Here is a 144,179-nt window from a genome sequence, read left to right on the forward strand (position 1 = left end):
CACATTGCTTGACATTTTGGTGTTGATTTGGTATTTTTCCTGTGATCCATATTTGTTTTATGCTTGTGCTAAGTTGGTGTGAACATTTGTGTCACACCTTTGCTTGTCCAACTTGTACCATGTGATTGCCATGCCATATGATGTCCTATGCTTCTGAATTTTTTTGTGATACATGTTATGAATGTTGTGATTGATCATGAATTTTGTTGGAATTATTTGAATCATTTCTGATTTAATTGAGATTTTTCATTCTGATTGATCACATTTGAGCTTTAAAATTGCCTTGAACTTCACTTGATCATGAAATGATTTTGGTAATTGATTTTGATATGAGACCTTTTGGAATGTGTCAAGATGTGATTGAAGTTGATTCATGTTAAATTTCAGCTCCTGTTTTAAATTTTTTTCTCCATCTTTGACCCTAGGCTTGGACCTAGTGGTTTGTGGCTTATGTTTGAGCTTTGATTTCAGGTTAAGCAATCAAGTCCCATAATTGGTGATGCTTCATGATGTGAATATTGATGTTTGCTTGTGATTACTAACATTGTGTGTTTTGTAGGTTGATGCAAACTCATTTGATTTGTGCTTTTGGCTTGCACATTTTTGTACATTGAGATCATCTGTTGCTTATTAACTGTTATCTGATTGTCTGAGTATTGTACTGATCTGTTTAGTGTTTCCAGAGGTACTTAAGTTGCTTTAAGTTCATTGTGAACTTTGCTTTGCTTGGTTGCTTAACCACTTAGGTATAATCTCTAATCTTCATGTAGTCTGGAAGACCTACTGTTATTGGTAGGCATCTGTCTGAAGTCCTCCTTAAGAGGCAATGCTTGTGTTTGTTTAATTTTTGTGCCAAGCAGGAAAAGTCCTCTTATGAGGCAATTGGCAGATAAAAGAGATGTGAAATCCATATCCTGCTACTCAGTGTGTCATTCACCTTGCTCACACCATGTGTTGATGCATGGTGAATAATAACCCAAGATCTTATAGAGTCTATTGGTGGAGAAGAGTTCCAACTTTCTGAACGCCCACCCTTTCCATTGATCAAAGCTCTCCCTGACCAGGGATAAGAGCTATGAGGCACACCCCTCATCTCCTTTTCATCTGCTTCACCCTAACTCTCAATGTTAGGGTTAAGAGCTCAAAATACCCCATTCCAGTTGGCTGTAAAGCCTAACCCTGCTTGAGCCTAATTGATTGTGTATAGTGTGTGCTAACTGACTTGTTTGTTTGCTTACTTGATTCATCTGTGCATATTTGCTTGAGTGTGCCTTTGTGCATTTATCATCATCACTTGTATATCATTTCATAAACTTTGCTTTGTAGCATTTTATTTTGTCCATGGAGGAGGCAAGCATAAGTCCATTAATTGGCAGTTGTTTTCCTATGATATGGTAGGAGACTAGTATAAGTCCATTGATTGGCATCTGGTATCCATGTTTGTTTTTGTTTTGGGAGATTAGTATAAGTCCATTGATTGGCATCTGGTATCCATATTTTGTTTTGTGAGACTAGTATAAGTCCATTGATTGGCATCTGGTATCATTGTTTCTTTTTGCTTTAGGAGACTAGTATAAGTCCATTGATTGGCATCTGGTATCCATGTTTTGTTTTGTGAGATTGGAATAAGTCCATTGATTGGCATCCGGTATCCATCTTGTTATTTGCTTGTTGCCTATTCCAAGGGAATCACTTGAATCATCTACATATGATCTCAAGAGGTGAACATCTAAGAAGTTTTACTTTCTCACCCTCCCATCTTTTTGTTTCTTTAAACCTCCATGTGCATGTTAATCCAAAAACTTGAAAACTATTGTGCAAACATCTTCACTTCTTTTCAAATTAGAAACCTAGGCCTTAGGCCTTTGATTTTTCAAATTTCATTTTCATAATACTTCTTTGAATTGAATTCTAATCATACTTTGACCATCTTTTATGAATAAATCCTAATTGGTTAATTTCACTCATTCAATTGTTTTGTGGCTTTGTCCATTCTTGATAAGTTTTCATACATTAGCCATAGGTTTGATTTATCCTAGTTGGTTGATGTTAATCTCACCTTTTGTCCTTAGTGATTGAATTGTAAGTCTTCCTTGCTTATTATAGGGTTAACCCCTCACTAGCAAGTTGAAGCTTTTCTCACATGGTGGACTTATTGTTTGTATAAGGTTGAGTTTTCTCCCGTGGATAACGAAAGACCTTAGGGCTTTTGTTTTAAAATGAATCCACTCATATTTTGGAAATCTTTTAGCCGAACTACGGCGTTTTGATCCTTACCTTCCATGGAAAGGTACGTAGGCAACGGGTTCATCCGTTCAAACACAAAATAATAACTTGTATATTCTTTTTCGCATCCCTTCAATCCATGTTTGCACAATAAATATTTCATAAACAAATAACATTTCATACAGCAAGTTGTGAAAAGGGCTCCCTAGGAGTACCTAGGACGTTTTGGGTGCCTAACACCTTCCCATTGCGTAATTAACCCCTTACCCAGATCTCTGATCTTTTCATTAGTTTTCTATGTGTAAAACTTCTTAGGCTTTTGTTCGCTTTTTAGCCATTCCTTTGGATAAATAAAAGTGCGGTGGCGACTCGATTCTTTGTATGCTTTGCTTTTGATTTAGTTAATAAATCATAAAGTGACGAATACACCGCTACACATATATTCATGCATTCATTAACATCATCTTAATTGAAGTATTCAAGGAACTTAGAAGCATTTGTTGTAAATATCATAGGAATTTTTCACTATGGATTTTGGAAGAAGAAGAACTCAAAAGCATACTTTCAAGAGTCCAAAATTGGAGGATTTAAGACAGCTAGGATCTCTGGTGGTTAATCCTGAAGACTTCAAAGGGAAATATGGGAGACTTCTACCTCTTTTGAAGACCAACATGGTGGAGGGGGTGCTTACTACATTAGTTCAGTTCTATGATCCATTGTACCGGTGTTTTACCTTTCTAGATTATCAGCTTGTGCCTACCTTGGAAGAGTTTCATCATCTGATTAGCCTACCCATTCCTAATCAATTCCCCTTTTCCAGTTTAGAAGAAATTCCAAAGCATCAAGACATTGCAGAAGCTACTCATTTAAGGATGTCTGAGAGCAACGCTAATCTGACTACAAAAGGAGGAATTCTTGGTTTGCCTGCTAAATTATTGATAGATGAGGCTCATTATTTTGCTAGCATGAAGAGTATGGACGCTTTTGAGGTTATTCTTGCCTTGCTCATCTATGGATTATTTTTCTTCCCTAATGTTGACGACTTTGTTGACATTAATTCTATCAAAGTATTCCTAATTAGAAATCCAATTCCTACCTTGCTTGTAGATGTTTACCATTCAGTCCATCTCAGGAATCCTCAAAAGGGAGGAATGATCATATGTTATACAACTCTGCTCTACAAGTGGTTTATTTCGCACTTGCCTCGGTCTACTGCCTTTTGGGACCTCAAGGATGGTTTGCTATGGTCACAAAAGATTATGTCTCTCACTTATTCTGACATTGATTAGTTTGATCGTGCTTATGAGGGGGGTGACAATTATTGATAGTTGTGGTGAGTTTCCTAAAGTACCTCTTCTTGGTAAAAAATGAGGCATTAATTACAACCCGATTTTGACTCGCCGTTAGTTTGGATACCCAATGAAGGACAAGCCCAACACCATCTTCTTAGAGAGTTTCTTCTTCAAGGAAGGAGAAGACAACAAAGCGTTCAAAGAAAAGATTATGCATGTCTGGCGCCACGTGTTGGTGTAAGCCCTAGAGGCCAATACTTTTGGTACTTGTATTAAATTATTTATTAATAATAAAAGGCTTTTTCTTTGTTATGTTTGTTGAATAAGGTCCCTAGAATATCTAGTCCATTTAATGTATAAAGTGTGACTTGATCATGAGATCCCATTAAACATAAGGACAATATTCTTAAGGTATATGTAGTCGAGCTTTATTGTGAAGTGGGATAACATTAAAGCATTAAGACTATTATGTATATAGATTGATGATCACATCTCATGAATCATGGATAAGGAGTTATCAAGTATTAAACATATGTATGAATATTAAGAGTAATATTTATACTGGATTGACCCGCTATGAGAATACTACATAGAATGTTATGCAAAGTGTCATAAGTTATTCTCATGGTGATAGTGATGTATACCACCCTTCGACCTGAAACCACTATGGACCTTAGATGTAGAATCGAGTGCTTTATTCCTGATTAAACATTGTCTGTAACTAGATGAACATAAACACAATTGATGGGTACTTCACGAAGCATGTTGAGGGACATGAGTGACCTAGATGGAATTTGCTCATCCTGCGTAACAGGATAAATGTCTAAGGTCTCAATATTGAACTGGACAAGGATGACACGATCTATGACTTGTGTTCAATATAGACATAAGGGCAAAAGGGTAATTGTACACACAAGTATTATCACAAATAGGGATTTGTCATATCACATGACATTTTCGTGTCTTGGGTAACAGTGATGTGTTGCTAGATACCGCTCACTATTTATTATGTTAAATACGTGATTTAATATAATTGCCAATATTGCGAAAACCTACAGGGTCACCCACAAAAGGACGGATTGATGAGAGACAGAGTAAATAAGGAACATCGTAAGTTACAATGCACTTAAGTGAATTGTATAACATTGTAAGGTACGGTGCACTTAAGTAGAATATGAAATGTGGTAAGGTACCATGTGCTTAAGTGATTTTCGGTATACCATAAGATATGGGCCACATACACTTAAGTGGCCTTTTTAGCTTGCAGCCCACATAACCACTTGTGTAGAAGCATTTAATTAAATGAAATTTCGTTTCTCTCTCACACTCAAAGCCTTCATTCATAGCAGCTATCACTGAGACTGAAGGAATCTGTTCGTGTCGACTGAGTAGAGGCGTTGTCACCATTCAACGCTCGTGATCACTCTTTAGATCTGCATCAAAGGTTTCAATCTCCACGAGAGGTGACAATTTCTATCACTGATCATGCCCATTCGTAAGGATCACTAAAGGAGAATTTTTAATTTCCACTGTGTTTTTTATCGCAATTTTCCTTCAGTGGTATCAGAGCCACTTATGAAACCATGCATCTGATAACTGTTTATCTTTTGTATTTTATGTATTAATATGATTATAAGACAGAATAAATTAAATAATAAATGAGTAATTAAATTTGGCATCATGTGTGTATGATTTGGATGATTGATGTTGACTATGCTTCGGAATCCGACGTTAGTATGGTGAAGCAGCGATACATCGGTCGTCCATAGGTTACACAAATGAGATCGATCAATTTATATATGTGATATAAGTAATTTTGATGCAAAATATGGTATATATGATATACTGTTTCTATTTCGTTCATTCAAACACTTAATGATTCTTATTCATTCGAACGATCAATGGTCATTTGCTTCGGAATCCGACATTAGTATGGTAAAGCAATGACGTGTTGATTAATCATACTGAATTATCAATCGAGGTGTGTTTGACGGTATGAAATTTATGCATTAGAGTTCATGACGGTACAAGGTTTATGTTGTCAAAGAGTTATGCGATTAGGGTTGTGACTGCACAAGAGTTGTGCTTTAAAGTATCAAGTGTTGATGTGAAAAACGGCGTCGGCTGACCGGGCAGCGAAACCCTCGGCTAACTCTGTGTAATGTGATCAATTGCCGAAATTTAATTTGGTTTATTTAATTAACAAAATTTAAATTAATAATAATAATGTTTTTATTATTATTGTCTTGTGGTGATCGATTATGGCCTTAGTTTTCTTTTATTTTGTTTTTGGGATTTTAAAATACGGTCTGCGTGTCGTGCCTCTCTTTTAATCTCTTAATGTAACTTCTTTTCTCATCTTACTCCCTCGTATGTAAAACGAGTTTCTCTTATGTAATGTAATGTTATGAAGAAAGAGAAGAATACAATATCAAAGAAGTACAACCTTTAAGATCTTGCTTGGAGAAGCTTAGATCGTTATTAGGTTAGCTTAGGTTCTCTCATTGGCTTGGGAGAACAACTGCGCTAGGGGTCATAACTGTTTTATTTTGTATGCATGTTGATGCATGTGAATGTATGTTGATGCATGTGAGAGACGATTTATATGATAAATAAGCCGGTGAGATTAAAATAATTGCAAATTCACTCAAATTAAATGTTAAGTTTATGCTTTCCAAGTTTTAGCACTCATCAAGACTAGTATCGAATAATGTAGGTTTCGCCTACGCGAGGTGCATGTTCTATATTAGTAAGGTGCGATGGGATAATTATAATATCCAATTGCTAAAACAATGAGTCAAACTTAACTAAACAAATTATAATAAGATTATATACGTTTAGACGCAAGAGTTAGAAATGATCCATATGATGGATTAGAATAAGGAGTTATCCATCCAACTAAAATATTCGAGAGTTGTATTAGATACAATTGGAAGAAGTTCCTACCTAAATAACCTAGTTTTATGTAATCTGCCTACGCGGAATTAAAACAAAGTGAAATGTGGATCTCGACCCACTAGAAAATCTTCCAACGGGACTTTCCAAATCAAATGGTGAGGGCCATTTGTTTTGAGTAAAATAGTGGGAGCATATTTAGTTAAAGTCCTAATTAAATATATTATTTTAATGATACTTATATTTTCATATTTTCCATGTAGATTACCATGACAAAAAACACCTCTAACAACATTTTATGATCAATCCTTGATAAGAAAAAATTGTCTGGGATAAATTTTCTGGGTTGATACCGAAATCTAAGGATTATCCTCAAGCATGATAAAAAGTTGTATGTCTTGGAGAAACCTGTTCCTGAAGAGGAACCTCCTAGTTATGTACCTAAGGCAGAAAGAGATACTTATAAGAAGCATATTGATGATGCCATTGAAGATGTTTGCCTCATGCTAGCTACCATGAACTCGTAGTTGCAAAAGCAACATGAGAACATGGCAGCATTAGATATGATCAGACACCTGAAGATGCTCTATTAAGAGCAGACAAGGCATGTTAGTCTGTGATACTAAAGACCACCACCCTAAATTTAAAACATTCACTACGCCAAAAACTGGAATAGACAGCGCATCTTAGAGGGCGCTTTATTACAAAAGCGCACTCTAAAGTGAAGCGAAAAAATAAGGAGCGAACAATTGGAATAGACAGCGCACTTTAGAGGGCGCTTTTGTAATAAAGCGCCCTCTAAGGTGAAGCGAAAAAATAAGGAGGAGATAGAGGGACAACAATACAGGGCGCTTTTTAGAAAGCGCCCTCTAAGGTTACCCTTAGAGGGCGCTTTTAAAAAAGCGCTCTATAAGTCCATGTGCATTTCCAGTTTATAAAGCGCTTTTGGAAAGCCTTAGAGAGCGCTTTCATAAGCGCCCTCTTAGGCCCCCTTTAGAGGGCGCTTTTTTTCCACAAGCGCCCTCTAAGGTCCCCTTTAGTAAACATTAAAATTATAACATACTGCGCGTTTTGTTATTTCACTCTTTGTTATTTTCGTTCTTTTTCATGTTAGGGTTCTCACTGCTACGATTTTCGCTACTTCTAAGGCGTTCTCCTTCCACCTCTGTTAGATCTACGACGTTTCCTCCTTCTATTAATTCGTCGTTAGCTGTTCGATTTTGACACCATAGGTATTTTTCTAATCTTCATATTACTTGGTTTCTCTTCTGACGTTCGCTATTGTTCATTTTTGGTTTCATTTTTCTTGGTTCATACATTTATTGAGTATTCTCAACAATAATTATTGTGTTGCAATGCTAGCAATGGAGACTAGGCATTATGGGTTAAATTTCACCAACTGTTCCATTTGTTTCTCGATGTAGAAAAAGGAGGCAGCAATATCTAAAACACCTTCTACCAATCAAAGGTACACTATGCAGCTTATGAGTGTATTTATTCTAGCATACATAGCGTAGCTAGTAACTTAAGAAGTTTAGGTATGGATGTTATTTGATAGAGTAAATTAGAGTCGACTATTCTTCTGTTAGCTTTCAGTTAGACCATTATACAATTCTACATATATATTTTCTAGTCAATGTTTATCTTTTGTAAAAACTATATGATGATATATAACTATGCTACAAATTAGTGCATACCACTAATGCTTAATGCATGGTTCATACATTCTCATGCTATTGAAGTCAGAGATATCTGAAAATGTTGAGAAACTAACTCAATAAACCGAAATTGTTTTGGTTTTGGGTTGTTGTTGGAGACATGAATTCCCTGCACAGAGACTAACTCAATAAAGCGAAATTGTTTTGTCTCATCCCATTTTTGGTTTCTCTTCTGAAATTGTTTTTTGTTTATTCTAATTAGTAATGGATAATACATGGATGTCTTCCAATCGATTGTCGAGAGAGTACGAGAATGGGGTATCAGAATTCGTTAAGTTTGCCGTTGCGCACGCCGAAGACCCCAGTAGAATGATATGTCCTTGCTTGGGTTGTTGTTATGGGAAACGGGTTGACGCAGTTCAGGTGATCGATCCTAAGTTGTGTTCTTTCTTCAAGTCAATATGCAGTAAGGTGATCGATCCTGCGATCTTACCAATGTTGCAAAAATCGTTATTACTTTGTGTGAGCTTGAAATGTTTTTTCCTCCATCATTTTTTGACATAATGGTACATCTAGTTGTTCATCTTGTGAAAGAGACACAATTGTGTGGACCAGCTTATATGAGATGGATGTACCCTGTTGAACGTTATATGAAAATATTAAAAGGGTACGTGAAGAACCGAAGTCGACCAGAAGGTTGTATGGTTGAAAGATACATTGTTGAAGAAGCAATTGAGTTTTGTACTGAATATTTGTCTAATGTTCAGTCAATCGGACTCCCCAAGTCTCGGCTTGTCGAAAAGAAAGAAGGAAAAAATCTAATTGGAAATAAAATCGTGGTAGTATCAAGGGTCGAACGGGATCAAGTGCATTTGTATGTTCTGCACAATGAGAATGAGGTTGAGCCGTATGTTGAAATTCACAAGGATGTTCTTCGAGGTTTAAATCCCAATAGAAATGAAAATTGGATAGTACGAGAGTACAATCGATGTTTTATACCTTGGTTTAAGGATCATATTTATTCAAAGTATTATTCAGATCTCGCTTCAATAACAGAAAGGTTGAGATGCTTAGCATATGGTCCAAGTTTCCATGTTTTTTCTTATAGCGCATACGCGATTAATGGATACACATTTTATACCAAAGAACAAGATGATAAAAGTACTATGCAGAATAGTGGTGTCACCGTGGTAGCTGAAGCAATGCACATATCAAGTGTGAAGGACTTAAACCCCAAATTTGCAAATCTGTCGTATTTTGGTGTTATCGAGCGCATTTGGGTGTTTGATTATGAGAAGTTTCAGATTCCTATATTTGGTTGCAAGTGGGTTGAAAATAATAACGGCATTCGAATGGATAAGTCAGGATTTTTGCAAGTGGATCTTAATAGGGTGGGATACAAAGATGAGTCTTTTATTCTAGCCTCTCAAGCTAGACAAGTGTTCTATGTCAATGATCCGAAAAGTACGAAATGGTCTATAGTTCTTTTTTCCAACAAAGTAATTGATGAAAACACTGGAGATCAAGGTGATATTGATGTTGAGAATGAATCGTTTACCAGAAATGATCAAGATGAGAATATTATATCAAATGATTCATATATTAGAAATGATCATAATGAGGGTATTTGGATCAATCCAACCGTCCGTGTTGTTAAGAGACATGTAGAACATATTCCAACCAAGAAAAGAAAGAGAACTTAGTGAAAAAGGTACAGGTCAAATGATTTTAATTGTTTTCTTTATTACAGGTAAAATGGCTTTTATTACAGCAAATCGAGTCAGTTGCATAAAAAAAAAGGTATAAACACAATTATATGATATTTATGCATAGAAAATGTTAATTCTTGATCTTATACTTCACCTAACTAATTTTATGATATTTTAGGTTCATGCTATTGATATTGAACAAAAAGAGGTTGTTGCTAAGAAGACTGCGGCTAGCAAAAAAAACATACATCTCAGAGATGCTTTTGCTACTTAGTTTTATTTCTTTTTAAGTTATGAATTGGTTGTATATTTAGAATCTTTAGAAGTTAAACGATTATATATCAGTGGATTGTTGTATATGTATGGATTGTTGTATATAAGGATTGTTGAATGCAATGTGTGAAAAAGGGCTTCAAATTATACAGTTTTAAGTGTACTGCTTCAATATACAGGTTGTCTAAAATAAATAAATAAATATAGCGCTTTTTAAAAAAAAAAATTTAAATAACCACCCACTTTAGAGGGCGCTTTCCAAAATAAGCGCCCTCTAAACCCTTTAAATTTTCACTTTAGAGGGCGCTTTCCAGTAAAAGCGCCCTCTAAACCCTTAAAAGTTTCCACTTTAGAGGGCGCTTTCCAGTAAAAGCGCCCTCTAAACCCTTAAAAGTTTCCACTTTAGAGGGCGCTTTCTTTAAAAAGCGCCCTCTAAAGTGGCCCTTAAAGGGCTTAAAGAGCCACTTTAGAGAGCGCTTTCACCAGGAAAAAAAGCGTTGTCTTTACCTATGCCAGCGCCAGATTAGAGGGCGCTTTAAAGCGCTGTTATAGGCCAAAAAAAGCGTCCTCTTTTCCCTTATTTGGCGTAGTGATTGTTATTCCATAGTAACCTCAGCCTTATAAGTATGATATTATAATAATTTTATTTCTTTTGGATACCTAAACCCAATGATATAAAGTCATTACAGGTAATTTGTAATACATAGAAATTTTATTTGTTCAAAACAAAGAAATGGATATGGTTCAAAGGGGCTAGAAAAGAAAATCATTGGAAACATTGTTTCAACACTCCGAAGAGGTTGTACACTTACAAAAACATAATTTAAATTCATAATAGTTTGATTCAACTCACAATTGGTGAAAAGTAGTATGCAAACTCACATTTTGAGAGGCGGAAAAAATCTTAGTTACTTCATAGAATAATTTTAAAAAATTGAAAAAATTCTAACAGTGTCCCAATCAGCACTATTAGGGGGATTACCTTTTCTAGAGATCTCTCTATAACTTAACTCTTTATCCTCAAGCTTTTCAAAAGCAACTTGAAACTTCTCTGCAACCCCTAACATCAAATATGTTGAGTTCCAACGAGTTGAAACATCGAGAAATACTAGTGTTTTGCAAGGTATTCTAGCAAATTCAATGCATTATTTAAATTTTGCTTCCCTATAAGGTGAGGACTTAACAAATATAAAATCATCCATAAATTATTAGCTTTCAAACCCTTCATTTACCACCAAGTTTAATACATCAGCAGAACACCTCATATAAAAACATTCTTCATCCTTTATCAACCCATTCATAGTTGTTATTTTTTTATTCATATATGCTATAACTACATCATTTGAAGTTGCATTATCAATAGTTATGGTAGACACGTTTCTAATTCTCCGATCCCTTAACACCTCTTCATTCTTCCTATCTATAGTGTCACCCTTGTGATTTGAAATTACTGTGAAACTTATATATAAGAGAAAATAGGATATATACTGGTAGTGTAAATTAATTGTATACTGTCAATCAATCAACATCGTGTTATTGATGTGACATGGCTGGATGATAAACTCATATTGGATGACAATATAAAATATTTTACATAACCAATATAATCATTAAATTATATATATATATATATATATATATATATATATATATATATATATATATATATATATATATATATATATATATATATATATATATATATTAAAAAACATAGTGGGGCAGATGCCCCCATATGAATACACTTCCCTTCGTCCCCGGAGGGATCAGTTAATACAAGAAGTGAAAGACATTTTCATGAATTTTAAAATGTAATGGATCATGTTGGTGGTTTCATGAGTCTTAGTGTCACAAAAATATCTTTTGTGGCAGTGTTCACAAGTTACAGTTGGTGCATCATCTAAATCATCAAATAATCTGTTAAAGTGTTCTTAACAAGCGGATGATTGTCTATGACAACTTGCGTTAACTTTCCTCTTCTCTGCATCTTGAGTATCAACTAATTCAGATTCAACTGCTTTAGTTGTTACTGCTGCACCAATTTCATTATTGAAATTTTGAATAGATAACTTTTGATTAAACTCACCCATCACTAAAATAATGAAGGATCCATGATCAACTACTACTAATCACATTACACAATGTTATTTAAGCCTTAATTAATACTTACGTGTGTTTCACAAACACTTCTATACTTATTCAGCTGGTCAATGTATTATGGCCTACGATCTTTAAGAATTCTAATTAATAATCTAGTATATTTCACACACTCTATACGTATTCAACATAAATACTTTATTTAAATGATTTTAAAAAATAATATAACTTCACACACATTATACAACAAACAATATAACTTCACAGCACACAATATATGTATGAATATCCATAAATATTTACTTCAAGAAACTATTTACAGATATTTATGAGTTTTTATAAGTTATTTTCCAAAATGAATAGACTATTATAAAATAATGCATTATTTTATATAATCTCTTTTTATAAAACAAATGAATAAAACAAATGAAAGTCAGTTTGTTTTAGCTTTTTTTAAATTGATTTTTATAATGTTATGTATTTTTTTGTTGAAATTTTTTTATAAATTTTTCTTTTATAAAGCTTCAAATAAAATTTTGATTTGAATGATATTCTTAAAATACTATTTTAGGTATTTCATCATTTTATTGGGAAAAAAAATTGGATCTCAAAATTTTAAAAAATCACTTAATTTTGAAGATATTTCAAATAGTTTTTCATAAAAGTCATTTTTAAAATACAATTTTTTGAAAAAGATGTGATTACGGCTATGTTTTGATCTTCAATAATGTATGTTTATGCTATAGAATGTCAAAATTAGTCTTTCAATTTTAAAAAAATGTATTTAAAAAAATTGTAATATTTTGAAAAATATTTTTCATATAAATCATTTTTAAAAATAGAAAGAAAAAAATCTATTTTTAAAGTTATAACAAACAAACCCATAATCTGATGCACACTATATATCAAATTTCGAGAAATGAAGTCTACGGTAATTAATGTTTGGCGCATTCACATTTTTGTCATTTTATAAATCACTAGATTAAGATTAAAGGATTAAAATTTAAATATTATTTTCCATATATATATTAAATACTCCTTCTACTTCTATTTATAAATGAAAATTAATTTTTTAGATTTATTGAATCATTAATATATTTGAAGTATACAATAGATTAGATACATTATTTATTTAATGAATTTAAAAATTTAATCTTTTTCTTATAAATAGGACTAAAGAGAGTAGGAGTAAAAAAATATTTAATATGTTTGATATTGATCCAACGATAGTAAAAGTGTCGCGAGCATTACTCTTTCCACCCTTATATGGCATACGACACTCTTGAAAAACAAAAATTGTCCTTCATGCGTTCAGAGATGCATCTCCAGATGCATAAAAATCTCAACAAACTGCATTAATATGAGGTCCACCTCAGTTTGAACTAATATGGTCAGAAGATGCATCTTTGTATGTTATTTGGGCGTATCTAGAGATGCATCTCAAAAATGTTCCCTTAAGTCCTTTAAAGGTGTTGGAAAGGTGATTTATTTCGGAGATACATCTCCAAATACCCATCTGAATCATTTCAGAGCATCGCCATTGTCCCAACATTATGATTTTTTACATACAACTTATATTATAGTAAAATCAAAGTAAATTCCATGTAAAATGTAGTTACATGAAAAATAAAGTCATACATTAATCCAAAACATAATTCAATACATAACATTTATTCGAAAATACAAAAAAAAAACATCCAAACATAAACTACCTACTGAGTATGGTTAATCCCTTGCCTCCTCTACCGCGTGTACTGCACATCATTTAGTAACTCCACAATCATTGTCTCCACGAGAGCCTTTTGGGGAGTTCCATCCTCAAAAAGTCCTACATGTGTGACTCCTCTATCCATCTACGCAGTACGCTGACAAACCACCGTCAAGCTCTCGGTCTGCTCAGCCCGAAGCTCAAGTACCTCCAGGTTAGTTGGCCTAGGTGGTCCTCCATGAACATTTGGTGTCATGATAGGGTGTGACACCCTATAGAACCATGTCAAATAGCCCTTAACATAAGCCTAATGTACATGAGTTGGCTCCCGACGATACTCTTATGGTACCAGGTGACTCTCAAAATCATCCAGTATAACACCAAGATCTTTGTGGAAGACGTCGGGAGGAGAGGCCTCATAGGGAGGCCTCATAATGATCTACGTGTAACCGAATTGGCATATCACTCACTCAGGCAGATAAGGATACATAAGAGATGACTTACATGTCATCCATCCAGAGTATATAGAGATGACGTCAAACAGACGTGTCTGGCGATGACCCTCGTATGCGAAGAAGCAAATATCATCTAGTACCAAACAATAAAGAGAGACTTTAAATGAACCGACCATACCATTCCCTCTGTACGGAACCAAAGAGTATGCACGTGGCCAGTCCTTAACAATGCAGACGCAACTTCCCACATGGTGATGTGAGGAAAATGAGAGATGGTCCATCCCTGAAAATAGTCGGGATACAATATTAATAACAAATGTAACAAATGAGTTATGAAAATATTATTAACAAGAAATTACGGTAAAAAGTGTGCAACTCTCTGTCATCTCTTTGTCTTCCAAAGATAACTCTTGCCCATCTTCGAATACAGGTATACCAAACAAGCGGGGCCCCAATTGTACTCGTGAATCGCAATCAGGTCGGTGAAGTACTTAAGGTAGACCACATCGACATAGTTTGCACTTTTGTCCACAAACATAGACGTGTCAACCAGGAACAAGAGGTAACACCTCAATGCGCAATGTTGGTGGTACTCAACCTACATACCATCGCCTACAGCATCCAGGACCCACTATAGATGTTTTTTTATAAAGATTTTCCAAAAATATAAACCTAGAATGAGAACTTCTAGTGTCATGTGCCTCTTGTGCAGCCTTAGTTGGGTCATCCCCCAAATGGGTGACCATCAAGTCGACACCTTCCTCTCACCCGATCCTCTCGTGGTCCAGTAACCTCCCTCTAATGGGAAGATACATGAGGCATGAGACGTCATCCAAGGTTATGGTCATCTCGCCTATATGTAGATGGAAATATGACATCTTAGAAGTCACCTCTTAGCAAAAGTAGGTTGTATGCCGTAGTTTATGGTCATGTAAGCAGGAGAACATAAATTGGCAAGCCCAGAATAACGGATAACATCAAGAAATCAAGCAGCTGTGGGTTATTCCAACTCCAAAATATTCCTGTAGTGGTTAATAGATTTCAAATAATCACACTCATGTAAAAATAAAATATAACCATCAATTTAGATTTAATTAGTTGATAACATATATATTACAAAAGAAAAGAAATATACATCTCCATATCATGCATGCCTAGCACATGGACTGCATAATGATGAAGTAAGGAGGTGTCAAACAAGCCTCATGGGAAAGTCTTTAATGAGGCATCTAGATTGGCAACAACTTCCTCGTAGGCTTCAGGGTCAATAAGGGCTTTAGGAACTTCAGGGTCTCTTGCATCATATGCTTGCGAGGCCTGAGAGAGTCGGCTACAAGAACCATACGGTCAGTGTTGCGAAGTAGATGCACCGTCAAATGAGTTATCAATAACTCATGGCCTCGTGGTCCTCACCGACGCGGTCCTCTCTCGTCGTACTGACGTGATTTGGGACACATCCCCGAGTCTAACTCGAACAACGTTGTCTTCAGCCATCGCACCCGCGTTATAAACAGAGACATATATAAACAACATGTCTAGAGAAATTCACAAATTCCACAAAATCACCAAATTTTCTACCTAATCTAGAGATGCATCTTCGAAAAAACTTGTGATTTTTCTCCCATGACAACAACCCTTTTCTGCCCTTACAGTTCAAAAAAAAAACATTGAATCTTGTTCTAATCTACCAAGTTCGTTTACATTATTATCTAAAGTGCCTAAAATAACTAATATATTCTAAAAAACTAACTACAAATCAAAATAGTCCGGATCATATCTGAAGATATATTTCTAAAAGCTAAAGACATTATAAAGTTGAAATTTTTATATTTATTACCGTACATTAAAAAAAACAATATTACATAATAACTTGTTTTACAAAATTACAAAACTTTTATAATTAAAAAAAATCTGAAAGCCAACGAAACATTATTATACTAATTTTAATTTAAAAACGGATTCTCTTATCAATATTTAGATATTATTCAATGTTTAACTTCATTTTTTTCACATCATGTGGACCAAATTGATCCCAAAAAATATTGAATTGTATATACCCTTAATATGGACCAAATTCTTTGACACGTATATATTCTTACATCATAGACCAAGTCATGACAGAAAATTAATACTCTAATATAAAAAACATAAACATGTAGTACTAATCTTTTATCAAACTCTTACTCAACTAGTTACTTCGAGATTCACCAACCATGGTTTCTTCTAACACCTTGTCTCTTTCTCTAATCTTATTCCTTTCTTTCTCTTCCTTCTTCTCTCCCTCACAATCTCACGACAAGGTTTCTCTAGAATTATACTATGAAAGTTTGTGCCCTTACTGCGCCAATTTCATCGTTAATTATCTTCCTCAAATCTTCCAACAGGAGGACCTTTTATCCATTGTTGACCTTAAACTTGTTCCTTGGGGTAATGCTAAACTCAGAGATAACTCTACTATTGTTTGCCAGGTGATTTTCAATCTTGTTTGATTATAGTTATGCATGTAATTTGTTGCTTGATTGATTAATTTGTGTTTGGTGTTCGATGAAAATTGCAGCATGGTGAATATGAGTGCTTGCTAGACACAATTGAAGGGTGTGCTATTGATACCTGGCCTCAACCGGTAACAATTTCTTTGCCTCTAGAAATTTTCTAGGTTATATTATAGATATCTTAATCTGATCTTCCTTTTGCTTCAGTACAATGAAGCGCAAACACACCCAAGAGTAGACGGGTCATAGTGTCTGACACGCGTTGATGTCTGTGATAAGTGTCAGAAAAATCGGACAAGCTTTCCTAAAAAATGATTTTTTTTTTATTTTCTTAGACCCTCTCGGGTCATAGTGTCTGACACGCGATGGTGTCCGTGATAAGCTATTAATTTTAGTTCAAATATTTTCAACTCTTTCTCTTTCAATTATAGATAGAAAAATGAAAGTCAAATACTATTTTCATATATGAAAAGGTGTCTGTGTCTTAATTTTTTTTACATTATGAGTGTATGAGGGTGAGTGTCATAGTTCTTCATACCAAAGCTTTGCATGTATTTCACTGTTATGAGTATTTTATTTGTAAGGTTGTTGCATTTTTACAGAACAAGCATTTTCCTTTCATCTATTGTGTTGAGAATCTGGCGCATCAGGGTAGGCGCGAAGAGTGGGAATCTTGTTATGAGAAAGTGGGTCTGAATTCATCAACTGTCAATGATTGTTATCGTAGTGAGCGCGGAAAACAGGTTAGTTTTTTCTGTTGCTGTAATATCATATTTGAGTTATGTTGTATTCATAGATGACTTATGGCTTCTTTCCTGTAATTACTACCAAAAGATATACTAGAAACTGTTATACATTATTATAGCTGCTGAACAGCCATACTTCGTGCTAATTCGGAAAAATCATATTTTCAATGTATTGCATGTTATCACACACAGTAACAATGTTATGATAGATGGACCAATTTTCAGGACCAATTTTCAGGAACAATTACCATCTCAAGCAAAATTGTGACAGTTAATCTTTTGCTAGTGACAATGCTTTTATCTAGCATTATGATGTTTTGTCTACTGCTAATCATGTCTATCTTGATTCTTGATGGTAAATAAAGATGAGTCAGAGTCATATGACAGATGAGCTTTTGAGTCTATATACGATTGTTTAGCCGATTTTTCTCTCACACAAGTTACGATTATCATCTATGCAGTTGCATCTAAAGCATGCAGATGAAACAAATGCTCTACAGCCTCCTCACACTTACGTTCCATGGGTAGTTGTGGATGGAGAACCACTATACGATGTAAGTCTTGCAATTCACTTGAAATTTACATAAACCTTTATCAGAGCCGTTTAAGCTTTCGGAGACCCTGTGTAGGATAGCGTTTAATTGTGACAAAGCAAACACGAATCTTATTTTGTCACAGTTTAGTCGTGATATATATATATTTTATAAGGTCTTATTTAACCATAGTTTAACCGTGTCAAATTTTAGATCATGTGCAGTAGTCCGTCTTGCATGCCCTCAAAGACGGCTCTGACCTTTATGAATGAAAGTTTCTTACGTAAGGAGTTACATTACATATGTCTTGGAACTAATGGATTTGCAAATTTCTTTTGCTGTTGCTGCAGGATTATAGAAGCTTCATAAGTTATATCTGTAAGGCTTATAAAGGCACTGATGCACCCAAAAGCTGCACCCAAACATCATATATTAGCACTGCTGGAAAAGTGGAAACAAAGGCAAAGCATTTATATTGTGTTATGGAAAAAGTGATGCCAACATGGAATAAAATAAGGTCAACCGTTGCCTCATGGATGAACCTTGTAGGTGCAATTTAAACGTCTCAATGCTGTGTAACTTATAATCAAAACATTGTTATAGTACTTTCAAAGCTATGTGTACTTTTTTTTTTTTACAACTTTTTATAATTGATTTGGATGAATGTGGTTTTTCTAAAGTAAAATTGTTGTTAAAGTTAATTATATCTTGAAGATAGAAATGATAGCTTTTAATTATAAAATTAATTCGAGTAAAAAAAAATTATAAAATTAATTTTTATATTTAAATTTATTGTTCAATTTATTTTTAATTAAAACTAATTAATTCAAAATTAGTTTTTATCATTGCAAAATTAAATACACTTTATAGTTTTATTTTAATTTCTATTAAATTTTTTAAATAAAATTATGATAAAACTATATAATTTATCTTCTTTTTTTTTTTACACAACTATTTAATTTATCTTGTGATAAAGTAAATTGCAAATATGATTAATTATAATAAAACTATTAATTTTTTTTTACATAAAACTATTTAATTTATCTTGGAATAATGATTATAGCGATTTTTTTTAAATAACCATATTCTTTAATAAAATAATCTTATTTAAAAAAAAAATATTAAAGTAATCATGTTTAAAACAAAAAAAAAATACAGGCAAGATGAGTATATGACAGACACATTCATTTTTTTTGTATATAGGAGTCATGCATGATGACATATACTTATAGTGACAGTCAAAAAACGTAGGTAACAGTCGTATAACCCAAAATACTTATTCATATGACACTTTACCGTAGGTACAACAACTTATATGTCACAAAACAGTGTCGTAGGTATAAGTATTTCGGGCTATACCTAAGGTAAATCGACTTTTACCTACGATAAATAGACTTTTACCAACGTCTTTTGACTGTTACTATAAACATGTGTCATGAATGCATGCGGTAAATTTTTACTATGTCACTATATACATGCACCATCATGCATGGCACGTATGTACAAAAATGAATGTATGCCCCATACCTTCTGGCTACTCCTCTTGGGTGCGATTTTTTTTGTTTGAAACATGGTTACATTTATTGAAGGGTAATTCAGTATTTAATATTTCGCCTACGTTGCATTATTGTTTGTGTATTTAAGTGAGTAGTGTGCTTAGACATTAAGTAATGTAACACGATGTACGTAAAAGTAGTGGAATAATCATTCTCTGTGTAACCTTTAGTAGAATAGTAGTGGAAGTTTGTTAATCTCTTTCTCTCTCTTCCTTCCATATTCATCTTCTTCATCTTGTGCACAAAAAATTGGTATCCAGAGCTTCGGTTCAGATTCACAGGAAAACAAAGCGAAATACGAGTGAACGTTGAGGCGTTGTGTGATTGATTTCGTCTCTTGAATTCGTGTTGAATTTTTGATCGAAATCGTAACAAAATCACATTTCTTGATTCTGCGGGATTGGGAAACACTAGTGTGTAGTGAGATCTGAGTGATTTGCACAAAGTTGAAGATGACGAAAATGGTAATCTGAGTACTAAGCTTCCAGTGTTCGATGGCAAGAACTTGAATCAGTGGATGGTTCAAATGCGTGTGTGTTTTGGCACTCAAGATGTTCTTGATCTCGTCAACGACAGTTACGTTCTGGTTGCACTTCTAGAAAATGCAATGGATGCGCAGAGAAATACACAGCGTGATCTGAGGAAGAAAGATCATAAGGAGTTGTTCTACATCCATCAGTGTGTGGATGAGAAACGTGTTTGAGAAAATCGTTGATTCGACGACGGCGAAGGCTGCGTGGGACACACTGGTACGGTGCTATGATATTGATGAACCAGTGAAGAAGGTAAAACTTCAATCTCTACGTAAACAGTATAAGAATCTCAACATGAATAATAATGAGAAGGTACTTGACTATATCTCCAGAGTGATTTTGATCATAATTGAGATGAAGTCGTTTGGAGAAACTCTCTCTGAAGAAAGTATCATTGAGAAGGTACGTAAGTCTCTTACTCCTCAGTTTGATTACATTGTTATAACAATTTAAGATTCTAAGGATCTTAGCACCATGAGAATTGAAGAGCTGCAAAGCAGTCTATAGCACAAGAGTTGCGTCTGACTAAGAGAAACTCTGAAATGAAGGTAGAGCAGCAAACACTGAAAGTAGCTTCTGGTAAGAAATATCAGAAGCAGTCTTGGTCAGAAGCCAGGAAGAGATATGATGGTGCTCAGAAGTCAGAAACCTCAACTTCTAAAAGGCATAAGAGTGCTCAAAATAGGAAGGAGAAGCATGACAAAAGGAAAGTTCAATGTTATTGTTGTAAGAAGTTTTTCCACTTCACTGTTGATTGTTGGTCAAACAAGGAAAGGAAGTCAGAAGAAGCAAATATAGCCAGAGGAGTTTCTGATGATGAATCTGTGCTATTGATGGCTTATGAATCTGATAATGCATATTTGGCAGACTGGTGGTATATGGACATTGGATGCTCAAATCATCTTACTGGAAATAAGAAATGACTAGTTGATTTTAACTCTAGAAAGAGGACAAAGATCAGATGTGTTGATGATAAATACCTCAATGTTGGATGTATGGGAAATGTCAGAGTAGTTCTGAATAATTGTAAAACAACATTGGTTCAAAATGTATGGTATGTTCTTGTTTACCTTGGATTTTGGTAAACAAGTGCTAGTCTTCAAAAATTGATACTTTGGTTACTTACATGATCAACTAGATTAATCTTAGGACATATGTGTATAATTTTTGTTTAAGGTTTGTTTTACTAGTAAGTTCTTCGATGATAATGTTGCAATTAAAATTAATGCAAAGAAGATTTATAGAAAGTATGAATATAGAACATAATTTCAACAGGAATGTAAATGGAATGAAAATGACTTTAATGTAAATAGATTGACATTGAATGAAAATATGGTGTTTTATACGTACATATTCTCAGAAAACTTTTTTCTCAATAACACTTAGATACTTCGAGTGGTTTTGAGTTTGATACAATATTGAACACACTGAATCATAATGCTAAGACTCATATTTATATTAATTCGATAATATCGGTAACAAACGGTCTTTTCTCTAGAAAATGAAACGTTCTTGCTTGCATGTGTTTCACCTTTCATAGGCCTCCACGCGTCTTTTGAAGGAACGAATAAGGTCAAAATATGGTTATTTACCTCATTTTGAATTATCTTCTTCGAACTCATCTTCGAACCATTTCAGAAACTTCTAAATCGTATAACACTATTTCGATAATATATCAATTTTCTTGCCAAATTCCAATCGAAAAGGCTTTGCCTAACTCCCATCGAAGTCAGCTTGAATTTCTTCCAAATAATTCCTTAAGCTTTATACTTGACTTCTTATATATTTTTTAGCGTCGAAATCACATGTAAAAAATTCCCCCCAAAGAACGTCATTTTCGATCAAATGGAGAAAGGGACATTTTTTGAAAGCTTTGACGCGACAATACAATATGGAGAAAGGAACATTTTTGGGGGGCAATTTAAATGCCAGTTATGGAATCAAAAATCTGTTGAAAAAGGTTGGCATTCTAAGCATTTCGCCAAAAGCTGTAGATTTTATAGTGGAACTTGGGTTTCTTATTGATCCAGTCTCTGCAGATCTCTTGCGCAAGCAAGAAGCTTCGATCAAAATTGAGAGGAAAAAAGAAACTCAAGCAGCAGAATGGGATGCAACTATTGAATCCACTACTAATGTTGAAATTCTAGAGAAATCCTTCTCTGAAAATCAAGAAGAATTCAGCACTTGTGCTGCCAACATCTCTGCTTGGGAAGAACATATTAAGGAACTGCAGGCTAAAATCCGAAAGGCCAAGGATCATCAGGACGAGATCCAAAAGCTTGATCTCCAATATCATGATGAAGAGATTAAGGTGGGCGTCTACCACGTTGAACATGCCCAACAATTGGGAACCAAAGTTGATATCCTTACTCATGGCAAGTCTGTCCTCGAACACCGCCTGCAGGTGTCCATTGCAAAATACAACTGAATGAAGGCTTCTCTCCCAACTGATTTTTGCACTTAGTTAGATGTTAAATCAATTTTATTCTATGACTTAGGAATTCCTGGATAATGTAATTTCGTAATGAACAACCTTAGCCATTTTGGCCTTTTAATTTACCATTTTGGCTTCTATGTTGCACATGCATTTATTCTGTTAATATCTTAATTTCCTAAAGTATAGGTTTATATTTTTTTAAATATTTCCCATTTATCCTCATGAGTCTTTTATCTTCTTCCAACTCTTCGATTTCATAAGCGTTCTTCGAAAAAACTTGGATGATTTGGAAAGATACTTCCCAATTTGGGGACCATTTACCCAACATTCTATCTTTTCGATCCATAAGTAGGATTACCTTCCATACCAAATCTCCAGTCGAAAATGTTTTAATTTTGACCTTTTTATTATATGCTTTCTCTACGCTCTTCTTCCGTATTCTTAATAACTCTAAGGCTTTCAACCTTTCTTCATCTAAGTCTACTAGTTCATCAATCATCATGTTACTATAAGACTCAGACGAAATCTCGCATTGCCTCTGAACTCTATTTGATTGAAGACAGATTTCGACTGGTAAAACTGCGTCATGCCCATAAGTCAAACGAAAAGGCGTAGCATTCGTGGCTTCCTTAGGAGACGTTCGATAAGCCCAAAGAATTTGATCTAAAGTCCTATGCCAATTCTTTGGCTTTTTCCCTACGTGCTTATTTATTAACCCAATCACTACCTTGTTTGCTGCTTCGACTTGACCATTCTCCTGAGCATAATAAGGCATAAAAATTAGCAGTTTAATCCATATTTCTTTAGCAAATTCTTGCATCTTTCGACCAGTGAACACTAATCCTTGATCAGTTGTAATGGTCCAGGGGATTCCAAACCTATAAATTATATGTCTTTGGATAAATTCAATCATTGCTTAGCAAACATCATCACGTAGTTGGTGAAGCTTTGTTAAAGGTTTCGACCTTTATCACTTGGAGTTAACATAGCTATGCGTGTCCCTTCGACTCTCATATTCTTCATTGCGTCAGCATCCGCGTCGATGGGGTTGTGAATTGGAAGACATGCTTCAAAACTAACATTCAACCACAATCGTAGCAGCCAGAAAGGGCCAGAAAGTAGTAAGTTCCCTTTTGTTTGGATATTTTTAAGATAAGTTACACCTTCTCCCAAAGATTCATAAAGGTTAGCCAAAATCATTTCGCTGAGGCATTCGTTGCATCCAACGTGAAGTTGATTTTCCAGTGTAAGGAATTTCTTTGCTACATTGAGGGACTTCGAGCAAAAAACACAACGAGACAACCACAAAGCAAGGAAGGAAATGTGATATGTGTTAGATATTTCGTCAATATCCTGGTCATGATAATAAGATATGTGTATGGTAAAGGCAGATCTAGAGGTGTTGAAAACCGATGGTGTCTTTGGATAAAAAATCTGGATCATAAGTTTCACCAGTGGGTTTAAGCCCTATGATGGCAGCTATGTCGAAAAGTGTAGGCGTCATCATTCCACAAGGGAGGTGAAAGTATGGTGAGTACTATCCCAAAAGTATAGGAAAGAAACTAACATGGTTTGGAAATCACCAGGTTCTACTTTCGACAATTGTATTAAGTCGAAAATACCCATTTCTTTCCAAACTTGGGATTTTTTTATTCTTTATCTTTTCCAACCAACCTAAATAATCGGAGGGATCCCTAAATAAAGGGCATGATCGAAAGACCCTAAAACCACTATTCATATATGTTAGATTAACGGGTTCGTCGGTCGAAGGGTTGCCCTGATTATTTGGGTTAAGGTTTTCCTCAGTATGGGTTTCATCACTAACCTTGGGTTTTTTGGCACATGTTATGGGTTTATACCTATGGTAAGTTGGGAAAAATTCCTTGAGCTTACTATGATCAACATTTGGATTTGATAATGGTCCTAGCATTGCATGAGTTTTTCCAGAGATAGAAATAGGAATTAATACATGTGATTGAAAAATTCTCCTCTGTTCTTCAGTAAGAGGCTTTGGAACATATTGTTGATTACCCACAGTGTTTGGGCCTAAAATCCTGTTAGCAAGAGGAAGACCTTGAGATTTCTTAGAATCTTTTGTGTTCTTGGTTGATTCCTTGGTAGCTTTTTTTGGATGACGCCATTGTTGCAGAAAGATTGAAGGAAGAAGTAAAACGTGTTTTTGGTTTGAGGAAGATGAAGAGTTGAAGAAGTTATTTTTGAGGAAGTTCAGAATATGAAAAGTTGGAAAAGTGTTGAGTATACCTATTTATAAGTGCTGAAGTGGAAGCGGTTTTTGTTAAGCATTAATGGGTGAAAAGAAAGTGGGACGTGCGTCAGTTAAAATGGCCATGATGAACGATGACAGTTAAAGGCTAGCCATGATCTCTATAGGGGCTAGGAGGCGTGATGATTACCTAGATATCCTTACATGGGTTTTGAGGAGATGTTTTGCAAAAGTTGTCATCATGATTGTGACGTCATAGCAGATGAACAGTTTGTGACGTCGAATTGACTTGTCAAAAAATGCCTTTTTCTTCTTTATGTCGAAAAAGACATTTTTTGGGGGCTATTTGTTAGCTGGAAGTTTCGACGTCAGGCTGAAGTCAATAAGCGAAGAAGAGAGAATACCTTTGAAGACATTTTTGACTTCAACATAAAGAACATGGTATGAGAAAGTCAGTCGAAGTTTACCTTGTGTAAGAGGGAATTGCTGTGAGACTTAAAAATGCTTCTAAGTTCAGAATGGTATTTCGGCAGAAGGTTGGATTCGACACATGTTTGAATTTGAATGAAAGAGGGATAACTGTATTTCATTCTTATCCAGTTTTAAAGAAAAGACGCATGGAGCGTTATCATGAATTGAAGACATGCCAAGTGCGACATGTCATTTCCTGGGAGAAAAGTTGTTGGTATCGGTTATTTCGATTTAGTATATATAGGAGTCTTAGTGTTAGGATTTCAGGGTCTTTAGTTGTTGTACAATTACTCAGAATTACTCAAAGTATCTAGCGTGCTAAGAAGCGAGTATCATTGGGAATGTGTGTTTGATAACATCACTTTCTACATATCAATCAAAGTTTATTTATACTTTTTGTCCAGAATTTATCTTTTATTGCAAGTCATTTTTCAAGCGCCTTTACTATACTTTCTTTTACATTCTGCAATTTATCCTTTTGAAAACACTTTAAACAAACAATCTTCATACATGAATACTGTCGAAGTGTTAATCATTTTCCAAATATTATTTTAAACAATAACACATGTCCTAAGATCAATATGGTTGATCTTCTAAGTAACCAAAGTATCATTAATTTGGAAGACCAGCGGTTGTTTACCAATTTTCACGGTAAACAGTATGTCATGATGATTTATTTTAACTCCATATTTATATATGTTATTTTTTACATATCGGTATGGTTTAATGCTCATCACACAACATGAGCTTTAACATTTTTAAATCATCATTTTCATTTGAGGAACCATAAAATTAACTTAACTTGCACTATTTTGATTGATTACGAAGATGTATCTCGGTAAATCCTAAACAGAGATGCATCTCCGAATTAATAAATGTTTAAAATGAGTCTTTCAGAGAGGGATGTATATTGTGTGTTTTAAAATTTTTTAAAGATGTATCTTCCGATTCGTGTTTATAATATTTTATCTTAAGATAAAGATGCGTCCGAAGAAATATTTATCGAAATCAAAGAATATTTTAAATTTTTTATAGGGGTTTTATAGAGTGTTTTTCGATGCTATAGTGGGACTAAAAAAATTCCATTTTTCGATGCTATAGTGGGATTAAGAAATCCCGTTTTCGATGCTATAGTGGGACTAAGAAATCCCGTAATTGTATCTCGTGTGGTTCACAGTTCACAAACACGACAAAAGAAGAAAAAAAATCTGGTCTAGGTGTTTAACGTTTGGCCCTACCTCGCATGCAAATTATAGTAGTTTCTTTTCTTTATTGTTCTTAAATCCAACTCAACTACTTAGTTTAGTTACTTTGTGATTCAGCAACCATGGTTTCTTCTTCCAACACCTTTTCTCTTTCTCTCATCTTATTCCTTTCTTTCTCTTCCTTCTTTTCTCCCTCTCAATCTCACAACAAGGTTTCTCTAGAATTATACTATGAAAGCTTGTGCCCTTACAGCGCCGATTTCATCGTCAATTATCTTCCCCAAATCTTCCAACACGATCTTCTCTCTATCGTTGATCTTAAACTCGTTCCTTGGGGTAATGCTAAACTCAAAGCTAACAAAACCTTTGATTGCCAGGTATTTTTCCATCTTCTCCGAATTTTCTCTCTCTATATATATATGATTTAATTATCAATTAATTGTTGAAATTTGGGTTTCTTGATTGATGAAAAATTGCAGCATGGTCCAGATGAGTGCTTGCTCAACACGGTTGAAGCGTGCGCTATTGATATCTGGCCTCAACTGGTAACAAATAATTGCTTTTCCTCTTTTCTCATTACAGAAAATATTTTATTTTTGTTATAGAAAAAGCGGTCACATAAGCACTTATATGATAATAAGTGCTTGTGCTATAAGAGCTTAATTAGGTTTTTATAGTAGGTCATTGTCCATTCATGGTCAGTTAAATATTGGATATGACTTTAGAATTTTGACTCTTTTCTTTTTGCAGGACAAGCATTTCGCTTTCATCTATTGTATTGAGGATCTTGCTCTTCATCGTAAGCGCAAAGAATGGGAATCTTGTTATGAGAAACTGGGTCTGAATGCAACACTTGTTGATGATTGTTATCGAAGTGAACGCGGAAACGAGGTTAGTGTAATTGAAGCTGAATCTGGAACCAAGACGAATGTATAATTGAAACTCAGCACTTATGCCAAGTGCCAACTAACTGTTATCAGATCTATCAAGTGAAACTTGAATTGGCATAATGAAGTAGCATTTAAACCAATTCTAAAACCTGCTATACGAGAATTTTCTCTGGTTTAGATTTCCGAAAGAATTCTGAATCCTTATATACTAGAATTTTGTCTGATTTTGATTTCCGAAAGAATTATGAACCATTGTTTGGCTGAACTTTTATATCTCACAAATAGTGATTGCCATCTTCATGCAGTTGGACCTAAAGTTCGCAAATGAAACAAATGCTCTACAGCCTCCTCACGAGTACGTTCCATGGGTAGTTGTGGATGGAAAACCACTCTTGGAGGTTAGTCTGACTTACTGCTATGTCGCGGAAAACAAACAAATTCACAACTTTCTTTTTGCCTTATTTCAGTGCATGACATTTTCACAATGCTATGTCGAGGAAAACACATTTTCACAACTTTCTTTTGCTGCAGGATTTTGAAAACTTCATAAGTTACATCTGTAAAGCTTATCAAGGCACTGATGCACCCAAAATTTGCACCCAAGCATCATATCTTAGCACTGTTCGAGAAGTGGAAGCGAAGGGTAAACATTCATTTTGCGATATGGAAAGAGTGATGTCAACATGGAATAAAATAAGGTCGACCATCGCCTCATGGACGAGTCAGATGAACTTTCTAGTCGCAATGTAAATGCGTCGCACGTCGATGCTATGTGTGAACTTAGAATCTGTTTGTTTCTATTCTGCTGTAATAATTCTTGGAAAACTGCAAATAGAACCTAATGAGTTAGTAGTACTTTTGTTTTGTAACTGTAATTCTATATTTTGGCTATTTTTTTTTATCAGTTTTGAGAATAAGCTTACACCATCCCAATATGGGACTAATCAATTTTAGGAACATTAAAGTTTAATTAAGTGTATAAATATGAAACTTTTTATTGAAGAATATGAATATGAGCTTGGAAGTGATTAAATTGATAATTTTTGAAAAATGTAAAATAAAGATTTTAGATAAAGGAGGTGTTAATTGTGATTGCATTAGTTATGATAGTTTCCAAACTTAAACAATGTGAGACTTAGAATACAAATTCAATATTCACTTTCATGTCTAGTATGAGCCTGAATTTAATTCCTACATTATACCCTTTAATTTAATCCAACTTTGATATCATGATAAATGATGAGCTTAAATCTAACTTAAAAAATAAAGCAGACACTTTTTTCCTATCCTTATAGGTTCTCCAAAAAGTTGACGAAAAGTAAAAAAATATTCTCCGTTTTCAAAGATGCATCTCTAAACGCACAATTGTTTCATTTTTTCAAAATTTAATTCAGAGATGCATCCCCGTATTTGTTTTAGGCTTTGATCGCAGATATATCTCCGAAATAACCCTTAATTTTAAATTCAAGAGGAAATTCGAAGATGCACCTCCGAACATGTTTAATGTAAATATATCGCGCCAGACCCTCACTCTTCTCCTTCTTCATTTTCTGAAAATTTTTCATCCTCACTTCAAGCAATATTGGAGCTCATAGTAACATACTTCCGGTCCATTTTTCAAGCTTCTTCAAGGATAAGCAATACCTCTACTTCAAGCATTTCAATCTCAACTAACTCCCCTTATTCATCTTCAACATTTTTTTGAGTAAGTTTCTCATTTAAATTATTTTGATTTTTGATTAATGTATTAGGTAAAATAGCTTGTTATAAATGCATTAGGTAGTAGTCAAATTCGTAATAGGTAACTGTTAGAGATACACAATATGATTTGATTGAATTTTGAGTTGTTACGGCAAGACTGGTTTCAGTTTCTGCCAATGATACAAACACAAGCTTTTAAACACTTGCCATGCGACTGATGTTTTGTTTTTTAACAGGAGCGCGATTGTTTGAAGTATCTTTACCACATCAAAGAGATTCTGAAGCTTTATCAAGCTAAGGATCATTTGTTCTAGAGTGTTTTCTAGTACTCCGATCTTGCAGACCTGTGTTGCTTCGAGTAAAAGACCATTAGCCATGACATGCAGAGGGCTTTTGCTGAGAGATGACATAAGGAAATGTCATCTTTCCACTTTCCCGTTAGCTAGATGACAATCACCCTGTGTCGCAGCCTGAAAAATACAGAGGTGCGAAAAAAATAACCGGCGAGAAGAAATGACAGAAGAGTCGCCACCGTGCGTTATTTATCCCAAAGGAGGGAAAGGAAATGCTCGAAGTAAACCTGGAGAAAGGAAAACAAAAGACAAGGTCTCGCAACCAAATCTTGGGTTCGGGAGTCGATTATGCGAAGGGAATGTATTAGCACCCCTACGCATCCGTAGTACTCTACGGGATCCACTTTTGTTGTTCTTGTCTAAAGGGTGTGTGTTTATCTAATGTACTATTTACTAAAAGAAAGGGTCAAAGAAAATGACTCGCACGGATGTCGCATCCACTGCATACGTATCTCATCTGAATATGAGAATCAGAGTCTTCGTAGCTCGGCTACCTAAGGGTTAAAGAGGAGTGTGCTCGCTAAGACGTCGCGTCTTATGCCTACGTATCTCATCGGGAATGAGAATCAGAGCAAAACGTAGTTCAGCTAACTACGAGAACAAAGGTCTCGATTGCAACTAGGGCAAGAGAAAGGGAAGGTCTCGATCGCAACGAGGGCGAGAGAAAGGATCGCAACAAGGGCGAAAGCAAACAAGGATTAGTTGTTAGTCGTTAGTCAAACTCGGCAAGACATCGCATCTTGTGCCTACGTATCTCATCTGAACATGAGAATCAGAGTTTCCGTAGTTCGGCTACATAGGGCTTGCCATCTGAATATGGACTTACAAAGGAGGACACCAGTTGTGCCAAAGGAGAGTGGGCGATGTGTTCACGTCCTAGCAGTAGGTGTCGCAGCTCGCTGAATCGAGTCTTAGGCAGTTACCTCTTTGCAATAGAACGGACTATGTAACACCCCGATAAAATATGATAATTATTTAATTTAAGTTAATAATATATTTATTAATTTAATTAAATAATTGGATTATTATTTGGAATTATTATTATTGGAATATAAAGTTGGAATATATATAAAGAGAGTTCCATTTGGTAAAGAAAGGTTTTTTCACGTGAAAAGGGAAAGCGACCGAAAAGTGGAGAAAGGGCAAAAAGGAAGAGCAGGAGAAGAAGGTTGAAGAAGGAAGAGCTTGAAGATAAAGGATTGCCGGATTAACTCAGGTAAGGGGGGTTTATCGTCGTTTAATGGGTATTATGGGTTAACATGTAATGGGTAGTAATAAGCCGTTGAATTGACCCTAATTGGGATGATGAATGCTGAAAAATTTGTGATGAATAAGTTATGTTAAAGTTGTAATTGAATCTATATTTGGGTGAGTTGTGATTTTCCGAACGTGTAGCTTTTTACGGAATTGGAATCGGAGGTCTGGAAGTCCTCCAACGGCGGAAAATGCGGAGAATTCTGCATTCTGCTTCGTGTTAGCGCAGGAACAGCTTTCTGTCTTGCGTTAACCGGTTAACCCAGGGTGTTAACCGGTTAACACTGTTATGAATTGTGAAATATTGTTGTCTGTCTTGCGTTAACCGGTTAACCCAGGGTGTTAACCGGTTAACACTGTTAAAATGTGCCAGGAAGCGTGTTCTGTGTTGCGTTAACCGGTTAACCCAGGGCGTTAACCGGTTAACACTGTTTGAAAAATAGAAAAACTGATATTTTAAATATTGTGAACAATTGATGATTGGCCTGTATTAGTGTATGATATAGGAGGGATCAATTTCCCGTTGTTTTGAGCAGTGTAGGTATTAGTAGAGTGTGCTAATACTGTGATTGATTATGTGGCGTGACATAATATGATTCTGTGATAATTGTATTGATGATGTATGATGGTGTGCATAATGTTGTGAATATATCTATTATGTATGCTATTGTGAATGGACTGTTTATGGCTTAGAGTGTGAGCATATGTCCATTGTGGATTGTTGATGGTTGCATGCTAGGTGATTTAGTGTGCATAATATGGCCTTTATGGTGGTAGCTAATTCCCATGGTGAGGAATTAGTGAGTGAATTATTGTGGATTGTTGTTGATGTTTGCATGCTAGGTGATTTAGCGTGCATAGCATAGCCCTTGGGGTGGTAGCTAATTCCCATGGTGAGGAATTAGTGATGTGAGTCACTAGGTCTCAAATGAGTGGGACTAGTGAGCTTGGTAGCCGTATCTGGATTTGATCGGTAAGGTTGAACTATATGTTCACGAATAGTCGGTACCGCATGCATGGAGTCTCATTGCATAATGTATGTATGACGTATAATATGAATGGATGTATTCCAATATTATACGTGTGTTTTGTGTTGTGTTGTGTTGAGTATGATTATGAGTTGATGTTGCCGTTGCTGAATGTGTGATATGATTAGGGTGATGAAATGTGTTAATTTACTTAGCATTACATGATATTTTATAATGCTTATTATATCGATTGAGGAACTCACCCTTACAACTATGTTTCAGGTAACGAGCAGTGATTGAGTAGAAGCTAGTGCTTGGAGTCTAGTGTAGTTCCTTAGTGGGTCATGCTCTGGTAGATGTAACATCGGGACGGGATGTTTACTTTGTTTTCAATTGTGGTTGTTGAACAAGTTTTACATGTAATGTGTTACATGTTTTGTTCATTGTTGGATTTTATTCCGCTGCGTATTGTGCAATGTTTTATTTTGATAAATAAATGAGTATGACCAGTTATTTGGAAAATGGTGTGAAGTGTCAAGTGTGACACCCTTAAATTGCATATCTACTCTGATTTATATTTTGTTGAATTAATTAATTATTGGGGTATTTAGAAGGGTGTTACATTAGTGGTATCAGAGCATAGTCGATCGAGTCGAGTCGTAATTATTCTGTTTCCCTGTATGTGATAGGTGTTGTGTAACCCTATCAGTACTTATTGTTTTAGCTTGTTGGGTTTTCAGAATAGAGATGGCTGGAAGAGGTAGAGATGATGCTGCGATTGCTGAGGCTCTGGGTATGCTAGCTGGAGTACTTGGAGGTAATCCGAATGTTGTGGGACTGGGAGCTACTCGTCAACTGAGTGAGTTCCAGAAGAACAATCCTCCAATGTTCAAGGGAGCATACGATCCAGATGGTGCTCAGAAGTGGTTGAAGGAGATCGAGAGGATCTTCCGAGTGACTGAGTGTGCCGATAACCAGAAGGTCAGGTTCGGTACGCATATGCTGTCAGAGGAAGCAGATGATTGGTGGGTTGCTGCCCGCACTGAGTTGGAAGCTGCTGGGAGTGCTGAGATCACTTGGGCAGTGTTCAGAGAGAGATTCCTGAGGAAGTACTTTCCGGAGGATGTCAGAGGAAAGAAAGAGATAGAGTTCTTAGAATTGAAGCAGGGCAATCGGTCTGTTACTGAGTATGCTGCTAAGTTCACAGAGCTGTCGAAGTATTACACTCCCTATGATGAGGCTACTGGGGAATTTTCAAAATGTGTGAAGTTTGAGAACGGGTTACGTCCCAAGATCAAGCAGGCTATTGGGTATCAGCGGATTAGAGTGTTTTCTGACTTGGTTGACTGTTGTAGGATTTTTGAACAGGATACCAAAGCCAGAACGGAGAGCTATCAGCAGAGGGTTGATAGGAAAGGCAAGAATCAGAATGATTGTGGGAAACCGTATGCAGCTGGCAAAGGTTTCCAGAGACAGAGTGGAATGAGGAGACCTAGTGGGGAAGACTCCAGTGCCCTTGCTAAGTGTTATAGATGTGGTCAGGCTGGACATCGTTTCCATGAGTGTACCAGTACTGAAAAGAAGTGTTTCAAGTGTGGAAAAGGTGGACACTTGGCTGCAGAGTGCCGGTTGAAGACTGTGACATGTTTCAACTGTGGAGAGGTGGGTCATATTAGCCCACAGTGTCCTAAGCCGAAGAAAGAGAACCAGTCGGGAGGCAAGGTCTTTGCTTTATCGGGTTCTGAGACTTCTGCAGATGATCGTTTGATCCGAGGTACGTGTTATATTAATGGTTTTCCTCTTGTAGCTATTATTGACACAGGTGCGACTCATTCCTTTATATCTTTGGATTGTGCTGTGAAACTTAAGTTAGAGATATCTGAGATGCATGGGAGTATGGTGATTGATACTCCTGCGAAGGGTTCAGTGACTACTACTTCAGTTTGTTTAGATTGTCCTTTGAGTATTTTTGGTAGAGACTTTGGGATGGACCTCGTGTGTCTTCCCCTAGTGCAGATTGATGTTATCTTGGGTATGAACTGGTTGGTGTTTAACCGAGTTTATATCAACTGTTTTGATAAGACTGTGATCTTTCCCGAGATTGAGGAAGGGAAGAGTTTGTTTCTATCAGCAAGGCAGGTGAATGAGGCAGTAGCAGATGGGGCAGAGTTGTTTATGCTGTTAGCGACTTTGGAGGCTAAAGATAAACTGGTGATTTGCGATCTAGCCGTGGTGTGTGATTTTCCTGATGTGTTTCCTGAAGAAGTGAATGAATTACCGCCAGAACGTGAAGTTGAGTTCTCGATTGATTTGGTACCTGGTACTAGGCCGATATCGATGGCTCCGTACCGTATGTCTGCTGTTGAGTTAGCTGAATTGAAGAGTCAGCTGGAAGATCTGTTGGATAAGAAATTTATCCGTCCGAGTGTGTCACCGTGGGGTGCACCAGTGTTATTGGTTAAGAAGAAAGAAGGTACTATGAGGTTGTGTGTGGACTACAGGCAACTGAATAAAGTGACGATCAAGAATCGGTATCCTTTGCCGAGGATTGATGATTTGATGGATCAGTTGGTTGGTGCGAGTGTGTTCAGCAAAATAGATTTGAGATCGGGGTATCATCAGATACGTGTGAAAACTGAGGATATTCAGAAGACTGCTTTCAGAACAAGGTATGGACATTATGAGTATTCTGTAATGCCTTTTGGTGTGACTAATGCGCTTGGGGTATTTATGGAGTATATGAATAGGATTTTCCATCCGTACCTAGACAAGTTTGTTGTGGTGTTTATTGACGATATTTTGGTGTATTCGAAATCTGAAGAAGAGCATGTTGAACATTTGAGAGTGGTTTTAGGAGTTCTACGAGAAAAGAAGTTATTTGCTAAACTGTCTAAGTGTGAATTTTGGTTGGAAGAGGTTAGTTTCCTTGGTCATGTGATTTCAAGAGGTGGTGTTGTTGTTGATCCTTCTAAGATAGAAGCGGTATCTAAGTGGGAAGCTCCGAAGTCAGTTTCTGAGATAAGGAGTTTTCTTGGACTTGCAGGTTATTATAGGAAATTCATTGAGGGATTTTCTAAGTTGGCGTTACCGTTGACGATGTTGACTAGAAAGGGGCAAGCATTTGTTTGGGACTCAAAGTGTGAAGAAGGTTTCCAAGAGTTAAAGAGAAGGTTAACTACTGCTCCTATTCTGATATTACCGAGTCCATCGGAACCATTTGAGGTTTACTGTGATGCTTCATTGTTGGGTTTGGGTGGTGTTTTGATGCAGAATAAGCAGGTTGTAGCTTATGCTTCGAGACAACTGAAGGTTCATGAGGGGAACTATCCGACACACGATTTAGAGTTGGCAGCTGTGGTATTTGTTCTGAAGTTATGGAGGCATTACTTGTACGGGTCAAGATTTGAGGTTTTCAGTGACCATAAAAGTTTAAAGTATTTGTTTGATCAGAAAGAGCTGAATATGAGACAGAGGAGATGGTTAGAGTTTCTGAAGGATTATGACTTTGGTTTGAATTACCATCCGGGTAAAGCAAACGTAGTGGCTGATGCATTGAGTCGGAAATCATTGCATATGTCTATGTTAATGGTTAAGGAATTGGATTTGATTGAGCAGTTTAGAGACTTGAGTTTGGTGTGTGAGAGTACTCACAATAGTGTTAAATTGGGAATGTTGAAGTTAACGAGTGGTATTCTGGATGAGATTAGAGAGGGTCAGAAATCCGATGTGCTTTTGGTTGATAAGTTGACTCTAGTGAATCAAGGTCAAGGTGGTGAATTCAGAGTTGATGAGAATGGTGTTTTGAAATTTGGTAATCGGGTGTGTATTCCGGATGTTACCGAACTTAAGAAGAGTATTCTTGAGGAAGGACATCGTAGTGGCCTGAGTATTCATCCTGGGGCTACGAAGATGTATCATGATTTGAAAAAGTTATTTTGGTGGCCGGGAATGAAAAGAGAAATTGCGAGTTTTGTTTATTCCTGTTTGACTTGTCAGAAGTCAAAGATTGAGCATCAGAAGCCATCTGGGCTAATGCAACCGTTAGCTATTCCAGAGTGGAAGTGGGATAGTATCAGTATGGATTTTGTTGCTGGTTTACCGAGGACAATTAAGAATTTTGAAGCTATTTGGGTGATTGTTGACAGATTGACAAAATCGGCTCATTTCATTCCGATCAGAATGGATTATCCGTTAGAGAGATTAGCTGAGTTGTATATTGAGAAAATTGTAAGTTTGCATGGTATTCCGTCGAGTATTGTTTCGGACAGAGATCCTAGATTTACATCGAAGTTCTGGGAAGGTTTGCAGAGGGCTTTGGGAACTAAGCTGAGATTGAGTTCTGCATATCATCCGCAGACTGATGGTCAGACTGAGAGGACGATTCAGTCACTGGAGGATCTTTTGAGGGCTTGTGCTTTGGAAAAGGGAGGTGCTTGGGATTGTTATTTACCTTTGATTGAGTTTACCTACAACAATAGTTTTCATTCGAGCATTGGTATGGCACCGTTTGAAGCTTTGTATGGTAGGAGATGTCGGACACCTTTATGTTGGTATGAGTCCGGTGAGAGTGCTGTGGTTGGACCAGAGATTGTTCAACAAACTACGGAAAAGATTAAGATGATTCAGGAGAAGATGAGGATTGCTCAGAGTCGTCAGAAGAGTTATCACGACAAGAGGAGGAAGTCACTTGAGTTTCAAGAGGGAGATCATGTGTTTCTTCGTGTTACTCCGATAACTGGGGTTGGTCGAGCTTTGAAGTCGAAGAAGTTGACACCTCGATTTATTGGTCCTTATCAGATTTTGGAGAGGATAGGGGAGGTAGCCTATCGTATCGCTTTACCGCCGTCACTTGCGAATTTGCATGAGGTTTTTCATGTGTCTCAGTTGAGGAGGTACATTCCTGATCCGTCGCATGTGGTCCAAGTAGATGATGTACAGGTGAGAGATAACCTGACTGTTGAAACATCACCTATGAGGATAGAGGATCGAGAGTTGAAGCAGTTGCGGGGTAAAGAGATTGCTTTGGTAAAGGTAGCTTGGGGAGGACCAGCAGGTGGCAATGTGACTTGGGAACTTGAGAGTCAGATGAAGGAGTCTTATCCGGAGTTATTCGCTTGAGGTATGTTTTCGAGGACGAAAACTCTTTTAGTGGGGAAGAGTTGTAACACCCCGATAAAATATGATAATTATTTAATTTAAGTTAATAATATATTTATTAATTTAATTAAATAATTGGATTATTATTTGGAATTATTATTATTGGAATATAAAGTTGGAATATATATAAAGAGAGTTCCATTTGGTAAAGAAAGGTTTTTTCACGTGAAAAGGGAAAGCGACCGAAAAGTGGAGAAAGGGCAAAAAGGAAGAGCAGGAGAAGAAGGTTGAAGAAGGAAGAGCTTGAAGATAAAGGATTGCCGGATTAACTCAGGTAAGGGGGGTTTATCGTCGTTTAATGGGTATTATGGGTTAACATGTAATGGGTAGTAATAAGCCGTTGAATTGACCCTAATTGGGATGATGAATGCTGAAAAATTTGTGATGAATAAGTTATGTTAAAGCTGTAATTGAATCTATATTTGGGTGAGTTGTGATTTTCCGAACGTGTAGCTTTTTACGGAATTGGAATCGGAGGTCCGGAAGTCCTCCAACGGAGGAAAATGCGGAGAATTCTGCATTCTGCTTCGTGTTAGCGCAGGAACAGCTTTCTATCTTGCGTTAACCGGTTAACCCAGGGTGTTAACCGGTTAACACTGTTATGAATTGTGAAATATTGCTGTCTGTCTTGCGTTAACCGGTTAACCCAGGGTGTTAACCGGTTAACACCGTTAAAATGTGCTAGGAAGCGTGTTCTGTGTTGCGTTAACCGGTTAACCCAGGGCGTTAACCGGTTAACACTGTTTGAAAAATAGAAAAACTGATATTTTAAATATTGTGAACAATTGATGATTGGCCTGTATTGGTGTATGATATAGGAGGGATCAATTTCCCGTTGTTTTGAGCAGTGTAGGTATTAGTAGAGTGTGCTAATACTGTGATTGATTATGTGGCGTGACATAATATGATTCTGTGATAATTGTATTGATGATGTATGATGGTGTGCATAATGTTGTGAATATATCTATTATGTATGCTATTGTGAATGGACTGTTTATGGCTTAGAGTGTGAGCATATGTCCATTGTGGATTGTTGATGGTTGCATGCTAGGTGATTTAGTGTGCATAATATGGCCTTTATGGTGGTAGCTAATTCCCATGGTGAGGAATTAGTGAGTGAATTATTGTGGATTGTTGTTGATGTTTGCATGCTAGGTGATTTAGCGTGCATAGCATAGCCCTTGGGGTGGTAGCTAATTCCCATGGTGAGGAATTAGTGATGTGAGTCACTAGGTCTCAAATGAGTGGGACTAGTGAGCTTGGTAGCCGTATCTGGATTTGATCGGTAAGGTTGAACTATATGTTCACGAATAGTCGGTACCGCATGCATGGAGTCTCATTGCATAATGTATGTATGACGTATAATATGAATGGATGTATTCCAATATTATACGTGTGTTTTGTGTTGTGTTGTGTTGAGTATGATTATGAGTTGATGTTGCCGTTGCTGAATGTGTGATATGATTAGGGTGATGAAATGTGTTAATTTACTTAGCATTACATGATATTTTATAATGCTTATTATATCGATTGAGGAACTCACCCTTACAACTATGTTTCAGGTAACGAGCAGTGATTGAGTAAAAGCTAGTGCTTGGAGTCTAGTGTAGTTCCTTAGTGGGTCATGCTCTGGTAGATGTAACATCGGGACAGGATGTTTACTTTGTTTTCAATTGTGGTTGTTGAACAAGTTTTACATGTAATGTGTTACATGTTTTGTTCATTGTTGGATTTTATTCCGTTGCGTATTGTGCAATGTTTTATTTTGATAAATAAATGAGTATGACCAGTTATTTGGAAAATGGTGTGAAGTGTCAAGTGTGACACCCTTAAATTGCATATCTACTCTGATTTATATTTTGTTGAATTAATTAATTATTGGGGTATTTAGAAGGGTGTTACAGACTACATGCCACAAGATCGGAGACGCTCGGAAAGGTCTAGAAGTGGGGAAGCTCTGCCCTAGAGTTGTCATGCAATATGTACTTAGGTGTTTAGGATTTACAAATGGGAATATCTACCTAACGTTATCATACAAAAGAAATATGGGAATCCTACCTATGTTATCATACAAAAGGATATGGGAATCTTACCTATGTTATCATACAAAAGGATATGGGAATCTTACCTATGTTATCATACAAAAGGATATGGGAATCTTACCTATGTTATCATACAAAGGGTTCTATCTAATGGGTGCTACCTAATCGGAACAAGAGTTGACGAGTGGAGCAAGGAGAAGTGTTAGGGATAAGGGTAGATGGCGATGCATGAAGCAATCGACTTACAAGGTTGATGGCGATGCATAAAGCAATCGACTTACAAGGTTGATGGCGATGCATAAAGCAATCGACTTACAAAAGGGTGGATGAATACGTGCTGGTTCTGTTAGGTTTTGAAAAATGATTACTCGACATTGGATCGAGGTTTTGATCTTGCTTTGAAATGGTTATCGAATGTTCATTTTAATTCTTGTATTAACATATGAATAAAGAATGAAAGAATAAATATTATACATTTCATGGGAGAGGGATACATTTGTTATGAATGGGGGTTGTCAAAAATCATGAAATAATTAAATCGGGCCCAAACAACAAAATGACTCGAAATATGAGTGTAAGTGCAAGAGAACCGGCTCATTGTAAGAAAGCCCAAGAGTAAGCTATGTGAGGTTGATGGCGATGCTTAAAAAGCAATCGACTTACAAGGGTGTGAAAATGGGCTCGATATTAAATCGAGAAAAATATGATTTTTATAAGTTTAAAAATGGTTTTGAATGAATGATGAAATTAAAAGAAAATAAATTTGCATTATTAACAAATGAAACTATGAGTATAATAAAGGCATAAACATAAAAAAGAAATGAAAATGCTAAAAGAAAATAAAATAGCTAAAAGAAAATAACATAGCTAAAAGAAATAAAATGCCAAAAAAAAATGCTACACATGAGTATTGAACCCTCTCCACTTAAGATTATGAAACTACCCTCTCTCCACTAGGCCATTTATCATTAGTTATCATTTAAATAACAACCTAAATATATAAACCCTACTAGATTGGAACAAAAAATGAAAAAAAGAAACTAAAATAACAAATAGCAAGGGTCTGTTGGATTACCAAAGAAACCCAGCCGCCTGGCTGTTGGGTTTTTCAATGGGAATATGAATTGAAAAGGTGTAAATACTTATTAACTACTTAGGAAGTTTAAACAAAATCTTTAATGTTTTTTTTCAAAACTTATTCTGTATAAAACAAATTAAAGAAAAATAAATGGGAATAGTAACAGAGGCCTTCCTCCTCGTCCTCTCCATCTCACGAATCTCTCTTTCCCAAACTCACTCCTTCGCTCTCTCTTCTCTCGGTATCGCCCTCACGCTCTTTCTTCTCTCCCAACCTTACACTTCTCTCTCAAGCGCGCTCCTAACTCTCAATCTCACTCAAACGCTCTCTCAGCTCACAATCTCAAAGAAACACTCTCTCTCAACTCTCACGATATCTCCATTAACAAGCATATGAAAAGGATAAAAGGAAAAAAGGAGAAGTTCTTACAAAGTGTCACGACGGTGGTGAAAGGCGTGAAGAAGCTGGCCTCCCAATCCAGGTAATCGATTTTGGGATTTTAGGGTTTTGTTTGAGATTTTCCGCCTCCAAGTTTTTCTGTCGTTAATTCCTCCTTTTTTACTGATTTGCTCTCTCTATTTATCTCCCAGCTTAGGGTTTCGAATTGGTCCCTTCTTCCAAAAGAGTATCTCTGTAACCTCCTTTCTGATGCGCTCAGTTTGGATTGGCTTGTTTAATGCTAAAACCGAAAACGGTATTCTGAACTCACCCTTTCTTCTTCATTTTTGTCTCTATGCCAAATTGGGATGTTTTCTTGGAATTTAACCGACTTGGACTAATTTGTGTTACTGCAGTGAAAAAAAATGGAGCATTGGTTTGATTTTCTCGTGGCCTTGTTGGTGTGCTTCCAATCTGTTTTGAATTTTACGACCTTGCCTTTTGACTGACACAGATTCATGTGTGCTTGGATTGGATTCAGAGCCTGGTGCCGAAGGAAGAACAGTGCTTAATGTACTGGGAACAATCTTTGCAGCCACAGGATCTACAGATTGACTAATGCTTTCTGTAGTTGCAATACCGGTCGAGGAATTGGTTAGAGGGTCGACAACCAAAGGGGAAGTTGTTAAACCTACAACTGTTTGATGAGCTTTATTATCTGTATATTGATCTTTTGTAACCTCAGTAATAGGCATTGATGTGACAGATAAATTTTCATTCCCTTATCTAAATCTCGCCCTGGAGAATTGACTGTACTATCTTTACATGAAGGCAGGATCTCTGCCTGCTTGGCTAAATCATCTGATCCTTCCGATGATTTTAAATCCTGATTACTCTGTGATGCTTGATCTTGGATGATACATTTTGATTCTTGAACATTGCTCTCCTGCGGGTTTTTTAATTCACTGGCTTTATCGCCTGATACAACGCCAGATGAAGTCGGTAAATTATAAGTTGGATCCCTGCCCAGAAGACCTAAAACAACCGGAACAGGAGATGACATTATTGCTTGGTTCTTTCCCCTACGCCGAGAGGTCCCAGCTCCAGTTTGTGACTTTCCAATTTGCCCTTTACTTTGCATCTGTGCAGATGGATATCTGGGAGCAGTTTGAGCCAGAGTAGTAACAGAGGGCAAAGGAAGCGGTAACTGTGAATTCAAAACAACCCCAGCGCCCAAATTAGTGTTTCCACTGTTTGAAGCGGAACCTGAAATGGTAGTTGGATTATGTTCACACTGATTTTGCTGCAGGAAAATCCAATGATCATGGTTTGGCTTCAACCTTCACATGCAGCTAACTAGTTTTTTTGGTTGGGTTTACTTGCAGGCTGATGGTGTGTTGATAACAGAGTATTGTTACAGGAGTCATGAGTTGAATGGTGCAGCAGAATAATGGATTAGCATGGAATTCTCTACAGGTTCAGTGGCATTGGGTTATTGGTTTGATAGACTTGGTATCAACTTGATACAGGTTTTACATGGTTGCAGAAGGCTGTTGTTTAGCATTGACACATGTAAGAATCAATAACTTTTTGACAGGATTTGTGATGAATTGTTGCAAACATGTTGTGGTCTGCAGGTTTCATTGATCCATTATTATGCTGCTTTGGTTTTCTCCTCATGGTTGCAGCAAGATAAACCACTCTTCAATTTGGTTTCATATAACATGACATTGCTGTTGGCACATTCATGATCGACCTGGCATTGCAGACCTTGGAATAATGTTGCTGACCTGTGATGCCTTGCACATTTAAAGTCATGTTGGTATGTATCTCATGGTGTGTGACTAGTGTTGATGTCCTCTTGCAGCACTTGAGCAAATGACAAGTATTCACTACAAGGATTATGCATATCTGGCTTGAGCTTGAAGCAGATTTGTTGCAGGCTCATAAATTGGTGTTGACTTGTGGTGAATGGTTTTGGTTGCAACATTAATGCTTGGCCAATGCAAGTGCAATATCTAATGTGGTTGTAATGCTTGGTTATAGTAGTTGCAGGACCTTGCTTAGCAATGCAGAACCAATGGTTGGCCAAGCCAAAATGACAATTCAAGACAAGTTGCACATGAGGTTAACATGAGATAAGTTACTTGGCCAAGAAGATACAAAGTCAAACTCATCACACAAGACTCTTGGATGGTGAATCAAGGCTAAAACGGATTAGATTAGGTTTAAGAGGGTCAAAAATAGGAAGGTTAACTTTGGTCAAAGTTGACCAAAAAGTCAACTGTTGACCAAAGTCAACAAAATGGTCAAAATTCAATTTTCTTTGTAGTTTCTTTGTAAATGGACATTGAATAAATGGTTATGGTGCAATTTTAGAGTTTTTGGATTTTGGGTGACTTTGGTCAATGTTGACCAAAAAGTCAACTGTTGACCAAAGTCAACAATTGGTCAAAAATTGTCAAGACTTGTATTTTCTTGTGTAGAATCAAATGTAATGGTTTACAATGACATGAAATAGATTGAAATGGATTAACAAATGGTTTGAAGTTGGTTTCCAAATTGTTTTGTCTTATGACTTGAATGTTTGACTTTTGAAAAATAACTTGACTGATAATGCACATGAACAAGGCCATGAAATGAGACCATAAGGTCAGGGTTTTGACATAGTATCCATGAACCAATAACATGACTAGCAAGTGGCTTGAAACACAAGAAGCTTGGTTGTTCAGATGACCAAGACCATATGTGCATTAACAATCACATGAACAACACCATGACTTTGGATCAAGACCAATCCTCATATAAAACCAAAGTAAGGTTAGGCCAAGCATGCTAAACAAAAATAAAAAACATAAAAAATTCAGGACCAAAATCGGAGTATGACAGTTGCCCCTATTTAAGCGTCTTCAACTAGAGAATATGAAGCAGGACGTTCTTCATATGATCATAGTGGGAGATGGTTAAATATTAAGAAGACCTGGATTTTGATCCTGAATCCCTATGAAATAATTAACAATGCCTGTCAGAATCGGCAAAGAAGCAATCTCAAAAGAAGAATCCGTCTGGTACGGTGAAAATCGGCCTGAGTACCTGTAAGACCCCAATTTTGGGCCCTAAGATCCCTCATGGCCCATATCATTCATATATCATAACCTCAAGGATCATTGCATGCCTTAGCTTCCCTCCTAGTGGGTGATTTGCCTTGTGGTTTGTTTCTTGATCACCAAGCATACTTTGCATTTGTATATCTTTGCTTTCATATGTTTATCATTCAAAAAGTACAAAAATATTGTCAGTCTAACCTTGTTGCTTGCAGTGGAAGCAATCATCAACAATTAGGTCAAAGTCAGTCATTGATCAGTCAAAGCGATGGATGGTGGCCATTCTTGCAGAATTTGGGCACCATGATCAATAATCAAGAGTTCATACAACTTGAGACATCATTTGAAGTCAAGTTCTCAAGGAATTAGGGTTTGGAATTCATCAGAAGAAGTTCAATCATTCAAAACCCTAGAAAAAGTCAACAGACAGTCAAACTTGGTCAACAGTTGATTTAATCAGAGATTTGATGGATAGAATTGATTTGAAGGAGCTCATTCATGCTTGCATAAGCCTCAAATATCATGTCAAACCTCATCATGGAAGAAAATCAAGTCAATCAGAAAATTTTCCAGAAGTAGAAAGTGGACCTGTAATTTCAACTGCCAAAAATGGAAACTTCTTGATCTCAAACTTACATCATGTTACAAGCTTCAAATGAATTTTTGCCCAACATGAAAGTTGAAGATCTTGTTCTCCCATTTTCAAAAAGTCCAAGAACTCTCAAATCCCATGTGTGGTTGTCAAGATATGATCAAATCATTTTCACCAATTTTTGAACTTCAACAAGCCATATCTCTCAAACCATAAGGCCAAATTTGGTGGGGTTTTTTCCTACAAACCACATTTTTCATCCTCTTTCCAAAAATATAAATTTCATGACCTAAAACCTTACCAATCAAAATGGCCTTTTTGGACCTTTTCATTTAAAATCAAAGTTTGACTCAAAGTTGACTTTTTGATCTTTTGACTTTTTCTCATTTTTGCCAATTGGGAAATGTTTTAAATCACATTTGAAACTTGTTCCAAGCCTTAAACCATGTTCATTGCACCATTACATCACCATTATGGACCAAATTGCAAAATGGACAAAATGTGCAAATTGGTTTCATTTAAACAAGGCAAGCTGGCAATTCAAGTACAAATTACAAACAGCAAAAATATGGTCTGCTAGCAGCCTGTGCCCAGCCCAATCGTGCAGTCAAACACACCCACCATTTCCATTTGCTCACACTTAGCATTTTTGGCATTTGATTCATTTTACATAAAACTAGTTTAGCACTTGGATTAGTAAGGTTAAACAGATGCATATAAACCATTTTGCTGTTCATTTTCAAAAACCCTAGAGCTGCAGCCACACGAAAATCCTCTCATTCCCTCATTGTGCATTTTTGCAAAAGGTGATATTCTGAGCAAACCATCACAAACCACAACAAGTTCTTGTTTCCTTCACCACTTGAACAGCGTTTTGAGTCCATTTTCACCATCATTTCCTTGCTGTAAAGCTTGCCTTGGTTCTGTTTTCCTCAAGCTACTTCCAATGGTGAATCAAGTTTCGAAGAAAAACAAGAGTTGCTGAGCTAACAAACTTCAAGGATCTATCATTGTAGAGCACGAGGAAGGTCTGTTTGAGTTTGAATCGACCAAAGCAACACTGTATCATCAGTTTCTTCAAATCAGGTAGGATTTTCGACCAACCCTTTTCTCAAAATGATGACCTGCTTATGATAGTCCACTTCATGCTGTTTCCAATGAGCATTTGCTTGCTTAAAATGATCCATTGTGTTAAGAGAAATATGGTTTTGAAGTTTTACGCTCAAACTTGTTTTTGTGTATCTCTCTGTCATGTGCTCGAGTAAATGAATTTGGTTAGTGGATTGTGCTTGTATTTGGCTTGCTGAAGCTATTGTTGTGCATGGTGTTAACTTCTGGGCACATTTGTTCATGTCGATTTTGAGAAAAATGATGCTGTTTGCTGTTGTTGCTTGAACCTGCCCTGTCCAGATTTGTTTTCATGATTAATATTTGCTTTGTTTTGATTGTTGATGTTGGTGTTCTTGAGTTGTGTACATTTGAGTGATAATGCCATGCTGATGTATGTTTGGTCGAGTCATTTTGTTTTGATATGGGTGACAACATGAGCTGCCATGCTGAAACCTTGCTGCTGTTTTGAATGTGTCTAGAAAAATCCGTATGACTGTGTTGTATGATGTTGGTTGCTTGCTACATGTTGCTGTTGGTTTTGATTGATTGATGAAGCTGAACATGATACCAATGCTATGCTGTTGTTTGTTTTGTTTCATGATAATGATAACATTGAGCAATGCTTTGGCTGCTGTTAGAAACCCTAAGGGTTTATGTGAAAAAACCAGAATTTTCTCATGATTGTTTTGGTCCATTGCTGTTGTGATAAAAGTGATGAATGCTGTTGTTTCTCAAATCATAGAACCATGCTGTTTATGTACTGTTATGTGATTTGCTTGTTTCGATTGTTGTTCGATGATTAAGATCATGAGAAGATGATGCTGTTGTGTGACTTTGGTGGAATGTTGTTTGTTAATGATGAACATGAGTGTATAGCCAGGCTGCATAAACCATGTTGCTGTTGTTGCCCAGAATTCGCATGAAGTTTGTGTGGTTATATGTTGCTGAATGAATGCTGTTGTATGCTAGTCAAGTTTTTGTGTTGCTATTGATTGCCATATGCCATGTATGCTGTAAAACCCTAAGGGTTTATGAGAAAAACTCAGAAATTTGAGCTATTGGCCGTGTCCACTGTTCCATTGGCTGAGAGCCAATAGGAACATTTCATTTCCCCCATCAAAACGCTGCAGTTTAGATTAGTGGGGCGCCTAATTTCAAAAATGCCACTGTTGACTCTCATGTTGACCAATTCTCCATGCCATTTGCTCATATTTCATCCAAATGTTCATCAACTTCCACAATTCATTTTTAATTCATTTTAACTCCAAAAATTGTGAGATTTTTTGCATTAAACTCATGAATGTGTCCTCTATTTTATGGTGAATTTTAATTAATTTTCCATTGGCTGGATTTTTAATGATAATTGATTTTCCCACATGTATGCCAAAATGATACATTGTGCCATTCCTTTTGTGAAATACTCATGTTATATCCAATGCCTTTGAAATTTTTTGTGGTGAAACTAGACACATTGACCTTCATTTCCATATAAAGTTTGTGCATTTATCATTTGTGGATTGAGAGTTATGATTTTCTGGAGTTATGTGTTACATTTGGTGCTATACCATGATCATGTATTTTCCCAATTTTTGTTCACATGCTTCCTTACATCCAATTGACCCCAAATTTTTCATGAATCATCCTTCATATGTCTAGTTTGTATATGAATTTTCCTGGAATTAATCTTGCTGTTTTCCATTTGATTGAGAATTTTCTTCCATACTTGGTCATTTGTTGACTTTTTGTGCTATGCCTTGCCAAATCTTTTGTGAAATTCTCAAATCTTATTGTATGATCATGAAATTTCATATGTGATAACTAGACATCTCAAGCTTTGCATTGGTGTTAATCTCATTCATTTCTCTTCTGTTTTCAAATTGATATGATTTTTTGAAGTTGACCCATGCTTGTTGACTTTCACCATGCTTACTTGAATTTGGTTTGACTTCATGATTTCATTGACTGCCTTTCCTCTCATCCAAATGCCATGAAATTTTACATGTATACCATGTTAGATGTTAGGATTGAGTGTGATTTATTTCATAATTTTTGAGATTGTTTGAGTTGACTTTTGAATGAAGTCTTGCTGTTGACCTATTTGTGCTTTCTCTTGCCATGCTTTGCATTCATTTGTGCATGAAATGACATTGATGCATGATTTGAGTTTGAATCCAATTGAGATTACTTCTTGAATGTTTAGACTTGGTTTGGGTTGACTTTCCCTTGCTGCCTTGACTTTTTCTTTCATCTTTGACCCTAGGCTAGTCCTAGTGGTCTTCTAAGCTTATGTTGAGTTCATCTGTTTCAGGTTAAGCACCAATGCCTTGAGGACCATTCAAATTTGTTTGAGTTGAATTATATATTGTGCTAACCTTTGTTTTGTAGGTGACTCATATGCTTGAGTCTTTGTGCCTTGCACAATTGGTCCCTCTGTGGTTGCCTATTGGGTTATTTCCTTTTGATTTTGACTGTTGAGCTGTTTACTAATTGGTCTGACTTTTGCAGGTACTTTAGTTGCTTAAGTTCTCTGAACTTGCTTGCTTTGCTTTTTAGCATTTGCTTTGAGGTATAAATACTTCTTCTTCATGTAGTCTGGAGACCCGGTCTGTTATTTGACCGGGCAAACTGTCTGAAGTCCTCCTTAAGAGGCAATGCCTGTGTTTGTTTAAATTTGTCCTAAGCAGGAAAAGTCCTCATTTGAGGCAATTGGTGGAAGATAGGGATAAGCAATCTATCCCCCACTATTCAGTGTGTCCTCTCTTTGCTCCCATTACATGGTTGAAGCAATGAGATAAATACCCAAGATCTAATCGAGTCAATAATGTGGAGAGAGTTCCTACTTTCTGAACTCCCACACTTTCTTTGATGCTCTCTCTGATATGAGATTGAAGCAATGAGGCACACCCCTCATTTCCTATTCATCTGCTTCACCTGAGCCCCTCAATGGCCAGGTTAAGAGCGACCTTCACCCATTACAGTGGACTTTTAAAGTCAAACCCTCTTGTGTGAGCCCCCTTGTTTGGCTATAGAGTGTGCTGTTTGATATTGATTGATTGATTGATTGCTTCATATACACATGTTTGCTTTCATGCTTTGTGCACTCGTCATCATTAATTGCTCATCAATGCATAATCATCTCATTTGTCTTTGTGATATTATCATTGCTGTTTACCCATTGAGGACAATTGTAAGTCCATTGCTTTGGCCATTGCTCCTATGATATGGAAGTGAGTATAAGACCATCACCTTGGCCACTCATCTTATCTCTGCTCATTGTTTTGTCTGTTTGTATGTGAGGATACAGTTATAAGTCCCTGTAAGTTGGCATCTGTTATCCTGTGATCATAATTTGATCTGTTTGATTTGTATGTGAGGTTGCAGTTATAAGTCCCTGTAAGTTGGCATCTGCTTTCCTGTGATCATAGTTTGTTTTATCTGTTTGTATGAGAGGTTGCAATTATAAGTCCCTGTAAGTTGGCATTTGCATTCCTGTGATCATATTGTTGCTTTTGTTCTTGTATGTGAGGATCCATTGTAAGTCCCTGTAATGTGGCATTGGATTTCCTAGGACCATACTGTGGAGTTAACCTAAGTCCAGATAGATTGGCAGTTGACTTCCATGTTTCATTCTTTGTTTTTCTTTTGAGGAGATTAGTATAAGACCATTGAGTGGCATCTGATATCCATTTCTGTTTTAGGAGACTGGTGTAAATCCATCTATTGGTATCCGGTATCCGCCTTTTATTTCTTTGCCTGTGGAGATTAGTGTAAGTCCATTGAGTGGCCTCTGATATCCCGTTTTGTTTTAGGAGATTGGTATAAGACCATTGATTGGCATCCGGTATCCGCCTTTCTTTGCTTTGTTTGTTTATTATTATCCATTGCTATTCCAAAGGACACACTTGAATCATCTCCCATATGATCTCAAGAAGTGAACCTTCTAAGAAGTTTTACTATCCATCCTCATCCATTCATCATTCATTATGTCCTAAACCTTTTCACACTTTATCTTTCAAACTTGACATAAGTGTTGTGCAAACATCTTCATGCTTTTCAAACTAAAAACCTGGACCCAAGTCCTTGACTTTTTTCAAAACTCCATTTCATAATACTTCTTTGAATCAATCTTAATCATACTTTGACTTCACTTTCATAATCACAATCAATTAACTTCACTCATTCACTTGTTTTGGCTTTGTCCATTAATCTTTTCATGCATTAGCCATAGGCTTCAATTATCTTTGTGGTTGATGTAAATCTTGCCTATCCTTAGTGAGTCGACAGTAAGACTTCCGTACTTCAAACAGGGCTAACCCCTTTAGTACGTCGAAGCTATCCTCGCGTGGTGGATGTTGTTTTTGGTCGAGTGTTCTCCCATTGATAATGAAAAGCCTCAGTGCTTGTGTTTAAAACTGAATCCACCAACTTTTGGAAATCTTTTAGCCGAACTACGGCGTTCTGATCCTTACCTTTGATGGAAGGTACGTAGGCAACGGGTTCATCCGTTCGAACCCAATAACACAAAAATAACTAACTTGTACATTCTTTTCTCATCATTCCAATCATGTTTGCACAATCTTTATGTCATAACAAATAACAATCTTTTACAACAAGTGTGAAAAGGGCTCCCTAGGAGTACCTAGGACGTAGTGGGTGCCTAACACCTTCCCATTGCGTAATTTACCCCTTACCCAGACTCTCTGATCTTTTTATTAGTTTTCTACGTGTAAAACTTCTTAGGCTTTTGTTCGCTTTTTAGCCAGTCCTTTGGATAAATAAAAGTGCGGTGGCGACTCGAAATTTCAATGTATCTCATAGCTTATGATTTAATCGATAGATCATATAGCGACGAATACACCGCTACAGAAAAGTGGCGACTCTGCTGGGGAAATCTCACCAGAATCCTTGGTGGTATTGCCTACTTTTCACCCTTGTTGTGCTATATTATTATTTGTCCTTTGACATATTTTTGTACAATTTGGGATGACTGTATTGATTGTAATGTGTGAATTGCTTGATATACATTTGCTGTTTGCTTTGGTGATCTGTGAGATGAGTTCTATACCCGAACTCGAGTGCACTCTAGGATAGGAGAATGGCATAGTCTTGTCGACTGGTGTGGAGTAGTCCTTAGCCAGTTGACTTGCGAGCCCATTCACTTGGTGGAGGTCATGTTGAACTAATAATGTCACACAAGTTATTTGTGGTTAGACATTATTCTTTCAATCATGTTCCGCAGAAGCCAAGGACCTTAGTTTACCAAACCCATCTTGGCCTATTTTTAGGACCGTAGTGCGGAGGTCGTTCAGATGTAAGTTCTGATACGATTGTTACGCGATACTACACTCATAAGAGTTTCTCTTGAGAATATTCTTGGAATACGAGTATTCGTTCCTCCGATAATATTCGAAAGATGGAACGATGATTATGGGAACCTCTGATGGAACATGTCTGGCAGGTTTAAACCCTAGTACACTCCCTTTGGGTGGTTCTTAACCGAGACTCCATGCTCGTGACTCTCAACAAACCCTTGATTCGTGGTTGAGTCGTTCAAACATTGTTAATATCAATGGATCCCGGATCAGGTGTAAAACCTAAAATCCATCAAAGCGGCTGGTTGATATTAAGAATGTTAGAACCGGTTCATGTACCGTTAATATCAATGGAACTTGGGTGTTGATAAGGTGAAAACCTAAATCCACCAAAATGGATGATTGATATTAGGGATACAATGAGCTTTCCCACGACCTTTGTGTGGTGTGCTTTGCTTGATCCTTGAGTGTGATTGTTGCATTCATACATTCATGCATTCATCCGCATCCATATCATCAGAAAACAGAAAATTTTCAAGGAACTCAAAGGAGTTTATTTGCAAAAGTTTTCAAAACATGAAAAAACCGGGAAAATTTTTTTCACCTGATATATCTGATGAGATATTCTCATGTAAGATCAAAATGCTTAAAAATTTCAAAGTTTGCAAATAAAACCCTCGGGTTCCTTTGATATAAAAAACAAGCATATGCATAAACACTTCATGCATCATTTGCATAAGCAGGTGTTTTGTTCCGGTCTCCCGTCCTGTGGTCTGACCCTGCGATCTTCATTTATTTTGAAGACGCACTTCGCCGGTACTATACCAGAGCCAATTCTGCCAGATTGATGGGTCATCCTGAGCAAGAGAGTTGTGAATTCAGAGAGGAATTTGCCAGACTAAGTGCTTTTAATGGATTTATTCCTGTTGATGGATTTATTCCTGGTTAACCAATCCCGGGCTGGCATAGGCTACTGTTCTGGGGCACTTAATGAGCAAGGTTTGTTCACGAGTGGAGGATTCATCCATGTTGATCAACCTGAAGTTGCTGCTATCATTGAAGATGATGCAGAAGATTTGAACAATTTCATCATTCCTGGTGGTGTCTTGCCACAATTGGGTCGCTGTGGATGTTCCTACGGTCATTCATAAATCAGCGTGATTTGTTCACTTTGTGCAAAACCCTTCTCCCATGCCAAAAGGAGAAGTGATGGCATTGTTGGCAGCATTTAATACAATGATGTTTTCATTCAATTAATGCATTGTTTAACATTTGTTTTTCCATTTGTTTTCACTTTTTGCTTTTTGCATGAAATCAGTGATCACAAAAAACCCTGAAAAACAAAAACAGCTTTTTCATCTGCATAACTGATTTGCTTGTTTAAATTCAAAAGCTTTTCATTATCCAGAATCATTATGCAGGGATTTCTAAACCCATTGAACATAATGATCCAACGTCATCTCCCAATCTTGAAGTCCTTGTATCTGAGGCAGAGGAAGATGATGTTGAAGGGGATTCCTGATGAGATTACCCGCCTTCTCGAGCGCCAAAGAAGCTCATTCAGCTGTATCATGAGAATCAGCAAAACAGTCAAACTGGGGCATTGCAAATGCAATCAAATCAAAAAAAAAAAAATCAAAAAAAATAAAAAAAAATCAATCAAAAAAAAAAAAAAAAAGAAAAAGAGGGTAAAAAAAGAATGAAAAAATCAAAAATCAGGAAAAATTTTTCAAAATTTTTCCAAAGAAAAAAAGAAAAATTATACCCTCAAATCCCTAGTTGACTGATGCTGAATGGATTCAGAGTCGTTATGACCAACTGAATTTGATTGAAGAGAAACGATTAACTGCCATGTGCCATGGTCAGTTGTATCAACAGAGAATGAAGAAAGCATTCGACAAGAAGGTCAAACCTCGTGTGTTCCGAGAAGGTGACCTTGTGCTCAAGAAAGTCTTGTCTTTCGCGCCCGATTCCAGGGGCAAGTGGACTCCAAACTACGAGGGTCCATATGTTGTTAGGAGAGCCTTTTCAGGCGGAGCTTTGATGCTTACAACAATGGATGGGGAGGATTTCACTCGTCCCGTGAATTCAGATGCAGTCAAGAGATACTTTGCCTAAAAAAAAGGGTATATGCAAATGAAAAAACAAATGAAAAAACAGAATTGCTCGCTAAGTTGAAAACCCGAAAGGGCGACTTAGGCAAAAATGAGCGTCTCGGTGGAGAACCCGCAAGGGTAATTCAGGCAAAAATTAGAGACTTGAAAAAAAGAGAATATTTGCATTCCGCTAGATTGAGTACCTCACTCTGGGGCAACCTAGGCAAAAATTAGGGATTTGGCAAGTAACTGCATCCCGACAAGACTTTCTGTTCATCAGTCGCCATTTCGTCAGAAGATTCTCGATTCGTCGTCAACCGAAGCTTCGGATACATCGAGATTCAAATTGGTAGAGAAAGGATCATTATGTTCAATGTAGCCCTCTTCCAATATATATCACTGATTTCAAATTTGTACAGATCTATGGAGTCTTGCCATTTGCGGACTACCATTCTATCAAATCAATTTGAGCTTTTTATCCAATTTATTTGCACTCTTATTTGTTTCAATTCAACAAATGTTTTGCATGTTTTAAATTGATAAAATGTCATTGTTTTAAACAAATCAAATTTTTCAAAATTTTTGTTCTAAACAAAGTGAACATTCACAAGATTGAAAGGATACTCAAGAATATCTCAGTGCTTTCCCGAGGGTGGCTTGATTCCCAACAGGTAAGACATTTGTTCATACTCCTGGTTTGGTGGTATCTTCTTTCTCCAGATCTTTGTTGAGGTTGTTCCTCAGACGAAGTTGTTGTTGGGGTTGTTCCCCAGTACAGTCGCAAGTGATTTGTTGTTGAAGACTTCGTTTTCTCCAGCAGCAGTTTTCCCCTAGCATGGGTGTTTTCTTGAGAAGTTTCGGCGGTTGATGGTTTGTCATCTTGGTGCCCCGTCACTCTCTCCAGTGGGTCGTATGCCCCAGACTTTATTTGTCTCCTCAGCACAGTCATGAGTATAACCATTGACCGATACTCCCCTCGGAGTCGCGAGTAGAGCTGTTATTGATATCCCCACCAGGGTTGCAAGTGGAGTTGTTACCGCTTTTCCCCATGCAGTGTTGCCAGCGAAATTGTCTGTTTCCTCAGCATGATCGTTTTCTTTTGAAGACTCGGTAAGTCAGTGGTTTGATACCCGGCACTTTACCTTCTCCCCGGCGAAGTCGTCTGTGGTTCTGTTGCTCTCTCTCCATCAGAGTTATTCTCTTCAGCAGAGCAGGATTTATTTTCCTGAGCAGTTTTGATTTGGGTTGATATCCCAATGTGTTCAACCATCTTTTCCTCAGCGCAGTCTGCAGAATGTCTGTTGTGGCAGTTTCGCCTGTTGAAATACTCCTTCAACCCCCGGTATGGTCGGATGATGGCTTTGGCCTCCAGTGAACGGATTGATTTCCTGACTGTTTGTGATCCCCAGTAGAGTGGCTTTTATTGCAGAATCTACTTGTTGTGATCAGTTTGCTTTATGTATTCTCCCCAAGTGGAGTGGTTCGTTGCAGAATCTGCTTGTTTGATCTGTCCTCCCTCAGTGGTTTGTTCCCAAGAGAGTAGCCGACAGTTTTCCCCAGTAGAATTGCTTACGCAGTTAGATTCTACCTGGATGATATCATTCTCCCTCAGTGGGTTGTTCCCCAGCGGAGTTATATGGAGTTTGCTTCTACAGCAGTTTGTGCTTGTGCAATGCACTTGTTGTTTCTCAGTTGACACTGGGATCCCCTGCAGATATACTTTGGGACCTCTCTTGTTCCTCTACAGATTCGTCTTGGTGGCTGTTTTGCCCGTTGTGACTTTCTGTACCCTGATTGGGTTGTTTCCTGATATCTATGATTCTCTGCTTCTTCAGCAGTACCTGCAGATCTTTGCTTTACAGCACGTAGATCTCTGCAGATTGGCTCTCCAGTTGGTTATTCCCCTGGAAGTATAATACCGGACGTCTGGTTCCTGAACCTGTTTGTGTTAGAACTGTCTGTTTTGTCAGCATTCATCAAACATAAATCACGCATATTCATGCATATTCATAAACATTCAGATATTCATGTTGCATTTCTTGTCATATATCTTTTGTTTGTCGTGTCTCCTGCAACGGGTGATATAGATCTCTTTACAGATCTCCCCAAGCAGATGTCGGGTGTTATAAATCTCTCCATATAGAGTCTGCCCCATAAGCAGAAAATGTTGTCTTTCCTTCTGCAGTTCCCCACTGAGATATATCCTCGTGGATGACGGTTTCTTCCGTGTCCTCCCAACACATATATTGGGATGGATTTTCCTATTTGAGTTATATCCTCATTAGGACGTGTCTTGATTCAGTCTGTTTTTTCGGATTATTCCCGAATTGGCTATTTGTCAAATGTTTTGTGTTTCCCAGCGGGTTGTTCCCCAGCGGAATGTTTTTGGGCCTCTGCCTACAAACCAGCAGTTGTAAGTCCTACTTTTCCTGGCTTTCTTAACAGAATTTGTGGTTATACACCTTTTATTCTCCAGCCAGAGTTTTTGGTTTTCTACCTACTACCCGGTAGTTGTAAATCCTATTTTCCTGCTCTTCAGCAGTTGGTGGTTTGTTATAAACCCTATTTTGGTTTCCCGTGCGGATTTGTGATTTGTTCTATCCCCACGCGGAGTTGTTGGTCTTCTACCCCGTATTCGGTAGATGTAAACCCTAATTTTTGTGGTTATCTTCATTCAATATTTGATGATGATTTTCCTTTGCTTGTATAAGTTGCTCAGATCAGCACTTATATCTCTAGCAAGTCTTTTGTGGATAATTGCCGTATGCTAGCAATTTTATCCCCAATGGGTCTTTTCACCGTATGCTAGTGATTTGTTCCCCGGATCATCGGTTGTATACCAATGCATCCCCAGCTAGTCCCTGTCGATAATTGCCGGATGCTTGCAATTTATCCTCAGCAGTTCGCCTTTCATTTACCCTTTTGTTGGTAATGTCTGTTGCTCCTTTTGATTGGTTATCATTATATACCTAGTTTGGTATCCCGATGCCTTTCTGTTCGGTTGATTTATCCTTTATTAACCCAGTAACCGGTTGTGGATAGTCTTCCATGCGAGTATATTATTCACGGTCTGCCGGTAATGAATAGTATATCTCATGCACTCTTCAGTCGAAGCCTTTTGTGTTTCCCCAGTCGAGTAAGATTCGTTTTTTCCCTTTGCGGAGTCGAATATTCTTGTTGTTGGATAATTGCCGATTGCTTGCAATTTATCCTTTGAGTTGTCTTTCGTTTACCCGTATGCTTGGTATCGATTGTCTCTCTTTTTGGTTAGTCACCTATTATATACCCAGTAACCGGTATCTCTGGTGTCTTTTCCTTTCGAGTATATTATCTACGTTCTGACGGTAATAGATAATATATCTCATGCGAGTGTATTATTCACGGTCTGCCGGTAATGAATAATATATCTCATGCGCTCTTTAGTTGGAATCCTTTGTTGATTTTCCCCAACTGAGCAAGATTCGTATTCTTTGTAGAATCGAATAGCCATCCTTTAACCAGTTTGTGTTTTGGAAGTGAAATCTAATTCACGTTTTCGGTAGATCACCTATTATATGCCCAGTAACCGGTATCTCTGGTGTTTCTTACCATGCGAGTTTATTATCTACGTTCTGACGGTAATAGATAATATATCTCATGCGAGTATCTTATCCACGGTCTGCCGGTAATGGATATTATATCTCATGCACTCTTTGGGTTTGTGTCCCCAATTGAGTAAGATTCGTTTTCCCGTTGTGGATTCGAATGTCCATCCTGTAAGTTGTTTTGCTTTTTCAAGCCCTCCTTTCGGATGATGAGTGTTTTGGAAGTGAAAACCAATTCACGTCTTCGGATCTTATCCTATAAACAACCCAGTAACCGGTTCAGGATAATTTTCCTTTCGAGTATATTATTCACGGTCTGCCGGTAATGAATAATATGTCTCATCTGAGTATTCTATCCACGTTCTGACGGTAATGGATATTATATCTCGTTCGCTCTTGGGTCAATCTTTTGTTGTTTTCCCCTCAGAGTAAGATTCATTTTCCTTGTGGAATTGAATGTCCATCCTATAAACAAGTCTGCTGTTCTAGCTTTCTTTCGGATGATGAGTGTTTTGGAACACACACCAATTCACGTCTTTATATCCATCCTTTAACCAGTTTGCGTTTTGGATGATGAGTGTTTTGGAACACACACCAATTCACGCTTTTTTGTCCATCCTTTAAACAAGTCTGCTGTTCTAGCTTTCTTTCGGATGATGAGTGTTTTGGAACACACACCAATTCACGTCTTTATATCCATCCTTTAACCAGTTTGCGTTTTGGATGATGAGTGTTTTGGAACACACACCAATTCACGCTTTTTTGTCCATCCTTTAAACAAGTCTGCTGTTCTAGCTTTCTTTCGGATGATGAGTGTTTTGGAACACACACCAATTCACGCTTTTTCAGCCATCCTTTAAACAAGTCTGCTTTTCTAGCTTTCTTTCGGATGATGAGTGTCTTGGAACACAAACCAATTCACGTCTTCGGATTTTATCCTATAAACAACCCAGTAACCGGTTCAGGATAATTTTCCTTTCGAGTATATTATTCACGGTCTGCCGGTAATGAATAGTATGTCTCGTTCACTCTTGGGTCAATCCTTTGTTGCTTTCCCCTCAGAGTAAGATTTGCATTCTTTACAGAATCAAATATCCATCCTATAAACAAGTTTGCTTTCGCTCACTTCAGGATGATGAGTGTTTTGGAACACACACCAATTCACGCTTTGGTCGGTCACCTATTATATACCCAGTAACCGGTATCCTTGGTGTTCCCTCCTTTCTGCTCCCTATTATGACCTCGGTCCCCCTGTGGAGTCAGATTTTCCTGTGTTGTTACCCGTATGCCTGGTAACATCTCATTTCTTTTTTACTTTCCCCCAGTGGAACTTTTTGTTGCTTCTCCTCAGGAGTCAGCTTGTGTCTCTCCAATGGATTTATTTTCCATTTGGAATTCTTTTCCCAGTATGAGTTCTTCACTCCCCAGTGGGTTCTCCTGTCTGTTTTCTGTTTGTCTAATCAGAGTCGTGTCTTGTTCACGTTATGTCAGTTTTGTTTTTCCCCAGTTTAGAGTCGTGTTTTGTTCACGTTGTGTCAGTTTTATTATCCCCATAGAGTCTTGTCAGAGTCTCTGTTCCTGGTGAGTGTATTACTCCGATGGATCGTCTTTTCTTCTGTGTGAATCATATTCCCCACAGAATTTGTGTCTTTTGCATGCATACATTTGCATCATGAGGTCTCTTAGGGACCAAAATCAGATGACCAAGACCATATGTGCATTAACAATCACATGAACAACACCATGACTTTGGATCAAGACCAATCCTCATATAAAACCAAAGTAAGGTTAGGCCAAGCATGCTAAACAAAAATAAAAAACATAAAAAATTCAGGACCAAAATCGGAGTATGACAGTTGCCCCTATTTAAGCGTCTTCAACTAGAGAATATGAAGCAGGACGTTCTTCATATGATCATAGTGGGAGATGGTTAAATATTAAGAAGACCTGGATTTTGATCCTGAATCCCTATGAAATAATTAACAATGCCTGTCAGAATCGGCAAAGAAGCAATCTCAAAAGAAGAATCCGTCTGGTACGGTGAAAATCGGCCTGAGTACCTGTAAGACCCCAATTTTGGGCCCTAAGATCCCTCATGGCCCATATCATTCATATATCATAACCTCAAGGATCATTGCATGCCTTAGCTTCCCTCCTAGTGGGTGATTTGCCTTGTGGTTTGTTTCTTGATCACCAAGCATACTTTGCATTTGTATATCTTTGCTTTCATATGTTTATCATTCAAAAAGTACAAAAATATTGTCAGTCTAACCTTGTTGCTTGCAGTGGAAGCAATCATCAGCAATTAGGTCAAAGTCAGTCATTGATCAGTCAAAGCGATGGATGGTGGCCATTCTTGCAGAATTTGGGCACCATGATCAATAATCAAGAGTTCATACAACTTGAGACATCATTTGAAGTCAAGTTCTCAAGGAATTAGGGTTTGGAATTCATCAGAAGAAGTTCAATCATTCAAAACCCTAGAAAAAGTCAACAGACAGTCAAACTTGGTCAACAGTTGATTTAATCAGAGATTTGATGGATAGAATTGATTTGAAGGAGCTCATTCATGCTTGCATAAGCCTCAAATATCATGTCAAACCTCATCATGGAAGAAAATCAAGTCAATCAGAAAATTTTCCAGAAGTAGAAAGTGGACCTGTAATTTCAACTGCCAAAAATGGAAACTTCTTGATCTCAAACTTACATCATGTTACAAGCTTCAAATGAATTTTTGCCCAACATGAAAGTTGAAGATCTTGTTCTCCCATTTTCAAAAAGTCCAAGAACTCTCAAATCCCATGTGTGGTTGTCAAGATATGATCAAATCATTTTCACCAATTTTTGAACTTCAACAAGCCATATCTCTCAAACCATAAGGCCAAATTTGGTGGGGTTTTTTCCTACAAACCACATTTTTCATCCTCTTTCCAAAAATATAAATTTCATGACCTAAAACCTTACCAATCAAAATGGCCTTTTTGGACCTTTTCATTTAAAATCAAAGTTTGACTCAAAGTTGACTTTTTGATCTTTTGACTTTTTCTCATTTTTGCCAATTGGGAAATGTTTTAAATCACATTTGAAACTTGTTCCAAGCCTTAAACCATGTTCATTGCACCATTACATCACCATTATGGACCAAATTGCAAAATGGACAAAATGTGCAAATTGGTTTCATTTAAACAAGGCAAGCTGGCAATTCAAGTACAAATTACAAACAGCAAAAATATGGTCTGCTAGCAGCCTGTGCCCAGCCCAATCGTGCAGTCAAACACACCCACCATTTCCATTTGCTCACACTTAGCATTTTTGGCATTTGATTCATTTTACATAAAACTAGTTTAGCACTTGGATTAGTAAGGTTAAACAGATGCATATAAACCATTTTGCTGTTCATTTTCAAAAACCCTAGAGCTGCAGCCACACGAAAATCCTCTCATTCCCTCATTGTGCATTTTTGCAAAAGGTGATATTCTGAGCAAACCATCACAAACCACAACAAGTTCTTGTTTCCTTCACCACTTGAACAGCGTTTTGAGTCCATTTTCACCATCATTTCCTTGCTGTAAAGCTTGCCTTGGTTCTGTTTTCCTCAAGCTACTTCCAATGGTGAATCAAGTTTCGAAGAAAAACAAGAGTTGCTGAGCTAACAAACTTCAAGGATCTATCATTGTAGAGCACGAGGAAGGTCTGTTTGAGTTTGAATCGACCAAAGCAACACTGTATCATCAGTTTCTTCAAATCAGGTAGGATTTTCGACCAACCCTTTTCTCAAAATGATGACCTGCTTATGATAGTCCACTTCATGTTGTTTCCAATGAGCATTTGCTTGCTTAAAATGATCCATTGTGTTAAGAGAAATATGGTTTTGAAGTTTTACGCTCAAACTTGTTTTTGTGTATCTCTCTGTCATGTGCTCGAGTAAATGAATTTGGTTAGTGGATTGTGCTTGTATTTGGCTTGCTGAAGCTATTGTTGTGCATGGTGTTAACTTCTGGGCACATTTGTTCATGTCGATTTTGAGAAAAATGATGCTGTTTGCTGTTGTTGCTTGAACCTGCCCTGTCCAGATTTGTTTTCATGATTAATATTTGCTTTGTTTTGATTGTTGATGTTGGTGTTCTTGAGTTGTGTACATTTGAGTGATAATGCCATGCTGATGTATGTTTGGTCGAGTCATTTTGTTTTGATATGGGTGACAACATGAGCTGCCATGCTGAAACCTTGCTGCTGTTTTGAATGTGTCTAGAAAAATCCGTATGACTGTGTTGTATGATGTTGGTTGCTTGCTACATGTTGCTGTTGGTTTTGATTGATTGATGAAGCTGAACATGATACCAATGCTATGCTGTTGTTTGTTTTGTTTCATGATAATGATAACATTGAGCAATGCTTTGGCTGCTGTTAGAAACCCTAAGGGTTTATGTGAAAAAACCAGAATTTTCTCATGATTGTTTTGGTCCATTGCTGTTGTGATAAAAGTGATGAATGCTGTTGTTTCTCAAATCATAGAACCATGCTGTTTATGTACTGTTATGTGATTTGCTTGTTTCGATTGTTGTTCGATGATTAAGATCATGAGAAGATGATGCTGTTGTGTGACTTTGGTGGAATGTTGTTTGTTAATGATGAACATGAGTGTATAGCCAGGCTGCATAAACCATGTTGCTGTTGTTGCCCAGAATTCGCATGAAGTTTGTGTGGTTATATGTTGCTGAATGAATGCTGTTGTATGCTAGTCAAGTTTTTGTGTTGCTATTGATTGCCATATGCCATGTATGCTGTAAAACCCTAAGGGTTTATGAGAAAAACTCAGAAATTTGAGCTATTGGCCGTGTCCACTGTTCCATTGGCTGAGAGCCAATAGGAACATTTCATTTCCCCCATCAAAACGCTGCAGTTTAGATTAGTGGGGCGCCTAATTTCAAAAATGCCACTGTTGACTCTCATGTTGACCAATTCTCCATGCCATTTGCTCATATTTCATCCAAATGTTCATCAACTTCCACAATTCATTTTTAATTCATTTTAACTCCAAAAATTGTGAGATTTTTTGCATTAAACTCATGAATGTGTCCTCTATTTTATGGTGAATTTTAATTAATTTTCCATTGGCTGGATTTTTAATGATAATTGATTTTCCCACATGTATGCCAAAATGATACATTGTGCCATTCCTTTTGTGAAATACTCATGTTATATCCAATGCCTTTGAAATTTTTTGTGGTGAAACTAGACACATTGACCTTCATTTCCATATAAAGTTTGTGCATTTATCATTTGTGGATTGAGAGTTATGATTTTCTGGAGTTATGTGTTACATTTGGTGCTATACCATGATCATGTATTTTCCCAATTTTTGTTCACATGCTTCCTTACATCCAATTGACCCCAAATTTTTCATGAATCATCCTTCATATGTCTAGTTTGTATATGAATTTTCCTGGAATTAATCTTGCTGTTTTCCATTTGATTGAGAATTTTCTTCCATACTTGGTCATTTGTTGACTTTTTGTGCTATGCCTTGCCAAATCTTTTGTGAAATTCTCAAATCTTATTGTATGATCATGAAATTTCATATGTGATAACTAGACATCTCAAGCTTTGCATTGGTGTTAATCTCATTCATTTCTCTTCTGTTTTCAAATTGATATGATTTTTTGAAGTTGACCCATGCTTGTTGACTTTCACCATGCTTACTTGAATTTGGTTTGACTTCATGATTTCATTGACTGCCTTTCCTCTCATCCAAATGCCATGAAATTTTACATGTATACCATGTTAGATGTTAGGATTGAGTGTGATTTATTTCATAATTTTTGAGATTGTTTGAGTTGACTTTTGAATGAAGTCTTGCTGTTGACCTATTTGTGCTTTCTCTTGCCATGCTTTGCATTCATTTGTGCATGAAATGACATTGATGCATGATTTGAGTTTGAATCCAATTGAGATTACTTCTTGAATGTTTAGACTTGGTTTAGGTTGACTTTCCCTTGCTGCCTTGACTTTTTCTTTCATCTTTGACCCTAGGCTAGTCCTAGTGGTCTTCTAAGCTTATGTTGAGTTCATCTGTTTCAGGTTAAGCACCAATGCCTTGAGGACCATTCAAATTTGTTTGAGTTGAATTATATATTGTGCTAACCTTTGTTTTGTAGGTGACTCATATGCTTGAGTCTTTGTGCCTTGCACAATTGGTCCCTCTGTGGTTGCCTATTGGGTTATTTCCTTTTGATTTTGACTGTTGAGCTGTTTACTAATTGGTCTGACTTTTGCAGGTACTTTAGTTGCTTAAGTTCTCTGAACTTGCTTGCTTTGCTTTTTAGCATTTGCTTTGAGGTATAAATACTTCTTCTTCATGTAGTCTGGAGACCCGGTCTGTTATTTGACCGGGCAAACTGTCTGAAGTCCTCCTTAAGAGGCAATGCCTGTGTTTGTTTAAATTTGTCCTAAGCAGGAAAAGTCCTCATTTGAGGCAATTGGTGGAAGATAGGGATAAGCAATCTATCCCCCACTATTCAGTGTGTCCTCTCTTTGCTCCCATTACATGGTTGAAGCAATGAGATAAATACCCAAGATCTAATCGAGTCAATAATGTGGAGAGAGTTCCTACTTTCTGAACTCCCACACTTTCTTTGATGCTCTCTCTGATATGAGATTGAAGCAATGAGGCACACCCCTCATTTCCTATTCATCTGCTTCACCTGAGCCCCTCAATGGCCAGGTTAAGAGCGACCTTCACCCATTACAGTGGACTTTTAAAGTCAAACCCTCTTGTGTGAGCCCCCTTGTTTGGCTATAGAGTGTGCTGTTTGATATTGATTGATTGATTGATTGCTTCATATACACATGTTTGCTTTCATGCTTTGTGCACTCGTCATCATTAATTGCTCATCAATGCATAATCATCTCATTTGTCTTTGTGATATTATCATTGCTGTTTACCCATTGAGGACAATTGTAAGTCCATTGCTTTGGCCATTGCTCCTATGATATGGAAGTGAGTATAAGACCATCACCTTGGCCACTCATCTTATCTCTGCTCATTGTTTTGTCTGTTTGTATGTGAGGATACAGTTATAAGTCCCTGTAAGTTGGCATCTGTTATCCTGTGATCATAATTTGATCTGTTTGATTTGTATGTGAGGTTGCAGTTATAAGTCCCTGTAAGTTGGCATCTGCTTTCCTGTGATCATAGTTTGTTTTATCTGTTTGTATGAGAGGTTGCAATTATAAGTCCCTGTAAGTTGGCATTTGCATTCCTGTGATCATATTGTTGCTTTTGTTCTTGTATGTGAGGATCCATTGTAAGTCCCTGTAATGTGGCATTGGATTTCCTAGGACCATACTGTGGAGTTAACCTAAGTCCAGATAGATTGGCAGTTGACTTCCATGTTTCATTCTTTGTTTTTCTTTTGAGGAGATTAGTATAAGACCATTGAGTGGCATCTGATATCCATTTCTGTTTTAGGAGACTGGTGTAAATCCATCTATTGGTATCCGGTATCCGCCTTTTATTTCTTTGCCTGTGGAGATTAGTGTAAGTCCATTGAGTGGCCTCTGATATCCCGTTTTGTTTTAGGAGATTGGTATAAGACCATTGATTGGCATCCGGTATCCGCCTTTCTTTGCTTTGTTTGTTTATTATTATCCATTGCTATTCCAAAGGACACACTTGAATCATCTCCCATATGATCTCAAGAAGTGAACCTTCTAAGAAGTTTTACTATCCATCCTCATCCATTCATCATTCATTATGTCCTAAACCTTTTCACACTTTATCTTTCAAACTTGACATAAGTGTTGTGCAAACATCTTCATGCTTTTCAAACTAAAAACCTGGACCCAAGTCCTTGACTTTTTTCAAAACTCCATTTCATAATACTTCTTTGAATCAATCTTAATCATACTTTGACTTCACTTTCATAATCACAATCAATTAACTTCACTCATTCACTTGTTTTGGCTTTGTCCATTAATCTTTTCATGCATTAGCCATAGGCTTCAATTATCTTTGTGGTTGATGTAAATCTTGCCTATCCTTAGTGAGTCGACAGTAAGACTTCCGTACTTCAAACAGGGCTAACCCCTTTAGTACGTCGAAGCTATCCTCGCGTGGTGGATGTTGTTTTTGGTCGAGTGTTCTCCCATTGATAATGAAAAGCCTCAGTGCTTGTGTTTAAAACTGAATCCACCAACTTTTGGAAATCTTTTAGCCGAACTACGGCGTTCTGATCCTTACCTTTGATGGAAGGTACGTAGGCAACGGGTTCATCCGTTCGAACCCAATAACACAAAAATAACTAACTTGTACATTCTTTTCTCATCATTCCAATCATGTTTGCACAATCTTTATGTCATAACAAATAACAATCTTTTACAACAAGTGTGAAAAGGGCTCCCTAGGAGTACCTAGGACGTAGTGGGTGCCTAACACCTTCCCATTGCGTAATTTACCCCTTACCCAGACTCTCTGATCTTTTTATTAGTTTTCTACGTGTAAAACTTCTTAGGCTTTTGTTCGCTTTTTAGCCAGTCCTTTGGATAAATAAAAGTGCGGTGGCGACTCGAAATTTCAATGTATCTCATAGCTTATGATTTAATCGATAGATCATATAGCGACGAATACACCGCTACAGTACCGAAACAGAAAGTTGACCTGGATACCAAAATAAATGGTAACACAGGAATACCCATGGCTTGAACTCCGCACATTAGTCTGAACACTAAGCATCGGAATATGAGAGTATCAATGTTGGTTTGATCACCGGAAATCTGGTCTGAACACCACTTCGACTTGGAAATCGGAAAATTGGCCTGAATGCCACAAGTACTTCGACTTGATCGTCGGAAACTTCTTCGATCTGAAAATCGGAAACTGGCCTGAATGCCACAAGTACTTCGACCTGATCGTCGGAAACTTCTTCGATCTGAATATCAGAAAAACTGGCCTGAATGCCACAAGTACTTCGACCTGATCGTCGGAAACTTCTTTGATCTGAATATCGGAAAAACTGGCCTGAATGCCACAAGTACTTCGACCTGATCGTCGGAAACTTCTTCGATCTGAACATCGGAAACTGGCCTGAATGCCACTTCGGTCTGGATACCGGAAACTGGCCTGAATGCCACAAGTTGCATCGACCTGAATGTCGGAAACTTCTTCGATCTGAAAATCGGAAACTGGCCTGAATGCCATAAGTGCTTCGACCTGATTGTCGGAAACTTCTTCGATCTGAACATCGGAAAATTGGCATGAATGCCACTTCGGTCTGAATACCGGAAAATTGGCCTGAATGCCACTTCGGTCTGAATACCGGAAAATTGTCCTGAATGCCACTTCGGTCTGAATACCGGAAACTTTCATGCCTGTCAGTATCGGCAAAAATAGGGAAAATGATAATTGAGGCGACACGTGGGCCAACGACCCATGCTGGGGATAATAAGTCATGAACAACCTTCAGTCTGAGCACTGGAAACAAACTTCTGGCTTGTCACTTGGGATACCGAGAATGTTTTATGCTTACATGCGTATGTTTGAATTTTGCGATGGCGTAATGCTCCATGAAAATGGAAATACTACGCGATTTGGGAGGATGCAATGCAATATGATTCTACATGCAGGGATGCGAAATGCTGGGGAAAATGCCAAGCTGAAGCAAGGAATCCTGTTGGGGAAATGATCATAATCTTCCGGATCCTGGCACTACTGTTGGAGATGCACAACATAATGAACTATGTGGGGAAATGACCGGCCGCGCGGTGTTCTGGCAATGGCGAGATACCGAGACTCTGACTGGGGAGAGAACGGCGCTGGAAACCTGTTGTTGGGGGAAGCGATAGTGGTTCTAGAAACCATAATCTACGAGAGATGACTCAGCAAGGGGGGGCAACCATCGATACGGTACCGAGGTTATACTTCCAGGAAAGAGATCATCGATCTGGGATCGAAATCCTCGATCTGGCATCGAACTTTGAGGAGCGGCTGCTTCTGCTGGGAAGATACAGTCTGGTATTGTCAACTCCGCTGGGAATATACAGTCTGACACTGTCAACTCTACTGGGGAGTGTATAGTCTGAAGCACATGTTAACTCCGCTGGGGATATACAGTCTGGCACTGTTAACTCCGCTGGGGATATACAGTCTGGCACTGTTAACTCCGCTGGGGATATACAGTCTGGCACTGTTAACTCTACTAGGGAGTGTATAGTCTGAAACACATGCTTGGGAGGCACCGTAGTGAGAACCTGCTGGGAATCTTAAGGAAATGCCCCGAGTGTACCTGTTCTGAATAGATGATTCAAAGTACTTAAAATTTACAGCAATTTTAAATGTTCATCGAGCATGTACCTGTAAAGCTCTTATGTTTCATGATGCAATGTTTATCAAAAATTCGGACGTCATTTTTGCAAACAAAACAGTAAAATGAAAATGAACACAGAGATGTATTGAATCACATGATTTTATTGATTGAATGGCCTCTGAATAGGCATTTACATCAGGAAGCAATCCCTGGAAAGAGGTAATCGCAAAACAAGAATTAATCTAATGGCAATGTGAAATGGATTTCTATTGGGTTCCAATTCTGCTATGACTTGCCCGTCTTCAAGATCTTCCAGATGATCAGCCTTCTGAAAAGGTGATTAGATTGTTTTCTTCCTTTTGAAAGTTTCCAGTCATCGACATGAGATGAGATTCAGAACTAACTCAGAACGCAGTCATTCGCTTAATCCCTAACTTTTGTCTGGATCGCCCTTTCGGGTTTTCAATCCACCGGGATACCCATTTTTGCCTAAGTTGCCTTCTCAGGTTTTCAACTTATCGGGTGTACGATCTTTTCATTTTTAAATCCCTAATTTTTTCCCGAACCTTTTCATTTTCTTGGTTCGTCGGGATGCCCATTTTTGCCCGGACTGTTCTTTTTACCGTCCAGCGGGTCTACCTTATGCGAAGTATTTTTTAACTGCGTCTGAGTTTACCGGGGAAGTGAAGTCTTCACCATCCATCGTTGCAAGCATTAAGGCCCCACCATCAAAAACCTTGGTGACGATATACGGCCCCTCATAGTTAGGAGTCCACTTGCCCCTGTGATCCGTCTGAGGAGGAAGGATCCTTTTCAACACCAAATCTCCGACTTGGAAACATCGAGGGCGCACTTTCTGGTCAAAGGCTCTCTTCATCCGACTCTGATACAACTGCCCATGACAAATGGCTGCCATTCGCTTCTCTTCGATAAGACTCAACTCATTGAACCTTGTCCGAATCCATTCAGCTTCATCTAACTTGACATCCAACAGGACTCTTAGAGAAGGAATCTCCACTTCAACAGGTAGGACTGCTTCCATACCATACACAAGGGAGTAAGGGGTTGCCCCAGTCGATGTACGTACTGAAGTACGGTACCCATGCAAGGCGAAGGGTAGCATCTCATGCCAATCTCTGTACGTAACGACCATCTTCTGCGCAATCTTCTTTATGTTCTTATTTGCTGCCTCAACAGCACCGTTCATCTTAGGACGATAAGGGGAAGAATTGTGATGCTGAATGCTGAAGTTCTGACACAACTCCTTCATCATTTTGTTATTGAGATTGGAACCATTATCAGTAATGATTCTCTCGGGAATCCCATAGCGACAAATGATTTCCTTCTTAATGAAACGGGCAACCACATGTCTGGTGACATTCGCGAACGACGCTGCTTCGACCCACTTGGTGAAATAGTCGATGGCAACAAGGATGAAGCGATGCCCATTGGAAGCAATCGGCTCAATCTTTCCAATCATGTCAATGCCCCACATTGCAAACGGCCACGGCGAAGACATCACATTCAGAGGATTCGACGGTACATGCACCTTATCAGCATAAATCTGGCATTTATGACACTTCCGAGCATACTTGAAACAATCTGATTCCATGGTCATCCAGTAATAACCCGCCCTTAACAATTTCTTAGCCATTGCATGTCCGCCGGCATGAGTACCGAAGGAGCCTTCATGAACTTCCTGCATTAACATGTCCGCCTCGCGTTTATCCACGCATCTGAGCAAAACCATGTCGAAGTTCCTCTTATACAGCACATCGTCTTTGTTCAAGAAGAAACTGCCTGCCAATCTTCTCAAAGTCTTTCTGTCATTGTTGGATGCCCCTGCAGGGTACTCTTGATTCTTCAGAAAGCATTTGATGTCGTGATACCAGGGCTTGTCATCGACTACCAGTTCAGCAGCAAACACATACGCGGCCCTATCAAGGCGCATAACATCGATCCTAGGAGCATGGTTCCACCGACCCACCTTGATCATGGAGGATAGAGTAGCAAGAGCATCTGCCATCTGGTTCTCATCACGAGGTATATGATACAACTTTACTGTTGTGAAGAAAGTCAACAGTCTTCTCGTGTAATCTCTATAGGGGACCAGAGTGGGCTGGAGAGTATTCCAATCACCATTCACTTGATTGATCACTAGAGCTGAATCTCCGAAGATGTCCAGAGTCTTGATTCTCAAATCAATGGCTTGCTCAATACCCAAGATACATGACTCGTACTCAGCTTCATTATTGGTGCACTCGAAAGTCAGACGAGCGGTGAAAGGCATGTGGGCACCTTTCGGAGTAGTAATGACAGCGCCAATTCCACTTCCTTTGGCGTTGACGGCCCCATCAAACGTTAAAATCCACTTTTCATCTGGATCAGGTCCCTCCCCAACAACTGGCTCTTCACAGTCTTTCATCTTGAGGAACATGATGTCTTCATCTGGAAAATCAAACCTCATCGGCTCATAGTCTTCAATCGGTTGTTGAGCAAGATAGTCTGACAGAATACTCCCCTTGATGGCTTTCTAAGATGTATACTAGATATCATACTCTGTCAGTACCATTTGCCAACGAGCAACTCTTCCGGTGAGAGCTGGCTTCTCGAATATGTACTTGACTGGATCCATCTTGGAGATCAATAAGGTTGTGTGAGTCAGCATATATTGTCTCAATCGCTTAGCAGCCCATGCAAGTGCACAACATGTCTTTTCAAGCATTGAGTATCTCGACTCGCAGTCTGTGAATTTTTTACTCAGGTAGTAGATGGCATGTTCTTTCCTACCTGTCTCGTCGTGTTGACCGAGAACACAACCCATGGAATTGTCGAGTACTGTCAAGTACATAATCAGCGGTCTCCCTGGGACTGGGGGCATGAGGATAGGGGGATTCTGCAAGTACTCTTTTATCTTTTCAAAAGCCCTTTGACAATCGTCGTTCCACCTGATAGCCTGATCTTTCCTCAACAATTTGAAAATTGGCTCACACGTGGCCGTTAGGTGAGAGATGAACCTTGCAATGTAGTTCAACCTTCCTAAGAAACCACGGACTTGCTTCTCTGTTCTTGGCTCAGACATTTCCTGTATTGCTTTTACCTTGTCAGGATCCACCTCAATCCCTTTTCCGCTAACAATAAAACCTAGCAATTTTCCAGACCTCACCCCGAAAGTGCACTTGTTCGGATTAAGCCTCAGCTTGAATTTCCTTAAACGCTCAAACAGCTTCTGCAGATTCACCAGATGTTCTTCTTCTGTCTGAGATTTGGCAATCATATCGTCCACATAAACCTCGATTTCATGATGAATCATATCATGGAATAGAGTCACCATAGCTCGTTGATATGTTGCCCCAGCGTTTTTCAGACCAAACAGCATCACCTTGTAGCAGAAGGTCCCCCATGGGGTTATGAAAGTTGTCTTCTCCATGTCTTCTGGTGCCATCTTGATTTGGTTATAGCCAGAAAAACCATCCATGAAAGAGAATATCGAGAACTGAGCTGTGTTATCCACCAAAACGTCGATGTGAGGTAATGGGAAATCATCTTTAGGACTGGCTCTGTTCAGATCCCGGTAGTCGACACACATCCATACCTTTCCATCCTTCTTAGGTACTGGAACAATATTTGCAACCCATGGCGGATGATTAGTAACCGCTAGAAACCCTGCATCCAACTGTTTTTGCACTTCTTCCTTTATCTTGACAGCCATCTCTGGTCTTGTTCTTCTGAGCTTCTGCTTGACCGGAGGACAACCTTCTTTGAGAGGCAAGCGGTGTACCACGATGTCTGTGTCAAGCCCTAGCATATCCTGATAAGACCAAGCGAAGACGTCAACATACTCTTGCAACAGTTCAATCAACCCCTTCTTCACATCATCTTCCAAAGCAGCCCCTATCTTGATTTCTTTCTTGACGTCCTCGGTGCCAAGATTAATCACTTCAGTAGACTCTTGATGCGGTTGAATGACCCTTTCCTCCTGTTTTAACAGCCTGGCAAGTTCTTCAGGGAGTTCACAGTCTTCATCACCCTCTTCTTCAGCTTGGAAGATTGGGTTTTCGAAGTCGAAGTGAGCCATAGCAGAATCGTTATCAATAGGATCCGGTGATGTGCATCTGCATGAGTGATGGTATGTGCTTATGAGTGTGAACAGTGAGTCAAAACTAAACAAAACATTGCCAAATATTTTTATTCTTTTGAAATTTTGAAAACTGTAAAAATAGAAAGACAGTGAACAAAATATTTGAATGCAAAAGACGTCCTTCATTTATGATAAACAATGCAGGTATTCACATAGATGAGCCCTACAATGAGTCATTACGCCCTGGGCGAAACGCAAGACTTGGACATGCATGAATAAACAAAGAAAAATTACTCCTCTAGAAGAGTGACTTGGACAATTTCCTCGGAAGACCAATTGTTGATGACTTCACCCGGGATCCTCGGACGCACCCAGTTGTCGATGTCGCAATCACTATCTCCATTTTCATCGTTGATCGCAGAGATCTGGCCATATTGGATGACGCCAGCACTGGAGAAAGTAATCGGCCCCTGACGAGTCTGAAGTGCTGAAGTTGTAGAAGTCAGCGCTGGTTGATACCCAATCCCGAACTTGTCGTCTTTCATTGGTAACTCCAACAGACGTCCCCAATAGGGAGCAACACCTGAATCCACCAAGGCCTGTGCCTGCTTGAAGGATGAGATAGAGGCACCTGTTTTAACCCCTTCCACCGGAGCTGCGTCCTTGATCTGAACTGACTCAAAAGCCTGACTGAGAGTCTCATGAATTTCACCTTCTACCTCTACGTACTTGAAGGTAGACAGGTTACTTACCAGTATGTCCTCCTCACCACAGACGGTGACAATTCTTCCATTGACTGGGAACTTGATCTTCTGATGCAGTGTTGAGGAGACTGCCCCAGCATTGTGGATCCAAGGACGACCCAGAAGGCAACTGTACAAGGGACTGATATCTATCACATAGAATATGGTGTTGAAGGTTTGTGATCCAATCTGAATTGGCAATTCTACCTCTCCAAACACCGACCTCTTAGAACCATCGAAGGCTCTCACCATGAGATCGGAAGGTTTCAAGATCAAACCTTCTACTTCTAACCTTGACAGGGCTCTCTTGGGTAGCACGTTGAGAGAGGAACCTGTATCCACCAGAACATGTGATAACACAGTGTCTTTGCATTCCATTGAGATATGCAAAGCTTTGTTATGGTTGCGTCCAGCTGGTGTTAAGTCATAATCAGTAAAGCCCAACCCGTTGCTTGCATGAACATTTGCAATGATCCCTTCTAGTTGGTTTACTGAGATCTCCTGAGGCACATATGCAGCATTAAGGACCTTCAGAAGTGCCTCCCTGTGTGCCTCTGAACACAATAGGAGTGAGAGAATGGATATCTTAGACGGCGTCTGAATCAACTGATCGACTACTTTGTAGTCGCTTTTCTTTATAATTCTTAAGAGCTCGTCCACATCCTTCGCAAAAGTGGGCTCAGAGCCAGTCTGGGGTGCAGAAGTGCCCTCATTTACAACTTGTTTGCCTTTGGCCTTAGCCGTGGCATCAGCATTATCAGCTTGGGTAACCGGTGGTGAGAACAGTCTACCACTCCTGGTGAATCGCCCGATCCCACCAACATTGTCCACTGCGGGACCTTCAACTTCGAGTTCAGACTTTTGACCCTCTTCTACCTTCAAAGGTCGTTCCACCCCATGATCTTGTGTGTATACACTCCCCCCATAATGCCACGGAATGGCCCTTTCACTGGTGAAAGGTAAAGGACCAGGGGTTGTGATTGTCATAGCGGCCGGTCGCACTGGTGGCACTGGTTGTGCTTCTGGCACACTGATCTGATTAGTCGGGTAAAAGATGGTGATAGTAGCGACATCATAGTCATACTCGGGAATTTCATTCATTGAAACAAAAACATCCGGAACACCGGAATCAAGTTCAGTTACATCAAGATCAGACACATTGTTTGGTATATCAGCAACAACATTTGAAAAATTAAATACATCAATGGGAAATACACAATCAGCAGGAACAACATCTGTGAATTCTTCAACAGCATCTTCAAATACCTCCTCAACTACCCCTTCAGCAAACTCTTTGACAGACAAGTCTTCAACTTGGAGGGTACCATTGTCAAGCAAGACCTGGATACCCTGCTGCAGCTTCAAGCAATCCTTACCTTGTGTAGCGCAATCCAAACAACCTTTCCCACAACCGGGGAAAACATCGGCCTTCAGCAAGCATTCCTTAATTTCCAACAACGGAGTCTTCAACTTCAACACATCCTTAACAGACTTGGCTTCTTCCTCCAGCATATTAACGTTTGCACCACCATGCTGTGGCATGGGATTGTTGACGACATTAGGAGCCGGTGCAAGGCTGATAGCCTTTGAATCAATGAGGTCCTGAACTACGTGCTTAAAAGCTTTGCAGTTCTCAATATTGTGGCCAGGTGCCCCAGAGTGGAAACTACACCTAGCATTGGCATCGTAACCCGCCGGAAGTCTACCAACCGGAGGAGCCAGAGTGCGTAACTGCACAAGCTGTAGCTGTTGAAGACTAGCAAGCAGTTGAGCGCACGACATCGGAAGAGTGTCGAAACGCCGGTCCATCATCCTCTGCCTCTGTTGATAGGCGGGTCTGTTACCTGGTTGTTGTTGTTGTTGATACTGAGTTTGCTGACGTTGTGGTTGTTGTTGTTGTTGTTGTTGTGGTGCTGCAGCCGGAATGGTCACAGCCGCAACATACGGTCGCTGATGATAGTTTTGAAAATTATTCCTTTGGTTATTCCTATTTTGATATGAAGACACAGAATTCACACCCCCTCCCTCTGCTTCTGTCCTCCCATAAATGGCTTCTTTACTCCTGATGAAGATCCACCTCCATTGTGGCTCTTGTAGGTCTTCAGGTAATTTTCTACCCTCTCTCCGGTAGAGACCACATCAGCAAAGTTGGAGGCATTGCACCCCACCAGACGCTCCAGGTAAGGTCTAGGCAACGTATTCATGAACATGTTGGCCATTTCCTTTTCCAACATGGGGGGTTGAACACGGGAAGTTATCTCCCTCCAGCGTTGAGCGTACTCCCTGAAGCACTCATTGCTTTTTAGAGACAGATTCTGGAGTTGAGTTCTGTCCGGGGCCATGTCTGCATTATACTGGTATTGCTTCACAAAAGCCTCTGCCAAATCCCTCCAGCAACGGATATGGGCTCTATCCAACCTCATGTACCATTCCAGGGATGCCCCAGCTAGGCTGTCCTGGAAGAAGTACATAAGTAGCTTCTCGTAATCAGAGTATGCAACCATCTTTTGGAAGTAGGCTTGCACATGGGTCTTCGGGCAAGAGCTACCGTTGTACTTGTCAAAGATTGGGACTTTGAACTTCGGTGGGACCCTCACGCCTGGGACCAATCCCAAGTCAGAAACATCTACCCCCAGAGGGTTTTGTCCTTCCACCGCCTTCAGCCTCTCCTCTAATCTCCTGAACATGGGATCCATGCCATGGCCCATGCCAAAGTCTTCTGGCAGCAAGAACTGATCATCTTGATCATCGTGAATGGGTTGTTGATCGTGGTTGTTATGTGGGATCGGGACAGGCCCCGGTCCATTAACCTCTGCAATTGGAGGATCAGTCACGACCTCTGGTTGAGTAGTTGCGGGATTCCTTTGTATCATTTGTCTAATCTCTTGCTGTCCTTGCGCTACTCCATGAACCACGTCCATGAACTGGTTCATGCGGACCCTCATCTCAGCAAGTTCTGCTTGTAGACTTTCCATTGCTTTCTGCTGGTTTCTGCGGGTTCCGTACCGGTGGATTCCTGAATCAGCTATCCTGCTAGTGGAACACCAAATAATATGAGAACACCGCGGCGACACCTGTTATGCAAGAATATGCAAATGAATATGTTAATGCAATGACATATTTATCACTTCCAAAAAGGTATTCTACCCCCTTGATTCCGGTCTCACGAGAAGATCGAGCCATAAATAAACTTCGGAGATCAAGATGCAATAGAGAGAAGGTCTTCATACAGATAAATTCAAAGAGAATGGCCTTAGCCAATAGTACATCAAAAGAGGATTTCCACAACAAGCCTGTGGATCATCAGTACACAGCAATAAAGCAATAAGTAAGAGGAGGAACAAAAATCAGGACTCAGCCTCCTGTGTACAAACCATAAGGACTGCTCCTCACTTCAGCCAGTAATGCTATCGTGTCGGGATGATCTGGAGATTCTGTCAAACGCCGGATAAGTAGATTCCTCTTGTGAATGATCCCATCCAGTTCGTTGATGTGCTCTCTGTAGTAATTCCCATCATCTTCTCCGAATACCTCTTCAAGTCTGGATTTCTTCAAACCTACCAACACCTTAAGTTCTTCAATCTGTCCTCGAGCCTCATTGAGTTGATCGGTGATGTAACCATTGGTAGAATGGGCGCACAGAAGCTCATTGTTCTTCTCCTTCAGCAAAGTCTTCAATTTCTCCATCTGTCCAGTCAGTTCGGTCACCATCTCCTCCTCCTTTTCCTTCCGAAAAGTTGAAAATGCATCCCATCGCTCTTGCCACCCTGCCAATTTACCATGAGCATCCATTAATTGTTGCTTGACTCGCTTCAACTCAGAACTGGATGATCCCAAGGCCTTATCTGTCTTCCTGAAGAAGTCCACCTCCACAGCTAATTTCCTTTCTGCTTCCCCTTGCAATCTAACGGCTTCCCCCTTCTGATATTCTGCCTCATGGAATTGATGCATATAGTCTTGCAACTTCACACTTAACTCCGAGTTTTCAATTTGAAGCTCCTCCATGGCTTTCTTCAATTTGTCATACTCTTCTCGGCTCACCATTGTTGACCGCGCAGGAGTCGGTGGATACAAAGGTTCTTCTATAGGAAACGGCAGACCCAACTCTTCGACTCTTCCTTGAAGCCACTCTTCATACTGAGGATAAGTCCTACAATCTCCTTTTCCAAGCACAGTTCTTCCTCTCTTGATCACCTTGAGCCAGGCCTCAGCTGCCTTACGGGATACAGTCAAATCAAGCGAAGAATGGAAAAACAGAGATTCTTCCACATCCTTTTCTAGAGGCGGAGTTCTTAAAGCATATCCAAACTGTCTAACTGCTAGAGAAGGATTATAGTTGATTCCTCCTCTTCTTCCTACCAACGGTACATTTGGGAAGTTCCCACAACTGTGAATAATATCCGCCCGAAGCAAGCTCCGGTCAGACCACCAAGAAATATCTTCAGCTCTCAACCCCATCAACCTCTTCGACCAACTCAACGAGTCCTCGACATCAATGAACGCTCCTGATTTGGGTAGGTGAGAACCGAACCACTTATAAAACAAAGGCGCACAACAATTCACCAATCCTCCTCTTCTATTCTCATTCCTGTGGTGCACCGAATGAAAGAAATCTCCTAGCAAGGTAGGCACTGGATTTCCCAACACGAAGAGGCGTATTGCGTCCATGTCCACAAATTTGGCAACATTAGGGAACAGGACAATCCCATACACACAAAGAGCCAACACAGCACTGAAACCCCTCTGGTCACCATCTTCAAGTTTCTTCTTTGCTTCTCCCAGTAAGAAACTCAAATGAAAACCACTGACTCCTTCCTTCTGACACATGTTAGCCTTCAAGACTGATTTCCCCAAATATGTGGCCGAAGCAACCATGCTAAGATCGGGCAGAAACTCAGAACTATAGAACAACAACTGTGACTTGATAGGAACTCTGAGAAAACTGGCAATCTCCTCCAAAGTAGGGACCAAAATATAATCCGGGAATGTGAAACACCTCAATGGAGGGTCATAGAACTGCAGCAGTGTAAAGAGAGCATCATGTTGATTCTTGGAAAGAACTGTGACGAAACTTAGAATCAAACCGTACTCCTTCCGGAATCCTTCTAGAGAATCGTGATTCATTAACTTCATCAGTTGTTGAATAGGCTCCAAACAAACCACTGGAAACTTGTAAGCGACGTGTCTCTTTCTGCCAATATCCATCTCTAGAGAACCAGAAAAACCCGATCGGAATCAAGAAGAAGATGTAAACCCCCTAGAAATGGATAAACATGTGTTAAATGATATGAATGCAGAATGATGGGATGCAATGCAGTGACATGGAAATCAGGACTGCTGTATCTGCTTGAACATCTGTCGGGTTGCACTGCCTGAAGAGAGACCCACTGAGGAATATAATACAAGATCAAAACTCCTCTCCAGAAAACCGGGTTGGTTGGAGGTTAAGGTTTCCTGAATTTAGCCCGCCCCTTACTGGTAGGTTCTAAGAACAGAAGTTTGTCAGCTTCAGCCCTTCAGTCGAGAATAATACGTTTACCACTGAAGGTTTGGCATTATTACGGGATAAAAGACCTCTGCTGACTCCCCTCAACAGGATATCCTAAAGCAAGTTCCCAGTCTCGGGGTCCTCGGATTGAGCAGCGAGAATGCGCCCACCAGAGCTAACATAATCACGTCTCGGAGGAGAGGCCTCGACTGAGTTCTCGGGAAATGGTCACCAGAGTCGACGATTTCTAAAGGAACGTTTGTCGTTATGGAACACCCATAGGACAAAACATATCCAAAGAAACCTCGTCTGGATGTGGGTCTTCATGAACGACTTAACACAGCAACATGCCATGCAAGCCTCATGACTATCCACTCAAAAACCTATATGTACGCTCAAGCCTGGGTAGTGGGCTTATCTCTCATAAAACAATCCCAACCCAACGAACAAACAACCCACAGAACCCACAGATACAGCAAACATATGTACATGAACGCAATAAGATAAAGCAGGTAAATGCGGAAAATAAACGACTGTACAAAAGCATAAACACCCAACAAATAAGAAACCTACAAAAGCTAGGAGGAACTGTCACTTTCCCCAGCAGAGTCGCCAGCTGTCGCAGCCTGAAAAATACAGAGGTGCGAAAAAAACAACCGGCGAGAAAGAAATGACAGAAGAGTCGCCACCGTGCGTTATTTATCCCAAAAGAGGGAAAGGAAACGCTCGAAGTAAACCTGGAGAAAGGAAAGGAAAAGACAAGGTCTCGCAACCAAATCTTGGGTTCGGGAGTCGATTATGCGAAGGGAAGGTATTAGCACCCCTACGCATCCGTAGTACTCTACGGGATCCACTTTTGTTGTTCTTGTCTAAAGGGTGTGTGTTTATCTAATGTACTATTTACTAAAAGAAAGGGTCAAAGAAAATGACTCGCACGGATGTCGCATCCACTGCATACGTGTCTCATCTGAATATGAGAATCAGAGTCTTCGTAGCTCGGCTACCTAAGGGTTAAAGAGGAGTGTGCTCGCTAAGACGTCGCGTCTTATGCCTACGTATCTCATCGGGAATGAGAATCAGAGCAAAACGTAGTTCAGCTAACTACGGGAACAAAGGTCTCGATTGCAACTAGGGCAAGAGAAAGGGAAGGTCTCGATCACAACGAGGGCGAGAGAAAGGATCGCAACAAGGGCGAAAGCAAACAAGGATTAGTTGTTAGTCGTTAGTCAAACTCGGCAAGACATTGCATCTTGTGCCTACGTATCTCATCTGAACATGAGAATCAGAGTTGCCGTAGTTCGGCTACATAGGGCTTGCCATCTGAATATGGACTTACAAAGGAGGACACCAGTTGTGCCAAAGGAGAGTGGGCGATGTGTTCACGTCCTAGCAGTAGGTGTCGCAGCTCGCTGAATCGAGTCTTAGGCAGTTACCTCTTTGCAATAGAACAGACTATATGCCACAAGATCGGAGACGCTCGGAAAGGTCTAGAAGTGGGGAAGCTCTTCCCTAGAGTTGTCATGCAATATGTACTTAGGTGTTTAGGATTTACAAATGGGAATATCTACCTAACGTTATCATATAAAAGAAATATGGGAATCCTACCTATGTTATCATACAAAAGGATATGGGAATCTTACCTATGTTATCATACAAAAGGATATGGGAATCTTACCTATGTTATCATACAAAAGGATATGGGAATCTTACCTATGTTATCATACAAAGGGTTCTATCTAATGGGTGCTACCTAATCGGAACAAGAGTTGACGAGTGGAGCAAGGAGAAGTGTTAGGGATAAGGGTAGATGGCGATGCATGAAGCAATCGACTTACAAGGTTGATGGCGATGCATAAAGCAATCGACTTACAAGGTTGATGGCGATGCATAAAGCAATCGACTTACAAAAGGGTGGATGAATACGTGCTGGTTCTGTTAGGTTTTGAAAAATGATTACTCGACATTGGATCGAGGTTTTGATCTTGCTTTGAAATGGTTATCGAATGTTCATTTTAATTCTTGTATTAACATATGAATAAAGAATGAAAGAATAAATATTATACATTTCATGGGAGAGGGATACATTTGTTATGAATGGGGGTTGTCAAAAATCATGAAATAATTAAATCGGGCCCAAACAACAAAATGACTCGAAATATGAGTGTAAGTGCAAGAGAACCGGCTCATTGTAAGAAAGCCCAAGAGTAAGCTATGTGAGGTTGATGGCGATGCTTAAAAAGCAATCGACTTACAAGGGTGTGAAAATGGGCTCGATATTAAATCGAGAAAAATATGATTTTTATAAGTTTAAAAATGGTTTTGAATGAATGATGAAATTAAAAGAAAATAAATTTGCATTATTAACAAATGAAACTATGAGTATAATAAAGGCATAAACATAAAAAAAGAAATGAAAATGCTAAAAGAAAATAAAATAGCTAAAAGAAAATAACATAGCTAAAAGAAATAAAATGCCAAAAAAAAAAATGCTACACATGAGTATTGAACCCTCTCCACTTAAGATTATGAAACTACCCTCTCTCCACTAGGCCATTTATCATTAGTTATCATTTAAATAACAACCTAAATATATAAACCCTACTAGATTGGAACAAAAAATGAAAAAAAGAAACTAAAATAACAAATAGCAAGGGTCTGTTGGATTACCAAAGAAACCCAGCCGCCTGGCTGTTGGGTTTTTCAATGGGAATATGAATTGAAAAGGTGTAAAAACTTATTAACTACTTAGGAAGTTTAAACAAAATCTTTAATGTTTTTTTTCAAAACTTATTCTGTATAAAACAAATTAAAGAAAAATAAATGGGAATAGTAACAGAGGCCTTCCTCCTCGTCCTCTCCATCTCACGAATCTCTCTTTCCCAAACTCACTCCTTCGCTCTCTCTTCTCTCGGTATCGCCCTCACGCTCTTTCTTCTCTCCCAACCTTACACTTCTCTCTCAAGCGCGCTCCTAACTCTCAATCTCACTCAAACGCTCTCTCAGCTCACAATCTCAAAGAAACACTCTCTCTCAACTCTCACGATATCTCCATCAACAAGCATATGAAAAGGATAAAAGGAAAAAAGGAGAAGTTCTTACAAAGTGTCACGACGGTGGTGAAAGGCGTGAAGAAGCTGGCCTCCCAATCCAGGTAATCGATTTTGGGATTTTAGGGTTTTGTTTGAGATTTTCCGCCTCCAAGTTTTTCTGTCGTTAATTCCTCCTTTTTTACTGATTTGCTCTCTCTATTTATCTCCCAGCTTAGGGTTTCGAATTGGTCCCTTCTTCCAAAAGAGTATCTCTGTAACCTCCTTTCTGATGCGCTCAGTTTGGATTGGCTTGTTTAATGCTAAAACCGAAAACGGTATTCTGAACTCACCCTTTCTTCTTCATTTTTGTCTCTATGCCAAATTGGGATGTTTTCTTGGAATTTAACCGACTTGGACTAATTTGTGTTACTGCAGTGAAAAAAAAATGGAGCATTGGTTTGATTTTCTCATGGCCTTGTTGGTGTGCTTCCAATCTGTTTTGAATTTTACGACCTTGCCTTTTGACTGACACAGATTCATGTGTGCTTGGATTGGATTCAGAGCCTGGTGCCGAAGGAAGAACAGTGCTTAATGTACTGGGAACAATCTTTGCAGCCACAGGATCTACAGATTGACTAATGCTTTCTGTAGTTGCAATACCGGTCGAGGAATTGGTTAGAGGGTCGACAACCAAAGGGGAAGTTGTTAAACCTACAACTGTTTGATGAGCTTTATTATCTGTATATTGATCTTTTGTAACCTCAGTAATAGGCATCGATGTGACAGATAAATTTTCATTCCCTTATCTAAATCTCTCCCTGGAGAATTGACTGTACTATCTTTACATGAAGGCAGGATCTCTGCCTGCTTGGCTAAATCATCTGATCCTTCCGATGATTTTAAATCCTGATTACTCTGTGATGCTTGATCTTGGATGATACATTTTGATTCTTGAACATTGCTCTCCTGCAGGTTTTTTAATTCACTGGCTTTATCGCCTGATACAACGCCAGATGAAGTCAGTAAATTATAAGTTGGATCCCTGCCCAGAAGACCTAAAACAACCGGAACAGGAGATGACATTATTGCTTGTTTCTTTCCCCTACGCCGAGAGGTCCCAGCTCCAGTTTGTGACTTTCCAATTTGCCCTTTACTTTGCATCTGTGCAGATGGATAACTGGGAGCAGTTTGAGCCAGAGTAGTAACAGAGGGCAAAGGAAGCGGTAACTGTGAATTCAAAACAACCCCAACGCCCAAATTAGTGTTTCCACTATTTGAAGCGGAACCTGAAATGGTAGTTGGATTATGTTCACACTGATTTTGCTGCAGGAAAATCCAATGATCATGGTTTGGCTTCAACCTTCACATGCAGCTAACTAGTTTTTTTGGTTGGGTTTACTTGCAGGCTGATGGTGTGTTGATAACAGAGTATTGTTACAGGAGTCATGAGTTGAATGGTGCAGCAGAATAATGGATTAGCATGGAATTCTCTACAGGTTCAGTGGCATTGGGTTATTGGTTTGATAGACTTGGTATCAACTTGATACAGGTTTTACATGGTTGCAGAAGGCTGTTGTTTAGCATTGACACATGTAAGAATCAATAACTTTTTGACAAGATTTGTGATGAATTGTTGCAAACATGTTGTGGTCTGCAGGTTTCATTGATCCATTATTATGCTGCTTTGGTTTTCTCCTCATGGTTGCAGCAAGATAAACCACTCTTCAATTTGATTTCATATAGCATGACACTGCTGTTGGCACATTCATGATCGACCTGGCATTGCAGACCTTGGAATAATGTTGCTGACCTGTGATGCCTTGCACATTTAAAGTCATGTTGGTATGTATCTCATGGTGTGTGACTAGTGTTGATGTCCTCTTGCAGCACTTGAGCAAATGACAAGTATTCACTGCAAGGATTATGCATATCTGGCTTGAGCTTGAAGCAGGTTTGTTGCAGGCTCATAAATTGGTGTTGACTTGTGGTGAATGGTTTTGGCTGCAACATTAATGCTTGGCCAATGCAAGTGCAATATCTAATGTGGTTGTAATGCTTGGTTGTAGTAGTTGCAGGACCTTGCTTAGCAATGCAGAACCAATGGTTGGCCAAGCCAAAATGACAATTCAAGACAAGTTGCACATGAGGTTAACATGAGATAAGTTACTTGGCCAAGAAGATACAAAGTCAAACTCATCACACAAGACTCTTGGATGGTGAATCAAGGCTAAAACGGATTAGATTAGGTTTAAGAGGGTCAAAAATAGGAAGGTTAACTTTGGTCAAAGTTGACCAAAAAGTCAACTGTTGACCAAAGTCAACAAAATGGTCAAAATTCAATTTTCTTTGTAGTTTCTTTGTAAATGGACATTGAATAAATGGTTATGGTGAAATTTTAGAGTTTTTGGATTTTGGATGACTTTGGTCAATGTTGACCAAAAAGTCAACTGTTGACCAAAGTCAACAATTGGTCAAAAGTTGTCAAGACTTGTATTTTCTTGTGAAGAATCAAATGTAATGGTTTACAATGACATGAAATAGATTGAAATGGATTAACAAATGGTTTGAAGTTGGTTTCCAAATTGTTTTGTCTTATGACTTGAATGTTTGACTTTTGAAAAATAACTTGACTGATAATGCACATGAACAAGGCCATGAAATGAGACCCTAAGGTCAGGGTTTTGACATAGTATCCATGAACCAATAACATGACTAGCAAGTGGCTTGAAACACAAGAAGCTTGGTTGTTCAGATGACCAAGACCATATGTGCATTAACAATCACATGAACAACATCATGACTTTGGATCAAGACCAATCCTCATATAAAACCAAAGTAAGGTTAGGCCAAGCATGCTAAACAAAAATAAAAAACATAAAAAATTCAGGACCAAAATCGGGGTATGACACCCTGGATGATGTTGCTTGCCTTTTATGCCTTCCTATCAAGGGAGGTTACTTAATCATTCAAGGATCAAACGCGATGAAATCCAAGAGATGATGGTCATTTATTTGGGAGTTGACCCAATGGATGCCCTGATGCAGTGTGAGAGAACCATAAGAGCACATGCCAAACTTTCTTACTTGGAGACGCTATATCAAAACAACTTGGAGTTGGTCGAGAATGCCAACGACGATGATCTACAGGTTACCTATCATAGGGAGTGTACTTTGAGGTGTTTCCTCCTATTCTTGGTTGGCATGTCCATTTTTATGGACTAAAATGCAACCTACATCGATGTGGCATACCTTAAGTATTTCATCGACTTGTCGGCCATTCACGAGTGGTATACCTGTACTCCAAGCTGAGTGAAGGTTCTCTTTGGACGACAAATAAAATGACAAGCTTTTTCACTCCGCTGACGGTAATTTCCATAACCACTAATAATAGTATAACCAGTTTTTTTACACTTGATACTAATACTTCTTTCTTATTCATTTTCAGGGATGAATCATATCCCACTTTCACCGCATACACAAGTTTGATTGTGGGCTAGAGTATATTAAGGATTATCCACATGCTTGCCTATATTGCCCGAGTAGAGAGAATGATGTTGTGCGGTTGTTCTGTGTGTATATTGGCCAGACTCGGCAGGATGACATCGACTAAACACCATACAACACTCAATGGGACATTATTCCCGACCCCATTTCATTTTACTCTGGATGGATGGTATGTGGGACGAATATGATGTACATATATCTTCCAGAGTGACGCGTGCGTCAATTGGGATATATGCATATCATTCTGAGATCCCCCTTCATGTCTGCTCCTAATAACATTGTCTGCATACATCTTGATGACATACTAGAGAACTACGAGAGCCATATGGTACCAGAGGAATATCAGAGTATGTCAGTCATAAGTTAGTGGTCATATGTGGACGGTCATATGACTTGGTTCTATAGTGTGTCACACCCTATCATGACATCAGACGCTTCAGGACGTCCATGATGACAGTCCTTCATTGCATGAATTTAGTCAAAAAATCAGATTAAAATAAGTGAAAGATGAGCCAACACGAAGAAGAAAGATCAAAGAATAAGGAAAAAATAGCTAAGTGTGAAGATTGTGGACATACTGAAAATTTGGGTGAAAAAGGGAGCAAAAAGAGTGCATCTTCGGGAAAAATCACATGCACCATCGTGCACGCGATAAGGCTATAAAAGTTGCATCGCGCGATGCAAGTGATCACGTGCGCAATGGTCCTTTTTTATGGAGGTTTTCTGACGCGTGTGATCCATTCTGGGCTCTTTTTAAGGGGAATTTTTGCACTTTGATAAGGGTTACAAAAATTGGAGAGAAAAACACTATTTTGAGATCATCAAGGGTGTTTTTTAGGGCATTGGAAGTCATTGGCGACCATTACTTCAAAGGAACTCATATGCTATTTTCATCTATCGATTGTGGTATTATGTAACTAAGCTCCTCTAAGTTAAGTTGCGTCATGATGAACCTATTTCAATATTGTTGGATAATATGTTGATTTGACTTTGTATAAACCTTTTAATCTATAATGTCATTCAATTTCTTATTTTTCTTAATGATTGTCATGTGAGATACTCTTTTAAATTGATTTTGGGCACATAGGAAATATTGACTCTTAGCCTATGTGTTATGTTGGTTGAATAGGAATAGGAGATCCCGAGTGGTGACATAGGGAATTAATGTTATGCGCATCGTATAACCCTGCTTATAATGGAAGATTAGGGATAGAAAGCTCCGAGTAGTGGTTAATGATTTATTTTGTGAGGGATTGGTTATAACGGTTTTGTTAATTCTCCGTGGGGTTATAGTGATAAGATCATTCATACAAGACATCAAACATCAACAATATAGAAATAGGGGGTTCAAAAACATAACTTGACCGCTTTCATAATTATGTTTAATCTCTTATTTACTTTTCACATTGAAACTCGACCCCCCCTCCTTTTACTAGTTTTTATACATTGCACACATTTTGTTTTGTTAGAAGGCAGTCCATGTGGATTTGATCTTTTTATTACTGTGACATTATCCTTACACTTGCACATAAGTCATCAGTCCACCTAGACCTGCTCATGAGGAGATTCTATAGAATGAGAAGACCAGGGATGACCATGTCATTGATGTGTTGTCGATCTGTCATAATATTATGTAGATTATGCATGAGGACATACAGTTTGGGATGTTTGAGAGAGGTGGAAATGACGTGGTTTTCCTAACATGTTCCATTCTTATCGAGGCACGATATGTCTTGGGTTATCGACGGCAGAGGAGGAGCATGGGGGTTAAGGTTAGTCAAATGCAGTAGGTTGTGCTTTTATTTGTATTTTGGAATATTTTGGTATTTTTTTGCATACTTTGAGAATAATATTTGTAATATGATTGGATGTTTTTTTAATTAACACATTACCTTGCTCTATGATATTCATGTTTATTAATCTTTTAATCAAATAATGATAATGTTAGTCAAATTAAAATGACTTTGGCAAGAACTGGAGAATTTTCGACCTCTGTCAACTTGTATGTGCCCCACCAAATGCTCTTGTAACCTTCACCACTCTATCAAATAATATCGTGAAAATGACAATGTCATTCGTTTCTTGAAAGGGCTCAACGACCAATATTCTACTATTTTCTCTAACATAATTCTTATGCAACCCCTACCCCCAATTAACAAAGTTTTCTTCCCTTTGATTCAATAAGAACAACAATTCATAGAGCCTATTGAGGAGGACAAGTTCGTTGCTCAACTTTCCAAACCTTTCAACAAAGGTAGAACATGGGAACCCAACAACAAATCTACTTTAACTGGTCGAGGTCGTGGCATCAAAATTTGCTCTTAGTGTCAGAAATCGGGTCACACCATTGAAGTTTGTTTTAAAAAATATGGTTTGCCTCCATATCTCAAGAAAGCCAACATGGCTCAATCCAATTCTTCTGAATATTCCATTATGGAGAACAATCAACAACAACATGAGACTTCCCATGAAGGCAATTCAATTGGCTTCACTATTGAACAACAACAAGCTCTTCTTGCTCTTCTGAATCAACCTGCAACAACATCCAATTCCACGGTTCATCACCTCAACACATCTTACACCTCATCATTAAGTAACATTAATCTCCTTCCTTCTAATAATCATGTAGATCATAGTTGGATTTTAGATATTGGATCAACATATCATGTGTGCCACTCTAAAGACATGTTTACTTCTTTTATTGATATCAAACAAATCACTGTTAGACTTCCCAATGGGAATGTCATTCAAACCCAATATGCTGGAACTGTCATTTTTACTAATGATTTTTACTTAAGTGATGTTCTTTACATCCCTAGTTTTTTCACTTATTTAATTTATGTCCCTAAACTGATAAACCATTTACAATGTCAAATTATTTTTAACTCTCCACAATGCTTCATACAGGGGATCCATACCCTGAGGAAGATTGGTGCAATTGAACTTCTCCATGGTTTATATGTGCTGACCTATCTCATTTTAAACAATAGTTTGAATCAATTTTCCCACATTAATTCTGTTTCTGGTAAAAACTGTGATTTGTGGCAGCAAAGGTTACGCCACCCATGTAATGACACTCTTTTACATATCAATAAAATTTCCCCCATATCTTACTCTTTAAAATCCCATACCCCATGTGATGCTTGCTTGTCTGTTAAGCAAATGAGACTTCTTTTCCCCTTAGCACTACTTCTTCTATCAAATCGTTTGAACTTATCCATATGAATATTTGGGGACCCATTTTCACCTGTTTTATGGAAGGTCGGTACTTTCTTACTATTATTGATGATTTTAGCCGCTTTTGTTGGATTTATTTGATGAAACAAAAATATGAAACTACTTTTCTGGTCAAATCTTTTATTAACTTTGTCAAAAAAACAATTTCAAACCTGTGTCAAAACAATTAGGTCTGGTAATAGACCCGAATTTACACTTAAAGATTTTTTCTTAACTCAATGTATCATTCATTAAACTCCATGTGTTGACACACCTCAACAAAATGGAATTGTGGAACAAAAGCACCAACGCCTCTAGGTCTTACCCGTGCTCTTCTATTCCAGTCCAAGTTGCAAAAAAAAAATATTGGGTTCATGACCTTTCTCAAATTGTTTTCCTTATTAACAAAGTTTCTTCTAGGCTTTTAAAATACAAAACTCCTTTTACTTTACTCTTTGATAGTATTCCTGATTATAATGCTCTAAGAATTTTTGGTTTCTTAGCCTATGATACTAGCTCCAAGAAACATATATCTAAACTTGACAGTATATCCCATAAATGTATATACCTTGAAAAAATATGGTGTCAAAGGCCATATCCTTTTTGAAATTCATAATAAACAGCCTTTTTTGTCTCGTGATACTATCTTTTATGAACACATCTTTCCTTATTCCAAAAACCAAAATAACTTCCCATTACCTCTTCCTACTTTACCTCATAATTCACACTACTTCCATCCTTACATTGAAGACCACAACCACATTCCTCAACCCAAAATACCTAGTACTCTTACTCATGACAATTCACCTTAAAATACTCCAACACCCATTAATCACACCTCACATCCTCCAAGCTCTCTTACACTACCTCTTACACCCCCAACTAATAAGACACCCATTAGGACATTTGAAGGTGATAAAAATACACAAGAAGGGGGGGGGGGGGGGGGTAAATTGTGTATGACTAAAAATTCTATTTTCACATCTGATTCTAGAACATCGGATTTTGAACCATGTTCAGAGTCTGATACCAGAGTAATTATCATAAGTGAGAAGTTTACTTCTTTCTTCTTCAACTCAGTTTTAGAACCTAAGGTTTCAAGCTCAGATTCTGATATGAGTAAGAGGCTAAATCAAACTTGAGACTGACTTCAGAGTTCATTTGTACAGCGAAATATAAATACAAAAGTAAATAATAGACACACAATATATCTTGGTTCCTCTCAAACCGAGTGTAGTATAGTCCCCTTGCAGCACAAGAGCTTTTAACTAGAATTAAACTGATTAAAATTGCTTAAGCCAACAACTTAAGACTTCCTGCTCAATCCCACGAAAAGAGACATCTTCTCAAGCCCTCAAGCATGAAACTTCTTGATCAGTCACCGAGACCAATACTTCCTTACCCAAACTCCCCGTTCAGAAATTAGTTTCCTTAAGCTCATGTTAAAGACTTCTTGCTTAGTCACCATAAATGATACTTCCTGCTCTTCCTGCAAGCATGAGATTTTAATGCTCAAGCACCCAACTCAAGACTTCCTTGCCTAAATACTATGTTCAATACTTTCCACCTTAAGCTCATGTTAAGGAGTTTTGCTCAATCACATAGAAAGTGACTTTTTTCCTAATTAACCAAATTAGGACGTTAATGCTCAAGCATCCAACAAGAGACTTACTATGAGCTCAACGAATAGAGTCTTCAGATTCTCTTAACCATAAGAATATGGTATAACCTAGTTTTCATGTGAGTTCTTCTTGAATAAGTAGATACAAAGGTTTACATTCTTGAGCAGATTGTGAGTTGATTTCTCCTGAGTGTGGGAGAATGAAGTGGTCATTCTTTTTCTCTCCTTGCACAAATTTTCATCTTGATGTGCCTTTTTGTTCTGATAAACATATTCAAATACTCAACCTTCAGAATGTATGTGAATACATTTCATCCCTGCTCTTACACACTCTAGTTATATTTTATATTTAGTGTGTGTTTCATAGATTTGTGTTTTCTGATTAAAACACAATATCTTTGTCAACCAATACCGTGAACTAATATCATATCTTTGTGAACATAGTCACGTATTCTTCAACTCACATTTATCTTGGTCAGAACAGACTCAGAGAGATTGTTCCATGAACTTCACACATTCATAACACTCTTGAATGTTTTCAATATTCATCTATAAATAGATTCTGGATTAGATCTGTTAAAGATTGAAACTATCTTGATATAGATAGTCGTTGCAGCTATCATGGTACAAGTAGTCGTTGAAGGTCTTTAGTTGTTGGATAATAGAGTGAGTCAAAACTCAGCTAGCATAAAGACGTTTGGTGAAGAGAGTAGAGTTCAAAGCAGTTGGAGAGGTAAGATCCCGACAACATATCTTTATATTGATTAGACTTAAAGTATTGTACCATTGTCACACGATCTTCTATGGATAACTTCAGACTTGAAATCTTCTTGTAGACATTTGTTGAAGCTTGTTTAGAGTCTCCGTTATCCTTATACTTACCTTCTTGATTCAGAGGCTTTTATAGAATTAGTTAAATCTTGATAAGAAGTTGAAGTATTTCTTCAGAACCTAGTTAGAGTGAGACTTCAGAGTCTAGTAGTTCACAGGTTCTGAGCTTGTCTTCATCAGAGTTTTAATCAGAATTAATCTATATAAACACTTTTAGAGTTGATAACTTGATGTAGACAAATTCCTTTGAAGCAGAACCTTCAGAAGTGTTGGTAAAACATGTTTAGAAGTTGTAGGGTCATTCCTTGTGATAGTGACTATTGCTTCAAAAGATTCCAGTTTTCAGAGTTTGTTGATCTTTGGATCCCATGATAAGCTCAGGTTCAGCATCTGGAAGACATGGATAGACTCATCAGAGTCTGGAAGCTTGGTTCTAATACTTAAGATTTAGAACAAATTTGCTTCCCTTTAATGGTTCTTCTGAGTGACTCACTTGATTAATATCAAGGTTAATGTCTTTTGATTCTGCACACTAGAATAACCATTAGTAAACCATGTTGTTCTTTAAATACTTTATTATCGTCAAAACCTTTTAAGAGCTTGAAGAAATCTTGTTCTAACAATCTCCCCCTTTTTAATGATGACAAACAAATGTATTTAAGAACAATGGTTAATGATTTAACTAACACATTCTAACATCAGAGGTTGAGGTTAAGCTCCCCCTAAGTTAGACAATCCTTTAAGGCGAGGTTTGTAAGCTCCCCCCAAGTCTGACAGTCCATTAAGATGGGGTTTGTAAGCTCTTCTTAACTTATTATATGTGTTAATTTTATCTTATAATCTTAATCAACAAAGTGTAACATCATAGGCTGAGGTTTGTAAGCTCCCTCTGAGTTTGAAAGACCTCAGGTTGAGGTTTGTAAGCTCTTCCTTTAGCCTTGACAGTTCATTAAGGTAAGGTTTGTAAGCTTATCCTTAAATCCTTGTCTTTGTTAAATTAAAATTAGTCATTTAGACTAAATAAAGTACAAAAAATAAACAACAAAAATATAAGCTTATAAATATAAACGTAAAGCTTATTACTCAGAAGCTATTATGGAAGACACTACTTTGTTCAAATGTTTTTCTCTTCTTAAACACTCTATACATTTTCTACCCCTTTGTCATTATCAAAAGGATTTTAAAAGAAAGAGAAAAACAATAAAATTGAAAGATTTTTAAAGCATTTTAAATGCATAGAATTTTAAAAGAACCAAAAAGAGTTTGAAACAAATAAAACAACCAAAAGATTAAGGTATTTTCAAAAGAAGAGAACAATTTAAGAGGTTTTGAAATAAAATCAGATCAAGGTTGTGAAGCTATGTCAACCAGGTTTGAGAGACAAGAATGAAAAACCTAGACTGAGGAGGACAAGTTTAAATAGATAATGAAAAGTTTAAACCAAGAGAAAAAGATTTAAAACAATTAGATTTTGACAAGACAAAACACATAAACTCCTTTGGAAAACCAACAAGTAAACTAAACAAGTACAAATAAAAAGTAAGACATGATAAGGGAAATAAACCACAAACTATCTAGAGGATAAATCATCATCACTACATAGGTTTCGCTAATACACCTGTAGAGCATGCATAATTAATATTCAAACCCGTGAATCTTTAAGTGAGACAGTTGTCAAAAAGATTTTTCACTTAAATGCTATTTGAAATTTCTTATTCATTTGATGAGTCTCAGAGTCTGCTACCTTTCACACACATCAGAAGTTGTTTACAGTTCTTGATGAGGCTACTTCTGATCAACATCAGTCTTTGTTACTCTTTATTAAGAGTATAACTTTTTAATAAGACCAGAAACCCTTTCTTTTGAAAAGAATTAAGTCTTTAAAAGACAAAGGGTAAAACAAGTAACACAACTCAATAATGAATTGGCTTGAATATCATCACATTCTGATCAAACATTTGAGCTCACAATACTTGATTCTGAATTGAGACTAGGAATAAAGATCTACTCAAATAGCTATAATATTTATCCAAAGTGAATAAATATTCTTGTCATAGGTTTGAAAATCCTCATAAGAGTAAGTTGTCCAAACTGGTTACGCACTGACATAACATGTATATAGACCAATTACAAATAACTTATCATGCACATACGCTATCTAAAGAGAGAGAATGATTGTCATACCTTTGTAGATTCTTTATGAAAAGAATATGTCTTCATGATTGTCTATTGTTGAAGCAGATTCATGATCAGCAGCAACTTGTAGTTCAGAAGGCCGGAGATAGAAGCCTTCATTTCTTAGCTCTTCCATGAGTTAGGATTTGAACTACAAGATTTCCTCTTGGATGTTGCTTATGAACATATTTTGGTTTCAACAATGTTCTTACTGATGTGAATTAGTCTTAAACATACTTGCTTAGAACCATGTTCTCGCTCAACACAGTCTTGGAGAAGTACTAGTAACCATAGTACTCTTAATTCAGCTTTTCTCCAGACTTTGACTTTCCTTCCTCTTTTAGAGTTCAGATAACAAACTATGCTTTCCTCTTGAAGAGGATGTAGTCATCTAATGTACAAACAATAGAACAAATTAGCTACCTCAAGCATATCAGCAAACACAAATTCAGATTTTGTGTTTACTACTCTAGGCCTTTTCTCAATGAGTTCCCTTGCCATAGAGTAATGTCTAGCATTATTCCAGACTTTGTTCTTAAAGAAATTGTGTCATGAATAAGCTGACAATAGCTTCTAATCACTTCAAAAGCATGGATCTAGAAGTCTTGGGTGTTGAATCCTCTTGACTAATTGACTTTTGGATCATGGTGTCCAGTTTCATCAAAACCACTAACTTTGAGATCTCAGGTTCTAACTGTAACACCCTTCTAAATACCCCAAATATTTAATTAAAACAACAACAATTAAATCATACATATCAGAGTAAATATTGTCACTCAAGGGTGTCACATAACAACTTCTTCACATAATTCAACATAAAAGCAGTCATACTCAATTTTATTCGACATAAAAACTTCTTTAACAATACGCAGCGGATAAAATATTTCAACATCTGTAATTCATCAAATTAACATTTATTCGACAATTCAAACATCCCGTCCCGATGTTACATCTATCAGAGCATGACCCTCTAACCACACTAGACTTCAAGCACTAGCTCCTACTCAACTCACTGCTCGTTACCTGAAAAATATTGTAAGGGTGAGTTTCTCAATCGATATAACAAATATTATAAATCATCATGTTATGTTAAGTAATTCTACACGTTAATCACCCAAATCATATCATGCATGCGGTAACGGCACATTCAACTCAATTATCATACGCAAATACAACGTAAATACAACTCAATAACAACATAAAATGCAACTCAATGAGACTCGACTCTTTATGCATGTGGTACCATTTGGAGTAAAACTCCCAACTTAAAATCATTGCCAGTTTAGTGGGCATCAAGGCATAAGCCTTCAACTTTCAACTTAAAATTTTGCCAATCCAGGCCAACGTGGTGTGAGCAACAGCCCCATAATTTTTGCCAATCCAGGCCAACGTGGTGTGAGCAAAAGCCCCGACTTAATGCATATGAATGTATATGGCATGTACGACTTGAACTCAACAACATAAGAATAACAGCAACATAACAGCTTTTCTTTCAACAAAACAACTTATAATCAACTTTGGCTCATCAGCCTACAACTCAGTAATTTCAACAAAGCAACTTAAAATCAACTTGGGCTCATCAGCCTACAACTTAATATTTTCAACAAAACAACTTATAATCAACTTTTCAACATATTTGCATCGGCATTTCACAACATAAACTCAACAATTTTATTCATCACAATTAACTGCAATAGGCCAACTACCAATTGCATATACAACATAAAAATCAACTATTTTTCCACACTGCAACAGTGTTAACCGGTTAACGCTATAGGTTAACCGGTTAACGCAGGACAAAAATACCATTTCTGGCAAAACGCAACAGTGTTAACCGGTTAACGCTATAGGTTAACCGGTTAACGCAGGCAAAACTCAACATTTTCTCAATTTATAACAGTGTTAACCGGTTAACACCCTGGGTTAACCGGTTAACGCAGGCGAAACAGCAGTTCCTGCGCTAACACAAGGCAGAATGCAGAGTTTCCGCATTTTCCGCCGTTGGAGGACTTCCGGACCTCCGATTCCAAATCCGTAAAAAGCGATACGTTCAGAATCTCACAACTCACACAGCTACCGATCTAATTTCAGCTTAAATTCAACTTATTCATCATAATATTTCAGCATCCATAATCTCAATTCGGTCAGATTAACAGCTTATCACTACCCATTACATGTTAATCGATAATACCCGTTAAACGACGATAAACCCCCCTTACCTGATATAATCCGGCAAATCTCTAAGCTTTAGCTTCTCCGTTCCTCAACCGTGCTTTTCGGTTCTTTGCCCTTCTTCCTCTTCTCTGCAGCTTCTCTGTTTCTCACGTGAAACCTTTTCCAAAAAAATGAAACCCTTTCCTTATTCCAACTTATATATTTTTCCAATAATTATTATTAATAATAATAATAATCCAATAATTCAATTTTATTTAATTAAATTAATAAATATATTATCAACTTAATTAAATAATTCTTTTTCTTTATCTGGGGTGTTACAACTCTCCCCCACTAAAAGAGTTTTCGTCCTCGAAAACATACCTCAACAAATAACTCTGGATAAGACTCCTTCATCTGACTCTCCAGTTCCCAAGTCACATTGCCACCTGCTGGTCCTCCCCAAGCTACCTTCACCAAGGCAATCTCTTTACCCCGCAACTGCTTCAACTCTCGATCCTCAATCCTCATAGGTGATGTTTCAACAGTCAGGTTATCTCTCACCTGTACATCATCTACTTGGACAACATGCGACGAATCATGAACGTACCTCCTCAACTGAGACACATGAAAAACTTCATGCAAATTCGCAAGTGACGGCGGTAAAGCGATACGATAGGCTACTTCTCCTATCCTCTCCAAAATCTGATAAGGACCAATAAATCGCGGTGTCAACTTCTTCGACTTCAAGGCTCGACCAACACCAGTTATCGGAGTAACACGAAGAAACACGTGATCTCCCTCTTGAAACTCAAGTGATTTCCTCCTCTTATCATGATAACTCTTCTGACGACTCTGAGCAATTCTCATCTTCTCCTGAATCATCTTAATCCTTTCTGTAGTTTGTTGAACGATCTCCGGTCCAACCACAGCACTCTCACCGGACTCATACCAACATAACGGTGTCCGACATCTCCTACCATACAAAGCTTCAAACGGCGCCATACCAATGCTCGAATGAAAACTATTGTTGTAGGTAAACTCAATCAAAGGTAAATAACAATCCCAAGTACCTCCCTTCTCCAAAACACAAGCTCTCAAAAGATCCTCCAATGACTGAATCGTCCTCTCAGTCTGACCATCAGTCTGCGGATGATATGCAGAACTCAATCTCAGCTTAGTTCCCAAAGCCTTCTGCAAACCTTCCCAGAACTTCGATGTAAATCTAGGATCTCTGTCCGAAACAATACTCGACGGAATACCATGCAGACTTACAATCTTCTCAATATACAACTCAGCCAATTTTCCTAACGGATAATCCATTCTAATCGGAATGAAATGAGCCGACTTTGTTAATCTGTCAACAATCACCCAAATAGCTTCAAAATTCTTACTTGTCCTCGGTAAACCAGAAACAAAATCCATACTGATACTATCCCACTTCCACTCTGGAATAGCCAACGGTTGCATTAGCCCAGACGGCTTCTGATGCTCAATCTTTGACTTCTGACAAGTCAAACAAGAATAGACAAAACTCGCAATTTCTCTTTTCATTCCCGGCCACCAAAATAACTTCTTCAAATCATGATACATCTTCGTAGCTCCAGGATGAATACTCAGACCACTACGATGTCCTTCCTCAAGAATACTCTTCTTAAGCTCGGTAACATCCGGAATACACACCCGACTACAAAACTTCAAAATACCATTCTCATCAACTCTGAATTCGCCACCTTGACCTTGATTCACTAGAGTCAACTTATCAACCAAAAGCATATCAGATTTCTGACCCTCTCTGATCTCATCCAGAATACCACTCGTCAACTTCAACATTCCTAATTTAACACTATTGTGAGTACTCTCACACACCAAACTCAAGTCTCTAAACTGTTCAATTAAATCCAATTCCTTAACCATTAACATAGACATATGTAATGATTTCCGACTCAATGCATCAGCCACTACGTTTGCTTTACCCGGATGGTAATTCAAACCAAAGTCATAATCCTTCAGAAACTCTAACCATCTTCTCTGTCTCATATTCAGCTCTTTCTGATCAAACAAATACTTTAAACTTTTATGGTCACTGAAAACCTCAAATCTTGACCCGTACAAATAATGCCTCCACAACTTCAGAACAAACACTACAGCCGCCAACTCTAAATCGTGCGTCGGATAGTTCCTCTCATGAACCCTCAGCTGTCTTGAAGCATAAGCTATAACCTGCTTATTCTGCATCAACACGCCACCCAAACCCAACAATGAAGCATCGCAATAAACTTCAAATGATTCCGACGAACTCGGTAATATCAGAATAGGAGCAGTAGTCAACCTTCTCTTTAGCTCTTGGAAACCTTCTTCACATTTTGAGTCCCAAACAAACGCTTGCCCCTTTCTAGTCAACATCGTCAACGGTAACGCCAACTTAGAAAATCCCTCAATGAACTTCCTATAATAACCAGCCAAACCAAGAAAACTTCGAATCTCCGCAACAGACTTCGGAGCTTCCCACTTAGATACCGCTTCTATCTTAGAAGGATCAACAGCCACACCACCTCTTGAAATCACATGACCAAGAAAACTTACCTCTCCTAACCAAAATTCGCACTTGGACAATTTAGCAAATAACTTCTTTTCTCGTAGGACTTCTAAAACCACTCTCAAATGTTCAGCATGCTCTTCTTCAGATTTCGAATACACCAAAATATCATCAATAAACACCACAACAAACTTGTCTAGGTACGGATGGAAAATCCTATTCATATACTCCATAAATACTCCAGGTGCATTAGTCACACCAAAAGGCATTACAGAATACTCATAATGTCCATACCTTGTCCTGAAAGCAGTCTTCTGAATATCCTCAGTCTTCACACGTATCTGATGATACCCAGATCTCAAATCTATCTTGCTGAACACACTCGCACCAACCAATTGATCCATCAAATCATCAATCCTCGGCAAAGGATACCGATTCTTGATCGTCACTTTATTCAGTTGTCTGTAATCCACACACAACCTCATAGTACCTTCTTTCTTCTTAACCAACAGCACTGGCGCACCCCACGGTGACACACTCGGACGAATAAATTTCTTATCCAACAGATCTTCCAACTGACTCTTCAATTCAGTTAACTCAACAGCAGACATACGGTACGGAGCCATCGATATCGGTCTAGTGCCAGGTACCAAATCAATCGAGAACTCCACTTCGCGTTCTGGTGGTAATTTGTTCACCTCTTCAGGAAACACATCAGGAAAATCACACACCACGGCTAGATCACAAATCACCATCTTATCCTTGGCCTCCAAAGTTGCTAACAGCATGAACAACTCTGCTCCCTCAGCTACTGCCTCATCCACTTGCCTTGCTGATAGGAACAAACTCTTTCCTTCTTCAATCTCAGGAAAGATCACCGTCTTATCAAAACAATTGATAGAAACTCGGTTGAACACCAACCAGTTCATACCCAGAATAACATCAATCTGCACTAGTGGAAGACACACTAGGTCCATCCCAAAGTCTCTACCAAAAATACTCAAAGGACAATTTAAACAAACCGAAGTAGTAGTCACTGAACCCTTCGCAGGAGTATCAATTACCATACCACCAAACAGCTCAGATATCTCTAACTTAAGTTTCACAGCACAATCCAAAGATATAAAGGAATGAGTCGCACCTGTGTCAATAATAGCTACCAGAGGAAAGCCATTAATATAACACGTACCTCGGATCAAACGATCATCTGCAGAAGTCTCAGAACCCGATAAAGCAAAGACCTTGCCTCCTGACTGATTCCCTTTCTTCGGCTTCTGACACTGACTTCCAATATGCCCTTCTTCTCCGCAATTAAAACAAATCACTTCCTTGTGCTTGCAATCAGCTATTGCATGGCCAATCTTACCACAGCGAAAACACCTCTTTACTTCAGCAGTGCATACATTACTCTTATGACCAGCCTGACCACACTTGAAGCAAACTATACCAGTAGGAGCACCTCCCCCACTAGTTCTCTGAGCCGGAGCAGCTCTTTGCTTCCCTTTTCCAGCTGGGACATCATACGGCTTGCCACGATTTTGATGTTGCTTGCCTCTGCGGTCACTGACAATCTTGTAATGAGCATTATTGTCTTCTTCAAATATCCTGCAGCTATCAACCAAATCAGTAAAAATGCGTATCTTCTGATACCCAACAGCCTTCTTAATTTCAGAGCGCAATCCGTTCTCAAACTTGATGCACTTCGAAAATTCAGCACCACCACCAGTGTAATGAGGATAAAATTTGGACAACTCCACAAATTTCGCAGCATAATCAGTGACAGACATGTTTCCTTGCTTCAGCTCAAGGAATTCAATTTCCTTCTTACCACGGACATCTTCCGGATAATACTTTCTCAGGAATTCCCTACGGAATACATCCCAAGTAACGTCTTCACCCGCCACGGTCAACCTCTCGTGAGTCTCTAGCCACCAGTCATCAGCTTCGACTGCTAGCATGTGAGTACCATACCGAACCTTCTGAGCTGGAGTGCAATCCATAACACGGAAGATTCTCTCAATCTCTTTCAACCATCCCAAAGCTGCATCTGGATCATGCTTCCCTTTAAACACCGGCGGATTCTCTCTCTGAAAAGTCGCCAAGCTACGTGATCCAGCATCTCCACCAGCATTTGGCAAGTTCTGCACAGCTTGTGCCATTGCTTGCATTGCGGCAGCCATTGCAGCGTCATTCCTTCCAGCCATTTCAACTTATCAATGCAACACAACTTAAAGTTAGATTGGTAACAATACACAATTATTAGACAAAACGACACGACAACTGGCCGGACGGACCGACCTGCTCTGATACCACTAATGTAACACCCTTCTAAATACCCCAAATATTTAATTAAAACAACAACAATTAAATCATACATATCAGAGTAAATATTGTCACTCAAGGGTGTCACATAACAACTTCTTCACATAATTCAACATAAAAGCAGTCATACTCAATTTTATTCGACATAAAAACTTCTTTAACAATACGCAGCGGATAAAATATTTCAACATCTGTAATTCATCAAATTAACATTTATTCGACAATTCAAACATCCCGTCCCGATGTTACATCTATCAGAGCATGACCCTCTAACCACACTAGACTTCAAGCACTAGCTCCTACTCAACTCACTGCTCGTTACCTGAAAAATATTGTAAGGGTGAGTTTCTCAATCGATATAACAAATATTATAAATCATCATGTTATGTTAAGTAATTCTACACGTTAATCACCCAAATCATATCATGCATGCGGTAACGGCACATTCAACTCAATTATCATACGCAAATACAACGTAAATACAACTCAATAACAACATAAAATGCAACTCAATGAGACTCGACTCTTTATGCATGTGGTACCATTTGGAGTAAAACTCCCAACTTAAAATCATTGCCAGTTTAGTGGGCATCAAGGCATAAGCCTTCAACTTTCAACTTAAAATTTTGCCAATCCAGGCCAACGTGGTGTGAGCAACAGCCCCATAATTTTTGCCAATCCAGGCCAACGTGGTGTGAGCAAAAGCCCCGACTTAATGCATATGAATGTATATGGCATGTACGACTTGAACTCAACAACATAAGAATAACAGCAACATAACAGCTTTTCTTTCAACAAAACAACTTATAATCAACTTTGGCTCATCAGCCTACAACTCAGTAATTTCAACAAAGCAACTTAAAATCAACTTGGGCTCATCAGCCTACAACTTAATATTTTCAACAAAACAACTTATAATCAACTTTTCAACATATTTGCATCGGCATTTCACAACATAAACTCAACAATTTTATTCATCACAATTAACTGCAATAGGCCAACTACCAATTGCATATACAACATAAAAATCAACTATTTTTCCACACTGCAACAGTGTTAACCGGTTAACGCTATAGGTTAACCGGTTAACGCAGGACAAAAATACCATTTCTGGCAAAACGCAACAGTGTTAACCGGTTAACGCTATAGGTTAACCGGTTAACGCAGGCAAAACTCAACATTTTCTCAATTTATAACAGTGTTAACCGGTTAACACCCTGGGTTAACCGGTTAACGCAGGCGAAACAGCAGTTCCTGCGCTAACACAAGGCAGAATGCAGAGTTTCCGCATTTTCCGCCGTTGGAGGACTTCCGGACCTCCGATTCCAAATCCGTAAAAAGCGATACGTTCAGAATCTCACAACTCACACAGCTACCGATCTAATTTCAGCTTAAATTCAACTTATTCATCATAATATTTCAGCATCCATAATCTCAATTCGGTCAGATTAACAGCTTATCACTACCCATTACATGTTAATCGATAATACCCGTTAAACGACGATAAACCCCCCTTACCTGATATAATCCGGCAAATCTCTAAGCTTTAGCTTCTCCGTTCCTCAACCGTGCTTTTCGGTTCTTTGCCCTTCTTCCTCTTCTCTGCAGCTTCTCTGTTTCTCACGTGAAACCTTTTCCAAAAAAATGAAACCCTTTCCTTATTCCAACTTATATATTTTTCCAATAATTATTATTAATAATAATAATAATCCAATAATTTAATTTTATTTAATTAAATTAATAAATATATTATCAACTTAATTAAATAATTCTTTTTCTTTATCTGGGGTGTTACACTAACTCCTACATAACATTTAACCTTGAGGTCTCTGGTTTTATCAAAACCTTTGACTTCTTTGTTATTTATTCTAATGGGTTCATAAGTTTGATCCCTTAAGTATCAGACACCAATAAATCATAAGCATGACTTGAAGAAGATGGTTCTTTCATGTCAAGGTTCTGAAAACTACACATCTCATGAAAGTCCAAACCATCTCTTTTCTCTTTCTTACTCCATAGATCATGGGTGTAAGCAGAGTCTTATTTAGATCTATTACTAAGAAATATTTGATTGCTATATCATGCTTGGGAAGCATATAGATTTCTTTCCAATGTCTTAATCATTTCTTTAGAAGATTTCAATTCTTCTTCTAAGAAACTCAAGTTATTTCTTAACATCCTTCATGCGCCTTGCCTAATCTTGAAAAAGGCTCATAAAATCATGAATAAGATAAGACCAAGATAGGTTAGGGTATTCCCTATCTTTCTTATCATATTCAGAGCCAAAACCTGACTTAGACTCTGAATCAGAGAGTGTAAGAGCCATCACTGCACAATTGACTTCTTCAACTTCTCTGTCTGAATCTTTTTCATCAACAAGTTCATCACATGCTGCACTGAGATCTTTCTTGAACTTGATATGAAACTTTCCTTTAGAATAATTTGTCTTTTAGAGGTTAGGAGAATCATTTGATAAGTGATCATGCTAGTTGCAATTGTAGCAGATCTTCTGATAAACTTCTCTGTTCCTGGAACAAAAGCCTTTAAAGTTAGAGCTTCTACCAAAGAATCTATTGTTACTCTTGATAATATATGGAAGTCTCTTGCAAAAGTAAGGTCATTTCCTCATCATCCTAATCCCCATTAGAATCTTCTCAATCAAAAGCTTCTTCTAGTTTTTCTAGCTTTTGAGAATCTAAATTTTTTATCAGTCTTCCTTTTAAACAAGCAGATCAAGATTAAACCTAATTCCTACATCAAGCACATTTACCCCACGAGTCAGTGTTAAGGATTAAGAATTCCTTTCATACTCACAAGGCAAATGACTCAAGGCAGAAAAGGATTCTTGATATCCTCAACAAGCATACTTGTCCCATGAGTTAGTCTTAAAGGTTAAAAATCCTTTTATACTCACAAAACAAGTGACCTAGAGAAGAAGAAATTTTTTTGACCTCCTTTAGCTCAACTTTCTTTTCCTTATGTAGTTTCCATTTTGTAACAACTGAAGGAAACTTCAAGGAAAGATGACTTGCTGCTTTAGTAGATTTTCCTCACCGAATATTTTATGTTTCACTATTAAGTGAAATGAGCATAGCCAGACTCTGATGCCAACTAAAGGTGAGAAAAATACACAAGAGGGGGGGGGGGGTTGAATTGTGTGTGACTAAAAATTCTCTTTTCACTTCTGATTCTGGAACATTAGATTCTGAACCACATTCAGAGTGTGATACCAAATTAATTATCATAAGTGAGAAGTTTACTTCTTTCTTCTTCAACTCAGTTTCAGAACCTAAGGTTTAAAGTTCAGATTCTAATATGAGTAAGAGGCTGAATCAGACATGAGTCTGACTTCAGAGTTCATTTTCATATCGGGATATAAATGTAAAAGTAAATAAATAGACACACAATATATCATGGTTCCTCTCAAACTAAGAGTAGACTAGTCCCCTTGCAGCACAAGAGCTTTTAACTATAATCAAACTTATTACAATTGCTTAAGCCAACAACTTATGACTTCCTGCTCAATCCTACAAAAAGAGACTTCTGCTCAAGCCCTTAAGCATGAGACTTCCTGCTCAGTCACCCAGACCAAGACTTCCTTGCCCAAACTCCTCATTCAAGACTTCCTTGCCTTAAGCTCATGTTAAAGACTTCTTGCTCAGTCACCCAGATTGAGACTTCCTGCTCTACCATCAAGCACCCAACTTGAGACTTCCTGCTCTACCATCAAGCACCCAACTTGAGACTTCCTTGCCTAAAAAGTATGTTCAGTACTTTCCACCTTAAGCTCATGTTAATGAGTTTTTCTCAATCACATAGAAAGATACTTGTTTCTCTTATTAATCAGATTAGGACTTTAATGCTCAAGCATCCATCAAGAGACTTACTTTGAGCTCAGCGGCTAGAGTCTTCAGATTTTATTAACCATAAAAATCTGGTATAACCTTGTGTTCATGTGAGTGCTTCTTGAATAAGCAGATACACAAAGGTTTACACTCTTAAGTAGATTGTGAGTTGATTGCTCTTGAGTGTGGAATAATGAAATGGTCATTCTTCTTATCTCCTTCCATAAATTTTCATCTTATTGTGTCTTTCTGTTCTGATGAACATATTCACATATTATATCTTCAAAATGTATGTGAATATGTTTCATCCCTGCTCTCACACACTTAACCCTTCTGGTTTTATTTTATATTTAGTGTGTGTTTCATAGATCTGTGTTTTCTGATTAAAACACAACCTCTCTCTCAACCAATACAATGAACCGGTATCACATCTTTGTGAACACAATCACATACTCTTCAACTCACATTCATCTTGGTCAGAACAGACTCAAAGAGATTGTTCCGTGAACTTCACAAGTTCATAACACTCTTGCATATTTTCAATCTTCCGCTATAAATAGATTCTGGAATAGATCCTTTGAAGATTAAAACTACCATAATACAAATGGTCATTGAAACTATCAAGGTACAAGTAGCCGTTGAAGGTCTTTATCTATTGGACAATAGAGCGAGTCAAAACTCATCTATCATAAAGACGTTGAGTGAAGAGAGTAGAGTTCAGAGTAGTTTGAGAGATAAGATCCTTACAACATATCTTTATGTTGATTAGACATAAAGTATTATACTATTGTCACATGATCTTCTATGGATAACTTCAGACTTGAAATATTCTTGTATACATTTGTTGAATCTTGTTTTGAGTCGCCGTCATCCTTATACTTAACTTCTTGATTCAGAGGTTTTTTATAGAATTAGTTAAAGCTTGATCAGAATTTGAAGTATGTCTTCAGAACCTGGTTGGAGTCAGACTTCGGAGTCTAGTAGTTCACACGTTCTGAGCTTGTCTTCATCAAAATCTTGATCAAAACTGGTTTGGATAAACACTTGTAGAGTTGATGACTTGATGTATACAAATTCCTTTGAAGCAGTACCTTCATAAGTGTTGGTAAAGCAAATTCAGAAGTTGCAGGGTCATACCTTGTGACAATGATTGCTTGCTTCAAAAGATTCTAGTCTTTCGAGTTTGTTGATCTTTTCATTCCATGATAAGCTCAGGTTCAACATCTGGAAGACATGGATAGATTCACCAGAGTTTGGAAGCTTGGTTCTGATACTTCATATTCAGAATAAATTTTATTTCCTTTAATGGTTCTTCTAAGTGACTCACTTAATTAATATCAAGGTTAATGTCTTTTGATTCTACACACTAGAATAACCATTAGTAAACCATGTTGTTCTTTAAATACTTTGTTATCATAAAAACCTTTTAGGAGTTTGAACAAATCTTGTTCTAACAAAATCCACTAGAATATCTAAACCACCTACCTACCTCCAAGATTTCCATTGTGACATGCTCAAAGGTATCACATCTTCCTCTCATTCTCTAATACAAGTAACGTTTACCCTATATCTCATTTCATTAGTTACTCTACTTTATCTCCTCATCATAGGACTTTTAATCTTGAGCAATCCTCCCAAATTGAACCCGATTCCTACTCTAAAGCCATTCTTGACTCCAATTGGTAAGGAGCCATTAACAATGAGCTCGAATCTCCCATCAATAGTAACACATGGGATCTTACTCCCCTTCCTTCTAACAAACGTGCTATAGGTTGCAAATGGATTTTTAAATTAAAATTCCAAGCCAATGGTACCATTAAGAGATACAAAGTTCTCCTTGTAGCAAAAGGGTTCAACCAAACTGAGGGTTTGCACTACCACGTTACTTTTAGTCATATTATTAAGATGACAACTATTAGATTTCTTATTTCGCCAGTTTTTTGTCAAAATTGTTTTTACACCAACTTGACATTAATACAACTTTCTTTACATGAAGACTTGGAAGAAGAAGTTACATGAAAATCCCATCAGGCCTAAAAGTCTCGAATAAAAACTTTGTTTGTAAGTTTAAGGAATCTATTTATGGTCTCAAACAAGCAAGTCGTCAATGGAATCACAAATTAACTAACACTTTTCTCTCTTTAGGGTATTGTCAGTCTAAATCTAACTATTCGTTATTTACCAAGAAAACTGAGAATTTCTTTATAGATATTTTTGTTTATGTTGACGGTTTGGTTCTTGCATGAAATAATATTCTTGAGATTTATAATATTAAAACAGTTATGGACAATACTTTCACCATTAAAGACCTAGGAGATCTTAAATATTTCCTCAGTTTTGAGGCTGCAAGAAATTCTCATGGCATTTCACTTTGTCAATTTAAATATAGCCTGGACCTCTTGCAAGAAACACATTTTCTTGCAGCTAAACCAACCTCTACACCTATGGATCCTAGCCATAATTTACATTGTGACAAAGTCATTCCTCTTTCTGATCCTACTCCTTTTAGGATTCTTTGCTACATCAAGAACGCTCCTGCACTGGGCCTTTATTTCAAGCACAAAACCGACCTGGTTCTGACTGGTTTTTCTGATTTTGACTGGGAACCTGTCTTATAACTCGTCACTTAACTACTGGTTTATGTTTCTTCATGGATACTTCCGTTATTTCTTGGAAATACAAGAAGCAACACACTGTTTCCCGACCTTCTTCTCAAGCAGAATAACACGCCCTTGCCAACACTACTTGTGAGTCTGTTTGGTTGAAGTTCCTTCTCCATGACTTGTTGATAAAGTAAGATGACTACGACTTGGAACAGGAGATGCCGAAGTTATTCAAAACTATTTTGTTAAAATGCAAAAACATAATAGTCAATTTTACTATATAATGAATGTGGATGATGAAAGTCGTTTACAAAATGTATTTTGGTCTGATGCAAAATGTAGGACTGCATATGAATATTTAGGTGAAGTCATAACTTTTGACACCATTTATTTGACAAATAAATATGACATGCCTTTGCCCTTTTTGTTGGAGTTAATCATCATAGTCAATCAATTTTGTTGAGTTGTGCTCTATTGTCAAATGAGGATATTAAAACTTTTACTTGGTTGTTTAACATATGGTTAGAGTGTATACATGGACGCGCACCAAATGCTATAATTACTGATCAAGATAGAGCAATGAAAAGTGCAATTAAGGTTGTCTTTTCGAAAGCTCATTATCGTTGGTGTTTATGGTATTTAATGAAAAAGTTTCCATAAAAGTTAGATAGACACTCTAATTATGAGTCTCTCAAAACACTTTTGCACAACATTGAATATGACTCTTTAAGCAAGAGTGATTTTACAGAAATCTGGAAAAAATGATTGAGTATTATAAAATGCAAGATAATTAACAATTAAAAGGATTGTTTCATGAACGAGATCATTGGGTTCCTATTTATGTGAAAGACACATTTTGGATTGGAATGTCAACTACACAATAAAGTGAAAGTATGAACTCATATGTTGATGGATATGTAAACTCAAAGACAACATTTAAGCAATTTTTTGAACAATATGACAATGCATTGAGAGATAAAATTGAAAAGGAAAACATGGCAGACTTTGGTTCATTTAATGCAACAATTGTTTGTGTAAGTTATTTTGGTTTTGAGTCGCAATTTCACCATGCATTTACTAATGCAAAATTTCAAGAATTTCAAGTTGAGGTTGCTTTTATGATGCATTGCAATACTCTTTTTGAAAAATTGGAGGTATTGAATTCAATATTTTCTGTTATTGAAAGTAAGAAAGTATTTGACAAGATAAAGGACATAATGTTCAAAGTAAATGAAATATATTGACACGTTTATTAAGCAGAATAATATTAAGTTATCAACATCCATCTCAAGCTATTTTAAGATATCCCAAATTGATGTATATAGTATATACAAAGAAATAATCAAAACATAATGGCTTTTGTACATTTAAGTGTTGCTTACAACGAAATAAAGTAAACAAAATAATTACAGATGAACTCATAGGAAGCAGAGACAAAAGCTAGGTGCTTCTATGATTCACTATTAACAAATAGGAGAAAGTTATACTTTGCATCTTCGCTTTCGTTGACAATTTGTTTTGTAAGTTTAAGCATTTCCCATTGACTAATACAAATATTTTTTGAATGATTCTATGCCTGAGAGTTAATACTTTCTTTTCTTTATTGTTCTTAAATCCAAGTCAACTACTTAGTTTAGTTACTTTAAGATCCAGCAACCATGGTTTCTTCTTTCAACACCTTTCAGATTAAGCAACCATGGTTTCTTCTTTCCACACCTTTTCTTTTTGTCTCATCTTATTCCTTTCTTTCTATTCCTTCTTTTCTCCCCCTCAATCTCACAACAAGGTTTCTCTAGAAGTCTACTATGAAACTTTGTGCCCTTACTGCGCCGGTTTCATCGTCAATCATCTTCCAGAAATCTTCCAACACGATCTTCTCTCCATCGTTGATCTTAAGCTCGTTCCTTGGGGTAATGCTAACATCAAAGGCAACAAAACCTTTGCTTGCCAGGTAATTTTCCATCTTCTCCGAGTTTTCTATACATATATATATATATATATGATTTAATTATCAATTAATTGTTGAAATTTGGATTTCTTGATTGATGAAAAATTGCAGCATGGTCCATATGAGTGCTTGCTCAACACGGTTCAAGCGTGCGCTATTGATATCTGGCCTCAACCGGTAACAAACACTTGCTTTTCCCTTTTTCTCATTACAGAAAACTATGGAATAAATTGGCAGGAAATTTACATGCATGTTTCTTTTTGTCTTGTTTTTTTCAATTATTTGTGTTGAAGTTGTATTTGAGTTGTTAAGATTGTTTGGACATTTCTTAAGTTTCTGAATAAATGTGTGAGCACTGAGCAACCTCTTTGAGCTCCTTTGAGTTAGTTTTGGGATGAAATCCAACCATATTTAACTATAGAGTCATGATAGCATCTTAATGTTATTCAACATGTTCAACTTAACAAGAATTCCTCTGCCGAATAAAATATGGTTTCGACTCAACCAAATAATTCAGCATATATTTTGATAATAATTTATTAGTATAAATTATAGTTGAGACAATGATATGAATTTTGATACCAGATATTATATTAGTTTAATTATTTTTTAATTAGTTATTTTAACTTTTATTAATGAGATTGTAGAAATATTATCTGATTTTGTCATTAATATAAGTTGAAATATGAGAATAAATATTGTATTTGGCTTTTTGAAAAGTGAAAATGAATTTTGACTATAAATATTGGTAGATTAACATATTTTCAACTATAAGTTTTTTAAGATTAAAAATATTTATTTTAAGTATTTTTTTTTTTATAATTTCAACGAAAATAAAATTTAAATTTTAATGTTTTGATTCACACGTCTATCTTAAATTTTAAATTTAGACAATATACATAATAATAATAATAATAATAATAATAATAATAATAATAATAATAATAATAATAATAATAATAATAATAATAATAATAATAATAGTATTAATGGTTGTTTTGTTAGACCAAAAATGAGATTTTTTTTTTTCGTTTTTGCGAGGATTATAACTTATGACCTCTAATAGAGAACGAATATAGTATTTAACCTTTTGAAAGGTGAAAATGAGTTTTAAAATGAGTCACATATGACAATGGAATAATGCGACACATATAAAATAGAAGTGTTAGCGTGAGAATTCATCATTTTGTTGTAATATATAATACATAATAGATTTTAATTTTAACATTTAGATTCACACATCTATTTGAAATTTGAAATTTAGGGGATATGTATAATTAGATTAAGGGTTGTCTTGTTAGACTATTTTGTTCAAAAATTAGATTTTTTTTCATCATTGCAAAGGTTCGAATCCACGAACTCTAATTGATAATGAGTATTGTATTTAATCTTTTTAAAAATGAAAATGAGTTTTGAAATGTACCACATAAGATTATAAGATGATGTGATATAGAAGTGTTAGAAAGAGAATTTGGACTTTTATTTTAATATGTTATAATAGATTCATGGCCATTTAAATGTTGGAAATTACATTTTTTTTTTCTTTCCTTATGTTTTCTCTAACATGCAAACTAATGGGTATTTTATTGTTTAAGATTACATTTTCTTAAATGTTGCACACATTTCTTGCTGACATTTATTAATTTTATAGTATTTCTTTTGGTTCATTATAACAATGCTCTCATGTATAATGTATTTCTTTGTTATAAGTGTTTTATTTATATGATTCTGGCTTTTTTTTTGCAGGACACGCATTTCTCTTTCATCTATTGTATTGAAGATCTTGTACTTCAGGGTAGGCGCAGAGAATGGAGATCTTGTTATACGAAACTGGGTCTGAATTCAACACTTGTTGATGATTGTTATCGTAGTGATCACGGAAAAGAGGTTAGTATAATTGAAACTGGATCAAGAATCAAGACAAATGTATAATTGAATCTCAACACTTATGCCAAATGTCAACTAACTGTTATCAGCTCTATCATGTGAAACTTGAATCGGTATAATGAAGTAGCGTATAAACCAATTCTAAATCCTAATATACTAGAATTTTCTCTGGTTTTGATTTCCAAAAGAATTCTGAACCATTGATTGGCTGAACTTTTTAATCTCACAAATAGTGATTACCATCTTCCTGCAGTTGGAGCTAAAGTTCGCAAATGAAACAAATGCTCTACAGCCTCCTCACGAGTACGTTCAATGGGTAGTTGTGGATGGAAAACCACTCTACGAGGTTAGTCTAGCATTTTGGTATATGCATCTGACTAAAAATATACCTTATTTCAGCGCTAGACATTTTCACAACGTGGAAAACACATGAATTCACAACTTTCTCTTCCTGCAGGATGATGATAACTTCATAAGTTACATCTGTAAAGCTTATAAAGGCCCTGATGCACCCAAAATTTGCACTCAAGCATCGTATCTTAGTATTGTTCGAGAAGTGGAAGCTAAGGGTAAACATTCAACATGGAAAAAAAATAAAGTCGACCATTGCCTCATGGACGAGTCTGATGAACTTTCTAGTTGCAATGTAAATGCATCAATGCAATGTGTGACTTAGAATCTGTTTGTTTCTATTCTGTTGTAATAATTTCTGAAAAACTGCGAATAGAACATGTAATGAGTTAGTAGTACTTTTGTTTTGTAACTGTAATTCTATATTTTGGCTATTTTTCTATATCAGTTTTGAGCAATAAGCTTACACCATCCAAATATTCCAGGACTAATCGGTTAGTAGAAAAAATAATTAACAATATTAAGTAAATTTTTTAGGAAAATTAAAGTTTAATTTAATGTATAAATATGAAACTTTTATTGAATGATGTGAATATGAGCTTGGAAGTGATTAAATTGATAATTTTTGAAAATGTAAAATAAAGATTTTAGACAAAGGAAGTGTTAATTGTGATTGGATTTGTTATGATAGTTTCCAAACTTAAATAATATGAGACTCGGTATAGAAATTCAACTTGACTTTCATGTTTAGTATGAGTCTGAATTTTATTTCTACATTATACATTTTAATTTAATCTAACTTTAATATCATGTTAAGTTCAAATTTAACTAAAAAAACTAATTCAAAAAAATAAGGGTGTTTAAACAAATTTATACATCTAAGAGTCCAAAAACTTAAACAATATAGAACTTCATTAAAATTTTATCGTAAGAAAGAAAGAAGAAAAAAAAAGTCATCTCTAAAGAAAATTCATTTAAAAGGTAAAAGGGTGACTAAAGTAATTAAATATTATATAACTTATCTATTATTTATATTATTTCTATGCAATTTATTTACACTAAATAAATTCGATTGTGGTGATGCAATGTTATGGTCTAGGAATCGACGACAATGGATTAATTGTATAATTACGTTCTTTGAGAATCGTTAACATCGAAACGTCAATATGTCCGAGTGGTTAAGGAGACAGACTCGAAATCTGTTGGGCTATGCCTGCGCAGGTTCGAATCCTGCTGTTGACGATTTTTTAATTTTCCTTGTTTCTTAACTTTTATTTTCATGTTATTTTAGTTTTCAAACCACTTATTATCTTAAAGATTGGCCCAATATCTAACGGGCTCCAATATCATATTTACTTAGTTTTATACTCTAATATTTTTTAAATACTCAATTTATTCGGATTATAAAATTAGTTAAGAAAAAACAAATCATCTCATACTTTACTTACAGCTAAACATAGCCCCTCACTTTCACACATTTCTAAATTTTCTTAAATATTATTATATTTTGATTGATTCCTAAATATTATTTTTCATAATTATACCGACTCATTGTAAATCAAGAACTTTTTTTAAAAATAATCAATTTTTTAAAAAATAATTTTAAAATAATAAATTTTTTAAATACTTTTTCAAAATAACCACATTTAAAAATGGATGCGCCAGATGAACCGGACACCCCTAATAAATCATGAGGAGGCGTTAATGCCCTTGGCGACTGCATTGGCCATCATGAGGAGACGCAAATACCTCTGGCGCCTGCATGGTGCATGTGGTGTATGTGCCAATTCATCTGGCGCATACACCCTTGTATTTTTTTTAATGGTTTTTATTTTTTATTTTTTTTATTTATCAAATAATAAAAAATAATGTAAAAAATAATTATTCATGATATAATAAATGTTACATGGGATTGACAAAAATTTAATGGCCGGTTCGATCGAAACATCCCCATGTTCCACATCCAGGTGTGTTAGTTTGTCTTCGAGGTCTCCCACGATTTTCCTGAGGTGTTTGGGGTCTTTGTGTGCTGACCTGATCTAATGATGGTTGGTGTGAAGGTCCGGCGGAAGTTCCAACGGTATTTGACAGATGTGTCATCATTTGTTCCCAATATCCGGAGGGGCTCTGGCCAACGGTGCTTCCGTAATGGAGTTCGGTGCCCATGTCATCGTAGTTAGGTCGATGGGGTTGGGTGGATTACGGACAGTATAGTTGCCCAAATTGGGACATTGAATTATTTTGGAAACGAAGCAATGGTTCTTGGGGCGTACTATAGTTAAAAAATGGTTGTGTGTTTTGGCATGTTTTCTGTATTGGACATACTGCTCAGAATTTCATGCGGGAAATCAAAGACAAGACGTTGCGGAAGAAGGTTGTTAATGCAGGTTACGCATTATCAGAACCTTCTTTCAAACACTACCGCGAAGAAATAAGATTGACAAACGCGGATGCGGTATGGTGGATTGACAGTATTCCATTGGAGAAGTGGACTAGGACATACGACAACGGTCAACGTTGGGGCCACATGACAACAAATCTTGTGGAATCAATGAACTCTGTCTTCAAAGGCATTCGTAACCTACCTTTAACCGCTTTGGTGCAAGCAACATATTTCAGGCTATGGGCGTTATTTGAGAGCAGACGTTCCAAATGGAGTTCAATGTTGCAATCTAGGCAGTTGTTCAGTGATGCTTCAATGAAATTCATTAGACATGAAGCTACCAAAGCAAACACACATGTGGTCACGGTGTTTGACCGCACTAAAGGTTGGTATAGTGTTGTCGAGTGCATGGATCACAATGAGAGCATGTCGATGGGACAGTACAAAGTCGAACTAGATAGAGGTTGGTGCGATTGCGGAAAGTTCCAAGCATTTCGTACACCTTGCTCTCATGTCATTGTGGCATGTTCAAAGGTTCGAATGGATTCATCCTACTTGCTATCTGACGTTTACAAAGTCACCAACCTATCAAATGTTTATAAAAATAGTTTTTCCATAGTAGCAAAAGAGGACTACTGGCCAGAATATCAAGGGACATCGTCTGGCACAACGAAGTTATGCGAAGGAAGAAAAGGGGTCGCCCAAACAGCACCCGCATTCGAATCGAAATGGATACGACGAATAAAATGGTTAGATTATGTAGTTCATGTCGTCATCCAGGTCACAATCATACTAATTGTCCTAGTATTGGAACGAGCACAATGTACCTCTGTTGCAATATATGAAAAACTAAATTTATTTCATATTATACGTTTGTGACGAAAATACCATTACATAAACAATAACACAAACAATTAAAACAACTAGAATACAAGAACTATGCGATTACAACCATCAAAACAATTTTGAACATGTAATGCATCATCCTACAAACGTCTTGGTCGGTCTTAATATTCACCCATTCATGCACTTCTCCATTTTGGTTGAACGTGGACACAAACCATTGTATTCTTCTAATCCTTTCACCATCTTCAATTTCTCCATCTAACCAACTGTTCAACGTCCGATTAAGACGTTCAAACGGATCTGTATTCCAGAGACGAATCTTTATCAGAGACACAACGGCGGAAAATATTAAATTGGTATTTCGCTTGTGAATGTATTCAGACATGGTTAAAACACAAAAACTTAAAGGAGATTGGAGTTGAACGTGAGAAAATATGGTAGTAGGGGAAGATTTTGTGTGAAAAATATTGCATCCAAGATAAGGTATTTATATAGAGGAGCTATAAAATGCATGTGCCAAGAGGCTAGGCGCCCAACATGTCAACATATGCAGGCGTCAGAGGCATTGAGGCCTCCTCTTAAGGCACCATGCGCCTTTGACGCCTCCTCATGAGGACCAATGCAGGCGCCAAGGGCATTGGCGCCTCTTCATGAGGCTACCAATGTAGGCGCCAATGCCTTGAGCGTCTCCTCTTGGTCTATTAGGGGTGCGCCGATTCATCTGGCGCATCATCTTTTAAATGTGGTTATTTTGGAGAAAAAAATTGAAAAATTTGTTATTTTGGAATTATTTTAGAAAAAGTTGGTTATTTAAAAAAAATCGTAAATCAACAAGATTTGCATAATCTAAAATTAATCTGTAAAGTTTTAAAGAAATGATATTAAAAAAAACATTATTTATAACTTCAAGTTTATTAAAAATTTGAGACTTACAAAAACTTTATAATCGATTAACTTTTGGTTTTCAAAAGCTTTGCCTTAACTAAGATGTCTTAGAAGAGGTTTTTGAAAACAAGTAAGTTTGAAAATAGATTTGTGTGTGTCATACACCTTAATACTTTGAGGGTGCATATTTTATTTTATATTAATGATCCTATAAAAATAAATTACAAAACACATGATCATAGACAAGCTTTTCAGAGTTGGTTTCATTCTTTGGTGAATTTTTTTTTGTCATTATTGCACCAATATATCATCAATCACCAAAAATGTATTTATTTATTTATATTTATTTAAAACTTTCTTCTTTTTTTGATGAAATTCTTCATTTTTCTTTAAAAAAAAATCATCTTCAAAACCTTTGACATACCTTTTCAGTACACAGAATCACATTTTCTCTCTTTTTGATGATGACAACACATCTCTCAAAAAGATATGACTAAAATAGAGGTTAAGAAGAAAGAATAAAATTTGACATAATCAAAAAGCGGGGAAAGAAATAATACATAACAACACATATAATAGATATAGAAGAAGAAGAAACAACCAGAAGAAAAGTCTCATATATAGATAAAGATAAAATCAACAAAAATCACACTAGTCCAAGCCAAGAAATTTTCCAAAAAGTCAAGGCTCGCTAAGTCAATAACAAAGGAGCGCTTAGAGAGAAAATATGCATCATTGCTAAGCCATGAAACACATGCGCACTTAGTGAGCAAAAACGGTTCAAAGACTTCAGAGTTAATTTACTTCAAGGTGAAGCAAGGGTATGGTGGCTAAGTGATCTTTGTCGGTTCATTTAGCGAGTATAGGCGACAAGGCTAGGCCTAGAGTAGCTGGTATTACTTAACCTAGAAGAAGGTAGGCCTCTAAGTGAGACTGGGCGGTGCATTTAGCGGGCCTACCTCTCATATGCCTATAAATAGAGGTGGCAGGCCTTCATTTGAGATATTCAATTAATTCATTAGATTAGATCACATTTGATGGAATTCAAGGTAGTGAAACTACATTCTCACCATAAATCATAATAGGAGAGAATATGTTTTCATGGTATTGCTTTATATTCGAAAGGTACTGGACATTTCTAGACCTAAGGCTATCACATATTAGAAGCTAAAGTCTACACATAGATTTATGTTTAATATCTACATGAATAACAATATTTGATGAAAGTGTACATTTATATATACATTCACTATAGAAACTTAATGCTGACATAATGGTTAATAGGCTAAGAAATTGTATATTAGGTAATACGAGTGATCTCGTATCATTGACTCATACAAGAGTTACAATGATAGCAATGAGAAATGATATTAATAAATGATTATAATTGCATATTACTAGTCAAAGATTATACATAAGAATATGTCAATGAAGTCTAACACCAACAAAGTTTTCTCATTGTTAAAACACCTAAAGTATATTTTTCCAAAAGTTTTCTTAGTGTCAAGTATTCACCAGACAATAAATCTTCCGATAAACCAAACTAAAAGTAATATAAACTATTGAATGATATTTGAAATACAACTAATCTCTGTAGGGACAGTAAAATTGTAACTTCTATCTGCACTGCAACAAAACAACAACCATTGTCGGGGAATAGGGTTAGTTTTTAAAGACATTGTGATAGCTTTTATCATTTTAAGTTTTTTGTTTATATATTTTAATATTTTTGCATATTTTGTGTATAGTCACTAACATATTAATCGTGTTATCTATTTTTTTATTACTTGTTTATGTGTGGTAAGGATCTGACAAAACAACTTATGTTCTATCCTGTAACCGAAATACTGCACGCAAAAACAACAGTAAGAAAAAAATGTCACAAGCCAAGTTCCAAGATCTAGAAAATTCATTTGTTTCAAAACAAGACACCAACGCACACAGGCGCGCGTGCACACACACACACACACACACACACACACACACACACACACACACACACACACACACACATACACACACACACACACACACACGCACACATACATACACATATACACACACATGCACACACACGCACACACGCGTGCGCCCACACATACAAATTACTTTAAATCCTCTATTTACTTAACAACATAACCTACAAATGTTTTTAAGGCCTAGCCAGTAGATTATCGGATTCTATACTTGATTGAGAAAATTTTTAAACTATCAAATTGATTATATTATACACCTAATCGATTAGATGACGCCTAGTCAAGTATATATTTGATTATGAGAGTCTCTTAATGATTGGTAATTACTCTATATCAAAACCTTCTTTTTGGGCCATATTAATCGATTATTGGATGCACCTAATCGATTATCCTAATAGCTAAGGTCATTAATTAGGCCCATGTATTATTTCCATTTTGAACCAAATTCTTTCCAATATAAAAGAGGAATCTCCTCACTTTTTCACACACCAGAATTCAGATTTTTCCTAATTCTTTACAATTTATCTCTCTCTAAATATCTTCTTTCACCAAAGTTGTCTTAGTGCCTAGTGAGTGAAAATTACTTGCGAGGAAAGAGTTGTATTAGTGTCGTGTCACTGTTGTTATTTTCAAGAGTGTGATACTCTTGAAGAATTGAGTTTGGGTCTTGAGATTAACCATGCAAAATCTTTTTTTGGTTATAGAATTCAACCTACAAAAGTTATGTTCAGTTATTAAGATCATCCAGTGAAATCTCTATTTGGTTCGTGAGTTCATCCTATGGAAAAGCTCTATTTGGTTTGGGGGAATAAGCCATTGTAAAATATGTCGATTTGATTTATAAAGGGTTCATGGTCATAAGAATTAAAATCTCAATATCATAATGAAATCTTAAGAAGATCTCTTGGGGACAAGATCAGGCCAACATTTAATCGAAGTTGGATAACTCTTTAGTGTCATCTCTCTAACTTTATCTCTTTTATTTATGTTATTTACTTTACTTCTTTACTTACTTTCTACTGCTTTTCCTATCTAGTATTGTGAATAATAACACAATTTTCTTCTTAAGTAATAAATCCTTAAAATCAATCACGAATTTTGAATACCACTATTCACCCCCATTTTGTGCTTGAAATCACTAGTCCAACAAATGACATCAGAGTCTAACTTCTATTAAAGACTAACTGTGCCAGGAGGAAAATGGCCTCAAGTTATTCACTAAACAAACCCTTGTCCTTTAATGGAGAAGGGTATAGTTTGTGGAAAAATAAAATGAAGTTCTTCAGAGAAGGGATGTATCGTGGTATTCAGAAGGTTGTAAAAGAAGGTCAATTTATCCCTACACACGAAGTTGATGGGTTGTAGTAAACAAACATGAATAGGATATACCAAATATGATAAAGATAATGTTCAACACATTTGAAAATGTAGGACATATTCCAAATTACCCATGAAGGAACTACAAAGGTAAAGAGGGAAAGGCTGGACATAGTAACTCATGAGTATGAACCTTTTAGAATGAGACTTGAAGAGGACATAAATCAAATGTAAACACAGTTTACCCATATCGTGGGTCATATCAAAACTCTGGAAAAAAAATTCAAATGAGGATTTTTTGTGAAAATTCTTAGAAGCCTAAACTATAGTTGACAACCTAAAGTCACTATGATTTATGAATATAGGGACTTAGAAACCACACATACGCACATACACACACACACACACACATACACACACACACACACACATACACACACATACACACACGCACATAATTTTTGGTAAATTGCAATAAAATGAAATGGAACTTAAGAGACTTGTTGATGACGAAGATGCTGACAAGAAGAAAAGGAAAAGTATTGCACTAAAAGATACTAACATCAAAGATATGGAAGATGAAGATTGTGAAAGTGAGATTAATAAATACATGAAACTCATGTGTTCAAAAATTTAGGAGTTTCTAAGGCACGAAAAACAAATTTCAAGTTTCCAATAGCAAAATGAAGAAAGATACTTCTTCATTCTCATATGCCACCAATGCAGAGAGGGAGAACATATAAGACCAAACTTTCCTCAGAATTAGAAAAGATCCAAGAAACCGTGAAAAGAAGTTAGAATACCCTACATATCTTAAGATGACAATGATGTGGAATCCTCTGACAAGAAAGAAGCAAACATGTGTCTGATGGAAAATCATAAAGAATATGAAGTAACCTCTTATTTTTCTTATCAATACTTGTTTTGCAGATGTAAAAGCTAACTAAATAAACAAGTAAATTAGATAAAATTGTCTCTACCTCTAAAGACATTATTTCTTCCCTCAAATTGAAAAATAAAAACTTATTGAAAGAAATAGAAATTCTTAAAGAGATAAATTATGATTTAATTTAAAACTTCTCCCCTTCTCACGAAGTTTTAGATGAATCTATTCAGTTCAATCAATGTGATATTTTGAAAAATAAAATTGATGATCTTTAAAACACACTTAGAAAATTCACTAAGGGAAGATAAAAATTGAATATTTTGTTAGGTGACCAAAGGGCATCTTACAATAAGGTTGGTCTTAGTTATGAACCTAAGAATAACAATAAAAGCTTTAGTAATATTTTTCGTTCTCAATGAACATCTAAATGCAAGACCCTAAAATGAAATTAATGTAATAAACATTACCATATTACTATATTCTATTTTATAAAAAAAAGTGATGAAAAAAACAAGGATATCCTCCCTTACATTTTTATAAAGAGCATTGTGAACGTAAAAAGATAAAGATGTCTGATAATAATATGTATTCCAATAATAAAAAGATTTGGGTACCACATGTAGAAAAGCCAAATTGTGATACAAATATGTTCAACAACTTGAATTAAAAAGAAGATATTGACAGATGCTCTTTAAGTTATACAACTGAAGAAATAAACATGCTCTCTTATTTCACTCCTACGAGGAGAAAAGTTTCTTCACATAATAACAACAAGGAAAAATAGTTAAATATTTGACTTTTGTTAAGAGCTTTAATCTTAACTTTAAGTTGTTCTTTTGACTAAAGTTTTATATAACATTTTACTTTTAAGTAAGTTGTGTGACAAGGGTAATAATGTGTAGTGTCCTATTTGGAAAATTCCTAGATCATGGAGCATATCGACCAATAAGTAAGCCTCTCAAACACAGTGCAATGAAGCCACCCACGTGATCTGTTCAATGTAAGGTTGAGGAAGAAAAAGTCCTTTGACTCCAGAGATATAGCCGATCAACGACCTCCCTAAAAATGGGGGAAGCAAACAAGACCACGTCCAGAGGGGTCCATAAAACCTGGCCCTGAGGAATCCCTATAATCCATCAAAGGGAGAAGGATCAGATCATGTTCATTCAATACCACCCAATACTTCTCAGAGAGCACGTCGCTCCCAGTAGTTCTAACACCGCTCATTTAATCGCCCGCCTGCAACCTAGAAACGCCGGCTGTCAACAAGGTCTCTCGCCTCACATGAGTTGGTCCCTTAAATAACCTAAAAACCATCATATAGAGATACTCACTGTCATACCCCAATTTTGTCTGGGCATATTTAAATTTTCATAGAATTGATTTCATTTTTATTTTTCATCATATGCATAGCATGACATACATTCCATCATGAATAATACCTAAAATATCAGTCAGGATAAATTTATTGAGAATACAGACAAATTGGTTAAATCGTTTCTCAAGAACATGCAAAATCAGCAGGGAAAAAGTTTCAAAATTAAAATCACAGATGCCAGTATTATTAATCTACGGTTCATGTAGTTTAACCTGGTGTGCTCGTTGTATTTTTCAGCAGCTGTTTCGGCTGCATTTTGACCCGTATGGTCCGTTTAATCGGTGCAAATTCATTTCAGAGTTTGAAGAAACGCTGTATTTTTTCAATAAGTATAATTTGTGCTGATTATTTTAAAACGTCCGATTTAATTTTTCGATCAAAATTCGTGTCTGACTTTTATGCACGTTTAGTTGTTTTTTTTGTTTCTTTGTCTAAAATATTCAAATATTATTATTTAGGATTTTCTATTATGTAGTGTGAATATTGATTAGGATTTTAAATAAACATACTTTCTTTGATAAATAAAACAATAAATATTAGTTTCAAAATAAAGGAAATAAAAAAGTCTCTAAAAGATTCCACCCAACGAATACTCTCTCTCTCTAATCTGACAGCTCACACATAATCCACACACCCACTCATTTTTTTCTCTCCTCACACTCACATAAGACGCTTCACTACCCCTCTTCTCTCACAACCTCGCTCTCCACTCATTTTAAACACCACGCGTCCCTCACAAACCTGAATACCCTCTCACTACCCTCTCTTCTCTCGCCACCTCACCCACTCAATACTCTCTGATCTCTCTCCTCACATTCGCATGCCCCTCGGTGGAAAACGGATAGAAATCCCTTTTCTCTCTCACAAAAAACCCACCTTCAACCTCTTCAACCCATAGCCGCCGCCCTCCGCTACAACAATCTGTTCATCTCCACCTTCCTCAAAACGCAAACAACCACCCAACCTTCCACACGAATCCAACGTCCTTATTCACACCGCTAACTCCCCCCTAAATCAATCCTCCGTTCATAAACCACATCATCTCCACCGTCAATAACCCTCAAGCATGCCGCCACCGTCCACCATTTCAATCGCAACATCACCGCGTCGCCGTGAACCCACGCACCCTTGTATTCTCCTTCCTTCGCCAACGCCGACAACGATCCAATAACTTTCACACTGCTGTCGCGTCCGTTCCACAACAAACCTGAGAATCTCGCCGAGACAATGCTTAAAAGAATGGATAAAGCTTGTTCGCACCGAGAGACTTTCCGTGGGCGGATTTGATACCCCTTAAAGCACTAATCATCGTTGGAGTGAAACCCATATCCGGATTTTTCGGTAACAAAGCATTCGTTTTCTTCAGTTTCATTTCCTTTCCGAAAAAACTCAGTGGCCGACATTGTGGTATCCTGGACGCGGTTCGGTATAACTCACAACATGGATATCAGCAGAAGTTGATCTAAAAGATTAGCAGGAAGATTTTGAACAAGGAGCTAACCGTCAACAACAACATAACCGCTACTCCAACAACAACCACGAGAAACCTAGCCGTCTCGGCTTATCTTCAATTAAGGTAAAGATTGGTTTAATACTGCTTCAATTTTACTGAACATGGATATGATAAGGCTGGTGGATAATTACTATCTTTAATTAAGAATTTTCTCATCACTGATGAACATCATCTTGTACGTTGAAGCATAGTAATTATATCCCTCATGCTAACATAACAATGTTGTTTATTTATTTGTTAAAGAAAAAGAACTATCTTGGATTTTGGTTTTGTATAAGGACTGCTTTTGAGTACTGTGTGAAAGGTTAATATTTTGACTATTGTTGCTGTCCAAATTTCGGTTGGCTTGGTTTGCTTGTGTTTAAGACCTAAATATTATGATGTTAGTGTTGTAATACGGATGGAAACAAATTTATGTTGTGGCCGGTCATTATCCTATTTTACTATGATGTTGTGTGAATCCGATTTTTTTTATCAACGAATTCAATATCTTGTATGTCGCTACGTCGTTAAAAATTCTACACATTAATTCGGTATTTTCACCGCGTTTCGGTCTTTATGTATGACACTATGATTATGTGGTCGTTATATATAAACCGGTTTCGAGCATATTGCGATTTATTCAATTTGATCATTTTGTACTCGTTTTGGTCGTTCATCCCAGGTCTATGTTCCAAATCAAATTAATGGAATTAATTGATGTTTTTTAAATAATATAGTTTCAATCATTTTTAATCAACTTAATCATTTGATTACATTAACTTTAATTAGGCAATTATGATAATTATCAAGTTTGATTTGGAATGATTACATCAAAAAATTTAAATGATTTTGTTAAGTAAATTGTGATCGTTTTCTTTTCCACCAATCTTTTCAAAATAAACAAATTCAATTTCAATTCATCGTCAATCCAAACCAATTTCAAAAACACATCACACAGTTCTCAATTCAAACATCGAGCCCACTTTTAAACACCCTTGTAAGTCGATTGCTCTTAGCATCGCCATCAACTTCACATATCTTACTCTTGGGCTTTCTTACAATGAGACCTATTTGGTTATTAATTAATCGAGTAGATGACCGATTCACCATAATTTATTCAAACAACACGAATTCAAACCACTTTTCAAACCATTTAACTTCAAAAGAATTTTCTCTTAACATAAATTTTGGGATGAAAAAGACATAGGAAGTGTTCGCTTCACTGTTTCTCAAGCACTTGAATAATTGGCGTACGTCATATTGCTCGAGTTCTTGTCACCCGATTAAACCTTAATCATACAATTTTCAAATCACCTTTCCAAATCAAATATAATTTTCAAAATCAAAATTATTTTAAGACCATGATTATACACATTCAAATCACATCTTTTAAATCAACTACAAATTCTAAAACATTCTAAATTCTAAATTTTCTATAATAAGAGGATAGGAGGCGTTCGCCTCACTATCTTTCGATTATTCGAATAATTGGCGTACACCACATTGCTCGAATTTTCGTCATTTAATTAAAACATCAAACCATAACATTTTAAATCATTTTCTAAATCAATTACAAATTCTACAACCATTTAATTCCAAATTTCCGATAATAAAAGGATAGGAGGCGTTCGCCTCACTATCTTCCGATTATTTGAATAATTGGTGTACGTCACATTGCTCGAGTTTTCGTCATCCAATTAAAACCGCAGTCGAATAAATTCAAATCACCTTTTATATCAAATACAATTTCACAAAAACAAACTTTACAAATTAAATTTCAAATGAAGAGAATGGGAGGCGTTCCCCTCACCATTCCTTGATTATTTGAATAATTGGCGTACGCCATATTGCTCAAATCATCGACTTTTCAAAACCTATCAATTCAAAATTCAAACTATTTTTGCAAATCAAATACAACGTCTAAAAACATATCTTTTATAAATTAAACTTCGGATGACAAAAGATGGGAGGCGTTCGCCTCACCATCTCTCGATTATTTGAATAATTGGCGCTCGCCATATTGCATAAATCATCGACTTCCAATTAAAACACTTTAAATAAACTTGGATAAAGGAATAAATGGAACACGCCTCATTATTCTTTGAACAAGCAAGTAGGAGGCGTACGCCTCACTACCGTGCATATTCAACATTCACAAACAAACTTTCAAAATAATTCGAACGAAAAAGGGAGTAAAAGGCGGTCGCCTTATTATTCCTCAAAAGAATTGGACGATTGGTGTGCACCACATTGCTCAATATTTCGTCGTTCTTCGAAACACCCAAACAAATCAAACCTAACTTCTCGCCCCCGCGCGATCCAAACCAATCAAACATCAAACACATCAATTCAACTTGTCACCCCCGCGTGACCAAAACTCCTTTCAAAAGAACACTGTAAATCCTTTCTAATACGCACAACAAACCAGTGCTAGAGCCTCCACCGAGAGTAGACAAGCCAGTTTTTAGCCGTTAGAACGCTGACCTACACAGTCGTTCATCAAAACAAAACACACCAAATATTCATAGTAGCCCGAACTACGAATGCTCTGATTTCCTTATTGCACTATAAGGATACGTAGGCAGGAGATTGTTGTATCTTCGCGAGCACACTAATAAAAAACCTCCCATTTCCCCCCTCCTAAGGTCTTCTTCCATATCTATCATCAATTCTAATCACTCGAAGCAAGCAAATAACAGTCAATTAACAGTCAAATAGAAAAATCAGACTAAAAGGTTCCCGTTGAGTACAACGGACGTGAGGGGTGCTAATACCTTCCCCTTGCGTAATCGGCTCCCGAACCCGAATATGGTTGCGACGGCCATTATTCTTATTCCTAAAGGTTTTCTCGATATTTTTCTATTCCTTCATTGGAATAAATAAAGTTCGGTGGCGACTCTGTTCGAACTAACATTTTTTCCGCGTTCCATCGCGAGGGATCGCATTATCATTTTCGAGGTGCGACACTCACCACCATGATCTATCCCTCATCCCATTTGTATAATATACCTACTAGGGCCTCTGAGTCTTCTTTCCCTTGTACGGGGAACACACATACACCTTGTACATTTTTAGGCAATACATAATGTATCTTTTAAATTCTTCTATATACATGGTCTTTAAGAAAATTGAAATAAAATATTTTTAAAACTTATTTTCTAAAGGACCATTGCTATAGAATAACTCATGCATATTATCTTTGTTGAACTTACCCTAGTAGGTAGAAGTAGAGATTGTTGATTGTGCAGGAATTATGGAAAAGACAAACCTAGAGAATAAAGATAAAGATCAAGAAGTATAGCACGATCAAGATCAATATAGAGTTCAAGATCATAATGAAGAAGATCTTGTAGATCATAAAATTATTTTGAAGGAATGATAGACGACCAAAGACCATCATGTCCATAATGCAATTGGAGATATTTTTAAGGGAGCTACTACTTGACACTCCCCTAACAAGGTTTGTAACTTTGTGACTTTTGTTTCACAAATTGACCTAAACAAAATTGACGGAGCTGCCATCAACGGGCATTGGTCTCTTTCTAGGGAAGAAGAGTTAAATTAATTTGAAAGAAACAACATTTGGGAATTTTTTCCTATAGATTTAGCTAATAGAGTGATTGGAACCTTAGTGGATATTTTGCAACAAGTTTAATGTTTTTAGAAATGTTTTGATAAGGAAAACAAGAATCATTGCGAAAGGTTACAATCAACAGGATATCATAAACTTCAATGAAACTTATGCCCTTGTAGCTCGACTAGAAGCCATGAGGATGTTTAAAGCTTTATCATGCATTATGTTTTACTAAAAGTTTCCAAATGAATGTAAAGAGTGTGTTTTTGAAAAATTACATCCATAGTGAGGTGTATGTTGACCATTCTCCCAATTTTATAAAACTCTTCTTACTTATCTTTTCAAAATGAAAATGGCTCTCTACAATCAGAAACAAGCTCCTAGAGCTTGGTTTGATAGTCTGAACAATTTTCTGCTTGAAAATAAGTTTCTAAAACGGAAGGATGATACAACATTTTTTAAACCAAGCATTTTTTTCTTGTGCATGTGTTTTTTTTCCGATTCGATGCTACTAATAAATCCTTGTGCAAGGATAACTCTGGCATGATACATATTAAATTGGAAAGGCATATGATGGGAGAGATTTGGTACACTCTAGGGTCACAAATTAAAAAATAATAGAAAAGCTTACTTAAACATGTTCATCTAAGGAATGTATAAAGAAATCTAAAGCTCTACACCAACAAATATGAAAAAGGAATGCTTTGCAACTTTGGAGGAGTCAACTTTGCAAATTAAATGAAGTTATGCAAAGCATGTGTATACCTTGGGAATACAAGAAGAAGTTGTTAATTGGTCGCTTTTGTCAATTTCGTTGTCTTTGATCAAGATGTGGATGGTATTTTTCAATGGATGTGTCCAAGGTGTTGACTTTGATGGTATCCTTTCAATGGATGTGATCGCGGAACCTCTTAGAAGGTTAAGGTGGTTAATTTATAATGGATTTATCAGTCCTGAGTTTGGACCAACTCCCATATCAAACAATTTGTAGAGAAGGAAAATCAATGATGGTTTGTCATTCTCTCAAAAGAGGAAGTTTTTGTCAAGTTATCTTGAGGTTTTGAGGTAGTACACTAACTAAATATTAAAAAATTGGAAAAATAATATTGACTCTCTATTAAGTGACATATTAATTGATTAGAAAATTAATTTATTTCTACTAATCTTTGGTTGAGCTTTAAGTGTTTATAGAACAAAGCGGTGTTAAACGTAGTACGACTAGAGCCCAATATCAGTCTAAGGCCCAAGAATGCTAAAAAGTTGTCCAAAGATTTCCTAAGGGAAAATGATTATCTATTGGAAGGAATATAAGCAAGAAATAAGTATATTCCAAAATTGCCTCTTGATTTAGAAAGCTTCAAATACTATTGAGCTCTATTCAAGAAAGAATCAGGGGGGGGGGGGGGGGGGGGGGGAGTTCTCCAAAGCTTACCTACATTTTGATCTCAAAGCTAGATGTTTCCTTCCGCTGAGAGAAGTATGATCTCATGTATTGCTTATCTATGTCTCACACTATAATATTCTTACCCATCTCTTTATCATGTAGCTCGTTCCTTTTACCTGAGAAAATATGTGATCTATGTTCTATATTTCTTTCCCGCCTTTTTTATTATGCGAAAGGGGGATAAGTATACTCTTGGGTGGAATATAATTTACTCTCTACTCATGTGAGGGGAAATTTAATCACTCCAAACTTTATCTATCTATTTTCTCTTTTATCACCTCCCAAAGAGATGTGTTTTCATCATAAAAAAGGAGAGAATATGGACCTATGTGCTTATATGTATGAAGTTGATGATTATGATGTTGACAACCGTCTTAATGTTTTAATGATGACAACACTGATAAATATTGAAGTCAATGATGATATATTTCCAACTCTTTGATGATGATTATTAACTTGAAGATATCTCAAGCCTCATCAAGTGGAAGATTTAAGGTTCTATTAAAGTGCTTATTTTATCAGAATATCTGAAAAAGGAACCTAGAAGCTTCAGAATTGTGAAAGAGAGAAAGTGTGAAAGCTCGCCTGATCGTGTCTGTTTGAGTGACCAGAGTCTTATGAAAGTATGTGAGTAAATCCTAAGATACTAAGGAAACTCACACGCGCGTGCACACACATACACACACGCGGGCGCAGATACACACACACACACACACACACACACACAGACTCGTTACCTCAATTTGGCATGTGCTCTCTCTATATATAAGGAGGAAAATAATGAACCAACTATTTTCTCGTTATTCTTTGTGGATGTCTTTTGGATGTGCTTTACGATTAATCTCTTGGGATCATATAAATAAACATTGGGAGGATTCGTGATGGAACGACACCTTTATTAGAATGTAGGCCTAAACGATACTGCATGATTAGCTTGTCCGGGGTCTTTTTTGTTTGTTCAAAACAGTTTCCTCCAAGCCATTGTCGAAGTATGAGTAGGAGGGGGCTTGTTATTATGGCTCCGGATGACGACCATCTTCTTGGTAGTTGAGGTAAACGAGCAAATATTTCTCTAGTTCTTTAAGGACCATGCATTAAATGTGCCACACTTCAAACATATTTTTATAGGTATCATCATGGCGGTTCTTGGGAACCTAAATTTTATAGTATTGAGTCTGAAAGGTTTAGACGCGTTTGGTGAAGTATTTTTGCCTTCCATAACACAGTTTCTTTCAAGGGATCAATGTTTTCTTTCCTTTTTCTGAGTCTTCTCTTTAGTTTGGCACTTTCATTGTTCCCTTGTTACATTTCGCTCTTTGTAGCTCTTTGTAAGTCTCATAAGGATACTCCATCTTCTTGGAAAGTATTAGTAAGTCTCAGAAGGATACTCAATCTTTTTGGATGGATTCTCTTTACTCTTCTACAACTTCTATTTTTGCTAAACCTGGTGGTTTGGATGGTGTTTCTATAAAGGTAGGCTTATCTTTTGATCTGGGAATCAAAATTCTTTCTTATGACGAAAGGGTATATGATAAGTATGGAGCTTGTGTCATTCCCATTTACGAATGGGCTTTGTCCATCACGGGCCTTCGTATTCCTTTTACTGCTTTGAGATAGAGGTACTGAATCATCTAAATTGTGGCTTACTCCATCATGAATTAGGATATTAATGATGATATTACCATAAGGCACCCAAGAACCTGCCTTTCTACAATCCAACATGTGATGCATTAACCCACTTAACAATCTGGTTTGAATGTTGTTAGCCAGAAGACAAGTAACAACCACATATGATTTCAGCAGCTAACCATGGTTTGAATTTTGAAATTTTATCCGGCCAACAACAAGATGTCACACATAAAGTTAAAGAAATATGCATGACAATATGATAGTAAATGAGCGATAGACAAATAACAACAAAATAAAGAACATAAAAGATTTGGTCACCCAGTTCGGTGCAATGTCACCTACTTCTGGAAAGCTATGCCCAAGGAAAGAAAACTCACTCTTAATAGTCAGAAGTACAAATTAGTCTTATATGAACTTAGAGATCAATGCCTTTTTCCCTAATATTATCTGTGAGCTTCGATCTAGACTCCCCCTGAATCTGAGACCCCTTTCATTTTCACTCAAACACTGCCACAAGTGTTTGTACAATTAAAATATATATATTTATGATAAATTAAAATTACAAATTAATATTTTATCCTTTTAACTTATGAAGGATACCCCACATAGAATATTACAACCCAAAAATCAAAGACTCAAAGAAAACTAAAAATACATCACACATCAAATTTAGAACTGTATCCCAAAAAGATTTGATCATATGTATGCAATTAAACACTTTCCAAAAATGAATTAGGAAAACTTATATTCATTTGAAGTGCTGAAAATAGTTTATGTTTGAGAAGCGTATAAATATTTTTTTTTCCTGAAATAGTCTATTGTTCTCCGTAAATTAGAGAATTTTTGATTTGATTTTGGTCCATGTATTTTTTTTTATTTGACTAACGACGCACACGTAACTGCCATTTTTTTCATTTTCATTTATTTTAATACCAATAATTCCATCTAAGCTATGACCTTTGGTTCCATAAAGTATTCTCTATCCACTAGACCAACTATCCAAGATGTTTGTAACCCTGCAAGACAAATATATATTACATAAGTATTTGTATTTCGGTATTATCAAAATAATTTAATTATTTTATATTTCAACTATTAATATTTAATAAACTATTTAATATTTTAATTATTAGTTGATAGTTGAAATATTAATTAACAGTTAAAATATTTTAGTGATACTACTTTATTATTAATTGTTGAAATATTAAATAATTGAGATATTTAAGTATTTCAACAATTTAATAGTTGGAATATTTAAGTATTTAAAATATTTAATAAGTATTTCAATGATTTAAAAAAGTATTTCTCACAATATTACTAAATATTAATTAAATATTTAATAAACTAATTAATAGTTAAACTATTAAATAATTGAAATATTAATAGTTAAAATATTCAATAATTAAAATATTTTATAAATTAATTATTTAATAAATTAAATAATTAAAAATTAATAGTTGAAATATTAAATAATTGAAATATTTTATAAATTTATTATTTAATAAAAATAATAATTAAATATTAATAGTTATTATAGTAAATAATTAAAAAGATTTATAAATTAAATAATTAAAACATCTACTTATATATATATATATATATATATATATATATATATATATATATTAGTAATTTTATTTAAAATGAGTTGCTTAAATAATATATATATATTACAAACATTAAAAAAAGAATATAAATGGATTGGTGAAGAGGTTGTCTTTGTTTTAAGTAAAAAGTTCAGGTTTTGAAACTCTCTTGGGACCATTTTTTTAAAGTTTTTTATTTTCTTATTTAACACTCAAATAATTAAAATAAAAAGCAATGTTTGTCATATCAGCTTTTTTTTAATCGAAAATTGATGGCAGAGACTAAAACCAAATGAAATTTAATATATAAGGACTCAGACAAAAAAAATACATGGACCAATATTAAAAATTCGCTAACTTACTGAGACTAAAATACTATTTAAGTCATAATCTTTAATAAAAGTTGGAGATCTTCTCATTAAATGAAAATTCAAATCTCTTGTTAAAATCCTACACAAATAAAATCTTCTGCAAATAGATATGATTTTATCAAATTTATTCAGCCTGTTTTGGATTAAAAGATTTTTTCCAAAAATGCAATCACTACTAGAAAGACTACTTTTTATGACAATGATATCATCTCACATATTGTAAACCAATATAAAATTCCTAGGCACACCCTATTTTTTTTTAAATAAATAATATATTTCGTCGATTACTTTGAAAATTAAGGGGTAAAATTATTCATTGTACATGCTTCGGACCTCATTAGCTTTTATCTCATTAAAAGTGTTGTCTTCTTGGATATTTTATATTTAATATAAAAATGTCATACTTTTCACCTTGATTTTCTTTCCAACCGAGGTAAATATGTTTCTCTGATATATATATATATATATATATATATATATATATATATATATATATATATATATATATATATATATATATATATATATATATATATATATATATATATATATATATATATATATAAACTTGTAGCATTCAGTTTCACTTGTCTAAACAACACAAACATAATCTTAACGAAGAGTCCTGAATAACGAGAGTCATAAGCACATATCATCTTTAATACAAAGATGTTTAGTGTTTAGGACCCTTGTTTCTTCTTCATATATCAAAATCATTTTCTTTTACTTATTCTTCAGAGATCTAGTATGCTAAACATCACTACTCATATTATTGTTATTATTTTTATTTTTGTTGAGATTCAAAATCCTAGAGATTTTTCTTGTCATTTTTGTCATTTCAATAGATTATGTTATAGGTTTATTGATGTTGTTGTTGTTGTTCTTGTTGTTGAGACTCATTGTTGAGACCCTAAATCCTAGAGGCTTAATCTTGTGTATTTTTATTGTTGCTAATTAAAAAAAATTATGTTATACGTTTACCGATGTTGTTTTTGTTGATGTTGTTATTCTTGTTGTTGAGATCCTAAACCCTAGAGGTTGTTTATTGATGTTGTTGTTCTTATTATTGAGACCCTAAACCTTAGAGGTTGTTTATTGATTTTTTTTTCTTGATGTTATTGTTGATATTCTTGATTTTTTTGTGTGTTGTTATTTAATGTAAGTTGTTGGTTTTGAGTTGAGTTTATTAAATCGATATGTTGTAGTTTAGTTGGTGTTATTGTGTTTGAGTTTGAGATTGATATTGATATTGATATTGTGTTTTTTTGTGATTTTTTGTGTTTATTATATCTAATATCGATTATTTATTTCACTAACCCCTCTTTAAACATATAACCTACTAAATTGATTTTATAAATAATCATATAGAAATCATGTTATATTAGAAACATATCTTACACTGATTAATATTTTTCTAGCATTTTGTAACTCATAATTTATCTCATGCTCTTTTATGGTTAAAATATCTCCAATAATTCTAGTTTTTGTTCAACTTTCTTCCATATTTGTTCATTTTTAAAAACATCAAATTGTATGCTTTCAAGAATGAATTAGTAGAAAAGTAAGAGTTAAATAAAGAACTTGAAACATTGAAGAGATTTTAACCATAAAAGAACATGAGACGAGTAATGAGTTACATGATGCTTCAAAGAAGTAGCGTGAGAACAGTGAATTGAAGCGGCATTGTTGGTTACTTGATCAATATTTAATCAAGAGTTTTGGATGTGGTAGAATCAACATCAAACCTAGGGTTCATAGGGTTAGGATTCTTCATTTCTTGTATTCACACATTTGTAAAGAAGATACAATATAATATACCAATTTAAATTCAAATTTAGGGCAAACATACCAATATCAAGGTTGATTGGGGAACTACCTAAACAAATCCTTATGTATTCTCTATATCTCTTTTATTTTCGGCTCACAAATTGTTGATCGCATTGATCGTTTGATCAATATTATTTGGATCATAATTTTGAACACTTTTTGAAATTGGTGTTGTTGTGTAGATCACAAACCATTTGGTTGTGATTGGATTTCTAGAACAACAAAACCACATAGAATTCCAAACATTATTGATCACACACTAAGTGTTCGACAAATTGTCTCACTTGTATTTTTGTGTGAATTATAATTGGAGTTAGACTTATCCGTATTACTTTGCATTAAACTAGTTGTGATTAGTTATTGTTGATTGATTTGTGAATCATTATCATATTGTTGCCTTTAATACGTATATCCGAGGTTTTTTTTATAGCGGGTTCTATTAGTCTATTTTTGATCCGAGATATTTGTAAATTACTTCTGCGTAATAAAATTTTCAAACTAATTTTTGTCAAGTTTTTAACTCGGGATCTATTCACCCCCTCTAGATCTAGGCCTATCGTCTAACATGCTCAACAATGGGGGATTGAGAGCTTTGAGTGTGTTGGTGAGGTTGTGTGAGAGAGTGGAGAGAATTTGTAGAGTGAGGGTGATGATGAACAGTGAATTCATAGTGAAAGTGATCATCCTGAATGATTGCAGTAGTAGAGTTTAAATAAAGGTGAAAATTCCAACTGAATTGGGAAGCTATTAGATCAAGGTTGGTTAGAGATTTGGTCAGCTGTGAAATTGGATGAAAGTTAGTTGATTCAATGAGAAAAGTAATTAGGGTTAACTAACATTGTTAGTTGATGTTAACGAGTTTAAAACTTTGGCCATTGGAAGTGTTAGCTGTTAGGTTGATTGTTAGTAAGTTGAAACTTTGACAGTTAGGTTAGTTAACTTGAATGTTGAACTGTTAGTCAGAAATGTTAAGTAGTTAGAAGAAGTTAGTTGAGGTTTGTTATGAAACTTTGACAATTACTCGTTAGGTTAGCTTTTGGGAATAGTTAAAAATCTGATTAGTTAGTAGTTAGTAGTTAGTTGATGTTAGGGGTTAGTAAAATCAATTAGGCTAACACAGTTAGGATTTTAATTGTTAATTAGAAGTTAGAGGTGAATTGAATTAACTGTTAGAATTTGTTAGGTTAAAACAAGTGTTAGATAAAAATGTTACTAGTTTGTAGAAAGAATTGGTACTGATTAAAAACTTATGACAGTTTGATAACTGATGGGAAATTGAAACTGATTGTAGCCTGTTATGGTGTTGGTCCTGACAGTTTAATTATTGGTTAACTCATGTTTGCAAAGTGAATGGTAACTTGAATTTTTAATAATTGGTTGTTGATCTAGTTTGTTATAGTGTCAAGTGGATAATTTCATAGTTGGGGTTCTTATGGTTAGAAGTTAGGAATTAGGTTAATGATATGAATTGGTGGAATCAAATCTTAGTTGTGCTTGGTCATGGTAGTGAGTTTGTGTATTTCATATGTGTGTTGCTAAGTGTTAAATGTGTATGTATGTATTGCTGAATTTTAAAGTGTGGACTATGTGTATGTGTGTGCATATTGATTGGCATGACTTAACTTGGCTTGTGTACATGAGATGCGGGCCAAGGCATATCATATTTTAGGTGTGTATGATGCTGACATTGCTAAGATCATTTTGTAGGGTTACTATAGGTTTGGCATGGTGAGCATGAGGCTTTGGAAATGGTATAGCTTAACAAGTCATGACACGTCAAGATGGAAGCTAGGCATGAAGAGTTTCTTGAAGAAACTTGGAGGCACACATTGAGGAACATGAGGATGAAGAGAAAAAATGGGCTTAGATTTTAGTTTGACTTTGGTCAACTATTTGACCAAAAGTCAAACTTAGATAAAAAATTTCTTTTCTTGTATAATTTGGTAATTTGGTTTTTGTAATTTATTTTTGATGTTGTAATTGAATCTTGACCCTTTGAAATGTAATTGTAACTTGTTTCTCAAGAAAATTACTTTTTCCTCCACTTTGAAATATTTGAAATTTGTAATCCTTTGATTTTTGATCCTTTGAATTGCCATGTCTTAAACCAAAAGAACAAAAGTCAATCAATTAACACGTAAAACATCCCATAAAGAAATTGTTCAACAAAAAGTCAACCTTCCATAGTTGGCTTTGTTGACCAAAGTCAAACTTGCAAATGACTTCCAAATCATAACCTAAGATGCCTTTATCAGAATTAGGGTTTTCAAAGACCTAATCCAAGAAAGATGAACATCCCAAGTCAAGTGTAGCACAATGATCTCATAGGCTTGATTCACCAGTGCACCACAGAAACCCTAGCCCATGAGTTAACCTCCTTGTCATAATTTAATGCTTTATACCACAAATAACAAGGACCCTTTGAATCAATGATTATATTTTCAAAATGAAAGTGAAGATGGATATCCTATGATTGATTATTAGGGTAAGAAGATGCATATGAATCATGAACCATGGGCCAAATGAAGTGAGAAAAAGGTAGGGCAAATTTTGGGGTATGACATTGATCAATATCAGCAATGAGTAATATTTCACTCATTGCTTTCTTGTTCGCTTTCTTTTTCTCTTTCTTAGTTTCTTATAATTTTCTCATTATGTAAAATATCCCTAACTAACATTACTTTGAACACTTTCATTCTAGCACCATGATTCTCTATCTCTAGGTCCAAAACTTCTTTATTCCCCCAATGTCACTTTAGCTATATTTCTATTTTATCGTGTTGTCTTATTTCACATATAATTTACACTTCCTTGTGGCTGCCTAAAACATTTGTCAAATATCTTGTGTTCAAAACTCATTTTTTTTCACTCTTCAAATGCCACTACTTGACACGTGGAGTCTCCCTCTGGCATCTTGTGTTCACTCTTCTCTTGACTCTTACATCAATAACCACTACTCTATTTTAGGTAGTCAATCTCTCCCTAGGTATACTTTTACAACCCAAGCAAACTTTCATTGATATTTTCCTAATAAGAAAGAAATCAATATAAGTATATGTCACCCCACTCTTATATGTGATAAGATGCTCATCTCTTTTCCTAAAACAAGTATTAGCTATAGTAAGTTCAAAAGTCGATAAATTTTTTTAGGATAGATTTACCATATTCATTTACCTTCCCGAGACCATATCCCTCATGCACGTCCTTAAATCCCGTCATAATTTTTTTTATCTCCTTGGAGTATCTCTGAAAAATAAGCCTTATAAATCATCATAAAACATTACTTTAAGGTATTATGCTTGTTAAATATATTATGGATTTCATTAATTAATTATTAAATAAAATATAATTATTATATTAATTATTAATTATAATTAATAAATGAATATTGTATTGGACTTAATTGTTGAGTGACCAGTGATGGGTTGGGTCACTATTTTGGTTTGCCTGCTGAGAGGTCTCTTCCCTCATCTAATGGTTATATATTCTGGATATCCCATTAGGTCATATATCAAGTGTAGCCGTTCCATCAGAAAGAGTGTAGTAGCATTCTCAGTTTACACTAAAGCAAATTTCCATCAATTGATATCGGAGTCAAATAGATATGTTGTATGGCTATTTGTTGTAGTTGATTTATTTTTTATTATGAAAATTGTGTATAAATTTTATACTGTGAGTGATCTATGCTAAATTGATAGTTATATAAAATAAAATAAAAATATATATTTTCAATCGATTATGTGGAAATTTTTTTAATTGATTTGTGTGCGTAATGTTTTTCAGTCGACTTGTAATGTAAGATTTTTTTATCCAAATACCCCTGATTTTCAAAAAAAAATCCCAAAATAACTGATTCCAAAAAATTTCTCAATCTACCCCACTTTTTAGACGAGGCGCCAGGCCAATTGGCATTTGCTCTTAAACTTATAGAGGAGGCGTCAATTGGATTGGCTAGTGCTCATTGTGTTGTCAATCCAATTGGCACCTATGTGTTAAGCTTTAAGGGAGGCGCCAATTGGTCTGGTACCTGTGTGTGTTTTGTAAATTTTTTTGAAAAATATTCTACATGATAGACAAAGTTGAAATCGAACCAATTCATATTAATATTAATACATGTTTACACAAAAATGACTAATGTTGATGACCGGGATCACCTAACCGACCTCCGGTCTCACATCCCCTAACTACCCGAACTCGTGGCCCTAACCCACGTTGATGATTCACCCCAGGTGTTTGAGTATCTGAGGCCCCAGGAACATCACCATCAACTGCAGGATATTGCCTCAGATAGTCAGAAAAATCAGCGTAGTCTTGTGTATGCATCGAAGGGGTACCTCCATAGCTGAGTTCATGACCCATGCTAGAGTAGTTGGGCTGTGTTTGAGTTGTTGGAGGGCGACTGGGACGATTGAAGGGAGAAATTGGTATGAATGATGTGTTGAGGAAAGGTTGAAATGATTGTTATGGTGTTTGGTAGATATATGGTTGTTAAAGGTTTTGGTTTTGAGATGTTTGGGCTTCTTGGCTATGGTAGGAGGAGGGACAAGTTGGTGTTAAATGATCATTGAGTGTTTTGGCTAAGACGGCTATGGTAGGGTGATGTGTTGGATGCATAGAGATGTTGGGTCTCTTGATGATGATCTAGTTGTTGTTGTTGGTACGGAATATGCTCTTGGTATTGTGGTTGGGTGTATGGCATGTTAGGGTTGTATGTTTGTGTGTTTGTGGATCGGGAAGTTTGACGGATAGGGGGTTGTGAGTAGCCGGTCTGACAATGTTGTTGGGGGTTAGATGTTAAGCCTTCAGGTGTGTAAGTTTCCTGGTGTGGATCGTATAGGTACATATCCTCGACGATGAACTCAAATCCAACCGATTTGTACCAAGCCATATAATTACGACTTGGTTTTTCTTCAATTGGCATCATAGCGTCAGTTAAGACATGGTCATGGCGGTGCTTCCATTTGTGACACTCAAATCTAGCGAAGCTTTGCCATGGGTTAAAGTTCCATTAGCCGTTAACTTTGCGTAAATGTCATTCTCTTAGGTTTGCTGGGGGATCTGGGATGTGTTGAAGCATACTGAATTGCAATTTAACACGATCACTATTGTGCATCTCCATAGTGGTGAATCATATGATCAGTGTGCATGCAGTCCAAACGGTTGCGTCTTGTTTGTTGATTTCATGGTCATGATCCAAATTTAGATATGGATGCCAAATGAACTGAAATGTGGACGTATGTTAGATTATAAATTTGGTATAAGAAATTAACAAATTATTACGAAATAATTAGGTTAATGGCGATACATCTATCGGTCGAAGGTGATCCAAGAGATTGCGATACTAGGTAATACAGTGTTTAAGACATCTGTTACAACTCAGACCACTGTCGACCATCGGCACCATAAAGGTAAAAATATTATTTAGAGATAATAATTGGTAAAGTAGGTAACTATAGTCCATTTTTAAGAACTTACTTTTATGCATACGGGAATGTGAAAGGGTTGTTGTTGACGGGCGCTAGGGACGGTAGTCTGGACCAACCCCATGCTTGGAGCAAGACAGCACATCCAGAAAAGGTAGATGTGTCTTTGTGTGAATTTTTACACAAAGAGCTATAAAGATAAGTCGTACAAGAGGATCCCAATTGTAACTTCCTATTCTATCTACAGTAAAGGTAAATACATAACCTGCATACTATAACCACTACCTTCTTGGGAAAAAAATGAACCAATTAAAAGCATAATGTAACACCTAGTTTTTATTATTCGAGCCTCTTCGGTAGAATTCTCATCTAACTCTAAGCTGTTATAATATGCCTTAAGGCGTAAAAGGAGTATACATTGACCTCTCGAGTTATCATCTAACAAATCAGCATCCAAAAGGTCCATGCAAATTGAATTCGCATAGTTGGTTTTACCATTTACCGTCTTACCTTCGATAAGTAGTCCCAATAGCATATAGATGTCTTCTAACGTCACGGTACATTCACCGGTTGGAAACCAGAATGTGTGTGTCTCGGGACGCCATCTTTCACATAACGCAGGATTGAATTTATTATCCACTGACCAAGATATTATTTTGCTTATATGTCTAAAACTGACGAGTTCGACATACGGTTGAATCACCGGGTCCATGTGTACATATTCATGGACCCAAGTTCGAAACCTTGAAACATCCTATAAAAGAAACAACAAAATACGTTACTTTATAAAAGATAAACAACAAATTAAGTATCGTTATTAAAAGGTATTCTAGACAAATAATAGAAGAATTAAACGCTTACATAAGTTGTTATGTTTGCAACTGTGCCTCTGTGCGATTCACCCATTGTGAGGAGAGACATCTTGTCAGAGTAAATGTTGAAAAAGTGTTTGTTGCAGATGAAATAGGTTGTTGTAGATGAAAGAGTTGTTGTTGTTGAGAAAGAAGTGAGTGTAGGTGTGGAAAAAATGTGAGAATTTCTTGGCTATTTATAAGGTGTGACATGCAAAAGTATGAATGCATGGATAATGGTGATTACATGTGCAAGTTAAATGGTTTGGCGCGTGTCATACGGTGAACTGACTTGGGGTGTTTTGCTTTTTATCGCAATGTCGCGGATAGCAAGAGTCGCCACCGACTTTTCTTTTATCCAATAAGGAAAGGTGGAAAAGAACAGGAAAGACCTCAATAGATTTTGGGTTCGGGAGGTACATTATACAAAGGGAAGGTGTTAGCACCCTTTGTATCCATGGTTATCCATGGGCTCTTAATTACTGGATCACTTATATTTTTGTCTGAAAAGTGTCGGTGAATTGCTTAAAAAATGTTTGAAAGAGAGTTTAACTTTGTAATGATTCTCGTATGAATGTATACAAAGTATTTATCTCATTTGATTTTGAAAATGGTTTAGAAAAATATAACTCGGTAATGATTCTAGTATGAATGTATACCAAGTGGTGATTTTTTAGGATTTGTAAAGTGTAAAGTGTGAGGGGTGGAAAATGTTTTAGGTTATGATCCAGTAATTGAGAGTTATACCTTCCTGAGGTCGTTATGGGCATTTCCTATCCTTATGAGGGTAAAACTGTCCTTACTATTGAGAAGTAAGTAATCTTACCCTTTGGATGTTTAAGGGTCACCGTAGGGTCATCGATAGGTCATTGAAGGCAACAGTTGTAAGGATACCTTAGCATTCGAAGGGACGATCATCATTTAACCGTAGGCTACACCGAAGGGTCATCGAGGGACAAAATCGTATTTTCGAAGGCAACATCCGAGGGACCATGATTTATTTTATGATGATTTAACCGAAGGGCCGTTGCTAAGTGTATCCCTACATTCGCGGGACATGACCGTTATACCGTAATACCGTAGGGCAGCAAAGAGAGGTCCAAGATCACTTATTTAAAGGCAATATTTTAAAGTCAATTAGGTAATTAGGACGAGCCTCCATATTAAAATCAATACATTAAAATTAATACATTAAAATTAACACATTAAAATTAATTAAGTAATTTAGGGTGAGTCTCCACAAGGGTATCCCACAAATAAAGTGGAAGACCTAACGGCAATCTTTTCCTGGGACATGTGAACCTTGGCAAAATTCAGCAAACGGGTTAGAATACCAAATCGGGGTGTAATCGAAGATTACACCGCAAAAGAAAATACAGCAGCATGAATGTCAGGCAAAACAGTGCATAATTAACATAGAGTAGATCAGATACGCATAGGACATAACAAACAAAATATTAGCGACTGTCCCGTTCGCCTCTGCCTCGCCTAGCGAGGGCCTAGCGAATACTCGCTACATGCTCGCTTAGCGATGTGCTAGCGAGCGGCTGCAGGTTTTGAATTTCAGCACAGTATGACTTCAACCTGCGGCATGGCTTATGGCATCCAACACATAATTATATGGTTCAGCATTCACAATATTCAGGCACACTTAAATTCACATGCAAAACCTCAAATATGTTTATGAATTCAATTATAATATCACATGCAAGTTAAGAACATAAAGCGGTATCACATGCAAATTAAGAAAATAAAGCGATAATAGTAATGCAAACCTGTTTGCAATCGAATTGCAACCTTGAATTGGCGAGCCGGATTGAGTTGGGCGGTGGTAGCTTCGGAGCGGAGGAGCGGCCTTCAGGGTTTCTAAAGTAGCCTCCAGGGTTTTTGTGCCAGGGTTTTCGTCTGTCTCCCTCGGTTTTTCGTCCTCTTTTCGTTCTCCCTTTTCATTACTGAAGTGCTGGTATTTATAATGCTCTTTTTCATGACCTAATGGGCTCAGAATGAAGCCCGAAATTTTCTGTTGTCTGTCAGCTTCGCTAGGCGAGCTGTAACACCCTTCTAAAATACCCCAATTATTTAATTAAAATAATAAACATATATCAGAGTAATTATGCAGTTAAGGGTGTCACACAATCATTCACAACATGTTCCAAAATAACTGTCATGCTCTTTATTTAATCAATTAAACATTTGCATAAATCGCAGCGGATATAAATCAAATTAATCAAAACATGTAACATACTACATGTAAACTGGTTCAACAATCTTTAACAACATAATTAAAAAGGTTCCCTCCCGATGTTACATCTATCAGAGCATGACCCACTAAGGAGACTACACTAGACTCCAAGCATTCGCTTCTACTCAACTCATTTCTCGTTACCTGAAAAATAGTTGTAAGGGTGAGTTCCTCAATCAATATAATAAGCATTATAAAACAACATGTAATGCCAAGTAATTAACACATCAATCACCCTAATTGCAATACACATTCAGTAATAGCTCATTGGCTTAAACATCATTCTCAACATCAATATACAATACCAGTATAATCTCAAATCATACTTAACAACAACACAACACACGTATAATATTGGAACACATCCATTCATATTATACGCCATACATATTTTTATGCAATGAGACTCTACACATGCGGTACCGACTATCCTTGAACATATAGTTCAAGCTCACCGATCCCTCCGGATACGGCTACTAAGCTCACTAGTCCCACTCATTGAGACCTAATGACTCACTCACTAATTCCTCACCATGGGAATTAGCTACAGCCCCAAAGGCTAGACTATGCAAGCTAATCATCTAGCATGCAAACATCAACAACAATTCACAACGATTCACTCACCAATTCCTCACAATGGGAATTAGCTACAGCCCCACAGGCTATGCCATGCACACTAATCATCTAGCAATGCAGCATCAACAACAACTCACAATGGACATATGCTCACACTCTAAGCCATACAACAGCCCATTCACAAATACATGCATAATATATACATTCACAACATTTTGCATATCATCATACATCATCAATACATGTATCAACACATCATCAACACATGTATAAAACACTTCCTCAACACATGTATGAAACACCTCAGCAACACATGTATAAACACTTCTTCTGCCTTGCTCGCTAGGCGAGGCAGTGGCGAGCTCTGGTTCGCTAGGCGAGCTCAAGGCGAACAGCTCCAGGAAATTGGTAAATTAATTCGCTAGGCGAGCTCAAGGCGAAGGTAATAGCGAACTCATTTTGTTTTGGTGAAAAACACAGCTAGCACTTACTCGCTAGGCGAAGCTCCAGCGAGTCCACAGCGAACATTACAGTAGCAAAACCTCTCAATCTCGCTGGGGCGAGGTTGAGGCGCGTTCCTTCGCTAGGCGAAGGTTATGTTCGCTAGGCGAACATGACAGTTCACCAGACGCGTTCTCTTTGGGCAGGGATCTCATGTGCCCATTCCAGACCCTTCCCACTCAAACTTACCCGTCGCCATTCATCACCAATTTATCGGTTTGATTACACACACAATTATCAATTTGATTACGGTTTTCACTCAACCTATTCATCACAAATTTTCAGCATTCCAAATCCCAATTAGGGTCGATTCAACGGTTTCTCACTACCCATTACATATTATCCCATAATACCCATTAATCGACGATAAACCCCCCTTACCTTAACAATCCGGCGAATCTTTGAGCTTCAAGCCTTTCCGTTCTTCAACCTTTGCTCTTCAGCTCCTTTCTCCTCTTCTCTGCCCTTTCCCTTTTCACGATTTTCTCTGTTTTTCACGTAGAAACCTTTTTACTCCAAAATGGGACTTTTTCCTTAATTCCAACTTATATATTTTCCAATTTATTTTATTCCAATAATAAAATAATCCAATTATTAAATTAAATTAATAATATACTATTAACTTAAATTTAAATAATTATTTTATTTTATTGGGGTGTTACAACTCTCCCCCACTAAAAGAGTTTTCGTCCTCGAAAACGTACCTCAAGTGAACAACTCTGGATAAGACTCCCTCATCTTACTCTCCAGTTCCCAAGTCACATTACCACCTGCTGGTCCTCCCCAAGCTACCTTCACCAAGGCAATCTCTTTACCCCGCAACTGCTTCAACTCTCGATCCTCGATCCTCATAGGTGATGTCTCAACAGTCAGGTTATCTCTCACCTATACATCATCTACTTGGACTACATGCGACGGATCATGAATGTACCTCCTCAACTGAGACACATGAAAAACCTCATGCAAATTTGCAAGCGACGGCGGTAAAGCGACACGATAGGCTACCTCCCCTATCCTCTCCAAAATCTGATAAGGACCAATAAATCGCGGTGTCAACTTCTTCGACTTCAAAGCTCGACCAATACCAGTTACCGGAGTAACACGAAGAAACACATGATCTCCCTCTTGGAACTCAAGTGACTTCCTCCTCTTATCATGATAACTCTTCTGACGACTCTGAGCAATTCTCATCTTCTCCTGAATCATCTTAATCTTTTCCGTAGTTTGTTGAACAATCTCCGGTCCAACCACAGCGCCCTCACCGGACTCATACCAACATAAAGGTGTTCGACATCTCCTACCATACAAAGCTTCAAACGGTGCCATACCAATGCTCGAATGAAAACTATTGTTGTAGGTAAACTCAATCAAAGGTAAATAACAATCCCAAGCACCTCCCTTTTCCAAAACACAAGCTCTCAAAAGATCTTCTAATGACTGAATCGTCCTCTCAGTCTGACCATCAGTCTGCGGATGATATGCAGAACTCAATCTCAGCTTAGTTCCCAAAGCCCTCTGCAAACCTTCCCAGAACTTCGATGTAAATCTAGGATCTCTGTCTGAAACAATACTCGACGGAATACCATGCAAACTTACAATCTTCTCAATATACAACTCGGCTAATCTCTCTAACGGATAATCCATTCTGATCGGAATGAAATGAGCCGATTTTGTCAACCTGTCAACAATCACCCAAATGGCTTCAAAATTCTTATTTGTCCTCGGCAAACCAGAAACAAAATCCATACTGATACTATCCCACTTCCACTCTGGAATAGCCAACGGTTGCATTAGTCCAGACGGCTTCTGATGCTCAATCTTTGACTTCTGACAAGTCAAACAAGAATAAACAAAACTCGCAATTTCTCTTTTCATTCCCGGCCACCAAAATAACTTCTTCAAATCATGGTACATCTTTGTAGCTCCAGGATGAATACTTAAGCCACTACGATGTCCCTCCTCAAGAATACTCTTCTTAAGCTCAATAACATTCGGAATACACACCCGACTACCAAATTTCAAAACACCATTCTCATCAACTCTGAATTCACCACCTCGACCTTGATTCACTAAAGTCAACTTATCAACCAAATGCATATCGGATTTCTGACCCTCTCTGATCTCCTCCAGAATACCACTCGTTAACTTCAACATTCCCAATTTAACACTGTTGTGAGTACTCTCACACACCAAACTCAAGTCTCTAAACTGCTCAATTAAATCCAATTCCTTAACCATTAACATAGACATATGTAATGATTTCCGACTCAATGCATCAGCCACTACATTTGCTTTACCCGGATGGTAATTCAACCCAAAATCATAATCCTTCAGAAACTCTAACCATCTCCTCTGTCTCATATTCAGCTCTTTCTGATCAAACAAATACTTTAAACTCTTATGGTCACTGAAAACCTCAAATCTTGATCCATACAAGTAATGCCTCCACAACTTCAAAACAAACACTACAGCTGCCAACTCTAAATCGTGCGTCGGATAGTTCCTTTCATGAACCCTCAGCTGTCTCGAAGCATAAGCTATAACCTGCTTATTCTGCATCAACACACCACCCAAACCCAACAATGAAGCATCACAGTAAACTTCAAATGGTTCCGACGAACTCGGTAACGTCAAAATAGGAGCAGTAGTCAACCTTCTCTTTAACTCTTGGAAACCTTCTTCACATTTTGAGTCCCAAACAAACGCTTGCCCCTTTCTAGTCAACATCGTCAACGGTAACGCCAACTTAGAAAATCCCTCAATGAACTTCCTATAATAACCAGCCAAACCAAGGAAACTTCGAATCTCCGCAACAGACTTCGGAGCTTCCCACTTAGATACCGCTTCTATCTTAGAAGGATCAACAGCAACACCACCTCTTGAAATCACATGACCAAGAAAACTAACTTCTTCTAACCAAAATTCACACTTAGACAGTTTAGCAAATAACTGCTTTTCTCGCATCACTCCTAAAACCACTCTCAAATGCTCAGCATGCTCTTCTTCAGATTTCGAATACACCAAAATGTCATCGATAAACACCACAACAAACTGATCCAAGTACGGATGGAAAATCCTATTCATGTACTCCATAAATACTCCAGGCGCATTAGTCACACCAAAAGGCATTACAGAATACTCATAATGTCCATACCTCGTTTTGAAAGCAGTCTTCTGAATATCCTCAGTTTTCACACGTATCTGATGATACCCAGATCTCAAATCTATCTTGCTGAACACACTCGCACCAACCAACTGATCCATCAAATCATCAATCATCGGCAAAGGATACCGATTCTTGATCGTCACTTTATTCAGTTGCCTGTAGTCCACACACAACCTCATAGTACCTTCCTTCTTCTTAACCAACAACACTGGTGCACCCCACGGTGACACACTTGGACGAATAAACTTCTTATCCAACAATTCTTCCAACTGACTTTTCAATTCAGCTAACTCAACAGCAGACATACGGTACGGAGCCATCGATATCGGTCTAGTACCAGGTACCAATTCAATCGAGAACTCAACTTCACGCTCTGGCGGTAACTCATTCACTTCTTCCGGAAACACATCAGGAAAATCACACACCACTGCTAGATCACGAATCACTAGTTTATCTTTAGCCTCTAAAGTTGCCAACAGCATAAACAACTCTGCCCCATCTGCCACTTCCTCATTCACCTGCCTGGCTGATAGAAACAGACTCTGCCCTTCCTCAGTCTCAGGAAATATCACCGTCTTATCAAAACAGTTGATATAAACTCGGTTAAACACCAACCAGTTCATACCCAAGATAACGTCAATCTGCACTAATGGAAGACACACAAGGTCTATCCCAAAATCTCTACCAAAAATATTCAAAGGACAACTCAAACAAACCGAAGTAGTAGTCACTGAACCCTTTGCAGGAGTATCAATCACCATACTTCCACGCATCTCAGATATCTCTAATTTAAGCTTCACAGCACAATCCACAGATATAAAAGAATGAGTAGCACCTGTGTCAATAATAGCTATAAGAGGAAAGCCATTAATATAACACGTACCTCTGATCAAACGATCATCTGCAGAAGTCTCAGAACCTGATAGAGCAAAAACCTTGCCTCCTGACTGATTCTCCTTCTTCGGCTTAGGACACTGGGGACTGATATGACCCAACTCTCCACAGTTGAAACAAGTTACAGTCTTCAATCGGCACTCTGCAGCCAAGTGACCAC

General features: G+C 37.0%; 4 protein-coding genes, 1 long non-coding RNA gene and 1 other non-coding gene across 6 annotated transcripts; all 6 read left to right on the forward strand.

The window, feature by feature from the left end:
* Positions 1-2,753: 2,753 nt before the first annotated feature.
* LOC127080538 (uncharacterized) lies at positions 2,754-3,515 on the forward strand. The gene has a single exon (XM_051020856.1). It carries the CDS (start codon positions 2,754-2,756, stop codon positions 3,513-3,515), a length of 762 nt encoding a protein of 253 aa, XP_050876813.1.
* Positions 3,516-16,445: 12,930 nt separating this feature from the next.
* LOC127084490 (gamma-interferon-responsive lysosomal thiol protein) lies at positions 16,446-18,785 on the forward strand. The gene is made up of 5 exons (XM_051024950.1): positions 16,446-16,781; positions 16,871-16,936; positions 17,408-17,548; positions 18,013-18,105; positions 18,435-18,785. Exons 1-5 carry the CDS (start codon positions 16,527-16,529, stop codon positions 18,642-18,644), a joined length of 765 nt encoding a protein of 254 aa, XP_050880907.1. The 5' UTR covers positions 16,446-16,526; the 3' UTR covers positions 18,645-18,785.
* A 7,610-nt stretch (positions 18,786-26,395) lies between these two features.
* Positions 26,396-28,269, forward strand: LOC127084491 (gamma-interferon-responsive lysosomal thiol protein). Its single transcript, XM_051024951.1, has 5 exons — positions 26,396-26,887; positions 26,990-27,055; positions 27,261-27,401; positions 27,706-27,798; positions 27,932-28,269. Exons 1-5 carry the CDS (start codon positions 26,633-26,635, stop codon positions 28,148-28,150), a joined length of 774 nt encoding a protein of 257 aa, XP_050880908.1. The 5' UTR covers positions 26,396-26,632; the 3' UTR covers positions 28,151-28,269.
* A 13,012-nt stretch (positions 28,270-41,281) lies between these two features.
* Positions 41,282-81,625, forward strand: LOC127084492 (uncharacterized). The gene is made up of 3 exons (XR_007788722.1): positions 41,282-41,605; positions 41,717-41,968; positions 81,432-81,625. It is a non-coding gene; the product is annotated as an uncharacterized LOC127084492 (long non-coding RNA).
* A 24,538-nt stretch (positions 81,626-106,163) lies between these two features.
* On the forward strand, positions 106,164-109,177 carry LOC127084493 (gamma-interferon-responsive lysosomal thiol protein). Its single transcript, XM_051024952.1, has 5 exons — positions 106,164-106,534; positions 106,643-106,708; positions 108,278-108,418; positions 108,672-108,764; positions 108,876-109,177. Exons 1-5 carry the CDS (start codon positions 106,280-106,282, stop codon positions 109,092-109,094), a joined length of 774 nt encoding a protein of 257 aa, XP_050880909.1. The 5' UTR covers positions 106,164-106,279; the 3' UTR covers positions 109,095-109,177.
* A 752-nt stretch (positions 109,178-109,929) lies between these two features.
* TRNAS-CGA (transfer RNA serine (anticodon CGA)) lies at positions 109,930-110,011 on the forward strand. Its single transcript has one exon. It is a non-coding gene; the product is annotated as a tRNA-Ser (tRNA).
* Positions 110,012-144,179: the final 34,168 nt, after the last annotated feature.

The sequence above is a fragment of the Lathyrus oleraceus genome, chromosome 5 (genome assembly GCF_024323335.1).
Source record: "Lathyrus oleraceus cultivar Zhongwan6 chromosome 5, CAAS_Psat_ZW6_1.0, whole genome shotgun sequence".
NCBI lineage: Eukaryota > Viridiplantae > Streptophyta > Magnoliopsida > Fabales > Fabaceae > Lathyrus > Lathyrus oleraceus.

What these genes read in the sequence shown, in the direction of transcription:
- LOC127084490 (XM_051024950.1), top strand. Translation starts at nt 16,527, where the DNA reads ATGGTTTCTTCTAACACCTTGTCTCTTTCTCTAATCTTATTCCTTTCT. An exon ending in TTGATACCTGGCCTCAACCG is followed by an intron (nt 16,937 to 17,407) that starts GTAACAATTTCT and finishes GCATTTTTACAG; the next exon opens with AACAAGCATTTTCCTTTCAT. An exon ending in ATGGAGAACCACTATACGAT is followed by an intron (nt 18,106 to 18,434) that starts GTAAGTCTTGCA and finishes CTGTTGCTGCAG; the next exon opens with GATTATAGAAGCTTCATAAG.
- LOC127080538 (XM_051020856.1), top strand. Translation starts at nt 2,754, where the DNA reads ATGGATTTTGGAAGAAGAAGAACTCAAAAGCATACTTTCAAGAGTCCA.
- LOC127084491 (XM_051024951.1), top strand. Translation starts at nt 26,633, where the DNA reads ATGGTTTCTTCTTCCAACACCTTTTCTCTTTCTCTCATCTTATTCCTT. An exon ending in GAAGTGAACGCGGAAACGAG is followed by an intron (nt 27,402 to 27,705) that starts GTTAGTGTAATT and finishes ATCTTCATGCAG; the next exon opens with TTGGACCTAAAGTTCGCAAA. An exon ending in ATGGAAAACCACTCTTGGAG is followed by an intron (nt 27,799 to 27,931) that starts GTTAGTCTGACT and finishes CTTTTGCTGCAG; the next exon opens with GATTTTGAAAACTTCATAAG.
- LOC127084493 (XM_051024952.1), top strand. Translation starts at nt 106,280, where the DNA reads ATGGTTTCTTCTTTCCACACCTTTTCTTTTTGTCTCATCTTATTCCTT. An exon ending in ACAAAACCTTTGCTTGCCAG is followed by an intron (nt 106,535 to 106,642) that starts GTAATTTTCCAT and finishes GAAAAATTGCAG; the next exon opens with CATGGTCCATATGAGTGCTT. An exon ending in GTAGTGATCACGGAAAAGAG is followed by an intron (nt 108,419 to 108,671) that starts GTTAGTATAATT and finishes ATCTTCCTGCAG; the next exon opens with TTGGAGCTAAAGTTCGCAAA.